The 137,647-nt window shown below is 54.3% G+C and overlaps 1 protein-coding gene and 1 long non-coding RNA gene across 7 annotated transcripts; both read left to right on the forward strand.

The window, feature by feature from the left end:
- Window positions 1-5,828: 5,828 nt before the first annotated feature.
- On the forward strand, window positions 5,829-10,785 carry LOC122463487. The gene is made up of 4 exons (XR_006286909.1): window positions 5,829-5,881; window positions 7,069-7,185; window positions 8,002-8,235; window positions 10,604-10,785. It is a non-coding gene; the product is annotated as an uncharacterized LOC122463487 (long non-coding RNA).
- Window positions 10,786-27,533: 16,748 nt separating this feature from the next.
- AMPD2 (adenosine monophosphate deaminase 2) lies at window positions 27,534-72,149 on the forward strand. Of its 6 annotated transcripts, none has more exons than XM_043533724.1 (18): window positions 27,534-27,661; window positions 46,915-47,045; window positions 49,009-49,139; window positions 49,999-50,067; window positions 51,313-51,424; window positions 55,413-55,599; window positions 56,216-56,357; window positions 57,308-57,397; window positions 57,794-57,923; window positions 58,289-58,483; window positions 59,021-59,152; window positions 59,970-60,133; window positions 60,750-60,876; window positions 61,234-61,397; window positions 61,827-61,947; window positions 63,574-63,747; window positions 65,160-65,270; window positions 69,293-72,149. In XM_043533724.1, exons 1-18 carry the CDS (start codon window positions 27,652-27,654, stop codon window positions 69,506-69,508), a joined length of 2,406 nt encoding a protein of 801 aa, XP_043389659.1. In that variant the 5' UTR covers window positions 27,534-27,651; the 3' UTR covers window positions 69,509-72,149. The 6 variants fall into 6 exon arrangements, with proteins under 6 accessions (XP_043389659.1, XP_043389661.1, XP_037740949.1 ...); XM_037885021.2 differs by lacking the exon at window positions 27,534-27,661 and adding an exon at window positions 30,795-31,348; XM_043533728.1 differs by lacking the exon at window positions 27,534-27,661 and adding an exon at window positions 35,876-35,895.
- Window positions 72,150-137,647: the final 65,498 nt, after the last annotated feature.

A 137,647-nucleotide genomic window follows, 5' to 3' on the forward strand; every position in this document is an offset into this window, starting at 1 on the left:
AGCCTCAGTCACGGATTTCTGCCTATGGAGCCAACTTCTATCTCTAGTAGTTATCTGGCTCCCGTGCTATTCTGGGACCATCCAGTCTGACCTCCTTTTTAACACAGGCCAGAGACCTGCCCCCAAATAGAGCCCACATTTAAGAAAAACATTCCATCCTGAGTTAAAAATTGTCATTGGTGGAGAAAGCATCACAACCCCTAGGAGGCAGGGCAGGGCTGTTATCCTATTGAACAGAGGGAGCAGAGGCCCAGAAGGAGCAAGGGACTTGCCCAAGGTCACACAGGGCATCTGTGGCAGAGCAGAGAATTGTCCTTTGGTCTCCTATGCTAATGCCCTAACCACTGGCCCATCTTACCTTGTCTGCCCCTCGTGCTCTGCCAAAGCACAAGCAGGGGATTCTAAGGAATAGTTTGAGGCTTGTTTTATTTTCAGTCAGACCTTTCTTGAGTTACACTGACTAGAATCACCACTGGGAGTGCATTTCCTGTGTGTAATGTACATGCTTTGCTTGGCCAAAAAAGTAATTAAGGCCAAGATATTCACAAGTGACTAGTGATGCTGAGTTTCAGAGTAGCAGCCGTGTTAGTCTGTATTCGCAAAAAGAAAAGGAGTACTTGTGGCACCTTAGAGACTAACCAATTTATTTGAGCATAAGCTTTTGTGAGCTACAGCTCACTTCATCGGATCCGATGAAGTGAGCTGTAGCTCACGAAAGCTTATGCTCAAATAAATTGGTTAGTCTCTAAGGTGCCACAAGTACTCCTTTTCTTTTTAGTGATGCTGAGTGTCTCAAATTTTTAGTGCCCAGTTTAAGATGCCTTAAAAGGGCTCAGCCAAATACCTAGCCTCTGCAAATCACGTCACTTCAAGGGGGTCTCATGGTGGGTGCCAGATATTGCTTCTGGAAACCTGGGCCTAAATAAAGTCAGTCTGTATTGGCACAGCAGGATTTCCCTTTTGCATTCCAGCCCATTCATATTGAAACTGTCAACTCGGGTACTTTCGACCCAAAGTTTAGGTTTTTCTTTAGAGCTGGTTGGGACTTTTCTGCGAAAATTATTTTCCAATGGAAAATGCAGTTTCCACAAAGTCAACATTTTCCATGAGAAAAATTCTCAATTTTGCCAAAAATTTCCATATTTTTTGGTAGGGGAAATTTAAATGGAAATATTTCATTTTGGGTTGGTTGAACCCAAATCAGAATATTTTGTTTTATTGCACTGACCCAACAATTTTGTTTCATATCCGTTGAATACAACATTAAACTTCACTTTCCTATCACTGCAATGCCTTATGGGATTTGTAGTTCAGCCCTCAAGTCTCTCCTATAGGCTGAGCTCCCTAGAGGACTACATTTCCCATAAAGCATTATTACCTTCCCGCTGACGAAACTCTGTGTGGTGCATCATGGGGGTTGTATTCCAGCCAGGGCGCCTGACCTATAGGGGAAAATGAGGGCATCTGGCTCCCAAACTGTAACTCCCATGAGACAATGTGCCACAATGGGAAAATGCAATTTAATGTTGAAAAGACATTAAATGAAGTGTTTCGGGTCATTTCAACAAGCCCAAAGGAAACATTTTGATTTTTGGAATGTCAGAATATTTCATTACAATTGAAAATGTCAAAACAAATTTTTTTATTGTATTTTTTTTCTGTCCGGTGAAAAATTTCAACTTTTTTGTCCCAATTTGGAATGAAATCAAATGTTGAGCTGTTGGAATTTCCCAAGGCATGGCAATGCTCAATTTTGCTTACCTCTAGTTGTGTTTAAAACAGCAGAAGAGGGGTAATGATTGGAAACCGAACAGAAATGTTCTGTTTTTCCATGGGTTTTAGTAGAATGAGCTTCCCCAGAAGCGTTGGCAGAATTGTCAGCACCTGTGACGTTTTCCTGGGGCTCACCATACATTTTCCTTTTCCTTTGCGTACTTTTCCCCTTATCCAGAATACTAATAATGCGTTGTTCTTACCTAATGCTTTTCAGGAGTAGATCTCAAAGCACTTTACTAAGGAGGTTGGTATCATTATCCCTATTTCACAGATGGGGAAACTGAGGCACAGAGCAAGGAAGCAACTCATCCAAGATCACCCAGCAGGCCAGTGGCAAAGCTGGGAATAGAACCTAGGTCTTCTGCATGCCATCCTGCCTCCCCACCAGCTGCTAGTACTTTCACGGTGATTGAAAGCAGGCAGGCCCTTAACTAACGCTAGCCACACACTGTTCACCAAGGCCCATTGAAATCAATGGAAAGATTCTACACAGGCTTCAGTGGGTTTGGAATCAGTCCGACCCCCATATGCAGGGAGATGGAAGAGAAAGAGACTGAGGGGAGCACAGCGGGGAAATGTGGGAGCCAAGAAAGACTGGGAGGCAGTGGGGTCATGGGAAGGGAGGGAGGAGCTTACTAGGGGAGGGGTGCAAAGAGGGCTAGAATGGCAGCTCCCCCCCCCCCACAGAGGGGCTAGCGGGGGTTCAGCAAGGGGATAAGCCCTGCATTTTTGTGTGACCATTTTCACCCTGAAATGATCAGACTGGAGTTGGGAGGGTTAAAAATCAGAAAGCTGCTGGAAAAAACAATATAGCTTTTGCTTTTTCCCCCTCGTGGTCACGGTTCAGGTTAACATTTTTGGCACTGTTATTTTTAGTAAAAGTAAAAGACACGTCAAGGCAATAACCTGTCTCTGACTTACTGAAAATAACCAGGACAAAATGGGGCTGACGGTGGGATGAGAGCCCAAGCCCTGTTGCGGGAGGGGGGCAGGGTCCAGCACCCACCACCACTGTGGCTGGGAGCTCCGGGGTCCCCCCGCCACCCACGGTGGCTTGGAGCTGCAGAGGTCTCCAGTGGTGACTCGAAGCTTGGGGGCCGGAAGCTGGGAGCTCTGGGTCCCCCTGCCACCCGCAGTGACTGAGAGCTGCAGGGGCCTCCCACCTGCCTGTCACGGTCAGAGCTTCAGGGCATGGGCAGCACATAATGCAGGCTAGGGGAGGTTAAGCCTCCCAAACCTCTCGCCGCCAGGAGGGGGGCAATGGCAGATTACCCTCTGGGGCCCATGCCCAGGGCCCAGGCCAATTTGCAGCCCCCGGAAAAATCTCCCTCAACCAGAGCCTTGGGTTTTGAAGAACCTGAGGTTTTGCTATGCCCCAGGCAGGTTCCGGGCAGCTGAGGAGGTGGTATTTGCTACTCAGCTTCCTGGGTTCCTCTAATCTCTGGAGTCCAAGAGGGAGATTACTAATGAACCCAGGAAGCTGAATAGCACATACCATCTCCTCAGCAGCCCCAGAACCTGACTGGTGCATGATAAAAAGCAAAAATTTCCCCTGCCAAACCTGTAACTGGGGTCCTGCGGAAGCAGCTTCGCTGGGGGAGGCAGAGCCTCCCTGGCCTATTATACCCGCTGCCTATGACTGTACCTTTTAATTTCTTTTTGACTAACTTCCTCACTTCGTGTAGTTCCCCTTTCTGAAATTAAATGCTACAGCGTTGAGCTGCTGTGGTGTTTTCCCCACCACAGGGATGTTAAATTTAATTATATGATGGTCACTGTTACCAAGCGGTCCAGCTATATTCACCTCTTGGACCAGATCCTGTGCTCCACTGAGGACTAAATCAAGAATTGCCTCTCCTCTGGTGGGTTCGAGGACTCACTGCTCCAAGAAGCAGTCATTTAAGGTTATCTCTGCATCCCGTCCTGAGGTGACGTACCTAGTCAATATAGGGATAGTTGAAATCCCCCCATTATTATTGATTTTTTAAAAAATTTTAATAGCCTCTCTAATCTCCCTGAGCATTTCAGAGTCACTATCACCATCCTGGTCAGGTGGTTGGTAATATATCCCTACCGCTATATTCTTATTATTCGAGCATGGAATTACTACCCATAGAGATTCTATGGTACAGTTTGGTTCATTTAAGATTTTTACTTCATTTGCTTCTACGCTTTCTTTCACATATAGTGCCCCTCCCCCACCGGCACGACCGGTTCTGTCCTTCTGATATATTTTATACCCTGGTATTACTGTGTCCCATTATTATCCACCAAGTTTCTGTGATGCCTATTATATCAATCTCCTCATTTAATATGAAGCAGTCAAGTTCACACATCTTAGTATTTAGACTTCTAGTATTGGTATACAAGCTGTCTGCCATCATGTGATGTAATTGAATGGGACTGTCTTTCATTTGACTGTTTCTCATCAGATCCTACTTGTATTTTATCTTCCGTTCTCTCCTCCTTACTAGGACATAGAGAATCTCCATTAATAGATCCTCCCCGAAGGAATGTCTCTGTCGGAATCGCATGCGACCTTGACTAGATCTGAAAGAGGCTGGACACAGCAATAATTTTTCTGTTTTTCAATGTATTCACTCTGTGCATTTTTATCTCCATCTAATTCCTCTGAGTTTTACCCCCTGGTGCCTCTTGAAATCATTCCCGTTTCTCCCTCTGATGACCTCGTTCGGCTATCTGCAGACGAGCACAGCTGCTTCACCTTTCTTAGCCAAGATCTGCTAATTTAGCTCTTTAATCTTTTCCTCATAAATTAATTCCTCCAGCTCCTGATGAGTTTTTGTTGCTTCTCCTCCCCCCGCCCACCCGCATCCCCAGCTCTGTTTGGTATTACCATGTCCAGACATTCACCCAGTGTTCCGGGTGTTGTCACATCAAGCTGTATATAGTGGGGCCGCTCTCAGTCTGTTTATTGGTACTTATAGGGCCCTGTCACCTGAGGGCCTCTCAGTCCCCTGTGGGGGAGAGCAGCGATATTACCCCCATTTTAATGGGGCGAGGGACTGAGAGCCAGAGAGACTAAGGCCCAACTCCTCAAAGGGATTAAGGCACTGACACAGACACCGACTTTCTCATTTCCCCAGGGATGATCTACCCCTGCTCTGCCCCAGGCCCCACCCCACCCCACCCTCCCTCTTCCCACCTCATTCTGCCCCCTCCCCTGAGCGTATCCCATCCTTGCTGCACCCCCTCGCCCCAGCGCCTCCTGCCTGCCACTGAGCAGCTGATCCACAGCGGGCGGGAGGCAAGGGGAAGGAGCTTATCGGCAGGGTCCACTGAGCACCCACTATTTTTCCCCATGGGTTTTCCAGGGCTGCAGCACCCACGGAGTCAGTGCCTCTGGGCACTGACATCATTGGGTGTTAGAAGCCTAAATACCTTAGTGACTTGGCCACAGAAGGAGTCTGGAGCAGAGCAGGGAATTAAGCTCCAGATCCCTCAAGTCGCCGCCCTACACATTGGACCATCCTTCCTCATTGCTAGGGCCCTACCAAATTCATGACCATGAAAAATGCATCATGGACTGAAATCCACACTCTCCTGTGAAATCTGGTCTTTTGTGTGCTTTTACCCTACGCTATAGGCAGTGTTTCTCAAAATGGGGGTCCCGACCCAAAAGGGGGCTGGCAAGGCCACTGTAGGGGGGCTGTGGTGTTGCACCCAGGCCTGAAGGCAGTGCTGCCTCTAGCAGCATCGCTGAAGTCAGGGTGGCAAAACCGTCCTGGGCCACCTTTACTTCTGCGCTGCTGCGGGCGGGGTGCTGCCTTCGCAGCTGGGTGCCCAGCCAGCAGCCACCGCTCTCCAGGCACCCGGCTCTGCAGGCAGCGCAGAAATAAGGGTGGCTGCCCAAATATAAAGGGAAGGGTAAACCCCTTCAAAATCCCTCCTGGCCAGAGGAGAAATCCTCTCACCTGTAAAGGGTAAAGAAGCTAAAGGTAACCTCGCTGGCACCTGACCAAAATGACCAATGAGGAGACAAGATACTTTCAAAAGCTGGGAGGAGGGAGAGAAACAAAGGGTCTGTGTCTGTCTGTGTGATGCTTTTGCCAGGGACAGAACAGGAATGGAGTCTTAGAACTTAGTAAGTAATCTAGCTAGAGATGCGTTAGATTATGATTTCTTTAAATGGCTGAGAAATTAAGCTGTGCTGAATAGAATGGATATTCCTGTCTGTGTCTTTTTGTAACTTAAGGTTTTGCCTAGAGGGATTCTCTGTTTTGAATCTAATTACCCTGTAAGGTATTTACCATCCTGAGTTTACAGAGGTGATTCTTTTTTACTTTATTAAAATCCTTCTTTTCAGAAACTGAATGCTTTTCATTGTTCTTAAGATCCAAGGGTTTGGGTTTTTGGTCACCTATGCAAATTGGTGAGGATTTTTACCAAACCTTCCCCAGGAAGTGGGGTGCAAGGGTTGGGAGGATTTTGGGGGGGAAAGACGTTTCCAAACAATGCTTTCCTAATAAAAATAAATCCAGATAAACGTTTGGTGGTGGCAGTGGAAGTCCAGGGGCAAAAGGGTAAAATAGTTTGTACCTTGAGGAAGCTTTACCCTAAGCTGGTGAAAGTAAGCTTAGGAGGTTTTCATGCAGGTCCCCACATCTGTGCCCTAGCGTTCAGAGTGGGGGAGGAACCTTGACAGTGGCAATACGGCAATGTCCCTAGACCCCCTTCTGGGTCGGGGCTCCCAGTTTGCGAAACGCTGACTTGCGCGTGTCCATGTCCTTTGTGTAATCTGTGTGCGTTTCATTTTGTTAGTGGCATCACGGTGCCTTAAGAAATCAATTAGGGCCAAGATTTTCACCAGCAACGAGCAATTCTGAATGTATCCATTTTTCATGGTCTCCCAAGTCCCAGGCAGGTGCCCTAAGCCCTGGGCCATCCTTCCTCTCTGAGGTCATGCACCCTGCCTTCACGTCGATCCAAGCACAATGCATCCCCTGCTGAAGTCAGTGGAAGTGGGTAGCGCTTGCAGGATTGGGCCCTAAATTAAAATTAGAGTTAAGGGCAGATTGTAAATAGCATTCAGTATCTCAGCCATTTTGGATCATTATTAATTTTTAGTCTCCCTCATTTACCTACAGTATTCCTTCCCCTCCTGCCCCAAGTATAAAAGCCCTTCTTATTCCCCTTCACTTCCCTGGCAGCATTAGCATTTTCCTAATGCTGATGTTGCTTCATCATTTGCTAATGTCCTTAACTGCCCCTCAAAAGCCTCAGCTGACTCTATTTTCTTGGCTGATTGTCTCCCATCTATTCCATTTCTAGCATGTTTTATTGAATGGCCCATCGCTGATCAGTCCCTGGCAATGCCATGCTGGCTGCTTCTGGTTCCTTGACTCCTTTTGCAGAGGGCTCATAGTCTGTTGCATCTTCATCCAGCAGGTAAAATCCTAAAAAGTGTAGCACACCCTCAGCTCCCAGTGGGGTGATGGGGCATGACAAGGGGTTGGCACTGTGGCCTCTGGCTGTTTGGGGATTATATCAGCTTCCTTCTGTAAGCAGGGTCTGAATGAACTCTCCCCTGACAGCTAGATGGGAGGGGGAGAGACTTCAGGAGCAAACTATATATTTACACGAACACTCCTACTCTGCTGAGCTATCCAGCAGATAGAGCAGTGTTGCTTAAAGTGATCAACTTTGGCTGGTGTTGGGGTACAAATCACTGTAGTACTGAATGCAGGGGGAGTGAGATGCTGTTATCAGTGTTGTCTTTATTGTATGAATAAAGTGGAGCAGAACCGTGCTTAACTAGTCCCCAAAGGAGGGGGTCGCCCTCACCTGAAAGGATCTCATTAAGCCAGGGGCTCGAATGCCAGAGACATCTTAAAGTAAGAGGGGTGGGGGACGAGTGTCCCAGCCAGGAGGTGTGGACTCTCCATAAGGATCCCTGGTCTGGTTTAACCTGTTCCTCCCCACTGTTCAGATAGAACTAAATAGGCTTCATTAGGAGCCTTTGTTGTTTTAAGTGCTGGAGTGAGAGCTGAAATCACTTGTGGTGGGGCAGTGTTTCTGCCGAGCCTGCTAAAAGCTGCCAAGCACTAAGAGATTGGCCTGCAGATGTCACAGCAGAGAGGCAGTTGACAGCTAAGGTAACTGACAGTCGACCTGCGGGAGCGGCAAGCAGTCAGCTGCTGGGGGATGGTAAGCGGGCGGCCAGTGGAGAGAACTGCCGCTGGGCAGTATCAATCTGATTTTCAGTTGCAGTTGATCGAGGAATCTACAAGTCTCAACCCTGAAGGGAGCCTGGGCTAGGATGGACTCCTGCCCTCCAGGCTGCTGTGCCGTCATACCCTAATGTGGCCCAGCTGGTGGCGAAGGCATGGGAAACCCTCATGCACCTGACCTGGTCTCAAAGGCCCTTGAAAGAAAGTACATCTTCCCCTACAATGCCACAGCTCCATCTCCCACTGAGCAGCTTCTTTAAGACACAGGGTAAGTCATTTTCCTCCTTCTCCCTGTGCAGTCTGACTGCTGGAGTTCTCAGTTCCCGAAAGTTTTCTTTCCTGAAATCATACCCCCCTCCTGCGGCTGCCTTAGGTGAGCCTGTTCTGTACGGTGACAAATTCAGGTACCTCTCAGTCACAGGTACCAACCTGCCTTATTCTTCCCACTCAGGCATCCTAACAGGGTGAAGTAGAGCTGAGGTGGTTGGCTTAGGGTCTCCACTCTGTGTCATAAAGTTGTCTTCCATGTAACTTAGAAGCCACTCCGATTATGCATGTTTTGCAAGTTTCCTACCCAGCAGACAGCTAGGTAATTAACCCCTTGTGACTGAAGTACAGTAGCTAGTGCTGGCCTAGGAATACTTTGCTGCTATTTCCCCCCCATTCCTGGGGCTCTGGGGCGGAAGCCCATTATACTTGCTTCTTTATTCCTTGTATTAGTCCAGGGTATTTCATTGTCATGCTCTCCATTTCTGAATAGCATCTTTTGATACTTTCAATATACAGCATCACTCCTCCGCCTTTCCATCGTACACTGCTGGATGAGAACATAGAACCACAGAACTGTAGGGTTAGCAGGGACATCAAGGGATCATCTAGTCCATCCCCCAGCACTTGAACAGATGTCAGGAATGCCTGAAATGTCTGTATTGTGACGCTCGTCTTGCAGGTTTCCCATGCTGCTTGCGTTGTCCTTTGACAGCCTCCTTTCCGGCCTAGGAGCTGCAACTTCTATCCTGATCTTAAGCTTTTATTTTGTCCTCTGTTGGAATACGTGGTCGAGGAAAGAAGGAACCCGTTTGGATGTTGGTGGAATGATAGAGCAGAGAAAGTCCCAGTCCCAGTCAGCATGACCTTTCCCTCAAGAGATAGGGACTGGCCTCCTTTGCCTTCTTGTTACAATGTTATCAGAAAGGAATCTGAAAATCTGGAGCCCATCTTCCTCTCCCCTGTGTCCCAGCCTCCCCAACAACCTCTTCTATGGGCCATGATTAAGGCTGCAAGTTTGTCACGGAAATCACGGATTCCGCGACTTCTGCAGCAGCTGCTGCGGCTGGCTCCGGGCCTGCCCGAGCAGCTCAGGCAGCCCCTGGGCCAGTCACACCAGCCCCAGCACAGCGGCAGCCGCAGCAGGAGGAGTTTGGGTGGGGGGCTCAGGGCTGGGGGTTGGGGTGCAGGAGAGGGTGAGGACTCTGGGCAGCGCTTACCTTGGGGGGCCTCCCTAGAAGCAGCGACATGTCCCTCCCTCAGCTCCTGCCTCCGTCCGCAGGCACCACCCACACAGCTCCCATTGGCTGTGGTTCCTGGCCAATGGGAGCTGCGGAGCTGGCAGCGTGTGGAGCTAGAAGCTTAGGGAGGGACATGTCGCCGCTTCAGAGAAGCTGGGTAGGGAGCCTGCCAGACCCACCAACTCCCCCCGGCCTTCCCCTAGCACCAGCGGGGGTCCTGGCCTGCACCCCCCAGAGCACTCATGGCACTCCCCAGGTTGCTCCCCCTGGAGCGCTCATGGTGCTCCCCGGGCCAGTCCTCCCCAGCACCTGCGACCTCCCCCATGCACCCGCAGCGCTTCCCGGGCTGCCCCCAGCACTCACAGCCCCTCCACGAGCACCTGCAGCTCTCTGAAGATTTGGTCGGTGTAGATAGTAAAAGTCACGAACAGATCACTGGCTGTGAATTTTTGTTTACTGCCTGTGACCTGTCCATGACTTTTACTAAAAATATCTGTGACTAAAACGGAGCCTTAGCCATGATCCAAAACACACTGATGCCAAGGGGCTTTGGGTTATGGCCCACAGCTCTTTCCCTCAGCTCCCCTGCAAGGGAATATGAGCTGAAGTGAGCCCCTCGTTTCACCGGTGACTGGGCATTGCCCCTGTCCCTGAGGGGTGGTGTCACAAGAATACTGGCATGGTGGTGCCAAGAGCTATGTCTACATCAAATTGTAACCTCCATTTTGCATTGCAACCGCCATCTTGGACTGTGACTTTCATTTCCTAATGTAACCTCCATGTTGGATTAGAACCTCCAAGTGGCATTAAGCGCTTGACACCTGGTTGAATGACTATGGCTGAAAAGCCATCAAGGAGCACTGTAAGGCCATCAGCTTTGATTGTCTCTCAAGTACCAGCCCATTGCCAGGGACAATGAACTCTCTTCACAGAAGCCTGACTGGGGGAAGGAGCTAGAATTTCCCAGCAGGGAAAAGGAAGAGAGTGTGCTAAGACAACAAAGAGTCCTTGTGACACCTTAGAGACTAACAAATTTATTTGGGCATAAGCTTTCATGGGCTAGAACCCACTTCATCAGATGCATCTCTAAGGTGCCACAAAGACTCCTTGCTGTTTCTGCTGATACAGACTAACACGGCTACCACTCTGAAAAGTGTGCTAAGAGGGGCCTTGCTGAGTCAGGGAGCAGTCTGCTGCCACATGCCAGAAGACCAGGCTGGAGGAGGCAGGAGGGACTCTGCCTAGACCGAGATGCTGACCAGACCTCACAAGTGAAAAGAGTGTGTGTGTGTGTGTGTACATACTGTTTGTTGTTTGGCAAAGATCTGTAACTCTCAAGTGCTTTCCTAAGAGTAAAAGTGACTGGTTAAAAAATTTCTTTACTAATCCCTTTGTTTCTTGATGGTCTGCCAGGTTGTCTCTGAAGGGGTTCATCGAGAAGCTCAGAGAGCCCACAGCCAGGTGGATTCTGATGGAGCATGGAGGCTTGGGAAGGCTGAGTCATGGGTTGTGGGGGTTTAAGGCAGCTGGGCTGCAGAGCCCCATGTCTGAAGATAAGGAGGAAGACACAGGAGCCACACTTGAGGGTGTGTCTTAGAGACCTAGGCTAGGAACCATGACCCAGCTCTACCCCGACCTGGGGGCCTTAGAAGCACTAAGATCCAGCAGGTTTCAGAGTAGCAGCCACGTTAGTCTGTATTCGCAAAAAGAAAAGGAGGACTTGTGGCACCTTAGAGACTAACAAACGCATCCGATGAAGTGAGCTGTAGCTCACGAAAGCTTATGCTCAAATAAATTTGTTAGTCTCTAAGGTGCCACAAGTCCTCCTATTCTTTTTAAGATCCAGCAGGTGAATCTGCTCACAAGAAGCTGGTATCCACCCACAAACAGGGCCTGGTCAGGTTGTGGCAGTTTGTTCTCTCTCTTGCTGTGTGTTAAATAGGAAACAAAGGCCCTGTTGTGAAGGACTCTAGAAGGGACAATGCAATGAGCAGCCAAAGATTCCCAAGCACCATGGGAAGCATGCAAGTCTCTAAACACTTCTAATAAACCTGCTGCTAATGGAATCCATAATGGAGCAGTGCCAGTAGATGCAACCAATTAAAATACCAAACCCTTCACACCCATTCAAGCTGAGCTAAGGTCGCTGGGGACATGTGCCCTTCTGGGACTGGCCTGGGGCAACCCACACCACCTCCAGCATGGGATGGCAAGAGGAGGGACTTGCTCAGTGGGGCTTAGTTGGGAGTCCCTGGGGAGATGCATTGAGGTTGGCTGGCCGATGAGGAGGGACTGCCACACCGTTAGGGGGTAGCGGTGAGGGTCTGCACTGAGACCCTAGGAGAGGAAGCCTCCCCGCAGATACAGCATCAGCATCTCCCACTCTCATCTGAGGAGCTGCCGCCTCACACATCCCAAGGTTTTGCCACCCTAGGCAAACACTCCTCCTGGCCTCGCTCTCCCTCTGGGTATTTGCTGCCATGGGTAATGGCCAGTTCAGCCCGTGCGGTAGAGATGACCCCATCGCTCTGGCAGCAGGGGCTGCAGCCAGTCATAGTCTCCCCCCTTGCTTTCCCTGGCTGTTAACCCTTTAATATCTGCCAATCACACTTCCTCCATGAGAACCTTCCCACCTCCCTGGCCCTATCGCCACAGAAGGTCCCATTGCCAGTGGGCACAGATTCATGCTGCCTGCCCACCTCACACAGCTGCTGGGTCCCCCTGCATGGCAGACTGTGCCAGTTCATCCCCACCCTTAGCCTGACCTCTTGGTGCCAGCTGCCCACCCATGGGCTCCCTTCGCAAAAGAATCATAGAATCATAGAATATCAGGGTTGGAAGGGACCCCAGAAGGTCATCTAGTCCAACCCCCTGCTCGAAGCAGGACCAATTCCCAGTTAAATCATCCCAGCCAGGGCTTTGTCAAGCCTGACCTTAAAAACCTCTAAGGAAGGAGATTCTACCACCTCCCTAGGTAACGCATTCCAGTGTTTCACCACCCTCTTAGTGAAAAAGTTTTTCCTAATATCCAATCTAAACCTCCCCCATTGCAACTTGAGACCATTACTCCTCGTTCTGTCATCTGCTACCATTGAGAACAGTCTAGAGCCATCCTCTTTGGAACCCCCTTTCAGGTAGTTGAAAGCAGCTATCAAATCCCCCCTCATTCTTCTCTTCTGCAGACTAAACAATCCCAGCTCCCTCAGCCTCTCCTCATAAGTCATTTGCTCTAGACCCCTAATCATTTTTGTTGCCCTTCGCTGGACTCTCTCCAATTTATCCACATCCTTCTTGTAGCGTGGGGCCCAAAACTGGACACAGTACTCCAGATGAGGCCTCACCAGTGTCGAATAGAGGGGAACGATCACGTCCCTCGATCTGCTCGCTATGCCCCTACTTATACATCCCAAAATGCCATTGGCCTTCTTGGCAACAAGGGCACACTGCTGACTCATATCCAGCTTCTCGTCCACTGTCACCCCTAGGTCCTTTTCCGCAGAACTGCTGCCTAGCCATTCGGTCCCTAGTCTGTAGCGGTGCATTGGATTCTTCCATCCTAAGTGCAGGACCCTGCACTTATCCTTATTGAACCTCATCAGATTTCTTTTGGCCCAATCCTCCAATTTGTCTAGGTCCTTCTGTATCCTATCCCTCCCCTCCAGCGTATCTACCACTCCTCCCAGTTTAGTATCATCCGCAAATTTGCTGAGAGTGCAATCCACACCATCCTCCAGATCATTTATGAAGATATTGAACAAAACCGGCCCCAGGACCGACCCCTGGGGCACTCCACTTGACACCGGCTGCCAACTAGACATGGAGCCATTGATCACTACCCGTTGAGCCCGACAATCTAGCCAGCTTTCTACCCACCTTACAGTGCATTCATCCAGCCCATACTTCCTTAACTTGCTGACAAGAATACTGTGGGAGACCGTGTCAAAAGCTTTGCTAAAGTCAAGAAACAATACATCCACTGCTTTCCCTTCATCCACAGAACCAGTAATCTCATCATAAAAGGCGATTAGATTAGTCAGGCATGACCTTCCCTTGGTGAATCCATGCTGACTGTTCCTGATCACTTTCCTCTCATGTAAGTGCTTCAGGATTGATTCTTTGAGGACCTGCTCCATGATTTTTCCAGGGACTGAGGTGAGGCTGACTAGCCTGTAGTTCCCAGGATCCTCCTCCTTCCCTTTTTTAAAGATTGGCACTACATTAGCCTTTTTCCAGTCATCCAGGACTTCCCCCGTTCGCCACGAGTTTTCAAAGATAATGGCCAAGGGCTCTGCAATCACAGCCGCCAATTCCTTCAGCACTCTCGGATGCAACTCGTCCGGCCCCATGGACTTGTGCACGTCCAGCTTTTCTAAATAGTCCCTAACCACCTCTATCTCCACGGAGGGCTGGCCATCTCTTCCCCATTTTGTGATGCCCAGCGCAGCAGTCTGGGAGCTGACCTTGTTAGTGAAAACAGAGGCAAAAAAAGCATTGAGTACATTAGCTTTTTCCACATCCTCTGTCACTAGGTTGCCTCCCTCATTCAGTAAGGGGCCCACACTTTCCTTGGCTTTCTTCTTGTTGCCAACATACCTGAAGAAACCCGGGGGTGGATTTCAGCCCAGGCTTAGGGACCTTTCCCAGGCGATTGCTCTGCAAAGTCACCCTAATCCGTGGCTAGCAAAGGGGCTAATTTTAGAAAGCCTCCAAGCAAAGGAAAGAGGGGTTGGGAACCGGCCCCAGGTGCCCAGCAGGGGCATGGCAGGCTGAGTGGCTGCTCAAAAGGCCATGGGAATGTGCCTTTTTCTCAGTGAAAATCTGGCTGGAAACTGACTAGTTTTCGAACGGTTCAAGTCAGGATGAGGCGGGGGAGGATGGGTGGCGGTTCTGCACGGAGTCCATGGGGAGATGCCTCGAGGTTGGCTGGCAGGTGCTTGGAACTCTGGGTGCCTGGAGCCCTGAACCCCAGCCTGGGTGGGGATCTGACTGGGAGAAAATAGGCAGGGAAAGGCACCTTGCCCCACTTCCAGATCCTGCCTGAGGAGAGGCGCATTAACTCTTCTGCTTTCCCCAATAGCTGCAGACCAACCATGCCAAGGTAAGTCCTGACCGATCTTGTCATCCTCCTTCACCAGCTGGGTCCCACAATGGCCACAGCAGGCTGTGACCGGCCTGCTATGTGTGTGCAGGGCCCATCTGGAGAGGAGCAGAATGGCTGAGCCCAGGGGTTGATGCAGCATTGCTGCCCCCTCCCCGCCAGCAGTCACAGGTGCTCTGTGGGGACTGCATGCACTAGTGACCTTTCTTTCCCAGAGAGGGAGGCGATGGTGCAGCATGTTCCACCTCCGCCCTGCCCTGAGCTCCGTGCCGCTCTTTGATGTGTGTGCCATGTTCGCTCAGCTGGCCACTTTGCATGGCTTATTTATAGCCCCAAGGTTTGCAGCTACCTGAAAATGATCATCTTTAATGATCCCCTTGTAGGTTTCCCCTAGAAACACTCCAAGGGTGGGTGCATGGCAGGAAGTAGCCAGCAGGCTGAGTGTGTAGAATTCCCTTTGCTTGGAGGCTTTCTAAAAATAGCCCCTTTGCTAGCCACGGATTAGGGTGACTTTGCAGAGCAATCGCCTGGGAAAGGTCCCTAAGCCTGGGCTGAAATCCACCCCCGGGCATGACAGCTGCTCTGCATCCCAGGGGCTTTTTGGGAGGCTCCAGCTAAAGCACTGGAGAGGAGACACAGCGGTGTGAGGGGGAGGCAAAAGGTGCAAGAGGGGGTGGGGCAAGAGCAGAAGTGGCCCAAGTGAATGAGGTTTAAAGAAGAGCCATGCGGGGAGGTTTAAAGAAGCGTCTCAAGGGGAACTGGTGGGGCTGGCTCAGGGGGACGTGGCTGCTTTGGTTGCTAGGTTGGTAATTCAAATGCAGCCTGGGGCAGTCATGCCTGAAAGACATTGCCTTCTGGTGGCCTCAGTGAAATGCATTAGTGTGTCTGAGCCCGTCTCCTGGCAGGCAGGTGCCCACCTCTCCAGTGCTGCATCCAGACCCCTGGCTGGCAGGCTCAGACTTCAGAGACTGAAACCCCCCACCCCCTTTCCCAGTGTGAGCCCTGCTGGGCAGGGTGAGGTGCGCTGCTGAGGAGGGGGGCCTTGTCTGTGGAAACTGGCCTCCCCCCAGCTCAGGAGTTATAAAGCTGCTGGCCAATCCCCCTCACTCAGCCCTTGTGGGATTAACAGGAAGCCCTGGGGAGCTGCTGAGAAGCCTAGGGAGGAGGAGAGAAAGTGAGGGGTTGAGCTGTGGGGGAGAGAGAGAGAGAGAAATGAAGGGGGATGGTGCAGGCTGATCCCCCCCCACCCACAACCCATGGTTGGTACAGACACCAAGGGGCAGCCTCATTCTGCCGGAAGGATCCTTTCCTTGGGGCGCTTGGCTGAAGCGGCTCAGTTGTAGGCTGGAGCACAGCCCCCGGCCTGGTGTGGGAGCTAAGGGCTGCCTTCACCTCGGGGGCCGGCCTGCCCTGGACTCATGGCCCCAGCAGCCTGCTCCTTTCAGGCTGGGAGCCTGCTTGCCCAGGGGCCTTTCCGTTGGATGGCTTTGCCCTCAGCCGGCACTGGTAGCTAAGAAAGGACCTCCTGCTGTGCGCAAGCACTCTCACGTGCTCCCAGCCTTGCACGAATGTGTACGCATGCACGCACGCACGCCCCTTGTGCACCACAGGCCATGTGCTATGCTTGCAGTGGGGCTGGGCTGGTATGAGCAAGGGGCAGAATTTAACCCCGGCACTTTCCCACTATCCCTCCACTTCCAATGCTGAGAAGTGGATCCCAGGCCCCAAAGGGAAAGAGAGTGTGAGGAGCTGAGGGGTGAATGGGGCAGAGTGAACTAGAGACCTAAAACGAGGGACAGTGAAATCTAGGGGGACAAGCAGAGACATGAATTACTGACCCTTGCCTTAACTCTTCACTGTAACGCTCTTCCCCTTTGCTTACAGACCCCTTCGCTCTGGCTTCGGCCTAGGGATTTGTTTTTCTGTTTCCACAACAGACCCTTATTATTAGCACATGTTTAACTGACCTAGAATCTTTCCTATGCATGTCTGTCCCTCCCTCTCCTGAGTGCTGCTTGCTGCTGGGCGTCTGAAGCATTTCCTTTGCCTGACAGCATCCCTATGAGGTTGAGGCACACAGATAGAATCAGGATTTGAAGGGCCTGAGAGAGCATCTAGTCCAGGCCCCTGTGCTGAGGTAGGGCCAAGTAAACCTAGACGGTCCCTGGCAGGTGTGTGTCCTTCCTGTTCTTAAAAACTTCCAGGGATGGGGATTCCACAGCTTCCCTTGGGAGCCTGCTCCAGCACTTAACTCCCCTGAGAGTGAGACAGTTTTCCCTAATATCTAACCTCAATCTCCCTGGCTGCAGATAAAGTCCATTACTATTTGTCCTGTCTTCAGTGGACAAAGAGAACAATTGATTACCAGCCTCTTTATAACAGCCCTTAGTATCTGAAGACTGTTAACAGGTTCCCCCCTCCCATCTTCTTTTCTCAAGACTACATGGACCCAGATTTTTACCTTTCCTCATATGCCAGGTTTTCTAAACCTTTTACTATTTTGATTGCTTGCCTCCGGACTTTCCAGTTTATCCATGTTTCAAACCTGTGGCTCCCAGAACTGGACACAGAACTCCAGCTGAGGTCTCCCTGGAGCAGGACAATTACCTCTTGTGTCTTACGTATGACACTCCTGTTCATACACCCCAGAATATTTGCCTTTTTCACAACTGCATCACATTCAGGTTGTGATCCACTATAACCCCCAGACCCTCGGTGATATAGATAGCCCTACCAATACATCTAGAAGATTTAATCCACCTTTGTAATCCACCTCCTGGTGGCACGTCAGGTTTTTAATAACAGCAAGGAGTCTGGTAGCACCTTGTTGTTTTGTGAATTCAGACTAACATGGCTGCCCCCTGATACTTGACAGTTTTTTAATGGTGCATTAAAACACCATACAGTTCTCTAGGATGAGAGGAAAGCAAGTTCTATATGGAAATATTTTAGAGTAGTGGGCTGAGAATCAGGTGACCTGAGCTCTGTGGTTTTTTTTCTGGCTCGCTCAAAGTCACCCAGCAGGTCAATGGCAAAGTTGGTCCATCTTTCTGTGCCTCAGTTTCCCCATCTCTAATAAGGAACATGATTACCCAGTTTTGTTGCTTTGTGACATTTACCTGTTGTATGCTAGATCAGTGCTGGATTCATTTTTTACATAATGCCACAGGCATGTGCAGCTCCTTGAAAACAGGGTTAGCATTGCAGTGGATTGATGGCCCTGTGCTTAGGATGGTGCCTGGGGACTCTGCAGACCCAGGGTCAATTCCTTGGTCTGCACAGAATCCCTCCAGGACCTTGACCAAATCACTTCTCAGGGTATGTCTATGCTCCTGCAGCACAGCTGCGCCGCAGCAGTGTTGATGCTTCCCACCAGGGCCATCCCTAGCAATTTTGGTGCCCTACACAGCCCCTCCCCGGCGGGCTAGCCCCAGGCCTCCCTGCGGGGGAAACCACCCCCCAGCACTCACCGGCAGTGTGGCTGGGAGCCAGCGGAGTGGAGCGGACTAGGCCTGGGTCACTCCACTTCCCGCTGCCCAGTGAGTGCGGGGTTGGGCCCGACCCCTGCTGCAGTCCTCAGAGGAAGGGGTGGAGTGGGGGTGGGGCTGGGGCAGAGCAGGAGTGGGAAGAGGCGGGGTTGGGGTGGAGCAGGGGCAGGGGCCTGGGGAAAAGCCGGAGCAGGGGCTGGAGCAGCACGCAGCTGCACAGGGCACCAGGAAATTTGGTGCCCCACATTTCCTGATGCCCTAAGCAGCTGCGTACTTTGCGTATGGGTAACTCTGTGCCTCAGTTCCCCCTCTGTGAACTGCCCGGCTGCACAGGAGAAATCCATGAAAGGTGTGAGGGGCTCAGAGGCTGTAGTGATGGGGGCCAGACAAATACCTATGATCCCTAGGAAATAGTTATCCAGGATAGAATTTATTAGGACAAGAGCCCAGGAATCTTTCATCACACGTGTGGTGGACAGAGCCCTGGCTCTGCGTCTCAGCTGAAAGACGGCCCCGCCAGCGGCACGGCGCCTGTGAGCGCTTTCCTGGAGCACTGATTCAGCGGGGAATTCGCAGCTATACAGGCGTCCCCATTACCTTGCTATGAATCATGTGACTTGGACTCTTATAACAGGCCCAACAGCAAGGTGGCATCCAGCCCCCCAGGAGAGAATTGCGCGGTGGTAGGTTAGAGCGAAGGAGAACGAACCCCTGCCGGTTCAGAGATCAGGTGACACGGGGCTGCCCCCTGGAGCCCATTTCATGCATGGCTCTAATCTCCTGAGCAAGTCATCAGTGCATGAGCTGCAATTCTGGGCAGAGCTGGCAGCTGCTGGGAGATGCTGCCAGGCCATCAGCTCAACACCTGGAGCTGCTGGCAGCTGGGACCAGCCCTCTGCACCCCAGAGAACAGCACACGGGGCTGGAACCCCCTGTTAAACCAATGCAAGGTTATTCCCTCCAATTGCTTTAAATGCCCCATGGCAGGCTGGGGACCAACCTGGTAGATCAGAGCAGGTGCTTGGCTCAGCGGGTGATTTGGGCTCTTTTAGTTTCTTCCCACCTGCCAGCTCCCCCTTGCTCTTCTCTGACCGCCCTGCTGTCTGTCAGAATCGTCTAGGTGTTGTGGAGCCTGCAGCTGAACCTGTGATCCCGAGCAGAGTCTCCCCCTGGGACCTCCTCCTCCTTGCTCTGGGCAGGAGGTTTCTCTGGGTGCAGCCCCAGGGAGCAGCACTAAAAACCCGTCAAGACGGGGAGGGGGCAGGTCACAGTATCCTCCGTGCAAGGGAGGGATGGATCATGGCAGCCCCACTGAGGGGCGTTGGATCGCTCAGGAGGCCAGGCTGTCTGACCAGCTGTGGAGGTGGATGGTGCTGCTCTGGTGCCTTTCCCTTTGGGGGCGGCTACTGGTGATCAGCTAGCTAGTCCTGTCCGTGCTCTAGCACAGGTTCCCACCTTGATCCCACCCCCAGGGACCCTAGCCAGCCTCCAGAAGAAGATCCTGGAGTTTTTCTGGCCAGGAGCGTACTGGGTTTCTCTCTGTGGGTGTCCTGAGCCTCCCCCTGGGCCTATATTCACAGTCAGGAGCATCCGTTCAGCTGTCCAGGCCTGCAGAGACTCCTTTATGGTGATCATAGTCCGGCATGGAGGGTACTCCGATACGACTGGCAGCTCTTTTATCTCCACCCGACAGGTCTTCCCTGGCACCTATCTGAGCTGCTGTTTCTCTGCCAGGACCTGGAAGCTACTCTCAGTGACCACCGAGGGGGAAGGTCTCCTACCAGAAACCCTACACAGCCCACACCTTTGTGAGCAATGGGTGGTGTCCCCCTGGGTGCGCTGGAGGCTGGTCCTGGCTGGTGCCACCACAATCAAAGACCTCCTGGACTACGGTGGGACTGGGTAGAGCCCGTGGTGCTCGGCCAGCACATGGGCATGCCCGCTTTGTGCATCCGCGTTGTGTGCGCTGGGAGGTGAGGGCGGCCTTGTCATAGATATTAAGGTCAGAAGGGACCATCATGATCATCTAGTCTGACCTCCTGCACAATGCAGGCCACAGAATTTCACCCACCCACTCCTGCGATAAACCTCTCACCTATGTCTAAGCTATTGAAGTCTTCAAATCATGGTTCAAAGACTTCAAGGTGCAGAGAATCCTCCAGCAAGTGACCCGTGCCCCATGCTACAGAGGAAGGCGAAAAACCCCCAGGGCCTCTTCCAATCTGCCCTGGAGGAAAATTCCTTCCCGACCCCAAATATGGCAATCGGCTGAACCCTGAGCATATGGGCAAGATTCACCAGCCAGATACCCAGGAAAGAATTCTCTGTAGTAACTCAGATCCCACCCCATCTAACATCCCATCACAGGCCATTAGGCCTATTTACCATGAATATTTAAAGATCAATTAATTGCCAAAATCATGGTATCCCATCATACCATCTCCTCCATAAACTTATCGAGTTTAATCTTGAAGCCAGATAGGTCTTTTGCCCCCACTGCTTCCCTTGGAAGGCTATTCCAGAACTTCACTCCTCTGATGGCTAGAAACCTTCGTCTAATTTCAAGTCTAAACTTCCCAATGGCCAGTTTATATCCATTTGTTCTTGTGTCCACATTGGTACTGAGCTTAAATAATTCCTCTCTCTCTCCGGTATTTATCCCTCTGATATATTTATAGAGAGCAATCATATCTCCGCTCAACCTTCTTTTGGTTAGGCTAAACAAGCCAAGCTCCTTGAGTCTCCCTTCATGAGACAGGTTTTCCATTCTCGGATCATCCTAGTAGCCGTTCTCTGTACCTGTTCCAGTTTGAATTCATCCTTCTTAAACATGGGAGACCAGAACTGCACACAGTATTCCAGGTGAGGTCTCACCAGTGCCCCGTATAATGGTACTAACACCTCCCTATCTCTACTGGAAATACCTCTCCTGATGCATCCCAAGACCGCATTGGCTTTTTTCACAGCCATATCACATTGGAGGCTCATAGTCATCCTGTGGTCAACCAATACTCAAGGGACCTTCTCCTCCTCCATTGCTTCTAATTGATGCGTCCCCAGCTTATAACTAAAATTCTTGTTATTAATCCCTAAATGCATAACCTTACACTTCTCACTATTAAATTTCATCCTATTACTATTACTCCAGTTTACAAGGTCATCCAGATCCTCCTGTAGGATATCCCTGTCCTTCTCTAAATTGGCAATACCTCCCAGCTTTGTGTCATCCGCAAACTTTATTAGCACACTCCCACTTTTTGTGCTGAGGTCAGTAATAAAAAGATTAAATAAGATTGGTCCCAAAACCGATCCCTGAGGAACGCCACTGGTAACCTCCCTCCGGCCTGACATTCACCTTTCAGAATGACCTGCTGTAGTCTCCCTTTTAACCAATTCCTTATCCACCTTTCAATTTTCATATTGATCCCCATCTTATCCAATTTAACTAATAATTCCCCATGTGGCACAGTATCAGACGCCTTACTGAAATCTAGGTAAATTAGATCCACTGCGTTTCCTTTGCTAAAAAATCTGTTACTTTCTCAAAGAAGGAGATCAGGTTGGTTTGGCACGATCTACCTTTTGTAAAACCATGTTGTATTTTGTCCCATTTACCATTGACCTCAATGTCCTTAACTACTTTCTCCTTCAAAATTTTTTCCAAGACCTTGCATACTACAGATGTCAAACTAACAGGCCTGTAGTTACCCGGATCACTTTTTTTCCCTTTCTTAAAAATAGGAACTATGTTAGCAATTCTCCAGTCATACGGTACAACAGATTCCTTAAAAATTCTTGCTAATGGGCTTGCAATTTCATGAGCCAATTCCTTTAATATTCTTGGATGAAGATTATCTGGGCCTCCCGATTTAGTCCCATTAAGCTGTTCGAGTTTTGCTTCTACCTCAGATATGGTAATATCTATCTCCATATCCTCATTCCCATTTGTCATGCTACCATTATTCCTAAGATCCTCATTAGCCTTATTAAAGATTGAGGCAAAGTATTTGTTTAGATATTGGGCCATGCCTAGATTATCCTTGACCTCCACTCCATCCTCAGTGTTTAGCGGTCCCACTTCTTTTTTCTTTGTTTTCTTCCTATTTATATGGCTATAGAACCTTTTACTATTGGTTTTAATTCCCTTTGCAAGGTCCAACTCTACATGGCTTTTGGCCTTTCTCACTTTATCCCTATGTGTTCTGACCTCAATAAGGTAGCTTTCCTTGCTGATCCCTCCCATCTTCCACTCCCTGTATGCTTTCTGCTTTTTCTTAATCACCTCTCTGAGATGCTTGCTCATCCAGCTTGGTCTACAACTCCTGCCGATGAATTTTTTCCCTTTCTTGGGATGCAGGCTTCCGACAGCTTCTGCAGCTGTGACTTGAAGTAATCCCAGGCCTCCTCTGCCTTTAGATCCATAAGTTCTTCAGTCCAATCCACTTTCCTAACTAATTTCCTTAATTTTTGAAAGTCAGCCCTTTTGAAATCAAAAACCCTAGTTGCAGATTTATTTTTGTTAATCCTTCCGTTCAGTTTGAACTGAATTAGCTCATGATCACTTAAACCAAGATTGTCCCCTACAACCATTTCTTCTGTGAGGTCCTCACTACTCACCAAAACCAAATCTAAAATGGCATCCCCTCTAGTCGGTTCAGCAACTACTTGCTGAAGGAATCCATCAGCTATCGCATCTAGGAAAATCTGAGCCCTATTATTATTACTAGCACTCGTCCTCCAGTCTGTATCTGGGAAGTTAAAGTCTCCCATGATCATGCAGTTTCCATTAGTGTTTACTTCATTAAAAACATTAAAAAGGGCTCTATCCGTATCCAAATTAGATCCCGGCGGCCTATAGCACACCCCAAGCACTATCCCAGGGGAGGCTCTAGTAGTTTTCTTCCCCAATGTGATTTTTGCCCAGACGGACTCTCTTATCCATTCCATCGCTTCTTATTTCTTTACAGTCTACCTCCTCATTGATATACAATGCTACTCCACCACCTTTGCCTTTATTTCTGTCTTTCCTAAACAGCACATACCCTTCAATACCCGCAGTCCAGTCGTGACTACTATTCCACCATGTTTCTGTTGTCCCTATAATATCTGGTTTCACTTCCTGCACCAGTAGCTGTAGTTCCTCCATTTTGTTACCTAGGCTCCTCTCATTGGTGTACAAACATCTTAATTTTTGCTGTTTGGCCTCGCTCACATTCTTTACCTGATGAGGCATGGTCATTCTACAGCCAGTATGACCAATTAGACTGGTATCCACACTGCCCTTCCTCCTTATGTCCATTCTCCTACCCACGGCTGTATCCTTTCTTACTTTGTTTTCTTCCCTCTCAATGCTAAAATCCGGCGTGGAGATTACCTGGACATCTCCCAACCAACCATCTCCCCCAGATTCCTAGTTTACAGCTCTCTTATCAGTTGTGCCAGCCTCCATCCTAGAAGTCTATTTCCTTCCCTACTCAGATGAAGTCTATCCCAAGAGAACTGCCCTCTGTCCATGAATGCCTCCCAGTGGCCATACATCCCAAAGGCCTCCTTATAGCACCACTGCCTTAGCCATCTGTTGATAGTCATAATCTTGTCACACCTTTGTTGCCCTTCTCTAGGAACAGGCAGAATCCCCTACTTCGCTCACTGTTCTCGAGCGTGTCCTGCAGGAGGGTGCTCCCCACCCACCCCTAGCCCACTTGAGCTTCTCATCAGACCCCTGCCCTGTGTGAGACACAGGCCCATTGACTGTTCACTACTCTGTGTCAGCAACTCTGTCAGGCCTGACATACTCACTACACCTAACACACTGTTGCCATGATAATATATCCAAAAGGTGGCATGTCGTATGTCATTGAAAAACTCATATCTCACTGATCACTAATATTCTTGCCTGATGTCTGTAAGGGGGGTGTACAAAGGGTTATGGATATGTGCTAGGATTATGTTCTTAAAACGTGTTTGGCAAGCAATGCATGGACTTAGGCTGCCTTAGACAAAAGAATGTGTACTTGCTTGTATAACCAGCCTGGTCTCAGGCAGAGACAATGAAGGTACATTTACATATAAGGTAAACAAAGCTATCAAGCAGGGGTGGAGCCAACACAGCATCTACACCCCAGAAGAAGCAAGAAACTGTATCTGGGGATACATTTCAGAATAATCCATTTCAAAGGTTTACTGGGCTCTAAAGACAGGGGGTCTGACCCTCAAATGATACATATTGAATCAACAGATTGTATACAACGTTACTGTGTGATAGAAGTGTATGGCATGAGATCTTTTAGGAAAGCCTGTAATACCCTAGTCTGCATTAACACTATAGCAGGCATTATGGATACTCATCGATATTACACTTTAAAGTTGGTGACCAGACATAGGGTTTTCTCCCAGGTAGGAGGGAAGGCAGCTACCTGTCTCCAGTGTAAATTAAGCCTTATGGAATCAAAACAATGGAAGCCCCATTTACATATGAATCAGCAGGGGGATGGGAAACCCACAGGAACAGAAGAAGAGCAGGAGGTCCTCCTGCTTCTTGGAACAGGGTCAATGAGCTTTGGGAGGTGTAAGCAGAAACAGAGAGCCATTCAGGTATCCATCTCTTGGGGGATTCCAGGGGCCGGAGCTCTTGAGCTCACAGAACGTCTGAGCCTTCAACCAAGGGGAAGGATTGTAACGTGCTGAAATTAAGTTTTAGTCTTAGAAGCCTATTTTTACTTTTGTTTGCTTGTGCTTTCCTTCTGTCTTTATTCCCTACACTTGGTATCACATAATCCTATATCCTGTTGTTAAATAAACTTGTTTTACTTTTACTATAAACCAGTTCAGGCTGTGATTGAAATCAGAGTGTTTGTCAAGCCCCAGTTAAATTATATTGTCTCTTTACAGGAGCAGCGAACTGAATAACTCCTAGGAGTGCTACAGGCGAGGGCTGGACACTGCAGGGAGACGTCTCTGGGGAACTCAAGAGCTGGGGGTCATTGTCTGTTACCTGGCAGGCAAGGCTTGGACTGGCAGAGCCCTGAAGAGTTTGCTGGCCAGGCAGCCTGCTGGGGCGTCAGGAGTTAGAGACACAATATCCTGTATTGGCCCAACTTCTGCTGGTGGGAGAGACAAGCCTTTGAGCTACACAGAGCTCTTGTTCCGATCAGGAAGTTGGCACACAGCAGAACTCCCACTTGCTGAGGCTGAGAGGGGTAACACTGTAACTCCAAGCCTGGAAACCCTAGCAGACTGTTACATTGGCAGATGGCATTGGGAAATTCGGGAGTAGGAGGATGTTGTGGTCACTAAAATGATTAGGGGTTTGGAACGGGTCCCATATGAGGAGAGATTAAAGAGGCTAGGACTTTTCAGCTTGGAAAAGAGGAGACTAAGGGGGGTATGACAGAGGTCTATAAAATCATGAGTGGTGTGGAGAAAGTGAATAAGGAAAAGTTATTTACTTGTTCCCATAATATAAGAACTAGAGGCCACCAAATACAATTAATGGGCAGCAGGTTTAAAACAAATAAAAGGAAGTTCTTCTTCACTCAGCGCATAGTCAACCTGTGGAACTCCTTGCCTGAGGAGGTTGTGAAGACTACACGGTTTAAAAGAGAACTGGATAAATTCATGGAGGTTAAATCCATAAATGGCTATTAGCCAAGATGGGTAAGGAATGGTGTCCCTAGCCTCTGTTTGTCAGAGGGTGGAGATGGATGGCAGGAGAGAGATCACTTGATCATTACCTGTTACGTTCACTCCCTCTCGGGCACCTGGCATTGGCCACTGTCGGCAGACAGGATACTGGGCTGGATGGACCTTTGGTCTGACCCACTATGGCCATTCTTATGTTCACCCTGCCAGGAGTCACCAAGGCAGGTGGGAGTCAGGGTGTGATCTACATGCCTGTAGGCTGGCTGTTGGTGTCAGAGCTCTGAGCCATGGCAGAGTAGCATTTGAGGCACCTAGAGTTGCAGGGCAGGTCGTGACACAACCCCTTACTGGTCTGGGTTGAATTCCAAAGCATCACACCCCGCAAGCTTCTGCAGTTGCCCCTGACACACTCCCTGAGTTGACTGAATGCCATCCAGCTGGTCTGTCTCCGAAGTGCACCCAGAGAACATCCTTACATGCTCATGCTTCATACCATCCACTTCCTTTCCCGTGTCTCACCCCGACACCGAGTGGCAAGAGGAGCTGCCATCTGCAGAGGGTGGAAGCTCAAGTGTGACAGTCTAAGCTCCACCCTAATTCCACAGCCCATCGGGGGGTATTAGCTGGTGGATCCTCCATGGAGCTGTGAGCATGGGCATATGTCTGGCATGGTTCACAGAATCCCCTGACACCCGTCCCTTCTGCAGCAGGAGAGAGACCCTGGTGCACATCTATGCAGAGTGTGCCATGCTGCAGCCCCTCTTCTGGCTGCTCCAGGACCTCGCGGAGAATCTGGCTGCACTTTTTCCCGCCCTGCCTCATCTATGCACATCCCATCCATGGCCCCACAAAGTTGCAAGACCACCTCGTCTACCTCCTCCTGGTGCTGGCCAAGATGGCCACCCATCACTTCAGGAGGAGGAAGCTGGATGGGGGGTGATCTGGGCCTGTTTCCAGGCCCTTGTCCAGTCATGCCTCTTCTGGGTGGCGTCCGCTGACACCTTTGAGTAGTGGTTGGCGCTCTCGGGTAGATAAGGGGTGGGGCGTCACCAGCCAGTGAGATGTAAGAACGAAGAGATGTGAAGTGAGAGCTCCGCTGCGATATCGTGTGAACCTTGTTTGATTGCACAATTGTGAAAGTGTACTTGTGTTTTAAGACTTGGTGTAAGCAGCGACTAATAAAGGACATAGTTATACTAAGACTGCGGAGGATGGTGTGTGTGCGTGTGCGTAAGATGTTCCTCGCCTGGGGTGCCATTTAGTCTAGGGCCGGTCCTGGCCGCTCTAGTCATATTGAAACTGATGAAGTCATATCCATTTACCCTAGCTGAAGATCTGGCTCCAGGTCTGGGAGCTGGGCTGGAGTAAGTCCATGAAGGGTTTTAAACAACAGAGGCCCAAAATTGCTGCCTGGTGAAACTCTAATAAAGTCAGTGGTGTCAACCCTGAGAGAAGAATGGCAACTCTGAATAGGGCCCTGCAATGATGTGGGGAAGGGGCATTTGGGGAGGCCAAGAATTACTCATGGGGCGGGGGGTGCTGAAAATTGCAAGAGCTGCTATTAATATCTGTAGTGTAATGAGCTCACTGGTGTGTCCCGGCTGTTTTCTGCTGGATGGCTTCAGAACTGCTCAGCTGGGGGTCATAAGCACTATACTGCTAACAGCTAATGGAGATTCTCCTTTAGCTCCCCTGCTCAGCATTACAGCTAAAGTTCCAGGCACAGACAGAGCTACAGCTGAAGGGGGGGGGGGGGGGTCCTGCCTGCAGTAAACTGGCCTCGGGCTGTAGACCAGAGCCTCCCCTGGCAGGACTCCAGGGCAGGCAGAGCGCCCTGGCTGGGACCGCCTGGCTCCACGCCTGGGTTTACCACAGAGCCCGCTTTCTTCTCCCAGGCCCTGGGGCTCATCCGCTGCTTCCCCGCTAGCCTCCGGCCCCCCGGGATCAGCATGGCCTCAGGTAGGGCGAGGGGCTGGGGGCTTCTGTACCAGTGTCCACCGCGCTCCCCCCGCTTGACTCCTCCCGCGCCGGGCCCCCTTCCCCCTCGAGCCTCCCTCCCCCCGCCCGGCCGCTGCTGTTCGCCCCCCCACGCGGGGCGCAGGCTGCAGAGCCCAGCGGCGGCTTTGCAGCCGGGGGGGGGGGCTGCGGTCGGCCCCCCCGGCGGAAGATCCGGGGCTCGGCTCCTGTCGCGCAAAGGCGGATTGTTCGGTTCCTCTTTGTCTTTCCGCCTCGCTTGTGCGCGGACACCCGGCGGGGGGGGCTGGTCTCCAGCTCCCCCCGGCAAGAACTGAGGCGCTAACATCCTGGGCCGGGGGCGTGTTGGTCCCATTGACTCAGCCGGGCCTTGGTCTGGCTCCAGCTCAGCCCCCGCGCTGCCCTCCGCGCACCCCCCCCGGCAGGGCCGTTCCGCGCCGCCGAGGGGGGCCGAGCGCTCCCCCGGGGCAGGGGGGCTGCCCAGTCCCCGCGGGTTCCTGGGTCACGTTTCCGGCTCCTCGATCACACCTCGCTGGGAATCATCCGCAGTTCTCCGGCAGCGGCTTGGAAATGGCCCTTCAAATCGCAGGGGCTCCTTGCTCCAGCCAAAGGCCCTGGCCCGACCCCGCCCCTGCTCGGGGTTCGGCCCGAGGGGCGGTGAAGATTTCCTCCCCTGAAATGTGCAAACAGAAACATTTCCCCCGGGGCACCAGGTTCCCAGGGCAGCTCAGCAGAGCCCAGCTGCCGGCAATTCCCCGAGCCAAAGGTGACGCAACCAGCTGTTGTGAAATCTCCAAGCCCCAGGCTGGAGCCAGAATCAGCATCTAGACAGAGCGCCAGATTCTTCCTTTTATTGTTGTTTCTGTTAGGGCAGCGTGATGCTTTTTGGGGTGACCTGAGGTGCCTGGGGCAAATCACTCCCCTCTGCTTACAGGGGGCGAGGGCCTTGCCTGTGCCCACCAGGGGAAAATCTCCCAGTTCTGCTGGCTACTGGCACCGCAAGCAGTGGGCTCTGGGCGCCCTGAGCCCCCCTCTGTCCGCGGGCTAGCAATAAACATATCCCACTGTTACTTGAGAGCCTGGTTCCTCTGCCTTCTGGACACCCGCAAGGCACACCCATCCGCTGCTCCCTGGATGCCCTGCACCTGGTTCCCCAGCCTCCCCTCAGCTCCCTGCTCTCCTTAGCTCACAGCACTGAGATGTGGCTATTCTAGAACCAAACAGGTTTATTTAACAGAGCTTGAGTTAAAGATTCAAATAAAAGGACACAGGAGGTCAAAGGAAAGGTAACATGCAGTCTACAGCCCACATGTATTAACAAGTAACAAGTCTCTTTCCTGGAATAAGGTATTCCTCACCCAAAGCTGAGTGCTTGTTCGGCTCACAAAGCTGAGATCCACCTTTCGTAAGGCGCTCCGGCTGGCAGAGTGTCTCCTCCATAATGGATAACTCCTGGGGCTCTTCATCTCCAGCACAGTTACAGACTGGCTCTTCCCCCAGAGGCCCCCTGTTCAGAGACATTTCTTGGGGTTCTTTTGTCTCTGTAAATCTTCAAGCTTGCACCTGGTCCAGACAGTAAACACAGGGCTGGCTCCCCTGATGTCCATTGTTCTCGGTGTTGATTGAGTGAGACCTGCCTCGCCTCAGGTGACAAGTTTCATTTCGACAGGCCTGAAACCCAGCACCCCGCAGGTTACATGCTCTAAAACTCTCCCACACAAATATCCTGCAATACCCCAGAAATCAGCGAGTGCTCGGCACCCAACCCCCTTCTGTGAAATAGCGAGAGGACGGTCAGACCCAGGGGTAATCTATCTGCCTGGGCATGTCTCTGTCACAGGTGGTGCGAGGTGCCGCACACACAGCAACAGACAGTCCTTGCCCCAGAGAGCCGAGAGTCTAAATCAGTCCCCAAACTTTTAAGGATCACACCCTCCTGTCCACACCCACCCACCCCCTGGAGCCAGTGGGGCCGCAGCTCCAGGAAGGGAGGAGGGACTCGGTAAGGGGGCTGCAGCTGGGGGTGGGTCTAGGGCTGGAGTGGGGCTGTGGCTGGGGGCGGCAGTTGGGCCTGTGGCCAGATGCGGCTCCACTCCTGGCCTTGCGCCCAGCCTCAGCCCCAGAATGGAGCTGCGGCCAGTGGTGAGGCTGGGGGCTGGTGCAGGACCGTCAACAGAGCCTCACTTAGGCTAGGGCCAGGGCCAGGAGCTGGGGACGCAGCTGGGAGCAGGACTGGAGCACAGCTGGGGGTGGAGAGGGGATGGGTGTCACTCCCCCCCTACCCTTGTGAGGGCTGGCCTGGGTCCCACTGCGCTCCCCCAGACATTCCTCTGCACCCCCTTAGGGGAGCATGCCACACACTTGGGGGACCTCTGGTCTAAATAGATATGACAGGCAAGGGGGGGGGGGAACCGAGGCAGAAATGGGTGAAGTGTTGCCCATGGTCACCCAGTGGCAGAGTCAGCAAGAGAACTCCTAGTCCAGTGCTCTCTCCACTAGGCCATGCTGCCTTTTCCAGAGTATTTTTACTGGTGATGACGCAGGTGGGGAGGACCTGTCCCAGCTGTTCTGTTCCTATCCACAGTGGATCCCCTTTTCATGACTCTTGTTCTAGCACTGCTCGGAGCAGAATGTGTGGGACGGGGCTGACGCCCTCTGAAAATACCCTTTGGGGAAAGCAGAACATAAGGCGGTGTAAATCTTTGCCTGTCCTGCAGATCAGGATGGGAGTGTGACTCAGTGGTTAGCACAAGGGGTGGAGGTGGCAGGACGACTGGGTTCCGATTCCGGCTCTGATGCCGATGCACTGCTGTGTGTGACCCCTCTGCGTCCAGGGAATGGAGTCTATCAGGGTGGGTTGGAAAGCGCAATGGCTGTGGGGCACGCCAGGATCCTCAGAGGAAACATACTGTTCTGTGGGGAGACCCCTGGCAGGGGGGCCTGGCTTGCTCCTCTCCTGCTCCAAGCCCTGTCTCAGTGTGGATGTGAGAGGGTAGATCTGCCTGTAAATGCCACCGTGGGCAAAGACACACCTCTGAGGCATGTGTTTGTGGAGGTGGGCAGGCACCAGGGTGGGGTGGGGTGCCAGGAGCCCCCATATTCCACAACTGCCCATTGCAGTTCTTTCTCCTCTCCTCTGAAGCTGCTGGCCCTGGCCTCTGGCAAAGGCCAGAGACGGGGCTACAGGGACCCCCGGGGCTCAGCGGGCCTGGAAACAGCTGTGATCAGACAGGCCTGGGTGGGGAAGCTGCGGGGGAGCCCCCCAGGGGCGCTGGAACTTTTTTGCAGTGGGGGGTGCTGCCGATGGAAACCCTGGAAACCAGGTCTTTGGTGTCTGTTAGTTCTACTTCGGCACCCCTAGTTCCAGCAGCACTGCCCCCCTTTTCCATCCAGGCATTGCTCCAGACCACGCTCCTCCCCTGCGAGCAGGGGGGCGCCACTTCTCGGTGGCCGGGGCCTGGAGGCGGCGGGTTTCGCTCCAGCCCCGCGCTCGCCGCACCAGTCATCAGCCGGGGAGGGGCGAGCGGGCCGCGCAAGCTCTGGGCAGCCGCCGGCTCCGCAGCTCCGGCTCGCCGGCCGCGCACGGAAGCGAAATGTCGGCGGGCGCCGCGGCCCCCCGGGGCAGGCCCCCCTTCCAGAAGCGGGGCAGCCTGCAGGCCCCCGCCGCCGCAGGTGAGCGCCGGCCGGGCCCCACGCCTTTGTTCCGCGCGCGGGGCCGGGGCTCTCCGCTCGCCCAGGGGCCGCGGGGACGGGCGGACGCGGGTCGCTGGTTCCCCTCGTGGCCGTGTGGGCCCGGGCGCCGCCGCCGCGGGGGATCTGGTGACCGTGGGCGTCTGGCTGGGGGCGCCGCTGCGGGGAGGGGAGCAGCGGTGGCAGAGGCCAGGGATGGATCGGGCCGCGGGGAGGAAAAGGGGACCCCCGCGCCCCCCGTTGCGCGTGAGTGTGGGGCCGGGAGCTGTGCAGGCGCGTGTGGGGCCGTGTGGCGCCGCCTGCGGGGGGAGCGGGCAGGAGGCAGCGACTGTCGTGATGCGGGCTGGGGGCTGGGGGCCGGGTTCCCCGCCTGGCTCTGGGCAGGAGTGCGGTGCCATGGTTAGAGCAGGGGCTGGGGGCCGGGTTCCCTGCCTGGCTCTGGGCAGGAGTGCGGTGTCATGGTTAGAGCAGGGGCTGGGGGCCGGGTTCCCTGCCTGGCTCTGGGCAGGAGTGCGGTGCCATGGTTAGAGCGGGGGCCGGGGGCCGGGGTTCCCTGCCTGGCTCTGGGCAGGAGTGCGGTGCCATGGTTAGAGCGGGGGCCGGGGGCCGGGGTTCCCTGCCTGGCTCTGGGCAGGAGTGCGGTGTCATGGTTAGAGCAGGGGCCGGGGGCCGGGTTCCCTGCCTGGCTCTGGGCAGGAGTGCGGTGTCATGGTTAGAGCAGGGGCTGGGGGCCGGGTTCCCTGCCTGGCTCTGGGCAGGAGTGCGGTGTCATGGTTAGAGCAGGGGCTGGGGGCCGGGTTCCCCGCCTGGCTCTGGGCAGGAGTGCGGTGTCATGGTTAGAGCAGGGGCCGGGGGCCGGGTTCCCTGCCTGGCTCTGGGCAGGAGTGCGGTGTCATGGTTAGAGCAGGGGCTGGGGGCCGGGTTCCCTGCCTGGCTCTGGGCAGGAGTGCGGTGCCATGGTTAGAGCAGGGGCCGGGGGCCGGGTTCCCTGCCTGGCTCTGGGCAGGAGTGCGGTGTCATGGTTAGAGCAGGGGCCGGGGGCCGGGTTCCCTGCCTGGCTCTGGGCAGGAGTGCGGTGTCATGGTTAGAGCAGGGGCTGGGGGCCGGGTTCCCTGCCTGGCTCTGGGCAGGAGTGCGGTGCCATGGTTAGAGCAGGGGCTGGGGGCCGGGTTCCCTGCCTGGCTCTGGGCAGGAGTGCGGTGCCATGGTTAGAGCAGGGGCTGGGGGCCGGGTTCCCTGCCTGGCTCTGGGCAGGAGTGCGGTGCCATGGTTAGAGCAGGGGCTGGGGGCCGGGTTCCCTGCCTGGCTCTGGGCAGGAGTGCGGTGCCATGGTTAGAGCAGGGGCCGGGGGCCGGGGTTCCCTGCCTGGCTCTGGGCAGGAGTGCGGTGTCATGGTTAGAGCAGGGGCCGGGGGCCGGGTTCCCTGCCTGGCTCTGGGCAGGAGTGCGGTGCCATGGTTAGAGCAGGGGCCGGGGGCCGGGGTTCCCTGCCTGGCTCTGGGCAGGAGTGCGGTGTCATGGTTAGAGCAGGGGCCGGGGGCCGGGTTCCCTGCCTGGCTCTGGGCAGGAGTGCGGTGTCATGGTTAGAGCAGGGGCTGGGGGCCGGGTTCCCTGCCTGGCTCTGGGCAGGAGTGCGGTGCCATGGTTAGAGCAGGGGCCGGGGGCCGGGTTCCCTGCCTGGCTCTGGGCAGGAGTGCGGTGTCATGGTTAGAGCAGGGGCCGGGGGCCGGGTTCCCTGCCTGGCTCTGGGCAGGAGTGCGGTGTCATGGTTAGAGCAGGGGCGGGGGGCCGGGTTCCCTGCCTGGCTCTGGGCAGGAGTGCGGTGCCATGGTTAGAGCAGGGGCTGGGGGCCGGGTTCCCTGCCTGGCTCTGGGCAGGAGTGCGGTGCCATGGTTAGAGCAGGGGCTGGGGGCCGGGTTCCCTGCCTGGCTCTGGGCAGGAGTGCGGTGCCATGGTTAGAGCAGGGGCTGGGGGCCGGGTTCCCTGCCTGGCTCTGGGCAGGAGTGCGGTGCCATGGTTAGAGCAGGGGCCGGGGGCCGGGGTTCCCTGCCTGGCTCTGGGCAGGAGTGCGGTGTCATGGTTAGAGCAGGGGCCGGGGGCCGGGTTCCCTGCCTGGCTCTGGGCAGGAGTGCGGTGCCATGGTTAGAGCAGGGGCTGGGGGCCGGGTTCCCTGCCTGGCTCTGGGCAGGAGTGCGGTGTCATGGTTAGAGCAGGGGCCGGGGGCCGGGTTCCCTGCCTGGCTCTGGGCAGGAGTGCGGTGCCATGGTTAGAGCAGGGGCTGGGGGCCGGGTTCCCTGCCTGGCTCTGGGCAGGAGTGCGGTGTCATGGTTAGAGCAGGGGCTGGGGGCCGGGTTCCCTGCCTGGCTCTGGGCAGGAGTGCGGTGTCATGGTTAGAGCAGGGGCCGGGGGCCGGGATTCCCTGCCTGGCTCTGGGCAGGAGTGCGGTGTCATGGTTAGAGCAGGGGCCGGGGGCCGGGTTCCCTGCCTGGCTCTGGGCAGGAGTGCGGTGCCATGGTTAGAGCAGGGGCCGGGGGCCGGGTTCCCCGCCTGGCTCTGGGCAGGAGTGCGGTGTCATGGTTAGAGCAGGGGCCGGGGGCCGGGTTCCCTGCCTGGCTCTGGGCAGGAGTGCGGTGTCATGGTTAGAGCAGGGGCCGGGGGCCGGGTTCCCTGCCTGGCTCTGGGCAGGAGTGCGGTGTCATGGTTAGAGCAGGGGCCGGGGGCCGGGGTTCCCTGCCTGGCTCTGGGCAGGAGTGCGGTGTCATGGTTAGAGCAGGGGCCGGGGGCCGGGATTCCCTGCCTGGCTCTGGGCAGGAGTGCGGTGTCATGGTTAGAGCAGGGGCCGGGGGCCGGGTTCCCTGCCTGGCTCTGGGCAGGAGTGTGGTGCCATGGTTAGAGCAGGGGCTGGGGGCCGGGGTTCCCTGCCTGGCTCTGGGCAGGAGTGCGGTGTCATGGTTAGAGCAGGGGGGTGAGGGCCGGGGTGCCTGGGTTCCTTCTGTTCCTAGCTTTGAGCCATCCCCAGTGAGTTAGTGGCTGTTGCCCCATTTGTGAAATGGGGGTGATGCTCCTCGCCTGCCTTCAGCGAGTGCTTTGAGATCCTGGGCTGAAAGCTGCCGTGGAAGAGCCAAGTGTTATGTCCTTGTGAGCCCTGGCTGGTCTGTGGGTGTGTGTGTGTGTGGCATGGGTCTGTGGGCACAGAATACATGGACCAAACCAAAATTTGGGGTCATTTCTGAGGCCTGGAACACTGCCACCACTACTTTTGGGGGCCACACAACATTCTCCCTCCACTGTATTCCAGGTCCCCCAGTCTGCAAAGGCAGCTTGCTACAGAGATGCCAAGCCTTGGGCACACCTGGCTTGCGGGGACCTGGGCAGCATCCTCTAATGTTGGGGGACCTGGTCCCTGACTTTGATGTCAGCTCTGCAGGCCAGGTAACCTTGGGTCCTGTTCTCTGGCCACAGGATACTAGTGATGCCTGTTATAGTCAGTGGGGGCTGCTTGTATCTTGTGGTGTGAGAATCATGCCACTTCAGCACAGACTTCCAAACTTGACCCCTAGGGGGGCTGTGAATGTTGGGTGGGTCCCTGACACCTTTGGGGGTGCTGTGCACCCAGCTTGTCAGGTGTGGGTGCACGTGCCCCAGAGCGAATGCCATGCTAGGTTAGATGGAATCCAGCTTAATACTGAATCTGGCCATTGTGCCATCTAGTTCACTGTCCTATGTCAGTCTCGGGCACCGTAGTATCTGAGCGCCTAAGCAGCTGGCATCCTGATGTGTCAGAGGCAGGCGGGGAGGGAAAAGCCCATAATGCACCTAGCTAATCTGCATGTTGGTGTTGTGTTGTGCCCTCATGGTGCTGTGTTGCATGGACACATTATTCTTATTCATTTATTTATCATCTGTTACCATCGCGCCTAGAAGCCCAGCTGACGCTGATCAGCATGCTGTGTCTTTGGGGGAGCGTGTATTCATATGGCTGTGTCAGATGCACACCCTGATGCTAACCTGTGTCTGTGTGTATGTGCGTGCGTGTATGTGCTGATTGCCCTGGACACATGGGGATAGAGATGTGTGTAATTCTGCATGTGGATCAATACCTTGTTTTTCTTGCCTGTAATTATAATTCCTGAAATGGGTAGCAGCCTCCTTAGTAACATGCCTGGCAGGCCGCAGCCCGACAGCGCTTGGTGAGGCATGTCACTGCATTCCCCGCTGTGCGCTCCTTCGCATGGGGAGGTCAGGTTACAGAACCTGCACGGCTCCCACAAGGCAGAGCCACCTGGGCCAGGGGAGTGGAGAGGCTGACTAGAGGAGGAGGAGGTCAAGGCAGACAGGATTCCAGCAGAGGAAGAGTCACTGGGTTGCACCATCCCTCTAGGGTGTGAGGAAGGTGGTGAAATCAGCATATCTGTGATGCAGCTGGTTCTGGGACTCAGAGCTGGTATGGACAGGGCACTGCTGTGAGGAAGCTCATGCTGGTGAGAGCCTACTGCCAAGGACACACTTTGCCTCATGCAGACAGCTGAGGTGGGTTCTGCGAGTCCCCTGGGCTGTGGGAGGCATCCTGCAGACAGGGAGCTGACTCGGGCTTGTGGGGCTGTAGATGTTCAGGTTTGGGCTGGAGTCTGGGCTCTAGGACCCTGTGAAGTGGTCCTGTGTCTACACTACAGTTAAACAGCCCCTTAGCCTGAGCCCTGCAGGTTAAGAGTCAGCTGGCACAGGCCAGCTGCGGGTGTCTAATTGCAGTGTAGACACACCCTTAGAGGAGATTCCAGCTTGGCTGCACCTCGGTATGAAGCTGAGACCTGCAGCCCAGGGATGCTGGGCTTGGGCAGAAGTCACATGAGCTCCAGGGTAACTGAGGAGATGGGGTAAGGGCTGATGGCTGACCCAGGTCTTTGGGGCACCTATTTGATATTTGCTGGCAGGTTCCTGGAGAGTCAGTGCCTAGGTGCTATCTGTTTCCGTGCATTGCGTGGATCCGTGGCCCTTGCTCCCCGAGGACGCAGCAGCAGAGCTGTGTCACCTGCTGCCTAGACTCTGCCCCTACGCCCACTCCAGCCTGGGGAAGTGTGGGTTTGAGCCGGGCCCAGGGAGTCTGCTGGTTTCTGCTGAGCAGATGGTGGGCTCGAGCCCCACATTTGTGGTTGTTCTTAATCACAGGTTTCTCGGTGCCAATTCCCCCTTCAGGACCCTAAATCTGACCCTCCCCCAGCTCCAAGCTGAGCCTCTCCTTGTCCTGCTTCCTCCCTGTGCTCCCCTGAGATCCCTTCCCTGCCACCCTCCTGCCATAGTGCAGTCTCTGGCAAGCATTGCTCCTTGCCAGATTCCATCCACCTCCCCTCCCTTCACTGCCACTGCTGCTTCCCAGCATGAGATCTGAGGCGGGGCGGGTGAGAGGGGGTGATGTGCAGCAGGGAGTGCATGAGGGGGGCCAGGAGCTGCACTGCTGCCTACTGGTCAGAGATGCCAGCTTTCGCCCTAGGACAATGACTGCCCTTCGAGGTGTACAATGCCTTAGGCCTTAGTGGGGGATTGGCCCTGCTTTGAGCAGGGGGTTGGACTAGATGACCTCCTGAGGTCCCTTCCAACCCTGAGATTCTAGGATTCTAAGGCATTTTATGAAGGGTTAAGGCCATTGGTTACTGACACAGCCTGGATTAGTAGAGAATTCTTTGCCGCATTCTCAGTGAGCAAACCCCGCTGGATGGTAATTATTCCAGGAACTGTTAGTCAGATGCTGCCAGCGCTCTAGAAAGCGTGGGCTCCCGAGAGCAGGAGCACGCTAATATCACAGCTACCTGGTCGCCAGCTTGGGTTAAAGGTGCCGATGGGAAGCCTTCATGAGAAGACGTCCTGGGGTTTCTGGGACTTGGATCCTGTAGTCATAAGAACACTTAGCACTTATTCACTTCTCAGTCACAGCTCTCAAAGCACTATGCAAATCGTAGGCAAGTAGCACTGTCCCCTTGTTTACCTGGTAGGGAAACTGAGGCACAGGGAAGCGATTCATCCTAGGACACACAGGTAGCTTGGAGCAGTGCCAGGAGTTGAACCCAGGGACCTGATTCTCTGTCGCTCTACAGCTCATGCAGACACTGGGTATAGAACATTACTGTTCTGATTCACACTTATGTTGAACTGGTGTAAATAATGGCACAAGGGAAGTGGGAATAATTGGGTGGATGGTCTTGTGACTGCTAGTGGATAGGGAGTGGTCTAGTTGAATTCTGTGATACCCGAATGCTGCAGAGATGCTTTAAAGTGTCCCATAAACCCCTCACAGGCACTTCAAGCTATCCCAGATCAGCCTGTGGGGGAATCCAACACCCTACACACACGGTGCTTGGGGACCCTACTGAAAGGCCTGTGGTGAACTTGCTCTGGTACAATAAGCCTGTTGACTTGATTGGCCTATTGCTACGCTTCTGTGTTAGAGAGTTTTTCTCCCTGGCAGGAGGGCAGGTTAGTAGCTACTTAGGCAGTGCAACCCCACAGTTAGTAACAAGGAACTGGAATCCAGGACTCCTGGCTCTGTCACTGGCTTGCGGTGTGACTGGGCGAGGCACTCATCTTTGCCTCAGTTTCTCCATGCGTTCAGTGACTTGCCTACCTCCCAGTGATGACATCATCGAGGAAGAAAACAATTGGAAAATGAAGAAAAAGAGTCTGTCTGCCAATGCTACTTGCAAGGCTGCCAAAGGGAGACAGAACGTTAAGACCCGCTGTCAGGTCCTGGTTTGTTTGTAAAGTGGGCAGTGAAAGTTTAATAATCACACTTGAGTTCCACTTGCAGCCATTTACTTGGCCAGTGATTTTCCACTGACTCAAGGGCTGGAAAAGACCCCTCAGGCTTCCCTACTCCAGGATAGTCTCCTATGTTGTTGCTAGCACAGTGTCAACTGTAGCATGGATAGGAGGCAGGAAGGGGACCATTCTGACTGTCTGCACAGCCCTCCCTGAGCCGGAGCGCTGCAGAGCGGCATTTGAGGAACCTGACCTTGTGCAAGGGGCTGCAGCAGGAGGTTGCAGCCGGGTTGCATAACGGGGCTCCTTCCCCACGTTCTTTGCAGGGGTGGATTTGCGTGTGTGCTGCAAGCAGTCGCTCCTGAGCTGGGGACCCCTGCCAGCTGGGCCCGGAGGCCAGTGAAAGAATCTGCTGAGAGAGGAAGAGGGGAATAGCCCAGGGGGACTGGGTTGGGGAGGGAGAGTGGGCATCTCCCATTGGGGGAACCCTCCTGGAAAAGAGGGTTTGGAGGGTGCCCCAAGGTGACTCTCATAAGGAGACAGGCTTGGCTCAGGGACGCTAACAGGGGCGGAATGGGAGCAGAGTTTGAGCCTATATAGGCTGGAGCGAGAGGGAGGAGCTGGCAACCGAGGGCTCCAGGTGCAGCAGAGAGGCGTAGGATTTGTGGTGCGCCCCTTTGGTGGTGGTGCGCTGCGGCCCCATGGCTAGGCTCCAGGCAGGCTGCTTCTCAGCACCAGCCTGTTCCATCTCCGGGGACAGAAGCTGTTGTCGTTAATCCCTGCGTGGAGATAAACCAGCCATCTGGGAGCGGAGCCGAGGCCGCAATTGCAGCGATGTGGTCCCAGCCAGGGCTCCAAACGCCGGCGCTGGGTCCGGAGGGCCTCAGGAGCTGGGAGCCCAACTGGAATCACTGGAAAGGGGCCCGATTGTCACAAAAGATGAACACCTGCAACTCAGGTGCTCACTCCCTGGAACACCTGGGCCCTTTATGGTATCCCCAGATGGACACCCCAAATGTATCAGGGGAGCTGTGTTAGCAGTGGCTGCCACCTGCTTCCAGCTACCAGGGTCCCCCCAGACCTGTGTTTGTTCTGTGAAGCCATGGCTGGAGCTGGGGCGTGGCTGCCAGGGTCCAGGGTGGGGAGTGGGAACTCCCGTCTGTGACTCATTGCTTGCACCCCAGTGCCGATGGCCAGACTTGTTTGCCAGGATGTGAGGCAATAATCTCACCTCACAGGTGCTGAGCCTGGGGCTGTCCCAGCTGGTGCTTCCTCAGGGCTGCCCATTCTCTCTGACATGTGTACCTCAGTTTCCCCATGTGTTCAGTGACTTGCCTACCTCCCAGTGAGGGCTGCAATGAATGAATGTTTATGAAGCCGTGTGAGAGCCTTGCAGTAGGTAAGAGAAGGGCAGTGTATTATTTTAATAGCATCTTTTTGCACAAAATGATGATGTCATTGCCAGGGGTGCTTGCTGCAGCCGCGCCTGATCGGCCCCCCGGGGGCTGTCCCCCGTGAGCCGTGCTCAGGTAGGAGGCGATGGGGTGCTCTGTTGGGAAGCAGTGGCACCTGACGTCCCAGCTCTGGGTCCTCCTGACCTGAGGGCAGTATCTTGGCATGGCTGCCCCGCCTCCCTCACCACTGCTGCTGGCTGTTGCTCTCCCAGCCCTGGCTGCCTCCCCTCCCTCTGTCTTGTTAATAAGCAAGCAGCGGCATGCTTGAAGGACAAATCTAAAGGCAGGGCCTGAGGCCAAGCGCAGCCTGATCTAGGGTGTTCTGAGCCCACTTGGGGTGCAGAGAGCAAAGGATGAATCTGTCCTGATATTTCCTTACCCTAGATATTGGGTGGATCATCCGATCCCAGCCCAGCCACTTCTCACCAATCCCCTGCCCCCTGCTTGGACCAAAAGATGCTAAATTAGAGCCAAACGCTGAGCACCTGAGACTCCCGTCAGCTGAAGTCCAGGTGCTCAGCATCCCCTGCCCCCGGAGCTGAGCCTCCGTTCTTCCCCGGCTGTGGCAGGTGGGGGGTCCAGCCGGGTTTCGGAGCTGTTGCCAGGTGTTGGGAGCAGGCAGTGGTGGAGTGCTGTGTCATCGGGGCGCCCCGAGGCCTCCCTCTCGCCGTCCGGAAGGCAAGATGCCGCCCTAGGCTGGAGTCCAGCCCGGCGTGGGGAGCAGGGAGCTATGGAGTAAAAGGCCTGTCGCTAGCTGCTCTGTAGCTTTCCATCTCGGGGACGGAGCGAAGTGCGGGCCGGGCACGTCCATTCCCTCCGCAGGGAGGGAGGCAGCAGCTGCTCCTTCTAGGTCCCTGTGCGTGTTTCATTGGTAGGTGGCTGCAGCACCAAGAGCCAGCCCTGGTAGCCAGCCGCACCCAGCAGTAGCCCCCACCCCCTTCAGCGACTGGGCCTCAGCCCTACAGGGGGGCATTAAACCGAACAACCAGAGTGAGACTTAATCTCCTCTCCTAACGCTAGCCCTGCCCTTGGCTTGTCCACTGCCTCCCTCAGTAACTCCAAGCCCCCAGGGGCTAGGGGAGGCCAGTGAGGTCAGACTTTGCCTTGTTGTGACTTGGGAGGAAATGGTGAGAGCGGGGTCGGGGCTGGGAGCCAGGACTCCTGGGTTCTGTTCCCAGCTCTGGGCAGGTAGGAGGGTCTAATGGTCAGAGCAGGGAGGATGGGAGTCAGGACTCCTGGGTTCGACCCCAGCCCAAGGAGGGAAGTGGAGTCTAGTGGTTAGAGTGGGGCGGGCTGGGAGCCAGGACTCCTGGGTTCTGTTCCCAGCTCTGGGAGAGGAGTGGGGTCTAGTGCATCAGAGCAAGGGGTGTGGGAGTCAGGACTCCTGGCTCTTTGCTCTGGCTACAGGATAGGGTTTGGGGGTCAGATCGTTCTGTGAGTTGCACGCCCACCACTGGCCGGCAAGTGAGCCTGCGCTGGGTTGGCATGTTCTTGTACCCCAGGCCCGGCCCGGCCCTCCCGCCTGGGTAGCCTTGGCCAGCTGGGACACAGAGCCGCACAGGCTGAGCCAGATGCTCCAGCGCTGGGTGCTGCCAGGCTGGAGATGGATGGGCTGAGCTGGCGCTGCGGGCTCAGGGCAGCAACCTGGGCGCTGGCAGGAGGGCTCCTTGGGTACCGATGCTGCCTCGTGGGTGAGCCAGGCCACGCGTGCTGGCTCTCTGCCCAGTTCGCAACCCAGTGCTTCCGCCGCCTTGGGAGACAATGTCTCAGGGCTTTGTCTGCCTCTTGTACGGGGCTGAAATATTTCTGGTCTCCGCCCCCCGGCGCGTGGCTACGTTTGGTACAGCCCAAGCCGGCTTCAGAGCTGGAATCCTGTGGGATTGCAGCTGCACGGAGGAGGCTGTGAAACGCCGGCTGCAGCCGTGGCCGGAGCCGTGTCCAGCCCATCGCCCCTTGTCTGCGCAAGGCTCCCCCCGGGGCCTGCGCTTGCTGCAGCCGCGCCTGATCGGCCCCCCCGGGGGCTGTCCCCCATGAGCCGTGCTCAGGTAGGAGGCAAGGGATGCTCTGCTGGGAAGCAGTGGCTCAGAGAGGCCCTGATGTCGCAGCTCTGGATTGTGTCTGAGCAGAGGAGCCTGCAGGTTTTGGGGGGTACCAGGTGTGAGGAGGGATGGGAGATGAAGCCCTGCTGGGGCACTGTGCTGTGGATGCTGGGGAGGAAGCCCTTCTAGCAGAGCCAGCCATATAGGCAAAGGGGTGCGGGTAGGGGGCCGGGGTCTAGGAGTGGGGTATTTGCAGGGGCAGTAAGTCCCATGGGGGGGAGAGGCTCTGTTCAGTGTCATTGCATGGGTGGTACCAGGCTTCTGGAGCTGGACAGTTATTTTTGGAGGGTGGTGGGGCAGCCCATCCTTCCCAAGGGGAAGGGGTCGAGCAGGCAACAGCCGACAGACCCAGCTGCATTGGCTGCTGGAAGCCAGGAGCTTCTTGTGTGGAGTAGGTCTGTGCTGGGGTGGCCTGCGCCCTGCAGCCGTGAGGGCTGAAGGACCATGGGGGTGCTCAGCAAAGGCAACTTCTCTCGCCACCCCACCCCCCGCCAAGATGGAGGCTGGGAGAGGGGAGCGCGGATGGGGAGATGCAGCTGCATAGGGCAGGACTGGGTGCGGGGAGCAGTGCAGGAGCATTCAGGTGTGTTTGGAGCGGTGGCGGGGGGCTGGGGGGGGAAGGAGTTTGGGTTGCTGACACAGCTGAGGCTCTGCTGCAACACTGCAGGGCCTCCCAGGCGAGGCGGCTGCACTAGGATTTGGGATCCCCAGAGACTGATGGTGGAGATTTGAAGGAGTCCAGTGGATCTGGAGATCCTTGCCTGGAGGCTCTCTGAGCTGCAGCCCCTACCTGGCCCAGTGGCACACTCATTAGCTAACGACATGTTTGCTCTCGCTGGGCTTCCCAAGTGCGCGCTCTCAACCCAACGCAGGCACTGTCCACGTGCCATTGCCCTGGGGGGCAGAGCCAGGGGTTGCCAGGAGTCAGGAGAGCCTGGCCCTCGTTGGCTTGGATTAGCCAAGCCCTGTCCTTGGGGCTGGCCCCACTGTGGCTGCCCAGCACCAACTGGTTCACCGAATGAATTGATGGCACGTGCTGTGCATGGAGACCATTAGGAGACACGTGAAGCCATTGACAGCTGGAAGAGGAGCTTTTCCTTTCAGCCAGTGCCAGGGTTGGCCATGGAGCCTGAAAGGAGAACTCCAGTGGGGTCCTTTGCAAACACCCCTCACCCACCCCGGCCAGCATTCAGCTAAAGCCCAGGGAGCACTCTGGGTTGGAGGTCTGATTTAACCCTTTCAGCAGCCCAAAAGGGGCATCTGCAGGGCCGCCCCATGCACAAATACACCCCCATTGAGCGATAATCTGGCTATGAAGCAGAGTCCAGACATAAAGGGGTTAATGGGTCTAAGGGCTCAGCCTTTTGGCATGAGAGAGCCTAGTTTCCCAATGAGCCCTGACTTATATCCAGAGCGGTGATCTCAGAAGCTGAGTAACTTCAAAGGGATTAAACTGATCCTCCTCTCGCCACCCAGACCTGCTAAATCAGTGCAGTGGTTTCAAAACCCACTGGATAGTTAAGAGGGGTAGGAAGTGTCCCTGGCTTAGAAGCGAGACACACTGAGCTGGTAGCCCAGGGGGACGCTGGCTGCTGCATGCTAATAGCACCTTCTGTCCCCAAGGACCCCACAGCACTTGACATGAGGTATAAACAAGAATTGCCCCCCCGCCCCGCCCATGCCGCTGCAATGCAGCCACCTGTTGGGTGGCTCAAAGCAGCCGTTTCCGGTGCAGGGCAATGTCACAGCCACTGAGGAAAGGAAATGAAGAAGAGTTGAAACTGAGAAGGGGGGAAGGACAATGGAGCTCCAGGCAGCCAGGGTTTCAGCTTCATTTCTTATCTGAAAGATGTTGCCCTCGGGACACAGCACACACACACACACCCCCAGGTGTGGATTCCTCTGTTTGCAGGGGGAGGGATAGCTCAGTGCTTTGAACATTGGCCTGCTAAACCCAGGGTTGTGAGTTCAATCCTTGGGGGGCCATTTAGGGATCTGGGGCAAAAATTGGGGATTGGTCCTGCTTTGAGCAGGGGGTTGGACTTGATGACCTCCTGAGGTCCCTTCCAACCCTGAGATTCTATGGTTCTATGACAGGGGCGGGGCAGGGAGGGAATCTCTTCCCAGTGGCAGCATCTCTCCTTGCACCCTTCTGCATATTGTGCCACCTTTTTTTTCTTAACTCCCTCCCATCCATCTTCTCTGTTTAGCAGTTAAACATCCTTTCAGCCGCTCTCCAGCAGCGCTGGAGATCAAATTAATCTGCGCCTCAGCAGCGAGTAGGAGTTTCCCCAGAGAGCTTGGAGGAGAAACCAACTTCTGTAGAATTTAAGCTTTCATTTATAGTGTGTGTATTATTTCTAGCTATGGAACGAACCCCCCTTGAGTGGAACGTGGATGCACGGACAGAGGCCGACAGCTCCAGCTTCTCTGCCCCTGCTCAGAACTTTGCCTACCAGCCACAGAGTGAAATTAACAAGATGTTGGTCAGTTCCATGGCTGCCCTTCAGAGTCCTATGCCCGGGGAGAATCAGGACCATTTTGTGCTGCTGTTTGGGGAAGCTCTGAGCAGAGGCAGGTACTGGAGTGGATCAGGTGAGGGCTGGGTAGAGTAGAACAGTAGCTGTCTCCCGTCTCCCCTGCTCCCCCCACCTACACCTCACTGGCCACAGGGAGAATAGCAGAACTGCCTCAGCAATCAGTAGGGTCTCAGGGGAGGGTGGAAAAGAAGTAATACACTTCTCTCCCTGCCAGAGGCCAGGCTGTGTCTGCCCCTCTAGTGAGAGACTGGAAAGAAAGAGGAGGCTCCATGAGGGGAACCTGGGACAGCCTCTCTGGCAGGGCTCTGGCCAGCCTCAGGCGATGGGGTTCCCATTCCTTTCCTTGGGGAGACTGTGCTGTTTTCCTTACTCTGTTGTGTGATGGTCCTTCTGCCTTTTGAGGTGGGCATGTGACTCCAAGTGGCAGAAGTGGCGTGAGGAAGCCAGCTCCTGGCGGCTGCTGCACTAGTATTATCCCTTCCTTCTCCCTGTGCTGCACGGCGCCTTCATGTTCAAGGAATTTAGAGTTTGATCCATGAGATCAGCCCATTAGCCGAGGGAGCTCAGCATCCACTGCCTAGCAGCAGTGCACCTGGCTAATTAACACAGGGCGGTAGATTAGGTGTAGGGGGATGGGTGGGAAAACCTTCCTGACTGGAACTGTTTATAGCTTTCCTCTGCACTGCCCTCTCTGCGTGTGGAGTGGGAGCACTATCTCAGCCCAGGACACAGGGAGGTGACTCCTGTTCCCACGAAATCCCAAGGCCGGCAAGTTTTAGCCAGTTCACCCATTAAAACAGACCCTCAGGTTTCTCTGTGGTTCGGTGCCTGCTTTTCCCTGGTGTGGGAGCTGACTGCTGGGTTTATATTCATTCGGACAGGCTGAGACAGGAGAGAGTTCTCTGCCCGGGCCTGTCCTGGGTAGCAGAACAGAGACCAGGTTGTTCTTGTTACACTCTCATTCTCTCCAGAGACCCTCGCAGTGAGCTCAGTGCTGGCTCAGCAGCCCTGGAGCCTGAAGGTCCAAAACAGAAGCACAGGGCAAGCTTCGTCCTCCACGACATCTAAACTGTGACCTGGTGGGTCACAGCTGTAGGGAAGAGAGGAGACTTCGCTCTCAGCGCGCTGCTCGGTTCCTGGCCTCTCTGGGAGATGTTAGATGATCTGGTGGGTTTGGCAGTGGTCTGGCCCTAGGCCCTATTCCTGCCTCTGCCACGGAGTCCCTGTGTGACCTTGGGCCAGTGACCTCTCTGCTCGAGCCAGCAGTTTCCAAAGGGTCCATCCCTCACAGGAACTCAGGACACCGGGTGCCTGCTGGGCTCTGGAATCACTGGCCTGTATTGAGCACTGGAGAATGCAGCCTCTGCCTCGGGCTCACCATCTGCGAGACAGGAGCAACGCTGAACTAGCTCAAGGGGGCTGTGAGGTTAAATAGATGCTGGGATCCTGGTGCTGAGTGCTATTGCGGCCTGTCAGTGACTGTTGTCAGGTGGGGGCCGGTTAGTGCTGGTTAATGTGCTGTGGGCGTCTGTTCTCCCCAGGGGTTGGGCTAAGACCCACCACCCATTTCATGCTGGCCACTGACCCAGCCATTAGAAGGTAACATTGTCCCAGTCCTGCCAGGCTGGACTGGATTTGGAGCAGCAGCCCCGCAGCGAGAGCCTCCTTCTCCTATTACCCCTCTGCCTTAGGTTTTTATATAGCCTCTATTACCATGGTGGCTGAACTGCCAGTTCTCTGAGCTATCCAGTGCCCTGGAGCCGTCCTGCAATTTACTGCTGAGGGAAAGGAACAGCTTTAGGAAAAGCACCGGCTCCTCTGACAACGGGGCCGGGGACAGCATGTGCTGAGATATTTCTGGGTGCTTTGTTGCTCACTCACACACCTCGGCCTGGATGCTTTAGATGTCTGAATTGCTGCCTCATGCGGGAGGAATGAGGAATCAGGCCTCCTGGGTTCTCCTTAGCTGCCATGATCTGGAGCAAGTCACTCCGTGCCTCAGTTTCCCGAGCTGTAAAATGAGGATGACACTTCCCTCTCTCTCTTTCTCGCCCGCTGAGTGGCTGTGAAGTGCATTGAGGTCTGAAAAAGCTAAGGAAGTGAAGGGTAGTACCATTGTTATTGACCCCCCCTTGACCCAGATGCCTCCTCCCCTCCCCCATCCACCCCAGCAAAGAAACAAAACCAAACCGTGAAACAAAGAAATAAAATCCCATCCTTACCCCAGCCGAGCTGTTACCCCAAAATAGGGAGGCGTGCCAGAGACTCCATGGCATCTGCTAGGGGCTTTGCTGGTGCTGTTGATTTGATGTGGAAGGTGCCCAGATGCCACGGTGATGGGTAGGGAACCCTACTTTACACCGATAGATTGCAGTGACAGCAGGCAAAGGACCTAAGGGAGCCGGGCAGTGTTGTTTATCTATTATTACAGTAGTGCTTAGGAGCCGCGGCTGGGACCCCTCTGTGCCAGGCGCGTTACAGACACAGAGACCCTCCTCGCTGATCTGCACTGTGCTAACTCCGGGGTCGGTGCTTTTCCCCCCCCATTGCTAAGTGTATTTTTCCTCCACCCCACCCCACCCTTTTTTTTTTTTTTAACTCTGACCAAAGTCTGCCCCTTTGTGTGGCTGGCGTCTGCTGCTCGCTGGGCCGTGCAGCCCACGCTCTCCCTTCCCTGGCTGACTGGTCTGAACTGTGTTTCCACAGAGATCCATGGTGGGCTGGGGCCTCGAGCGCTGCAGTCTGCCCACTCCCTGCCAGGGACTCTGCATTGCCTGAAGCACTTCCCTGTCGACCTGCGCACCTCCATGGATGGCAAGTACAAGGAAATCGCTGAGGTAGCTGTCTGTCCTTCCTGTTCCATCTCATGCAACCCCCCATCTATTTACCATCCCATCCCATGCATCTCTCTCTCTCCCATCCCATGCACACTTATCCATTCATCTACCCTCTGTCACCCACCCCACCCCAGTCTCCAGGCCCAGCCATCCATTCCACCCTATTCTACAGGCCTATCTATCTATCCATCCCTATACACCTCCATCCATCATCTTTTTGTGTTCCTTCTCTTCCCTTCCATCCCACTGCCTCCCATTTGTAGTCCCCTTAAAGAAAAGCCAGGGAGGGCTCCCCAAATCAGTGGAATGAGCAGGAGTCCACTTTCCATCAGCCTCTGTCTCCCAGGGTCTCAGTGCATTGAGTTTGCCAGGGCTCAGCCTGATGGATCAGGTTTTCAGAAGTGTGGGTGACTCCTCAGCAGCCACGAGCTATTGGGACGTTTCTGCCCGTCTCCTGTCAGGACTGTTTGGTACGAGCCCTTCGGGCACGTCAGGGAGCCCTCTTGCCCCATGCTGGCTCAGCCAAAACAGTCGCCTTGACCCCAGTGGCTTCTGGGAAGCGGTGGCGGAGCGTGGGATGGCGCTCCTCCCGAGTGGAGCCAGTGCAGGCAGACGTCAGCTGGCTGGTTAGAAGGAGAGTCGGACCTGGGGCTCTTTGGGGGATATTTGCAAACTGCGGGGCTGCTGGCCTCTGTGGCTGTTGCTGTGACTGAGGGGCTCTGGTGCTAGCGCCTGCAGGGAAGAGAGCAGTAAGGAAGCAGGGGAAGGCAGCAGCTCCGGCCCTGCGGGCTCCTGGCTGGCGAGCCTGAGGATTGCTCCAGCTTGGACGCGGCGCTGGTCTTTGATGAGTCCTCAGAGACCTTACGCGTCAACGGAAATGATCGGCCTTTGTGCCTGGGCTCAGGGAAGAGCCTCTCGAGCGCTCCAGCCAGTATCTCCCCATCTCCTTTCTGGATGAGGCCCAGTATGTCTCGGGGAGCCCAGCACCTCCCCGCCCCAAAGCATTTCTGAGGCACCAGGGAAATCCCTGCAGAGCAGGCCCCACTCAGCCTGGAGCTGCTTTTCTCTCCGCTCAGGGCACCTCTCTCAGTGGGGAGAAGTGTCCCTAAACGAGCGCTCTCATGGCATCCATCGCTGACCATGTTCCCTCGCACGGCCAGGTCCCGATGCTGGGCCGAGAATCTGCTGAGGCACGTCCATGGGGATCAGTAACACGCTGACCCCCGGGGGCAGATTTATCTTCATCCAGTTGAGAGGGATCAATGATCCTGTCAGGAGCCTGGATCCTGAAGGCAACTGGGCTGGGCAGGCAGCACGTGGGGGAAGAGGAGGGGAATGCTGAGAGGCCCAGACCCAGCCCTGTCCCCTCCGTATTGAGCCTCCCAGGCAAACCACACCGACTCCACTCTGCTTTGAACAAGCGTCCTGAGCAGGTTTAGTGCCAGCCTGTGACCCCCAGTGGATTGGCAGCCCTGGGCTCTGAAGGGGCAGCAGCAGTTGGTGGCTTCCTCCGTGCTTCCCCACTCCAGAGAGGCCACTTTCTGGGGTCGAGGGCCCTGCGTGGGCCATGCTACCTGTGGCCCTTCCGCCAACAGATGGACATTCATTCGCCGGCACCTGCACTGAGGCTACCAGTCAGTGCTGGCCTTCCCTGGCTTTGAGCTACTCTCCTGTGCCTGGTTCCCGTTGCCCTGAGCCAGGCAATCTCTGCTTGCTCGTCTATTTCCTTTTCCACCCCTTTTGCGGACTCACCTCTCGCGCCTCGGGGCATGACTTCCCTGCTGCTGGGAAATCTGGTGTCCCCTGGGAAGCCTCCGGCAGCTTCCTTGCGCCAGCTGAGGATGGGAGGAATTCGTCACACTGCTGCACGCCAGCGATCGGCCACAGTGCACCAGACGGGGATGATTTGAAGGCTGCACTGGCAGCTCCCTTCATGGCTTGTCCTGTGCTGCTTTGCCCCCAGGAGCTGTTCTCCCGCTCGCTGGTGGAGAGCGACATGCGCAGCGCCCCCTACGAGTTCCCCGAGGACAGCCCCATTGAGCAGTTGGAGGAGAGGCGCCAGCGGCTGGAGCGGCAGATCAGCCAGGACGTGAAGTAAGGCGATTCCCCCTCTCTGTCCCCATCTCCCCACGTCTCTCTAGGTCCTGACCCCATTGGACTCCGCTTGGGGCAGAGCAGAGGGACTATCGTGGAGTTAACGGGCTAACCAGCTCCACCAGGGAGCTGGGACTAGACAAGGTGGGAGGGTCCCTTCCAGGGCCAGCTCTGAGCTGTGCTGGTCAGAGGCCTGAGAAACTCACTGCACCCCAGCCAGGAGCACTCACACACACCCAGGTCCCTCAGGATTGTTCTTAGACCCACCTGCTTGGTCTTCAGGCCAGGTCTGCTGTCATGGAGGCCAGCAGGGCAGCTGATAGGCAACCCAGGAGCAGGGTGAGCCTCTGGCTGGAGCGGGTGCTTGTGCAGGGCTGGCAGTGCCAGGCTGCCCTATCCTGCCTGGAGTTTGTGCAGTCGGAAGCATCCTGGCGTTCCTTGGGGGTCCCCGCTAGGGGATTAGCTGAACATGCTGCCCCCACCCCGTCTGTCAGGCAGAGCAGGCTCTGTCTCTCCCACCTCGCTCAGGCCTCAGGATTGCCAGTGCCCCAAAGAGCAGAGCTGGGTCGAGTTTGGGGGAGGAGGGGCTGGGCTCTAGGGTTGCTATGGGTCTCCTGGGTCCCCCAGCCCTGGTCCTTCTCCGGTCCCCCAGGCACCCCGGGCTCTTTTGGGTCTCTTCACTCTGGGGTCCCCTTCCCCATTCCGGTGAATTTCACTTGGTTGCGTCTGTGGTGCCTGGTGTTGGTTTCTGCATTAACACCCGTGTTTTCTTTCTTCCTCTCTCCTCCCTGTCTGTCTCTGTCCGTCCATCCGTCTGCCCCTGCCCCTGGCTCTGCCTCTGCTTCCCGTTTGTCCTCAGACTAGAACCCGACATTTTACTCAGAGCCAAACAGGACTTCCTGAAAATTGACAGTGCTGCTGACTTACAGTGAGTGTCTGGCTTTCCCCCTCGGCCAGGGACGTGGGGTGAGCTGGGAGCGCCCTGGGGCTGCGGCTCCACCCGATCCCAGCCCCGGCCTGGGAGCAGCATCCTCTAGGGGACCCACCAGGATGGTGCGGGATATCACAAATGAGCTCTGGGCGCTCCGGTCCCTCCTGCAGTAACTGCTCAGCTGGTGCCAAAGGGGCCAACCTGGGGGCTTTCCTGCACCCCCTCCCCTTCCTGAGTGATGGTGTGTACTGGGGGCTCTGCAGGTAGCTCGGCGTGGGTGGGGGAACGGAAGAGGAAGGGATGGGGCCATGCATATCCTTCTGGGGAGCTGCTAAGCAGGGCGCTCTCTCTAGGGTGGGGAAGAAGGGGCCCAGCTAGGGGAGAAGAGGTGTGAGCTGGCTTCCCCTTCTGGAGGAGAAGGGGGAAGGGTGGGGTGTCCCCTCTGGGCAGTGGCTAAGGAGGGCGCTTCCTCTAGGGTGGGGAAGGCAGGCAGATCTGGCATCCCTGTGATGGAAGCTTGTGATCCCATAGCTCTAGCAGCAGCCAGGCCCGCTGGTGCAGTGGGGTGGGTTTTGCTCCTGTGCCCTTTGGGGGAGGTGCCCGCCTCGGGGAGGCCGGGCTGGAGAGCTGGTGCTGCCTGGATCGCTCGTCCCGCCGGGCACTCGCCCTCACTCTGAGCTCCCTTCCCACCTGCCTTTGCTTCCAGATGCTGCGGATGGGGCCAGTGCTGCCTCTTGTCTCTGTTGCGGTTTGTTTCTGTCCCCCTCGTTGCTCGTGCATTCCTGGGCTGAGCTGCACGGGGCAGGGGGCTCAGTCCAGAACCAGGTTCCCAGGAACCCAACCTCCAGCAGCCAAGCTGAGTCCCGATGCCCGGTGAATGGGACCCTCTCGAGTGCCATCTTCACTGCAGGCTGCTGCCCGGGAGACGGCACCCATCTGGGGATTGGCTTCTCTCTTCCGCTGAGTGCCCTCCCCGGTGCCCATAGTGGCTGAGCTGTGAATCGGGTTACTGGGTAACAGTGGTCGCACCTGTGCTGCTGGGTGGCTGCTGAGATCCCAGGGGAGCTCCCCCTGCCCTGCGCTCACCCCCAGCTGTCCCCACGCGGTGGGGCCGAGTCCATGTTGCACATCCCCATGTGCCGTGTGTCTGTCTCTGGATAGCTCCATGGGCCTGTGTGGAAGTGATGGGGAGCAGGGGCGTGGCCGTTGCCCCCTGACCCATCTTTCCCCTCCCTCCCCCAGGCTGTACAAGGAGCAGAACGAGGACCTGGTGGATCATCTCCCCAAGGAGCGGGATGTGCTCCTGGAGCGGGAGTTCCAGAGGGTCACCATCTCCGGGGAAGAGACGTGTGGGGTGAGTTTGCCTGGCACAAGGGGCTGCCTGGGGGGAGTGGGAACTAAGGGTTACTTGGGTTACCCTTCCTCTCTCTCAAAGACCCCAGGAGCCAGCCACTCCCCTCTGACTTGGGGCTGGATCAGAGCCAGTGCCCCTAGAGGGGAAAGGCTCCTTGTCACAGGCGTTGGCTGGCTAATGGGACTTGGGGTGGGATTGGAACTGGCACCCCCTGTGTTGCATTCTCTGGTCTCCCTGAGCCCGCCAGTCCCTTCCCCTCTCCGAGGTATATCTGTGCTGCAGGCAAAGGTCTGACCACACCTGTGATCTAGCGCGGGTAACAATAACAGTGAAGATCCGAAAACACAGACCCTGACACGGGCCAGCAACCCAAATACATCCCCCGAGTCTCTGGTGGGCTTGTAGGGGCGGCTAGCCCACACCACCATGTCCTCGCTGCGCCGTTTGCTCTAATCCAGCTGGCGCAGGCCATGCTGGTATGCCAGCCCATGCCACAGTGACGCCTTCACCTTCATGTTACCGGGCACCTCGCTGCACCTGGTCTTGAGGACTGGGCCACAGCATCTGTCCCCATATCCCCTCGTCTTGGGTGACGGGCAGCACACCTGGCCCTGAGTACCCGAGCCAGGGGCTGGCCTTCCCCTCTCCAGAACCATCAGAATCCAGTGAGATCTTCGTGGGATCCCCTTGAACCCCATTCAGGGTCGCCAATCCCCAACTGGAGTCAATTGGCACAGTCCCATTGGAATCCACAGAATGATGCTAGTTTACATCAGTTGAGGATGTGGCCCATTCTTCTCTCTCCCTGTCTCACTGGATCAAGGTGACATCTAAATGTAGTTCCCAGCACAGTTCTCCTTGCTGAAATAGCAATGGGGACTCATCGGCCGAGTGTCTTCCCTTCCGCAGCATATCGCTGTGCAGCAGTGTGATTTGGCTAAGGAGTTCTGACCTGTACGGTGCCAGCTGCTTTCGTCACATGGCTGGGAGAATCCACTGCTCCTTTATTAGCCCGTTAGTATTGCGGAAAGGGACCTGGCCCCCACTGTAATGGCTTTTACCAAACCTGCTCTAGATTGGATGTGTTCCTGTATTTAAAAGGTCGGGGGTTATTTGTGCAGGCAGGACAGAGAACCTGCCTACGACCCCTGAGGATCCGAGAGCAAACCTGACTGATCTAGGAAAGGAAATGCAAAGAGAAATCTGATAGCAAATGTAAGTAAGCAGGTGACGCTTGAATCCTCTATAAAGTATTGTTAGGAGCAAGAGGAAGTTTTAAAATACAAGGGGCCAGCTTCTCCGCTGGCGGAAATTGGTGTCGCTCCACTGACTGACCACCAGCTCAGGATCTGGCCCATGATTTCCATCTGGACAATGTCTCTAGAAACCCAGCCCACTGTGAGCCTCTTCTAACACCACTGGAGTCAGGAGGGTCCCAGATCTGCAGAGGCATTTAGGTAACTCCCCAGTGGGAATCAGATGCCTAAATATCTTTGAGGATCTGGACCCGGGAGCCTTTAATTTCCGTGAGTTTTGGATTCGATCCTGTGCGTGTGCATGCACATGCATGTGTGCACACTAGTAATTCCGCTCCCGTGGTGCGAGCAGTGATGGGGACTCTCGTGTCATCAGGAGCTCACCGGGCCATGCAGCCCTGTCTTCTTAGGGTGCATTTACATGGCGAGCAGCAGCCCATGCCAGCCAGTCAGAGCCCTGGTTCGCAGAGTTCGCTGGGCCCACGCTATGGCCCTAAAGCAGCTGTTTAGAGATTTGGGCTCTGAAGCCTAGGGAGCGGGGTGGGTTTCAGAGCCTGAGTGCCAGCCTGAATGTCTACACAGCTAATTTTAGCACTGTAGCGTGAGCCCCGTGGACCCGAGCCTGTAAACCTGAGCTCTGAGACTCGGGGCTTACTGTGTAGATGGACCCTAAGAGACTTTGCAGTGGTACACTCCAGGAAGTGAAACGGCTAGTGGGCCTATTGCCTTGGCCTTTCTCTAGCCCTTTTTCCTCTCCTCCCCTGCGAGGCTAAACGTACCGATGCTGGTAAAGCACGTTATGATGCGTGGGTAGAAAAGAGCAATGTACTATGATTTGTCCAGCCAGTTCAATCCCTCCACTACTCAGCGTCCTCCAGCTCTGCATGGTTCCTGTTTCTCTTCCTCTAATTCCTTATCTCCCATCACCTTTGGCTTGTTGGCTGTGGGCTCAATCTGCCTCTGAACGTGCCAGGCAGAAAACGTGGTCAGAGAGCTGAAAAGGACAGCAGATAGGAAGTTAGAGCATCCGGGGAGAGTCTGCAAAGCCCCAGGGGACAGCACATCTCCTAGCACATCTATAACATGTACAGCCTCTGCGTGGGCGCTCGCCCGGCAGCGTGTCTGTAACGTGTACGCTCTCTGTGTGGGAGATCGCCCGGCGCCCGGCAGCGTGTCTGTAACGTGTACGCTCTCTGCGTGGGAGATCGCCCGGCGCCCGGCAGCGTGTCTGTAACGTGTACGCTCTCTGCGTGGGAGACCGCCCGGCGCCCGGCAGCGTGTCTGTAACGTGTACGCTCTCTGCATGGGCGATCGCCCGGCGCCCGGCAGCGTGTCTGTAACGTGTACGCTCTCTGCGTGGGCGATCGCCCGGCAGCGTGTCTGTAACGTGTACGCTCTCTGCGTGGGCGATCGCCCGGCAGCGTGTCTGTAACGTGTACGCTCTCTGCGTGGGCGATCGCCCGGCAGCGTGTCTGTAACGTGTACGCTCTCTGCGTGGGCGATCGCCCGGCAGCGTGTCTGTAACGTGTACGCTCTCTGCGTGGGCGATCACTCACTTGCACACGCATCCACGATGGGGACGTTAAACTGCCAAGGCAGCGTCGCCGTTGCAGCCTCAGCCACGTGCCTTCTGCTCATTCACAAGATTCCTGGTGCTCATCCAGATGGTCCTCAGCCATCGGTAGATGCGGTGGCAGCGTTTCCCTTTGCGTGGGTGTGTTACACGCTCGAGAGGATGTGGCTGTACACAGATCCTCACGTGCAGCAGAGACGGAGTGGGCGTGTGTGCCCAGGAGGCTGCACTGACACGAGGAGTGGAGAGGCATCTTGGGGGAGGGGAGGAGAGCCCCCCCGCATGTGTCTCTCCCACTTGCTGCTGGCCTAGAGCTGGGACGGATGTCTCCTGGGCCAGGCAGGCTTTGGTCTTATGCCTCCAGCAGCCTTCCCTGCTACAGGAGAGGGGTAGATGGTGATTGGAGCTGGGATGTGGGGATGCACCCTCTCTTCTCTCTGTCCCCAAATCCCCCCTCTGGGAGATCCTTAGCCCCCTCCCCTCTCCTTGGCTGAGGCCCGTAGCAGAGAGTTCATCTTCAGGCCACAGCCCCCTGTACATCCTCCCAGACTGGCTGAGCACCAGCATCCAAGGAAGGGACCCGGGCAGGGCGAGGCACTGTATCCCAGCACAGCTCCTGCAATAGGGAGGGTGATGGCTTCTATCTAGGGTGGCCGAGGAAAACCCTAAGATAGGAAATGAAGAGGTGACCAGCTGGGTCTGGTAGCTCTTCAATCCTTGACAAGGACGTTTGTGTGTGTGGGGGGGGGGTGAGAGAGAGAGATCAGTGAAATTAAAAGGTAACATTTAAAAAGGATGAAACTCTTACTAAGTTAAAACTATTATTATTTTAAATCCACCATGTATTGTTATCCTGCGGAACTTACTGCTGCAGGATATTACTGAAGAAAACCTGCTTCCAGATCCCAAACCTGCTGATCATTTTTTAACCCTTTACATGTGAGCAAGATTTTCCCTCCTCCCCATGGGGAAAACCCAGGCCCTGTTCTAACCCCTTAAAGCACTGGCATTTACATCTTCCAGCATGCCCCATAGGATGGATCCTCCCAGAGCTCAGTGTGGGGAATGGAGCATGTTCATCCATGGAAACCTGCCCAGGTTGGTTCCAAGCCGTGGGCCTGACCCTGGTTACAGCCCGTGTCTCCTGTTCGCTCTCCAGGTGCCCTTCACAGACCTGCTGGATGCAGCCAAGAGCGTGGTGAAGGCACTGTTCATCCGGGAGAAGTACATGGGGCTCTCCCTGCAGAGCTTCTGCAAGACCACCGCCCGCTTCCTGGAGGAGCTCTCTGGGAAACCACTGGAGACCCGGGTCTATGAGGAGATCCCGGAGACCCCCGTGGCTGCAGGTGAGACCAGGGCTGCGGGGGGGGCAGGGGAGCAACGAGCGGCGGGGTAAACCCTGAGGTGCCCCAGGGTGGGAGTGTGATGGATGGCTGGGAGAGGGTGGGCTGCAGAATGGACTCCTGGGGGGATGGGGGGGAAGGGAAGAAGCCTCATCCCTTGGAACAATCCTGCCCAGGAATGGGGGGGGTTGAGCTAGTTGGGCTTTCTCAGCCCCCCTGCACCCCTTCCCAGCCAACATCTCTCAGCTCACTGGGCAACCCGCCCCTTCCCCACCTGCTGGCACTTGCATCCTGATCATGCTCCCCCTGCCCCTGTTAATTAAAAGGGGGGGGTCAGATGGGGGGGCCCTGAGGGAGGAGCGTCCCTGGTGGGGGGGAAGGGGCAAAAGTCTGGATTGCAAGACGGAGGGAGTCCCGGGGGGAGGGCACGGCACTGAGCAGGCGAGAGACGTATCTGGACTGGGGAGGCCTGCTCGCAGGCTCCCCCCACCTTTGCTGAAGATTCCGGTGCCTTGCCCTGGGGTGCCACGAGGGACCTGGTCCCAGGCTAGCACTAGGGGCTGTCCAGACCCCAACCCAGTATGAACGCTCCCGGCGCTGCTGCTCCTCCTGTTTGCAGATGCTCCTGTGCACCCCCCATTCACAGACCAGCACCCCTACGAGACCTGCCTCCCCGAGGCCATGCCGCCTGACCTGGGCTTCGGCCTCAGGATGGTCGGCAGCGTGATCCATGTCTACACCAAGCGGGATGTCGTGGACAGGTGAGGGAGGGGGAAGCGCAGGTGGGAGGGCGTCCGGGGCATGAACCCAGGTGTAACCCGGGTGCCCGGCACGGCGAGAAGCAAGACCTGGCGGGTCTGAAAGGAGCCAGGTCTGTGCTGGAGAGGCAGCCTCTCTGGGGCACGTGGAATGGAGCCCTGCCCGTGGGCCCAATCCTGCCCCTTCCCCGCAGGCTCTCCCAGGCATTGCATTGCATGGCACGTGCAACGCCCCTTTCGCATCTGGGTGCCTTCCTGGGGCTAGCCTGGGGCCAGCAGGGTGGCCTCCCCTTGCCATCCCTTTGGGGTTTCTTCCTCTCATTCGCCCTGCTTCTGCAAGCCTGGCTGGCTGGCTTTCTTCAGGTCACACAGAGCACCAGGGACGGAGCCCAGTCCCTGGTCCCAGCCTGGGCTGTGAGCACTGAGTGGCACTGCCTCTCCCGGGAGGAATAATATTATTCATGGGAGGTTTTTTATTACATTGCATCGAAAGATCCCAGGGAGCCCTATGAACTGTCACTTCACTGAGCATCCAAGGGTAGCCGCCTCTGGGGTGGGTGTAGCCACTGCTTAACAGCCTCTGGCAACAGTACCCAATGCGGGCGGGGAGGGAAGGTGACAACACTGCCGCTTGAAATGGCTTGAGGGTTTGGGGAGGCAGTTGGAAACAACCCGTGTGAATGAGGCCTGGGTACTGGATTAACTCCCCTGCCCTTGGGAAAGATCTGAATGGCAGGGCAGTGCCCTAGCCACAGGGCTATGGGGTACTCTGAGTGGGGCTTTGCCTCTCCTCTGGAGCTTGGCCACCTTGTAAATAGTTCCTGGAGCAGGGACTTGACCTTGGGTCTCCCACATGCCAGCTGGGTTCCCTGCCCTGGCTGCTCCCTTTCCCTGTCCCCATGACTGTGCTTGACATGTCGGTGTGACCGGCCCTGTGCTGTCTCCTCCCGCAGGAGCACGGAGCTGGACCTGCCGTACCCCAACCTGCAGGAGTTCATAGCCGACATGAACGTCTTGATGGCTCTGATCATCAATGGCCCCATGTAAGCAGAGCAGTTTCCCTTCCTGCCCGCTCCCCTAGGGCTGCACGGCTTAGGCAGCTGCTCCCACCCATGAAGCTGCCTGGCCCCTCTGTCAGGCTGGCTGCCGCACCGTTACAGATACAGAGCGGAACTGAGGGCCGCCTCGTGTGTGAACGGGACCGGTCCAGCCTCAGGCTGCCGGCAGTACAGGGTGCCCCCTCTTCAGACTCCAGCCCAAGAGTTGCAGTTAATAACACCAAGGCCACAGATTGGCAGAGCCAGGGATCAAACCCAGGGCTCCTGGGTTCTAGTCCAGTGCTCTACCCACTAGGAAACCGCTGCCCTGCAGTGAAGGGGGTTTAGGCCCAGGGGGTTGTGAACAGAGACCCCAGATCCGTCACCTGTTCCCTTGTCTAGAAAATCCTTCTGCTACCGGCGGCTGCAGTACCTGAGCTCCAAGTTCCAGATGCACGTCCTGCTCAACGAGATGAAGGAGCTGGCGGCTCAGAAGAAGGTTCCCCACCGGGACTTCTACAACATCCGCAAGGTACCATCAGGGCCGGAGCCCACCCTGGCCCCGTCTGCCCCGAGGCATCATCCCATGTAGCCAAGCAAATTCCTCGCTGGACTGACCGCCCTTGGGAGGGAGGTCCTCTGTCCCCGGGCTGGGGCAGCAGCACTGCCAGGTTGCAGGGACTGCCTGCATCAGCGTCCATGACCAAGTGGGTGCCAGTCCTCTCTGCTGTGCAGGGGCCATGAGCACCTCCCCACTGGGACTGAGACCCACCAGGCGGAGACGGCTTTCCGGTCCTGCTGACCTTGGCTTGGCTTCCAACCTAGTGGTCAAGGGCTCCTGCTCCCTGCCCATCCTGGTGGGAGGCCTCAGTCACGTGAGTCCCTCCCCCCACGCAGGTGGACACGCACATCCACGCCTCGTCCTGCATGAACCAGAAGCACCTGCTGCGCTTCATAAAGCGCACCATGAAGAAGCACCTGGATGAGATCGTGCACGTGGAGAAGGGCAAGGAGCAGACCCTGAAGGAGGTCTTCGAGACCATGAACCTCACAGCCTACGATCTCAGCGTGGACACGCTGGATGTCCATGCGGTATGTTGCCCTTGGGAGGTGCTCTGGCTCTGCTGCCCTCTGAGGACGGCCTCCTTGCTCTGGGCAGGATTGTGGCTCCCACCTGGGATGCCGGGAGAAGGTGCAGCACAGGAAAGCAAACCCATTCTGGGTAGAACCTGCCCCACTGTGCTCCCCAAGGGATCCGACTCTTGAGCTGAGGCTCCCCCACCCCGTGCCTGCTCAGGCCAGCTGTCCCAGCACTGGCCTGCAGGGATGTCCTGCAGCTGAGGCAAGGGGACGCTCCAGCCCTGTGGCCTTTGCTGAGCTGAATGATGGATCCTCCGTGAGACCTGGGCAGCCGGGGCCCCTTGGGAGGAGAAGATGTTAGGTCTGGGGGAGAAGGCGCTGGAGGCAGGGGATGCTCGCCCCTGCCATGGGACGGGCACTAAGAGGATGGGTCTCTGCAGACTTGCTCTGGTGGGAGCCAGGGAGGGGCAGTGGGGTCACTGGGCTGGGTCTGTGTGTGCTCCTCACATGGCTGCTTGTGCGCTGATGTGTCCCTCTGCCCGGCGGCAGGACCGTAACACCTTCCACCGCTTTGACAAGTTCAACACCAAGTACAACCCCATCGGGGAGTCCATCCTGCGCGAGATCTTCATCAAGACGGACAACCAGGTCTCGGGGAAGTACTTCGCTCACATCATCAAGGTGAGAGCTGCCTCTGGGCCTGTGCTCCCAGGAGGGGCATCGCCCCGGGCCCTGGCACCTCTGCCACCCTACTGCGGAGACCAGCCCCACTCGCCTGCCAGCCCCCCTGAGCGGGCAGCCTGGGAAGGAAGCCAAAGGCCGATTCTGTCATGGGGGCAGGGTCACCATGGGCGAGTGCAGCCTGGCAATGGTGCCTCCTTCCCTGGTACCGGCTCACTGTTCGAATCTGTCTCTTGCTTGATCCCGCTGGTGAATGGCGAGTGGATTTAGTGTCCGGGATGCTCAGTCTTGTTGACGAGTTTGCAAGGCCGGGTGTCGGGAAACAGCAGCATAGAGACAGGGGGCACATGGTGGAAATGGAGCTAAAAGACTGTTTGAGGGAGCGGGGGTGGGGGATCCAGAGAAGAGAACCTCCTGGGGGTGAAAACGTGTGTGCGCACGGAGGGTGGGGGGCATATAGGATGCACCCGATGTGGGGCTGGCTGTCTCCCCTAGTGAGGCCTGTTTGTGTGGGGGGGGGGGCGGGGGGAGAAGCTCATGTTTCATGAGCTGCATGTGGGGGTCTTACATCACTGTAGCATGCACACGCGTGCCTTTGATTCAGGAGGCAGAATGCGCAGACATCCACGTTGCAAGTCCAGGCTCACACTTGCATCGCTGTTTTGCAAACTGAGGCATGCACGAGCGTGTGTGTCTCCCCGTGTCGCACGTGTGTGTCTCTCCTCGTGTCTCACGAGCCGAGGCTTGCGTTTCCCAGCCAGCCCGCTGGCTGGTAGGGCACTTTCCACGGCGAATGTGCTCGTTACCCTCTCCGCAGGAGGTGATGTCCGACCTGGAGGAGAGCAAGTATCAGAACGCGGAGCTGCGGCTCTCTGTCTACGGCAGGTCGCGGGACGAGTGGGACAAGCTGGCCAAGTGGGCTGTGAGCCACAAGGTGCACTCCAACAACGTGCGCTGGCTGGTGCAGGTGCCGCGCCTCTTGTGAGTAGTCAGTCTGCGGGGCCAGGGCAGCAGGGCTGGTCACGTGGGCTTCGTGCCAGGGACTGACCCTTCCAGCCAAGGATGACAACAGTGATTCTTTGTATTCCAGTAGCCCTGCTCTGGGGCCTGGGCTTGGCTAAACCTGGACAGTCCAGGAGCTTCCTGGTGGGGCAGTGTCCTGACCCAAGTGGCAAGGGATCCAGCTGGAGGGGGAGCCATCCTGCATCTCCGCGCCCAAGCAGGCATCAGGCTCACTGGGAAGCCTGGTTCCAGGGCCCAGGAGCTAGGTGAACCCAACCAAGGGAGGGATGGGACTGGGGGAGGCAGCAGGATGAGGGAGCCTGGAAGGGAGGGAACTGACAGCTGAGTCTCTGCAGGGAGCAGAGGAATCAGGCTCCAGCATCTAGAAGAATCCTACGCCCACCAGCTCAGGGATAGCAGGGCTAGTGGCCTGATGCCCTGCCCTGTGTAAATCAGGACTAGCCCCATTGAAGTTGGGGGCGTTAGCCTGGTGTAAGCGAGAGCAGGATCCGGCCCCAGGGAGCAAGCTGGCCATGGTGGGGAGGCATCCTGGTCTGAGCCTGCCCTCGGCGGGGCCCCTCTCTGTCTCTCTCAGCGACGTGTACCGCACCAAGAAGCAGCTGGCCAACTTCCAGGAGATGCTGGAGAATATTTTCCTGCCCCTCTTCGAAGCCACCATCCATCCTGCCAGCCACCCGGAGCTACACCTCTTCCTGGAGCATGTGCGTGCCGCCCGCAGGGCTTGGGGACCGGGTTGGACTGGGCTGGGGCAGCGGGGCGGGCAGGGACTGTCCAGCGCAGGCCCCTGTGTGTGGCACAGCTGAGTGCTTCTGTGGGGTGACAGGAGCCTTCTGGGGGAGGGTAACGTGCCAGATCTGGGATCCATCAGACTCCTGCTTCTGTGGTGCCCTGCCCCGGACCTGGGCACATCAGTCCCTCTCCTGCCAGCTGGGGCGTGGGGTCTGTAGTCACCCGGGAGGGGGCAGCACTGCCCCCAGCAGGGGCTGCCCTGGGAAGGTCCTCCTGCCCCGAGCCGTGCGCTCCTCCTCCAGCTTCTCGCGCTCCCCTCCCCGCGGCAGGTGGACGGCTTTGACAGCGTGGACGACGAATCCAAGCCGGAGCATCGCATCTTCAACCAGGACAGCCCCCTGCCCGGGGCCTGGGTCGAGGAAGACAATCCGCCCTACTCGTACTACCTCTACTACATGTACGCCAACATGACAGTGCTGAACCACCTGCGCAGGTAGGAGCCCCCCCATCCCGCGCGAGCCCCCCGAGTGGGGGAGGGGCCCTCTCGCCCCACCTGGCCCATCCCCACGGCACTGGGGGTGGGGGCTCCTGGCAGTTCTGGGCAGGTTGCATGGACCCGTAGAGGACGTTGCTAATCCATCTGTTCGTGTCCTGCCAGGAGGCTGTCTGTTACACCCCCTGTGGCTATGGAGCGCCCCTTTGTGGCTGGGGCATTTCACAGCAGGGTATGGGACGCTGTCGAGAGTGCAGGGTCTGTCTGGGGATTCCCTATCCAGGAGAGCCCGCTCCTGGGGGTTGCATTTGGGTGGTGGCGGTTCCCAGCATCCCCTACCCCCGTGGCTCCCTGGCTCACGTGCTGTGGGTCCGTGCCCACGACAGGCAGTGGCCGGTCGCTGACCTGCCTTTGGCAACCTCTCTGCAGGAAGAGGGGCTTCCACACCTTTGTACTGCGCCCTCACTGCGGGGAGGCGGGCCCGATCCACCACCTGGTGTCGGCCTTCATGCTGTCGGAGAACATCTCGCACGGGCTGCTGCTCCGCAAGGTAAGAACGCAGAGACCCATGCAGTCGGCTCTTGTCGGGTACCGGCGATCCTGACACACCAGTGGAGCACGGGACGGGCGGGCAGAGGGCTGTGATGTTACCGGTACAGATGGCTGCATCTCCATCATGGCAGGTCTTGGGGAAGGCCCTTGGCTGGTGGGGAGCCCGGATACCATGGTGATGGGCACGTTAAGCGAACTTAGCTAGGTTAGGGTGCTACAGATGCCAAGACAGAGGGACAGCTGCTGCCTGATCCTGCTGACTATGCCACCGTGACAGGTTCGGTCACAGAGACCCCCTTAGGACAGCCAACTGATGTGCCGAGACTGCCTCTGAGCCCGTTTTTCCCTGGCAGCTTGGGACTTCAGTGCCCTGCCTGGTTGTGCCAGACACGCCAGCCTGCTGCAAAGACAGACCCAGGTCTGAACCATGTCCCCCAAAAGCTGCAGGCTTAACTGAAAACAGCTTACGAAGTGCTCCTGTCTCTAGCACCCAGATACCCAGTTCCCAATGGGATCCAAACTCCAAATAAATCCATTTTACTCTGTTTAAAGCTTATACAGGGTAAACTCATAAATTGTCCACCCTCTATAACGCTGATAGAAAGATATGTACAAGTGTTTGCTCCCCCAGGAATTAATTGCTTGCTCTGAGTTAATTAATAAGTAAAAAGTGATTTTATTAAATACAGAAAGTAGGATTTAAGGGTTTCCAAGTACTAACAGACAGAACAAAATGAATTACCAAGCAAAATAAAACAAAAATGTGCAAGTCTAAGCCTAAAACAATAGGAAACTAAATGCAGGTAAATCTTACCCTCAGAGATGTTCCAATAAGCTTCTTTGACAAACTAGACTCCTTCCTAATCTGGGTCCAGCAATCACTTACACCCCTATAGTTACTGTCCTTTGTTCCAGTTTCTTTCAGGCATCTCTTTGAGGTGGAGAGGCTCTCTCTTGAGCCAGCTGAAGACAAAATGGGGGGGATTTCAGGGGCTTATATAGTCTTTCTCTTGTGGGTGGTAACCCCTTTGTTCTCTTGTGTAAAATCCCCTCCACAGGATGGAGTTTTGCAGTCACCTGGGCAAGTCCCATGTCTATGAATGATTCAGCTTTTTGCAGGCCAACGCCATTGTTTACACGTCAGTTTGAACGTTCCCAGGAAAGCTTAGATGTGGATTGGCGTCTTCCAAGGTCCATTGTTAGCTTAGCGCTCCCAATTACTTGAATAACCCCTTCTCACCATGTTGACCAAATCTGCTTTATGTGCTTCCTACAGCAAACGCTTTAAATACAAGCATAGAGCCAACGCTCGTAACTTCAGATATAAGCATGATCCATGCATGCAGATAGGATGAAGACGTTCAGTGGAGCATAACCTTTGCAGAGAGATGTCACGTGACATGTCTAGCCGAAAGCATATTCCAGTTATGTCACACATACACTCATAAGCATCTGTCTGTCAAGTCTTATGGGGTGCAACGTCACGTCAGCGGGAGAGCTAACGGGCGCGGCGAGACGCCGTGGGGGTCTGATCCTGGGCTCCGCGGTGGGGTGGGGGAAGTCGGGCTCTGCGGGGAGCTGCTCTGCCCTGTTAACCACGCTGCCCCCGGCTCGTCCTGGCCAGGCGCCGGTGCTGCAGTACCTCTACTACCTAGCCCAGATCGGCATCGCCATGTCCCCGCTCAGCAACAACAGTCTCTTCCTGAGCTACCACCGCAACCCGCTGCCCGAGTACCTGTCCCGCGGCCTGATGGTCTCGCTCTCCACGGATGACCCCCTGCAGTTCCACTTCACCAAGGTGAGCGGGTCGCGGTGCCCGGGGCCGAGAACGCCGCTGCCCCAGGCAGCTCTGCAAAGCGCCCTCTGGGGCCTGTGGCACTCTCGGGGAGACGCCAGCAGCCGGGGGGGCTGGGAGGAGAGCAGCAGCGGCAGGCGCTGACCTTTGGGGAAAGATGGACGGAGCTGGATGTGTCTAGCCTGGCCCAGGGTGGTAGCTGGGGCCATGAGACCAGCCTTGGTGCGCATGCAGGCTGTGACCCCAAGGCTCGGGAGGGGTTGCAGGTGGCACAAGGATGCATCGCGAGGGTGAAAAAGGTGAGAAGACCCTTCTTGCCAGGGAATGGGCTGGGGCCCCTGTTCTGTGTCCGGAGCCAGAGGGTTCTGTGTGGGGTGCCTGGAGCAGAGGTGGCGCCGGTGGCTGGACCCCGCAGCTCTCTGCCAGCTCCGGCCTGGGCGTACGCTAACCCCGCAGACAGGGCCGTGCACTGCGGGAGGTCGGGGTGTTTAAAGCAGGGCGTAGGTTTTGTTGCAGCTGCTGGAGGGGAAGCCGGAGGTCCCCAGCGAAGTTGCTTTAATGTAAGCCGGCAGAGATGGTGAAATTGCAGCTTTCTGCGGCAGGGCTGAGGGACTCCTGCGGGCGCTGCGGTGAGAGCAGAGACTGGGCCGTGCCCCTGAGGCTGGGGGAAAGGTGGGGGGCTGACCCAGGTTTTGGTTCAGGCCCTGGTCAGGCTGGAGGGGGCCTGGCTGCAAGCAGCCCCCTGTATTGTGATGCAGGAGACGCTGCTCCCAGGGCTCGCTTTGATCCTGCTGCTCCCGGGCCCCCGAGTCGTTCCCAGATTTCTGTCTGCCCTGCCTTTGGCAGCAAGCCCAGCTCCAGCCAGCTGGGGACTGTGCCCTGCCCCCAGGCCGGGATTCCTCTGGCTCCAGTGCCAGTCCCCAGCAGGTGAAATGCCAGGGAAGCTGGGACTATCGGTGCCCTTTCCCCTCCATTGTGGGCCCATTCAGGGCCAGGACTCCTCCCCAGTCTCCTGGCCGCCGGGCTCGGTTGTGCAGGCCGCCCGGTGCATGCAAGCAGGAGATGCATGCGCCATGGCCCCGGGGAGAGGCATGAGGGGCGGAGGCGGTTGCAGAATTCTCCCCACCTGGAACCAGCTGTGCTCACCACCGGCACCTTAGGACATGAGGAGCCCTCCTGCTGCCCCCTGATGGGAAGCGTCTGCACTGTGGCTTCCCCTTCCCCGGGCAGGGCAGGGCGGAGGCTCACGGGGCAGGGCAGTGTGGAGGAAGCATGCTCTGGTGCTGCCCACCCTGGTTGTTCGCAGCAGCGATCAGCAGCCCACCCCACTCTCCTGCCCCGCTGCAGGCAGGGACGGGCTGAGAGGATGCTCCGGGGGCAGCCGGGGCCAGTCTGATGCGGCCGTGCCGTTGCAGGAGCCCCTGATGGAAGAGTACAGCATCGCCACGCAGGTGTGGAAGCTCAGCTCCTGTGACATGTGTGAACTCGCTCGCAACAGTGTGCTGATGAGCGGCTTCTCCCACAAGGTAACGCCGGGGTCCCCCACCCCCGGGCACGGCCCCTTGTGCTCCGAGAGCCCAGCACGCGCTCCAAGCCTGGCCCGCTCAATAGCGTACAGGCCACGCTGCGGAACCTCGGCAGGTTCCTGCCCCCAGCCTGGCGTTGGGGGCGCTGTGCTCTGTACCCCACACCCCCCATCTCCAGCCTCCCCCCCACCCCACCCCCGCCTGGCGTTAGGGGGCGCTGTGCTCTCTACCCCACACCCCCCCATCTCCAGCCTCCCCTCCCCCCCCAGCCTGGCGTTAGGGGGCGCTGTGCTCTGTACCCCACACCCCCCATCTCCAGCCTCCCCTCCCCCCCCAGCCTGGCGTTGGGGGCGCTGTGCTCTGTACCCCACACCCCCCATCTCCAGCCTCCCCTCCCCCCCCCAGCCTGGCGTTAGGGGGCGCTGTGCTCTGTACCCCACACCCCCCATCTCCAGCCTCCCCTCCCCCCCCAGCCTGGCGTTGGGGGCGCTGTGCTCTGTACCCTACACCCCCCCATCTCCAGCTTCCCCTCCCCCCCCAGCCTGGCGTTAGGGGGCGCTGTGCTCTGTACCCCACACCCCCCATCTCCAGCCTCCCCTCCCCCCCCCCAGCCTGGCGTTGGGGGCGCTGTGCTCTGTACCCTACACCCCCCATCTCCAGCCTCCCCTCCCCCCCCAGCCTGGCGTTGGGGGCGCTGTGCTCTGTACCCTACACCCCCCATCTCCAGCCTCCCCCCCCACCCCACCCCCGCCTGGCGTTAGGGGGCGCTGTGCTCTGTACCCTACACCCCCCCATCTCCAGCCTCCCCTCCCCCCCCCAGCCTGGCGTTAGGGGGCGCTGTGCTCTGTACCCCACCCCCCCCCATCTCCAGCCTCCCCCCACCCCACTCCCGCCTGGCGTTAGGGGGCGCTGTGCTCTGTACCCCACACCCCCCATCTCCAGCCTCCCCTCCCCCCCCAGCCTGGCGTTAGGGGGCGCTGTGCTCTGTACCCTACACCCCCCATCTCCAGCCTCCCCTCGCCCCCCAGCCTGGCGTTAGGGGGCGCTGTGCTCTGTACCCTACACCCCCCCATCTCCAGCCTCCCCTCCCCCCCCAGCCTGGCGTTAGGGGGCGCTGTGCTCTGTACCCTACACCCCCCATCTCCAGCCTCCCCTCCCCCCCCAGCCTGGCGTTAGGGGGCGCTGTGCTCTGTACCCTACACCCCCCCATCTCCAGCTTCCCCTCTCCCCCCAGCCTGGCGTTGGGGGCGCTGTGCTCTGTACCCCACACCCCCCATCTCCAGCCTCCCCTCCCCCCCCAGCCTGGCGTTGGGGGCGCTGTGCTCTGTACCCCACACCCCCCATCTCCAGCCTCCCCTCCCCCCCCAGCCTGGCGTTGGGGGCGCTGTGCTCTGTACCCCACACCCCCCATCTCCAGCCTCCCCTCCCCCCCCAGCCTGGCGTTAGGGGGCGCTGTGCTCTGTACCCCACACCCCCCATCTCCAGCCTCCCCTCCCCCCCCAGCCTGGCGTTAGGGGGCGCTGTGCTCTGTACCCCACACCCCCCATCTCCAGCCTCCCCTCCCCCCCCAGCCTGGCGTTAGGGGGCGCTGTGCTCTGCACCCTACACCCCCCATCTCCAGCCTCCCCTCCCCCCCCAGCCTGGCGTTAGGGGGCGCTGTGCTCTGTACCCTACACCCCCCCATCTCCAGCTTCCCCCCCCCCCCCCAGCCTGGCGTTAGGGGGCGCTGTGCTCTGTACCCCACACCCCCCATCTCCAGCCTCCCCTCCCCCCCCCAGCCTGGCGTTGGGGGCGCTGTGCTCTGTACCCTACACCCCCCATCTCCAGCCTCCCCCCCACCCCACCCCCGCCTGGCGTTAGGGGGCGCTGTGCTCTGTACCCCACACCCCCCATCTCCAGCCTCCCCTCCCCCCCCAGCCTGGCGTTGGGGGCGCTGTGCTCTGTACCCTACACCCCCCCATCTCCAGCCTCCCCTCCCCCCCCAGCCTGGCGTTAGGGGGCGCTGTGCTCTGTACCCTACACCCCCCCCATCTCCAGCCTCCCCCCCCCCCCAGCCTGGCGTTGGGGGGTGCTGTGCTCTGTACCCTACACCCCCCCATCTCCAGCCTCCCCTCCCCCCCCAGCCTGGCGTTGGGGGCGCTGTGCTCTGTACCCTACACCCCCCATCTCCAGCCTCCCCACCCCCCCCAGCCTGGCGTTAGGGGGCGCTGTGCTCCTGTACCCTAAACCCCCCCATCTCCAGCCTCCCCTCGCCCCCCAGCCTGGCGTTAGGGGGTGCTGTGCTCTGTACCCTAAACCCCCCATCTCCAGCCTCCCCCCCCCCGCCTGGCGTTAGGGGGTGCTGTGCTCTGTACCCTACACCCCCCATCTCCAGCCTCCCCCCCCCCCCCCAGCCTGGCGTTGGGGGCGCTGTGCTCTGTACCCTAAACCCCCCATCTCCAGCCTCCCCCCCACCCCCCCCCCGCCTGGCGTTAGGGGGTGCTGTGCTCTGTACCCTAAACCCCCCATCTCCAGCCTCCCCCCCACCCCACCCCCGCCTGGCGTTAGGGGGCGCTGTGCTCTGTACCCTAAACCCCCCATCTCCAGCCTCTCCCCCCCGCCTGGCGTTAGGGGGTGCTGTGCTCTGTACCCTAAAACCCCCCATCTCCAGCCTCCCCCCCCCCCGCCTGGCGTTAGGGGGCGCTGTGCTCTGTACCCTACACCCCCCCATCTCCAGCCTCCCCCCCCCCCGCCTGGCGTTAGGGGGCGCTGTGCTCTGTACCCCACACCCCCCATCTCCAGCCTCCCCTCCCCCCCCAGCCTGGCGTTAGGGGGCACTGTGCTCTGTACCCTACACCCCCCATCTCCAGCCTCCCCTCCCCCCCCAGCCTGGCGTTAGGGGGCGCTGTGCTCTGTACCCTACACCCCCCATCTCCAGCCTCCCCTCCCCCCCCAGCCTGGCGTTAGGGGGCGCTGTGCTCTGTACCATACACCCCCCATCTCCAGCCTCCCCTCCCCCCCCAGCCTGGCGTTAGGCGGCGCTGTGCTCTGTACCTTATACCCCCCATCTCCAGCCTCTCCCCCCCGCCTGGCGTTAGGGGGCGCTGTGCTCTGTACCCTAAACCCCCCATCTCCAGCCCCCAGCCTGGCGTTAGGGGATGCTGTGCTCTGTACCCTAAACCCCCCATCTCCAGCCTCTCCCCCCCAGCCTGGCGTTAGGCGGCGCTGTGCTCTGTACCCTAAACCCCCCATCTCCAGCCTCCCCCCCCCCCGAGCCTGGCGTTAGGGGGCGCTGTGCTCTGTACCTTATACCCCCCATCTCCAGCCTCTCCCCCCCGCCTGGCGTTAGGGGGCGCTGTGCTCTGTACCCTAAACCCCCCATCTCCAGCCCCCCAGCCTGATGTTAGGGGGCGCTGTGCTCTGTACCCTACACCCCCCATCTCCAGCCTACCCTCCCCCCCCACCTGGCGTTAGGGGGCGCTGTGCTCTGTACCCTAAACCCCCCCATCTCCAGCCCCCCAGCCTGGCGTTAGGGGGCGCTGTGCTCTGTACCCCGCCCATGCCCTATCTCCCAGCACTGCTGCAGAGGGGCCTGTGGTGCTGGAGGGGAGGTCCTGTCGAGTGGCACACGCTGCTTCTGCCAGAGTCCGTGCCGCAGCGCGGTGCCAGGGGCTCTGTGCTTCCGGAGCTGCATTGCCTTTCAGGCGAGACACAAACCAGAGGCTGGGACCTTTCGTGCCTGTTACTGAGCCCCTGGCACATCGTCCGGAGGGTGAGGGGTTGGCCAGATTCCAGCTCTAGCTATTCCATGCCTGCTCCATGAATCCCCCAGCGCATCTTGGATACGGGGTTCTTGTTCACTCTCCAGCCGTGACTGTTACATAGTATTGCTGCACTCTGTTATACGACTGCTGCTCCCCACCCCAGAGGTGGCTGCATTTCAGCAGCGGGTAAAGGCACCTCTCCCAGCCAGCATGTGATCCATCAGGCTGAAAGTCTCATCCTGAGACCTCCTGAGCATCCGTCTCTGCCCTCTTTCCCAGGTGAAGAGCTACTGGCTGGGACCCAATTACCTGAAGGAAGGGTCCGAGGGGAATGACATCAGACGCACCAATGTGCCAGACATCCGGGTGAGCTACCGCTTTGAGACGCTGTGCCAGGAGCTGACACTCATCACGCAGGCCGTGCAGACGGCGGAGCTGGAGACCATCCAGGAAGAGGACTCCCTAACCATGAGCTCCAGCCTGGGCACGCAGTGAAGGACGCTTGTCTGCGCGCTCCCCGCAGGGGGCTGGCCTGGCGCATGAGAACCCCCTGCTGCCTTTCATAGCATCTGCACTCTTGGCCCCGGGGATCCTGTCCGTTCCCTGTCGTTGGGTTCGCTGCATTCCCCTTTGCTTGGTGTTTCCTCGAGGAAGGGGCTCATTCTCTTTCCTGAGCGGCTGCCTTTGGGAATGGGCTGGGGCCTTTTTAGTTGGTTGCTTTGGGTTGTTAGTTTTCTTCTGCGTTTGTTCTACCTTTTTTTTTTTTTTTTTACTCCTGCTGGACTCTAGCGTGAGGGTCTGCTGGGCCGTTTGGGGGCACTAGTGCAGAGGGAGCTGGGTGGAAGGCCGGGAGCATGGATCCTGGCACCATGGGGAGAGGAGACACGAGGGGCTTGGCGTGTAACCGCACAGGCCCCGGTGAGAGGCTTGGAGGTGCTAGTGAGCCTGCGGCAGGCAACTGTGGCATGAGCGTGCTGGCGTGCAAACTCTGGTACGTGTCAAGGGGCTGGCACCCCTCTCGCTTGGTGGGGGTGCACGTGGGTGGGGGCTGCTGGAGCATGGTGCTCTGGGCAGGTGCCATGCTCTGGGCAGGTGCCATGCCCAGCGTGGCTTGTGTTATGCCTGGGAAAGGTGTTGCCTTGAGATTGTCAGTCCGGTGAGTTCTGTGGCTGGATGTCTCTGTGTCTGGAGCTGTAGCCATGAGGGCAGGTGGCTGAGAGCTGGGCATGCCCTTGCCCAGGCCTCCAGCCTGCTGCAGCCATGCCCCCTGCCCCACGAGGCTGAGCTCTATGGGCCACGGTGCTGGGGGCTGGCTGGGCCGTGGACTTCGCCAAGAAAGGAGGATCCACCCTCCAGATTCCTCAAACGGTGACACCTGAGTCCTCCGACCCAGCCTGTGGTCCTGCCTGGAATGGGGGGAAGGCCAGGGGCCGGGGCAGAGGTATTTTTAACTCCGTACGCATCTAGTGTCAGTCTGAGCATTTCTCTGTCAGTGGCAAGGGAGGGCCCTGGGCGTCTTTATTAACCCTCTAGCTCCTGGGAACCGCCCAGTCAGGGCAGTCACAGCCAGCCTAGTCTCTCGGGGGCAGTTCCTGTGGGAGACCCCGGGAGCTCCCTGGCAGCAGTAGGGAGCGAGGCCCCAGTTGTCTGTGCCTGGTGCCCAACTTCGTCTGGGTGTGTTGGGCTGCAGAACCATTCTCCCACATGCGCTGCTTCGCAGCTGTCCCCGGCCCCTGCTGAGCCACCGCGGCCCCACCTGCTCTGCTCCCATGCATCAGGGGCCGGCCATGGGCTTGCAGAGCGCTCTGTGGCCAAGTCCCTGTGGCATTACCCAGAGGGGCCCTAGATCTGACGGGCCCCTCCCCCCCCCCCCACCTCTGTTCTAGGGTCCTGGACTACCGAGACGGGACAGTGCCAGTGTCCAGGGGGTGGGGAAGGAACCGTCTCTGGCTCCCCATGGAACGGATCCAGACCACATGCTCCCCGCCCCTGCGACTGCTGTGAGGAAGAGAGGCCCTGCCCGCTCTGCTGGGGTGCAGTGCGGAGCTCAGCCCCCCAGGTCCCCTTGAAGGGAAGTTTTTATAGGTTGGGGGGTGACCCCTTCGCTGGGGAGGGGCTGGCTGTATGTGGCTGGGGCCAGAGCTGCCCACCCTGCCCTAGAAACAGGCCCCTGGACTCTGTGCCCTTGTGTCTCCCTCCTGCATTTGGGCCCCGTGTAGCCAGTACAGCTAGGCAGCCCTGGCACCACACCCATCTCGCTGCCATGGTGAGAGATCAGGGGGTTGCGCATGGGCGGGAGGTTCCCTGCCCCCACTGGCTCCTGGGAGCAGCCCCCCATGCTGGGGCAAAGCTCAGCTCCCTCCCCCCTTAACTCTGGTCACAGTCACTGCCTGGGCCCATATGTGCGGGGCGCTCTCCTCCATCCATCCCCGTCCCCTTGCTCCTCCCCACGCGCCCGCCCAGCCCAGGGGACGGTCCTCACCCGGCTCCCTCCAGGGCTGTTCGGTCAGCTGGACCTGTTCCCCCAGAGCCCCGGCCACAGCAGGCTGCTCCCGCTCTGACCCTCCAGGTCCTGTCAGACAATTCCAGCAGCCGCACCCTGGCCACTGGCCTAGCTGATGTCTGGGGGCGCCCAGGCCCTGTCCCAGAGCATTCACGGTGGGGCTGGTCCATGGGGGGTAGGAGCTCTCCGTCCATGTGTTAGTCCTGCCCCATGCCCCTTACCTGGGGTCCTGGTGCTGGAAGCTCTGAGGAGCCGTCACTGCCCTGCAGGCTCTGGCCGATGCTGGCGCACAGAGCAGTGCAGATCAGAGCCACAAGCAGGGTCCAAAGCAGAGGGTCTCTGCAGATCCTGGCTAAGGAGTGGGGGCGGGGACTATCCACCCAGTGGCCAGGTTTATCAGTAGGGGATTATCCCCCATACTCGACCCCCTGCTTCACTGGAGCCTGTCCCACTTCTCCGTGCTGCCTAAGCCCAGAAAGTTTTGATTTCTGTGTACCTTAGAGCTGTATTTTACCCTCCCACTCACACTCTGGTGTTGCTGTGTCATTCGATTAACAGCCGGCACGCAGTCGTTGTTCTCCATTGTCATGTCAAAAAAGAGCATGATCAATAAATACAAACTATTTAAGTAAACTCCCGGGTTGTGTGTGACTCCCTGAGTGGGGTGGGGACATGGGACCCGCCTTCAGACCGCGATTCCACTGCTCATCGCTGTGCCGATTTCTACGTGCAAATGGCTGCAGGAGCCGTGAATCACTAATAATGCTCAGGCCTCGCTGTGGCTCTGGCTCCCAGTTGCCTTCCAAGCCTGCGATTAAACCCTGGTGCCTGTGGGATGGGTTATTACCCCTCATCTTCCAGATCAGGAAACAGGCGCAGCCCAAGTCAGTGGCACAGCCAGGATTGAACCCGGGCGCCCGGCACACGCTGCTCTGTCAGTTAGCTTGTGCTCAAGCCTGGTCCTTGGAGAGCTCAGAGCAGCAGAGGGGACGGGTAGGTACTAAAGATGAAAGCACCAGGCTCCTGCCTCTTTCTAATGTGCAGGACACACTGAGTTAGTGGATTTTGACCCTCGGGAACAGTTCACACCGTGGTAGGGAAGCAAAAGGGTCCGTCCGAAGAACGCCTGCAGCTGACCGTCACCATCAGCAGCCGTGTCCCGACAGTGGTGTTCAAGGGAACCAGTACAAGACAGTAGGTTTATGGCCCTTGTGTGGCATTTGTGCCATGGTGAAATGTCCGAGGGCTCCAGCAAAGCCGGACGCGTCCAGCCTTCAGCTTTCGGAAGACACGCAGGAGAATATGAAACCTCACGTCCTTCAAGCCTTAATGGAAAACCACAAAAAGGGGCATAATCCCAGTTTGTTTGTTAACTCCAGTGCAGGCCCCCTCTAACCTGGTTCGGCCTTTGGGGTAGATGGGTCCGAATCATTGCAGCACTGCTCGGGGGGGAGGGGGTGACTGAGCTGGGAGAACAAGGGCTCTGGTGGGAGCAGCCATTGCTGGCTGCCCTTTTCGGGGGGCATCATGTCCTAGTGTAGCTGGGGCCTGCGAGGGTCTGTCTGCGCTGCCGTGCCAGGCTGGGATTACAGCATGGGCGGACCTACCCGGGCGAGCTCTAATCACACACTGCAGCATAGACACCCTGAAAGAGTGGTTTTCAAACGGCGGGTCGCGGCCCGGGACTGGCTGGCAGTGGCTCTGGTCAGCACCACGGACTGGGCCGTGAAAAGTCCCGTTGGCAGCACTGCCGGCTAAGGCAGGCTGGTCCCTTCCTCTTCCGACACCGCGCCGGCCCCCGGAGCAGCCAGCAGCAGGTCCGGCTCCTAGAGGGGGGCCATGGGGCTCCATGCACAGCCCCTGCCCTGAGCACCATCTGCACACTCCTATTGGCTGGGAACTGGCCAATCGGAGCTTTGCGGGGACGGTGCCTACAGGTGAGAGCCGCGCGCCTCTGCCTAGGAGCCGAACCTGCTGCCGGCCACTTCCAGAGTCGCGGCCGGCGGTGCCAGGACAGGCAGGAAACCTGCCATAGCCCCCTGCTGACTGAGGTAGGCCTGGGTCCCAACCCCCTGAGCCCCCCAACCCAGAGCCCCCTCCTGCACCCCGAGCCCCCATCCCTGGCCCCACCCAGAGCCTGCACCCCAAACCCCCATCCCTGGCCCCGCCCCAGAGCCTGCACCCCTGGCCCAGAGCCCTTACCCCCTCTCGCACCCCAACCCTGAGCCCCCCAACCCAGAGCCCCCTCCTGCACCCCAAACCCCCATCCCTGGCCCCACCCAGAGCCTGCACCCCTGGCCCAGAGCCCTTACCCCCTCTCGCACCCCAACCCTGAGCCCCCCAATCCAGAGCCCCCTCCTGCACCCCAAACCCCCATCTCTGGCCCCAGTCCAGAGCCTGTACCCCCGGCCCAGAGCCCTTACCGCCTCTCACACCCCAACCCCCTGCCCCAACCCTGAGCCCCCCAACCCAGAGCCCCCTCCTGCACCCCAGAGCCCCCTCCTGCACCCCAAACCCCCATCTCTGGCCCCAGCCCAGAGCCTGCACCCCCAGCCCAGAGCCCTTACCCCCTCTTGCACCCCAACCCCCTGCCCCAACCCTGAGCCCCCCAACCCAGAGCCCCCTCCTGCACCCCAAACCCCCATCCCTGGCCCCAGCCCAGAGCTTGCACCCCCGGCCCAGAGCCCTTACCCCCTCTCGCACTCCAACCCTGAGCCCCCCCCAAACCCAGAGCCCCCCTCCTGCACCCAAAACCCCTCATCCCTGGTCCCACCCCAGAGCCTGCACCCCTGGCCCAGAGCCCTTACCCCCTCTCACACCCCAACCCCCTGCCCCAACCCTGAGCCCCCCCAAACCCAGAGCCCCCTCCTGCACCCCAAATCCCTCATCACCAGCCCCAGCCCAGAGCCCTGACCCCCTTCCCCAGCCAAGAGGTCCCTTCCACACCCTGAAGCCCTCATTCCTGGCCCCACCCCACAGCCCTCACCCCGGCACCCCAACCCTTTGCTGCAGCCCTGAGCCCCTCCCAAACCCCTCATCCCCAGTTCCACTGGGTCACGGGCATCAACAATTTTCTTCAACTGGGTTGCCAGAAAAAAAACTTTGAAAATCACTGCCCAAAAATACCCAGTTTGCACGGGGTGAGTGGCTGATTCCGAGAGAGTGATGCTGGCAGCAAGGAGCAGAGAGTCGAGTCTCAGAGGAGATATTCCAAAAGGCTCTGCTAGTTTGAGTGAGCGTTGTGTGTTTAGGTGCCCACGTTGCCTTAGTCACAGCTAACAAGAGATGTAGTCAGTTATTAAAAGTTTCCCAGGGTGAGCTGCATATGCTCAGCACCTGTGCAAATCAGGCGTGGGGGTGGGGAGGGTCTTGATTTGGGCATAAGAAAGGGGCCAGCCAATCCAAAATGGCCTCCCCCCCCCACTTTTCCCAGTTCTAATGAGCCATAGATTCTAGCTTGCAGTGTTATTGTAGCCATGTTGGCCACAGGATTGATTCCAGGGCTAGAAGAGACCATTCCTGTCACCCCCCCGCCCCCGATCTCCTGCAGACCACAGGCCTGAAAACCCCACCCAGTGACTCCTGCCTCCAGCCTGTGTCTCGGGGGTTACAGCTACCCCATGTTCCAAACAGCCAGTTTTGCAATCCCACAGGCAGTCCCTGGCAAGCTGGGCTGTGAATCAGCCACGTGCTAAGTGTCTACGTAGGCCCTCCTGAGGTGCACCAACAGTTCGCGTTGATCTAGTCCTGTTTCAAAGTGGGGTAGCTCAAAGCGTGCTAAGGAACTGTTCGCGTGGGGCAGGCTCATGTGGGGGAGATTCACGCCCCAGCTTGCCATGCACTAAGCGAGCTCTCTGAGCCGACCCTTTCCGTGCTAATCTAGTGCACTAGTAGAAGCGGCCCCACGGCTGGTGATGATGCCAGGTGCAGCGTGCGCCTCCTCCTTGGCTCTGTTCTGCTAACACCTGCCACCAGCAAAGGCTTTGCAGGGCTCGGCTGGAGTCTGCTCCCCAGGGTCCGGACCCGCTTGGGGCCGTATACTGGACGGGGAACCGTATGCTGCAGCCAGAGCCGGTTACGCTCTCTGCTAGGGTTCTGTTCCCCTCTGAAGATTCCCACGTGGGACAGAGGCTCTAGTACTGGCTGGGGAACCAGACCGGTAGGGGGAAGGTCACAAGCAGTACGACAGCCGGCGTGAGTCCAAGAGAGATGACGCGTGAGCGAGAACACGGGGGATCATGGGGGACTTGGGCTGAGCACTGGCCGCCCAGTGGAGTCACAGCCCCTGCCCAGGTGCCCAGGCTCCCCATACAATGTGTGGGGAGAGCCAGGCACTGAAGGGGGAGGGGGGCAAAGCCGTTTCTAGATCCAGCCCCTAAGTGCCACAGCAGGGGCCTACGCCCAAGATTTAGATCCTCAAAACCCCAGGGAGAGGGGACCTGCTGGCTCTGCAGTGAACCTGCTGGCTCCAATCAGTGGGGTGCTGAGGCCATGGCAAATCCCCAATTCGAAGGGTGTGATCATTTCTGCCCTGACATGGACGAGACCTCGTGTCCTGGTGTTAGGGGGCGCTGTGCTTCATATCCGACGCATCTCCCAGCCTCCTGCTCGGCGTTAGGGGATGCTGTGCTCTGTACCCTACACATCCCCAGCCCCCCTGCCCGGTGCTAGGGGCGCTGCATTCTGTACCCTGTACCCCCCATCTCCCAGCCTCCTGCCTGGCGTTAGGGGCGCTGTGCTCTGTACCCTAAATATTCCCCTAGTCCTCCTGCCTGTCATTAGGGGGCACTGCAGTCTGTGCCCTACATATTCACTCATCTCTCAGCCCCCCTGCCCGGTGTTAGGGGACGCTGTGCTCTGTACCCTACACATCCCAATGGGCTGTGATGGGATATTAGATGGGGTGGGATCTGAGTTACCCAGGAAAGAATTTTCTGTAGTATCTGGCTGATGAATCTTGCCCATATGCTCAGGGTTTAGCTGATCGCCATATTTGGGGTCGGGAAGGAATTTTCCTCCAGAGCAGATTTGAAGAGGCCCTGGAGGTTTTTCGCCTTCCTCTGTAGCATGGGGCATGGGTCACTTGCTGGAGGATTCTCTGCTCCTTGAAGTCTTTAAACCATGATTTGAGGACTTCAATAGCTCAGACGTAGGTGAGAGGTTTTTTCGCAGGAGTGGGTGGGTGAAATTCTGTGGCCTGCGTTGTGCAGGAGATCGGACCAGATGATCACAATGGTCCCTTCTGACCTAAATATCTATGAATCTATGAATCCCCAGCCCCAGCCTCCTGCCCGGCATTAGGGGCGCTGTGCTCTGTACCCCCCATCTCTCAGCCCTGCCTGTCCGGCGTTAGGGGACGCTGCATTCTGTACCCGGTACCTCCCCATCTCCCAGCCTCCTGCCCGGCATTAGGGGCGCTGTGCTCTGTACCCGGAACCTCCCCATCTCCCAGCCTCCTGCCCGGCATTAGGGGCGCTGTGCTCTGTACCCTACACATCCCCAGCCCCCAGCCTGGTGTTAGGCAGTTTCTAGTGTCTGTGAACTTACTGGACGTTCCGGAGTCTATCAGCACATGCTGTGGGTGTAGACAGGACCCGACGCTGGAACCTGACCTGGAGGTGGGATTGGCCACTGTCCTGGCGGTTAGGACACAGGCAGGTTGTAGAGGGGCTCTGCGCAGGGACCCGATTCTGCCTTTCTGTCCCGCCACATCCCCTCTAATGAGGCTGAACCCGCCCATCTCCCCAGACTCAGCAGAGCACAGGACTTGGGGGGCACCTGCTGGCACAGTGGCGTCAATCCCCACCATACAGGCAGGGTTCCTTCAGCCAACGATAGCCCTTCTCTCGAGCCCCAAGCGCCTGTGTGTCATGGCTGCCTGCAGGAGTTCAGCAACTTCCTGGGGGGAGGGAACAGGGCCTGGCTAGTGTGAAGTTACTGACGTAAACTGTGACCGTATAGATCATTGTTGCAACCACTGTTCTATATTTGCAGCAAATATTGTACAAAGGAGGTCCAGTGAGGTGTCTATGGAAAGGTTATGCTTTGCTGGTTATGATGACGCTGTCTGTCTGTGTGTATCACTTTTGTAGTTGAAGTTGGTCAGCTTCTTGAGAAGGGACTATTCTCAGTAAGTGCCCAATCAAGAAACACTTAACTGACAATGGACTTTGGGAGACGCCAGTCCACATCTGATCTTTCCTGGGAATGTTCAAACTAACATGTAAACAATGGCGTCAGCCTGTAAAGAACTGAGTCATGCAGGGACATGTGACTTGCCCATGTGACTCCAAACTCCATCTTGCTGTGACTTTGCACAGGAGGACCAAGGGGTTCCCACCCACAAGAGAAAGAATATAAAAGGCCATGGAAACCCCTCCATTTTGTCTTCAGTCCTGCTTCTGACTTCTGGAGGAACCTTGCTGCAAACTGAAGCTTGAACAAAGGACTCAATGACCCATCCCAGCTGGGGACGTTCTCCAGAGACTTGATTTGAACCTGCAGTTTATTCCATCACTGCTGCAAGCCTGAACCAAGAACTTTGCCATCACTGTATGTCATTGATTCCTGTTAACCAGTTCTAGCTCTCATCTATATTTCTTTCTTTTTTTGAATAAACCTTTAGATTTTAGATTCTAAAGGATTGGCAACAGCGTGATTTGTGGGTAAGATCTGACTTGTATATTGACCTGGGTCTGGGGTTTGGTCCTTTGGGATCGGGAGAACCGTTTTTCTTTTACTGGGATATTGGTTTTCATAACCAGTCATCCCCATAACGAGTGGCACTGGTGGTGATACTGGGAAACTGGAGTGTCTAGGGAATTGCTTGTATTACTTATGGTTAGCCAGTGGGGTGAAACCAAAGTCCTCTCTGTCTGGCTGGTTTGGTGTGCCTTAGAAGTGGAGAAACCCCAGCCTTGGGCTGTAACTGCCCTGTTCTAAGCAATTTGTCGTGAATTGATACTCTCAGAAGTGTCCCACCAAAGGCCGCATTGTTACAGCTAGGCAGGGGCTCAAACCGGTGAGTGTCAGTTTGGATCCCAGCTAGCCGTAGGGGTGCAACAGGGGGGCGGGGGGATCAACTCCAGCCTGTTCGTCATAAACCTTGTCTCTGAGGCCTCAGTGGAAATGGGGATGTTCCCCTGGCAGCATGCAGGTGCAAAGGACTTGAGAGGGAGGTGGCAGACGTGCCCTTTTGATGCCCATGCCTGAGCACATGGGGAGAGCAGGGGCGCAGGCACTGCTCCGTGGTGCAGTTGGCAAATGTCTGCGACTCGCGTGTCCTGGGTGCACACGCCCTGAAAGTGGAACGTGTACAGGCCCAGCCCAGTCTGAAGAGTGCCAGCTCCTGGGTCTGGGAAGTCACCGTTTTTTTTACAAGAGCTGGAAACTGACATTGGATAAGCCAGGAACTCCTGATCAGCGCTTTTGACCCACCTAGCGCAGAGAACGGGGGGACACAAAGGCTGAGCTGAAGCTAGATTCATGCTCTCCAGGATGCCAGAGCGCCCTCATGCTCTAGCTGAAGATGGCCTGGGGGTTCCCAGCATTGCCCTCCTGCTGTTTCTCTCTGGGAGCCCTTGCCCTTCAGCCTGGCTTGTCTGTTCTCAGGAGGCTGCGTGCTGCCAGGTGCACATCCCCAGCACGGAGTCCCTGGTTTAATGCCAGGGGACGGCTACTGGAAGGAAATGTACCGCCATGCCAAGACTGGGAACAGGCTGGTGATAAGGCCCTGGGGCGCCTGGCATGTCAGTACCCAGCAGGAGCCAAGTGCCCCCTGGAGCCATCTGTCAAGCGCTGAGTCCCTCCTGTGCTGGGCTCCAGACAAGCCAGGAACTGGCCCCGTGACTCGCAGAGCAGGTGTATCAGTCTCACAGCAGCAGCTCATTCTGCTCAACATGAACTCGCTCCTGCCTGACACTGGCAACAGTCTTAGCCTGCTCCAGCCCTGGTCTCACTCCAGCCTCACTCCACCCACGCCCTGGCCTCCTGCCTCCAGCTCCGACCACTAGGCCGGACCACCTCCATCACCTTTGCTGACATCATCACTTCCAGAGGGAATGGCACTGAGGTTGCCGGGGGAACAGGCATTCTCAGGTTGCAGGAGCCATTGTTCTAGTTACCAGGCCAGTCCGATGCCAGGCCAGTCCCCCGGAGCTCTGGAGAGGGCTGGGGCTGCATTAGGACACCTGCCGTGCAGCTGCTGGAGAGTCAGCAGGAGACATTGGGTGAGGAATGGACCCCCCAGGGCAGGGGCCATTCAGGAGACCCAGCGTGGGGGGAATCAGGCCTGGGATTCTCTGCAGCAGTTGCTGCCACCCAGGCCTTGGAGAGATGAGCCACAAAACCCACACACACCGTTGCCCCTGGCACACAGCTCTGTAGCACGGGGGCCCCATATGCGTGAGGTGCAATCCAGCAGGGCCTTGGGCCAGCCCCACCCAATCGCCCTCTCCCACTGCCCCGCATGAACATGCTGGGCTTCCCCCTTCGTGCGGCCCAGCAGGGGCTTTGGCCAACCCAGCGTCCCCACGGGGGAAATGGAGCATGGTGCAGGGGGGTCAGTCCCCAGAGCGAGGGGGTGGCCAGGGGCCTGGAATGGGTTGCCCTGCTCCGCCCATCCCAGTGCGAGGGCACTATTTAGAAACTAGCAGTTGCCAGACGCATAGTGGCCCGCCCAGCCCTGTGCTGCCAGCATGCCCCTTCCCCTGGGGGGTGGGCCCATGCCGCACCACACAGCCCCCTCTACCCAACACTGGAGCAGCCCTCCAATTCCCTATGGCCAGAGCCCCCCTGGACTCACTATGCCCAGCGCTCTAACCAGACCCTGCCACAAATGCCCAGCACCCTGCACACCACCACCCCTGCCCAGCGCCCCCCTGCCCACTGCCCCACCACAACTGTCCAGCACCCCAAACAGAACCCCTACTCCCTAGTGCCCCAACACACAGATCTTCCCTGCCCCCTTCACAGCCCAGCACCACGCCCCCCCCCCCCCCGGTCCACCCCCACGCCCTGCCTCCCGGCCGGGAGGTAACTGTCTGCCAGGTTGAATCACTCTGGTCCCTCGGGGGTGGTGCAATCAGCCAGGCCAGGGCCTGCCCCAGCTGGGCTCGCTCAGGACCCACTTACCTGGAGGGGCCCAGCCAAGCCTCCCACAGTTTCCCGCCCCACACACCTGGCTGAGACTGGCCAGGCTTCTGCACCAGTCCCAGGTGGCTCAGCGCCGGGGAGTCAGGTGGGGCCCCATAGGTGGTGGGAAGCAGAGACTGCCCGGAGCCGGAGGTGCCTGGGGTCTGGCCGGGGGGCAGAGAGAAGCTGGCGGGTGGGGTCAGGGGGTGAAGAGAAGCCCTCAGCGGGCAGGCCTAGAGGAGCAAGTGGTGGGTGGGAGGAGCCAGCGGGTCTCGGGGTGCAGGGCAAGTGGAGCAGACCGGGGCCCCTTCTGAGCATGGGCCCGGCTCCATGGCGCCATTGTGAACCCGGCACTGCCGCTGGGACCCCACAGGCGATGGCTCTGGGGGGAGAGGGGCAGTTGGGTGCTGCTGGAGCGGAGCCACCGGAGTCGCCGCCAGCTGCATCACACCGGCAGCTCAGCGACTCCCCGTGGCTGAGCCCTGGCACGTGGCACTGCCTGGGCCATGGGGGGCTCTCTCAGTGCCGCTGGCGCCCTGCTCTGAGCGTCCCAGAAGCCTGCCCATCAGGACCCTGGAGGGTGGCGGATGCTGCGGGCTGGAGCTGGGCTCTCGCTGTTGGCTCGATAGGTTCCCCAGGAATGGGAGGGGGAGGAGGGGCAGGCGCTGGGGCGGCTCTCCCCACTGGACACGGGCTTCCTGAGAGCGGGGCAGGCGACAGCATTGGCCACGATCCCGTCTCTGCAGGGGCGGAAGGGGGTGATTTGTGTCAGCAGTGGGTGTAGCTGTTCCTCACTGGCTGCCACCCACCACGAGGGGCACAGCTCTGTCCTGCAGGGGGCAGCTCGAGTGGTCACCTGGCACCTCATTGCATGTGCTGGGGCCATGCTCTGGCAGTGGGGGTGAAGGGGTTAATGCCGTCTGGGCAGTCCCCACCTTCCTGAGAGCAACGGGCAGGGGCAGGGCAGCATCTCTCTGCTGGCCCGGACTGTGCAGCCGCAGTGCAGATGGCTGTGATGGGAGGTGTTCTTAATGTTTCCTCTGAATAGTGTGGGGGTGCCTCAGTTTCCCCTAGGCAGTTCTTAAGTATCTAGGGGGTGGGGTGAGGGAGTATGATCATTGCAGATTCCTAGAGGGCAGGTGTGTGCAGGGGTCTGGACACAGAGAATGGCCGACACCCTGTTTCCTGGCAACTGATGGCCTGGCCCTTCCCCCCTGCAAGGTGAGAGCTACAGGGTTGGCGATCAAAGGAATCAGGTGACCTCCTGGCCTGGGAAAGGGACAAAGCCCAGAGGAGGAGGGGCTGGGGGGAGTTTCAGTTTGGGGCTGGCTGTGACATGGAGTGAAGGGCAGACGTGGTTGTCTGACTCACTGCCCCCCAAAATGGACCCAGCTGAGGGGTCCTGTTCTCTGCACCTGTAAACTCTGTTTTAGACCATGTTCCTGTCGTCTAATAAACCTTCTGTTTTACTGGCTGGCTGAGAGTCACGTCTGACTGCGGAGTTGGGGGGCAGGACCCTCTGGCTTCCCCAGGAGCCCCGCCTGAGTGGACTCGCTGTGGGAAGCGCACGGAGGGGCAGAGGATGCTGAATGCTCCAAGGTCAGACCCAGGAAGGTGGAAGCTGTGGGAGCTGTGTGCCCTGGGGACAGGCTGCTCACAGAGAGGAGACTTCCCCAGAGTCCTGACTGGCTCCATAGGGAGCAGTTCCAGAGCATCGCCCAGGGACTCCATGACAGGAGGGTCTCTTGCCCCCAGCGGGGCAGGACTGGCAGACTCCTTTGCACTGTGGCCGCTGGGTTCAGAGGCCCTTTGCTGGCAGCAGGTTCTAGTCTCCCGTCCATGCCGTTTGCGGGATGTTGTTTCTCGGCGAAGCGCAGCGCTCTCTGCCCCAGCTGGTGAGTCCTGGTGGGGTCACTGCAGACAGCTGCAGGCTACACTAAGTCCCTGCCTGCTGGTATGAGAGAAGGCAGCACCAGCTCCCTCCACCACCCCCTGTTCTCATCCACCACCCCCCAGCTGGAGCCCCCGCAGGTGTTTCCATGTCCTGGGAGCCTGAGGCCAACGTTAGCGCATCAGTCCCGCCTCAGCCCTCCAATCCGCCCGTGTCTCTTCTCTTAGCAAAGTGAAGCCACCGCTGCGGGGCCTGGAACAATCCAGCCTGCTCGCCACCTGCTTCTGCAGCGTCTTCTCCCTGCCTCCAGCAGAGCCCACCCAGGACGTGGAGGCTGCTCTGTACATCAAGGTAAGCCCCAAACTGGCCTTGCGCAGCTGCCCCAAACCAAGTGGGAATCCTGCCAGTCGCTCATGTCCCTGCCCACTGGGTTACCTGGCACTGGCATAAGAGTGTAATAATCACAGCTTCTCGGCAGGACTTCAGCTCAGGACCTGCAGCACCAAAGCACAGGCCCCACCGCCAGAGAGAAAGGAGTAACTCCCTCATAGGGTAGCAGTAGTAGGCATTTATCCTTCACATGCACTGGCAATTAGTGGGGAACAGACACTCCCTTCACAAGCACATTCATCCCCAGTGCGTGGCTGGGGGCACAGGCCTGAGATCGGCTGCCTCAGACGCACACAGGCCAGGGGAACTGAAGCTTGGCTGGAAATCTCCCCTCCCCCTCCAATGTGGAGTCCTTCCTGACTCTTCCAGTGGGTTAGACTGTGTGCAGTGGCCTTCCTGGGGACAGCAAAGGCAGGTGAGGTCCTGTTGCCAGGAGGAGTTTTCAGTAGGTCCCCTGTGGGTACAAGTGAGTGGGTGAGCTGGAATACCGGGGGCTGCCATGGCCTGGGGGGTGTCACATGCCAGGGCATTGGTTCAGCTCCTGGCTGGGTAATGCCACTTGCTCTGGTTTCTCCTCTGCTCTGCACACAGACTCTGAAAGTCATGGATGAGATGCTGAAGGCCTTGGTGTGCGAAGATCAGAAGCCCAACCTTCTGGTGCTGCAGAACATCCTGGAGGTCTGGAGGCGTGGGGGCAGGAAGGGGACTAGTCCTGTAGCTGGGGTGGGGCTCGGGGACCAAGGCTCCATTTAATCTCAAGCATGGGACATCCCCGTGCCTTCTGCTCCTCAGAGTACGTTCTATACAAAGGTTCTTGGGGTGGAGGACCAAGTGCCCCAGCTATATCTGAGAGACGTCTGCATGGGGGTGGGGGGGGAGGTAGAGGGTCACGGGATCTGCCTTGTTCTCCACTGAGCCCCCATCTGACCCTGGTGTTCATGCCCTGCCCTTGGCTGTGTGCAGGGCCTTGCCTCCAGAGCCCATCAACACCACAGCTGAGCTGCCTTGGGGCGGGGCGGGGCGGGGCTGCAGAGTGATGGCAAAGCTCTCACGGCCCTTCCTGGGCCGAGAGACCCCCACCCAGCAATCACACTGGGATCCCTGGGCTGTGGGCCTGGAGCACTACCCATGGGCCCCACCAACCTGGCCAGAGCCTACAGCTAGATTCCCCCAAAGTTCTAGTTCTGGGGCCACAGGAAGTAGATTCTGTGGGTGGTTTGTGGTCCAAAAAGAGAGAAATGTCCTTGGCAGAGACTCGGTCTCCTCGATCCCAGAGCCTGGGAAGAGGGAACCTAGAAGTACAGGGCTGGAAGGGATCTCAAGAGGTCATCTACTCCATCCCCTGCACTGAGGCAGGGCCAAGCATTCCTCGACCGTCCCTGATGTTTGTCAAAAACCAAATACAGAAACGACTGAATCTGGCTTTTCGTATGCAAAATCAGCTCCCTCCCTGAGGCCAGGCTATAAGGCCCGGGACTCAGGAGAACCCAGGTTCAGTTCCTGGCTCTGCCAGGCTCCCTGGGTGACCGTGGGCGAGTCATGTAGCCGCTCTGTGTCTCAGTTCCATGTCTGTACAATGGGGATAGAAATCCTTCCTTTGTGTGTCTAGCCTGTAAGCTCTGGGGCAAGGACTGTCTCTTACTGTGCCTGGAAAGCCCCCAGCACAAGCCCTGATTGCAGATAGGCCCTCGAGGTGCTATTCTAACCCCTATAACAATAATACGCTTGATTTGTTTGGGCTCAGCGTGTTGTGCAGAGAAGTTTCCACAGATGATACCTGCTAATAAATACCATCCCCTGAGATCTGGGGTACAAGGAAGCAGCTGCTTATGTTGCAGGTAGCTGGCCCCGCTGCCCGTGATCCTAGCTAGCTGTGCAAAGGCTCTGAGGTTCTAACATGTCATCTGGAGGCAGGGGCACTGGAAGACTTTTTATAGTGGAGGTGCTGCACCCCCCCTTGCCCCTGTTCACACCCCCCGTCACCCCTAGAGCTGGGATCAGGAGCAGAGCCATGGCTCCAGGGGGGCGGGAAGTGGACAAGGCAAGGGGGACGAGGCTGGGGCCACAGCTGGGGGTTGGCCCAGGGCTGGCAGCTGGGACCCTGTGTGTGGGGCCAGGAGCAGAGCCCTGTGTACAACCTGGGAGTGCTGCGGCACCCCCCACACCCCTAGTTCCCAAGCCTATGTCTGGAGGGGAGGCAGACGTTCTTTTGGAAATGGCTTGTTGGGGCACTGGAGGGTGTTTCGTAAAGCAGCTCCTCGTTTCACACAGCTGGGGAAACTCCAGCGTCTGCTGCCAGACATCCGGGAGTGGCTACATGAGGCAGACAGGGACCATCATTGCCAAGGCCATCACCATCCTGAACCTCATCCTCACTGGCCTGGACAGGCAGAGCACCAGCCCCGCGGCTATGCAAGTGGCTGAGGAACTCCTGCCGTTCTTTGATGATGTAAGGCCTGATGGGCTGCGGGAGACCGATCAAGCCACGGACGTGTGAATGGGGGTGCTAGCGGGGCCTGTGCTATGATTCTAGCCAGAAAAAGGATTGTCGTAAATGACGTGAGCCCATTCCCGCCTTCCTCTGCTACCCCACTCTCCATCAGGGCGTATGGCAGTAAGGATGGGAACCCTGGTGTCCTGCAGGCCTGCTGACAAGGATCAGGGCAGCTTGGGGACGAGGCTCCCCTTGGGGAAACACAAACCTGCTCAGGATTTAGCTGATCACCATATTTGGGGTCAGGAAGGAATTTTCCTCCAGGGTAGATTGGCAGAGGCCCTGAGGGGTTTTCGCCTTCCTCTGCAGCGTGGGGCACGGGTCACTTGCTGGAGGATTCTCTGCACTTTGAAGTCTTTAAACCATGAGTTGAGGACTTCAATAGCAAAGACATAGGTAAGGGGTTTATTATAGGAGTGGGTGGGTGAGATTCTGTGGCCTGTGTTGTGCAGGGGGGTCTGACAGGACGATCATAATGGTCCCTTCTGACCTTGGAGTCTGTGACTCTGTGACTGTGAGCCTGCATGCAGCGAGGGGGCCTCTGCATCACAGGGTGCTGCAATGCTCTTGCTGGCTTCCAGGGCGACAAGTGATGGTACCCTGGTGAAAATCCTGCCCCTCCCCTTCCTGGCCTGGAATCCCACAGCTGGCCTGTCAGCTCCGTTTGTAGGTTCTGCAGCGACCACCCTTTCCTCTCCCCTTCGTTCTCAGGGCAGGGCAGCGCCAAAGGAGGGGCTAGTTCTCCCCAGGCCTTTCATACCCACACACTAGCCCCCGCCAACGTGTTCACCAGACTGATGTTCAGTCCGCCACTGGATGGCGAGATCCAGCAAAGTCTGTGGGAGAAAGGGACCCATCCATTACTGCCTTCCAGGGTAACACCCCAGTGGGGGCTCCTGGAGGGACCATCCACCTCCCCAGCTCTCACAACGCTAAATCCTACCCTCAGCCCTCCCCAACTCTGCTGGGACCCGGCCGCTCTTTATTGAGTAGTGGCACGGTCCCGGCTAAAGCTGTTCCCAGGGTCTCCTGGATCCCCAGCTGACCAAAGGGACAGGGCAGCCCAGACCGAGGATGCAGGATCTCGCCCTGGGGTGAGTCCTTTAAACCAAACCCCTGTTGGGCCCCGGGGGAACAGAACAGGTTCGTTAGGGCGGGGGCAGTTAAATCCAAATAGTGTTAATGAGCACAACGCTCCCCACCAGGGAAAGGCAAACAGGGCTCAACAACTGGAGAGAAAAGCAGAGAGGTGCCAGTTCAGCACCTGCCTGTGCCCGCTGCAGTGCAGCCCTGATGCCCCCAGAGCCCTCCCATGCGTCTGTGCGCAGCCTGCCCCACTGCTCTGAGCTGACATCAGGGGCAGGCGTGGCTGGCTAGTAAGATTAACATGGGATGGAGTCTAGCAAACAAGCCAGGCTGCCTCTGTTATGACACGTTATCCTGTAGTATACTGTTCAGCTACTAGGAGCATTGCCAGCAGATGGAGGGAAGTGATTATTCTCCTCTATTCAGCACTGGTGAGGCCACATCTGGAGCATTGCGTCCAGTTTTGGGCCCCGCACTACAGAAGGGATGTGGACAAAATGATTAGGGGCTGGGGCACATGACTTACAAGGAGAGGCTGAGGGAAATGGGCTTATTTAGCCTGCAGAAGAGAAGAGTGAGGGGGGACTTGATAGCAGCCTTCAACTGTCTGAAGGGTGGGGGGGTTCCAAAGAGGATGGATCTAGACTGTTCTCAGTGGTAGCAGATGACAGAACAAGGAGCAATGGTCTTAAGTTGCAATGGGGGAGGTTTAGGTTGGATATTAGGAAAAATGTTTTCACTTGTGGTGGAGGGTGGTGAAGCACTGGAATGGGTTATCTAGGGAGGTGGTGGAATCTTCTTCCTTAGAGGTTTTTAAGGCCCGGCTTGACAAAGCCCTGGCTGGGATGATTTAGTTGGGGATTGGTCCTGCTTTGAGCAGGGGATTGGACTAGATGACCTTCTGAGGTCTCTTCCAACCATAATATTCCAACTCTAATATTTGTTTGAAGGACCATGTGCTGTGGCCGGCAGTTGGAAGCTGTGAGCTTCTAAACAAGGTTTGAAATCTAGAAGCCTCTGTTTATTGGCTGAGCCTTAGTCAGAGGGCAGGGCTATCAAGAAGGCGAGGGATTTATTAAGCAGTGAGCAAGCGACCAGGGAGCTTTGCAAACAGGGGCCACTAACAGGGAGTTTCGAGAGGGAGTTTGGAAGGGGGCGAGGTACACTTGCCATTCTTTAAAACCTGTAAACTAAACTATCATCAAAACTTCTTAATTTAAACCAAAACCCTACCATTAACCCAGGTAGCTGTAGGAGAGAATGCAGGCAGAAGCCCAGCAGCGGAGGGGGGCTATCCTGTTTATTGCGCTCAGTGTAACATGTATGATTACCTGCCCTGTGGGCAGGTGGCGCATGTGTGCATTCGGTGCAAGGAGCTGCTGGCCCTCAGAGACCGTGTACGGGCTTTGGAGGCCAGGGTGGCGGAACTGGAGGAGCTAAGGGAGGCAGAGAGGTATGTTGATGAGACTTTCTGGGACACTGTAGATTTGTCCCACCTCCGGTCAGACAGCCCCTGCGCTGTTAAGGAGAATGAAAGGCCCAGGGAAGGAGAGCAGTCAACGGGAGCAGAGGGAAACCTTATCATAGTTGGGACCCTCCTTCCAGATGATGTAGGGGTATCCTCTCGCACTGAGGTTACCTCTCCGGGGGAGGGAACTCCAGTCATTAGGAAAAGGCAGGTGTTAGTAATGGGAGATTCGATCATTAGAAACATAGAGAGCTGGATCGGGAGAACCGTATGGTGACTTGCCTGCCTGGTGTGAAGGTTGCGGATCTCTCGAGGCATCTAGATAGAGTTATGTGCAGTGCTGCGGAGGAGCTGGTGGTCGTGGTAGATGTAGGTACCAATGATGTAGGGAAGGGTAGAAGAGACGTCCTGGAGGCCAAATTTAGGCTGCTAGGAAAGAGACTGAAATCCAGGACCTCTATGGTGGCATTCTCAGAAATGCTTCCAGTTCCAGGCGCAGGGCCAGGTGGGCAGGCAGAGCTTCAGAGTCGCAATGTGTGGATGAGACGATGGTGTAGAGAGGAGGGTTTAGATTTACTAGGAACTGGGGAAACTTTTGGGATGGGGGAGCCTATACAGGAAGGATCCAGCCTGCTGGCATTTCACATTAAAAAGGTTGCAGAGCAGGTTTTAAACTAAGAGATGGGGGGGAAAGCCGATGGCTGCTGAGCGCATGTGGATTGGACAGAGACGTCTCTTAGAGGAGAGTCTAGTGATAGATTCTCCAGGTTTTAGTCAGGAGGAGGGGATGGAAGAGGATCGAGTATGGGCCAGATCAGACGAGAAACATTCACATAAAGAATCTGACGCATCAGAAAAGGGCAGACAAATAAACAGTGACAAGTTTTTAAAGTGCTTGTACACAAATGCTAGAAGTCTAAATAATAAGAGGGGTGAACTAGCGTGCCTCGTGTTAAAGGAGGATGTTGATATAATAGGCATCACAGAAACCTGGTGGAGTAAGAACGATCAATGAGACACACTCATTCCGGGGTACAAAATATATCGGAAGGACAGAACAGGTCATGCGGGGCGGCGGGGTGGGGGGGGAGTGGCACTATCTGAGAAAGAAAATGTAGAATCAAATGAAATAAAAATCTTTAATGAATCCACATGTTGCATAGAATCTCTATGGATAATAATTCCATGCTCTACTAAGAATATAACAGTAGGGATCTATTATCGACCACCTGACCAGGACAGTGATAGTGATGATGAAATGCTAAGGGAGATTAGAGAGGGTATCAAAATAAAGAACTCAATAATAGTGGGGGATTTCAATTATCCCCATATTGACTGGGTACGTGTCACCTCAGGACGAAATGCAGAGACAAACTTTCTCGGTACTTTAAATGACTGCTTCTTGGAGCAGCTGGTACAGGAACCCACAAGGGGAGAGGCAACTCTCGATCTCGTCCTGAGTGGAGCACAGGATCTGGTCCAAGAGGTAACTATAACAGGACCACTTGGAAATAGTGACCATAATATAATAACATTTAACATTCCTGTGGTGGGAAGAACACCTCAGCCGCCCAACGCTGTGGCATTTAATTTCAGAAAGGGGAACTACGCAAAAATGAGGAGGTTAATTAAACAGAAATTAAAAGGTACAGTGACTAGAGTGAAATCCCTGCAAGCTGCATGGACACTTTTCAAAGACACCATCATAAGGGCTCAACTTAAATGTATACTCCAAATTTAAAAACACAGTGAAAGAACTAAAAAAGAGCCACCGTGGCTTAACAACCATGTAAAAGAAGTAGTCAGAGATAAAAAGGCATCTTTTAAAAAGTGGAAGTCAAATCCTAGTGAGATAAATAGAAAGACGCATAAACACTGCCAAATTAAATGTAAAAATGTAATAAGCAAAGCCAAAAAGGAGTTTGAAGAACAGCTAGCCAAAAACTCAAAAAGTAATAACAAAATGGTTTTTTAAGTAAATCAGAAGCAGGAAGCCTGCTAAACAACCAGTGGGGCCCCTGGACTATCAAGATACTAAAGGAGCACTTAAAGACAATAAAGTCACGTTCTTGTCCACTGCTAGAAATGGCCCACCTTAGAATCACAGAATCATAAAACAACAGAGTTGGAAGGGACCTCTGGAGGCCATCTAGTCCAACCCCCTGCCCAGAGAAGGACCAATCCCAACTAAATCATCCCAGCCAGGGCTTTGTCAAGCCTGACCTTAAAAACTTGTAAGGAAGGGGATTCCACCACCTCCCTAGGTAACGCATTCCACTGTTTCACCACCCTCCTAGTGAAAAAGTTTTTCCTAATATCCAACCTAAACCTCCCCCACTGCAACTTGAGACCATTACTCCTCGTTCTGTCATCTGCTACCACTGAGAACAGTCTAGATCCATTCTCTTTGGAACCCCCTTTCAGGTAGTTGAAAGCAGCTATCAAATCCCCCCTCATTCTTCTCTTCTGCAGACTAAACAATCCCAGTTCCCTCAGCCTCTCCTCATAACTCATGTGTTCCAGTCCCCTAATCATTTTTGTTGCCCTTCGCTGGACTCTCTCCTATTTCTCCACATCCTTCTTGTAGTGTGGGGCCCAAAATTGGACACAGTACTCCAGATGAAGCCTCACAAATGTCAAATAGAGGGGAACGATCACGTCCCTCAATCTGCTGGCAATGCCCCTACTTATACACCCCAAAATGCCATTGGCCTTCTTGGCAACAAGGGCACACTGTTGACTCATATCCAGCTTGTCGTCCACTGTCACCCCTAGGTCCTTCTCTGCAGAACTGCTGCCTAGCCATTCGGTCCCTAGTCTGTAGCAGTGCATGGGATTCTTCCGTCCTAAGTGCAGGACTCTGCACTTGTCCTTGTTGAACCTCATCAGATTTCTTTTGGCCCAATCCTCCAATTTCTCTAGGTCCCTCTGTATCTTATCCCTACCCTCCAGCATATCTACCACTCCTCCCAGTTTAGTGTCATCCGCAAACTTGCTGAGGGTGTAATCCACACCATCCTCCAGATCATTAATGAAGATATTGAACAAAACCGGCCCCAGGACCGACCCTTGGGGCACTCCGCTAGATACCTTGATTATCACTACAAAAGGTTCTTTCCCCCCTGCTCTCCTGCTAATCCCTAATGTAATGCCAATATTTAAAAAGGGCTCTAGAGGTGATTCCGGCAATTACAGACTGATAAATCTAACGTCAATACCGGACAAATTAGTTGAAACAATAGTTAAGAATAAAAGAAGAGCATAAATTGTTGCGCAAAAGTCAACATGGTTTCTGTAAAGGGAGATCGTGTCTTACTGGTCTATTAGAGTTCTTTGAGGGGGTTGACAAACATGTGGACAAGGGGGATCCAGTGGACATAGTGTACTTAGATTTCCAGAAAGCCTTTGACAAGGTCCCTCACCAAAGACTCTTACATAAATTAAGTTGTCATGGGATAAGGGAGAAGATCCTTTCATGGACTGAGAACTGGTTAAAAGATGGAATAAAGGGTAGGAATAAATGGTAAATTTCCAGAATGGAGAGGGGTAACTAGTGGTGTTCTCCAAGGGTCAGTCCTAGGACCAATCCTATTCAACTTATTCATAAATGATCTGGAGAAAGGGGTAAACAGTGAGGTGGCAAAGTTTGCAGACGATACTAAACTGCTCAAGATAGTTAAGACCAAAGCAGACTGTGAAGAACTTCAAAAAGATCTCACAAAACTAAGTGATTGGGCAACAAAATGGCAAATGAAATTTAATGTGGAAAAATGTAAAGTAATGCACACTGGAAAAAATAACCCCAACTATAAATACAATACGATGGGGGCTAATTTAGCTACAACTAATCAGGAAAGAGATCTTGGAGTCATCGTGGATAGTTCTCTGAAGACGTCCACGCAGTGTGCAGCGGCAGTCAAAAAAGCAAACGGGATGTTAGGAATCATTAAAAAAGGGATAGAGAATAAGACGGAGAATATCTTATTGCCCTTATATAAATCCATGGTACGCCCACATCTTGAATACTGCATACAGATGTGGTCCCCTCATCTCAGAAAAGATATACTGGTATTAGAAAAGGTTCAGACAAGGGCAACTAAAATGATTAGGGGTTTGGAACGGGTCCCATATGAGAAGATATTAAAGAGGCTAGGACTCTTCAGCTTGGAAAAAAGGAGACTAAGGGGGGATATGATAGAGGTCTATAAAACCATGAGTGGTGTGGAGAAAGTGAATAAGGAAAAGTTATTTACTTGTTCCCATAATATAAGAACTAGGGGCCACCAAATGAAATTAATGGGCAGCAGGTTTAAAACAAATAAAAGGAAGTTCTTCTTCACTCAGCACACAGTCAACCTGTGGAACTTCTTGCCTGAGGAGGTTGTGAAGGCGAGGACTATAACAGGGGTTAAAAGAGAACTGGATAAATTCATGGAGGTTAAGTCCATTAATGGCTATTAGCCAGGATGGGTAAGGAATGGTGTCGCTAGACTCTGTTGTCAGCGAGTGGAGATGGATGGCAGGAGAGAGATCACTTGATCCATTACCTGTTAGGTTCACTCCCTCTGGGGCACATGGCATTGGCCACTGTTGGTAGACAGGATACTGGGCTGGATGAACCTTTGGTCTGAACCATTATGGCCATTCTTATGTTTTTATTCTATGATTCTATGACACTCTGTAAAATACCTTATTTCATAGAATAATAGAATATTAGGGTTAGTTACCTAGGTAACGCATTCCAGTGTTTTACCACCCTCCACCACGAGTGAAAACATTTTTCCTAATATCCAACCTAAACCTCCCCCACTGCAACTTAAGACCATTGCTCCTTGTTCTGTCATCTGCTACCACTGAGAACAGTCTAGATCCATCCTCTTTGGAACCCCCTTTCAGGTAGTTGAAAGCAGCTATCAAATCCCCCCTCATGCTTCTCTTCTGCAGACTAAACAATCCCATTTCCCTCAGCCTCTCCTCATAAGTCATCCCAACTAAATCATCCCAGCCAGGGCTTTGTCAAGCCAGGCCTTAAAAACTTCTAAGGAATGAGATTCCACCACCTCCCTAGGTAACCCATTCCAGTGCGTCACCACCCTCCACCACAAGTGAAAACATTTTTCCTAATATCCAACCTAAACCTCCCCCACTGCAACTTAAGACCATTGCTCCTTGTTCTGTCATCTGCTACCACTGAGAACAGTCTAGAGCCATCCTCTTTGGAACCCCCTTTCAGGTAGTTGAAAGCAGTTGTCAAATCTCCCCTCACTATTCTCCTCTGTAGACTAAACAATTCCAGTTCCCTCAGCCTCTCCTCATAAGTCACGTGTTCCAGTCCCCTAATCATTTTTGTTGCCCTCCGCTGGACGCTTCCAATTTTTTCACATCCTTCTTGTAGTGTGGGGCCCAAAACTGGACACAGTACTCCAGATGAGGCCTCACCAGTGTCGAATAGAGGGGAACGATCACGGCCCTCGATCTGCTGGCAATGCCCCTACGTATACATCCCAAAATGCCATTGGCCTTCTTGGCAACAAGGGCACACTGTTGACTCATATCCAGCTTCTCGTCCACTGTAACCCCTAGGTCCTTTTCTGCAGAACTGCTGCCGAGCCATTCGGTCCCTAGTCTGTAGCGGTGCATGGGATTCTTCCGTCCTAAGTGCAGGACTCTGCACTTGTCCTTGTTGAACCTCATCAGATTTCTTTTGGCCCAATCCTCCAATTTCTCTAGGGCCCTCTGTATCCTATCCCTACCCTCCAGCGTATCTACCTCTCCTCCCAGTTTAGTGTCATCTGCAAACTTACTGAGGGTGCAATCCACACCATCCTCCAGATCATTTATGAAGATATTGAAAAAAACCAGCCCCAGGACCGACCCTTGGGGCACTCCACTTGATACCGGCTGCCAACTAGACATGGAGCCATTAATCACTACCCGTTGAGCCCGACAATCTAGCCAACTTTCTACCCATCTTATCGTGCATTCATCCAGCCCATACTTGTTTAACTTGCTGGCAAGAATACTGTGGGAGACCGTGTCAAAAGCTTTGCTAAGGTCAAGGAATAATGCGTCCACTGCTTTCCCCTCATCCACAGAGCCAGTTATCTCGCCATAGAAGGCAATTAGATGAGTCAGGCATGACTTGCCCTTGGTGAATCCATGCTGACTCCTCCTGATCACTTTCCTCTCCTCTAAGTGCTTCAGAATTGATTCCTTGAGGACCTGCTCCATGATTTTTCCAGGGACTGAGGTGAGGCTGACTGGCCTGTAGTTCCCAGGATCCTCCTTCTTCCCTTTTTTTAAAGATGAGCACTACATTAGCCTTTTTCCAGTCATCTGGGACCTCCCCCGATCGCCACGAGTTTTCAAAGATAATGGCCAATGGCTCTGCAATCACATCCGCCAACTCCTTTAACACTCTCGGATGCAACGCATCCGGCCCCATGGACTTGTGCTCATCCAGCTTTTCTAAATAGTCCCAAACCACTTCTTTCTCCACAGAGGGCTGGTCACCTCCTCCCCATGCTGTGCTGCCCAGTGCAGTAGTCTGGGAGCTGACCTTGTTCGTGAAGACAGAGGCAAAAAAAGCATTGAGTACATTAGCTTTTTCCACATCCTCTGTCACAAGGTTGCCTCCCTCATTCAGTAAGGGGCCCACACTTTCCTTGGCTTTCTTCTTGTTGCTAACATACCTGAAGAAACCCTTCTTGTTACTCTTAACATCTCTTGCTAGCTGCAACTCCAGGTGTGCTTTGGCCCTCCTGATATCTTTCCTACATGCCCGAGCAATATTTTTATACTCCTCCCTGGTCATCTATCCAAGCTTCCACTTCTTGTAAGCTTCTTTTTTGGGTTTAAGATCAGCAAGGATTTCACTGTTAAGCCAAGCTGGTCGTCTGCCATATTTACTATTCTTTCTACACATCGGGATGGTTTGTCGCTGTAACCTCAATAAGGATTCTTCAAAATACAGCCAGCTCTCCTGGACTCCTTTCCCCCTCGTGTTATTCTCCCAAGGGATCCTGCCCATCAGTTCCCTGAGGGAGTCAAAGTCTGCTTTTCTGAAGTCCAGGGTCCGTATTCTGCTGCTCTCCTTTCTTCCCTGTGTCAGGATCCTGAACTTGACCATCTCATGGTCACTGCCTCCCAGGTTCCCATCCACTTTCGCTTCTCCTACTAATTCTTCCTGGTTTGTGAGCAGCAGGTCAAGAAGAGCTCCGCCCCTAGTTGGTTCCTCCAGCACTTGCACCAGGAAATTGTCCCCTACCCTTTCCAAAAACTTCCTGGATTGCATGTGCGCCGCTGTATTGCTCTTCCAGCAGATATCAGGGTGATTGAAGTCTCCCATGAGAACCAGGGCCTGGGATCTAGTAACTTCTGTTAGTTGCCGGAAGAAAGCCTCGTCCACCTCATCCCCCTGGTCCGGTGGTCTACAGCAGACTCCCACCACAACATCACCCTTGTTACTCACACTTCTAAACTTAATCCAGAGACTCTCAGGTTTTTCTGCAGTTTCATACCAGAGGTCTGAGCAGTCATACTGCTCGCTTACATACAATGCAACTCCCCCACCTTTTCTGCCCTGCCTGTCCTTCCTGAACAGTTTATATCTATCCATGACAGTACTCCAGTCATGTGAGTTATCCCACCAAGTCTCTGTTATTCCAATCACATCGTAATTCCTTGACTGTGCCAGGACTTCCAGTTCTCCCTGCTTGTTTCCCAGGCTTCTTGCATTTGTGTATAGGCACTTGAGATAACTTGCTGTTTGTCCTGCTTTCTCAGTATGAGGCAGGAGCCCTCCCCTCTCGCGCTTTCCTGTTTGTGCTTCCTCCCGGTATCCCACTTCCCCACTTACCTTAGGGCTTTGGCCTCCTTCCCCGGTGAACCTAGTTCATAGATTCATAGATACTAAGGTCAGAAGGAACCATTATGATCATCTAGTCCGACCTTCTGCACAACGCAGGCCACAGAATCTCCATCCACCCACTCCTGCAAAAAACCTCTCACCTATGTCTGAGCTATTGAAGTCCTCAAATCGTGGTTTAAAGACTTCAAGGAGCAGAGAATCCTCCAGCAAGTGACCCGTGCCCCATGCTACAGAGGAAGGCGAAAAACCTCCATGAAAGAATTTTCTGTAGTAACTCAGATCCCACCCCATCTAACATCGAATCACAGGCCATTAGGCCTATTTACCATGAATATTTAAAGATCAATTAATTACCAAAATCATGTTATCCCATCATACCATCTCCTCCATAAACTTAATGAGTTTAATCTTAAAGCCAGATAGGTCTTTGCACCCACTGCTTCCCTTGGAAGGCTATTCCAAAACTTCACTCCTCTGATGGTTAGAAACCTTCATCTAATTTCAAGTCTAAACTTCCCAATGACCAGTTTATATCCATTTGTTCTTGGGTCCACATTGGTACTGAGCTTAAATTATTCCTCTCCCTCTCCGGTATTTATCCCTCTGATATATTTATAGAGAGCAATCCTATCTCCCCTCAACCTTCTTTTAGTTAGGCTAAACAAGCCAAGCTGCTTGAGTCTCCTTTCATGAGACAAGTTTTCCATTCTTCAGATCATCCTATAAGCCCTTCTCTGTACCTGTTCCAGTTTGAATTCATCCTTCTTAAACATGGGAGACCAGAACTGCACACAGTATTCCAAGTGAGGTCTCACCAGTGCCTTGTATAATGGTACTAAAACCTCCTTATCCCTTCTGGAAATACCTCTCCTGATGCATCCCAAGACCGCATTAGCTTTTTTCACAGCCATATCACATTGGCGGCTCATAGTCATCCTATGATCAACCAATACTCCAAGGACCTTCTCCTCCTCTGTTACTTCTAATTGATGCGTCCCCAGCTTATAACTAAAATTCTTGTTATTAATCCCTAAATGCATGACCTTACACTTCTCACTATTAAATTTCATCCTATTACTATTACTCCAGTTTACAAGGTCATACAGATCCTCCTGTAGGATATCCCGATCCTTCTCTAAATTGGCAATACCTCCCAGCTTTGTGTCATCTGCAAACTTTATTAGCACACTCCCACTTTTTGTGCCGAGGTCAGTAATAAAAGGATTAAATAAGATTGGTCCGAAAACTGATCCCTGAAGAACGCCACTGGTAACCTCCCTCCGGCCTGACAGTTCACCTTTCAGTAGGACCCGCTGTAGTCTCCCTGTTAACCAATTCCTTATCCACCTTTCAATTTTCCTATTGATCCCCATCTTATCCAATTTAACTAATAATTCCCCATGTGGCATGGTATCAAACGCCTTCCTGAAATCTAGGTAAATTAGATCCACTGCGTTTCCTTTGTCTAAAAAATCTGTTACTTTCTCAAAGAAGATCAGGTTGGTTTGGCATGATCTACCTTTTGTAATGCCATGTTGTATTTTGTCCCAATTACCATTGACGTCAATGTCCTTAGCTACTTTCTCCTTCAAAATTTTTTCCAAGACATTGCATACTACAGATGTCAAACTAACAGGCCTGTAGTTACCCAGATCACTTTTTTTTCCTTTCTTAAAAATAGGAACTATGTTAGCAATTCTCCAATCATACGGTACAACCCCTGAGTTTACAGATTCGTTAAAAATTCTTGCTAATGGGCTTGCAATTTCGTGTGCCAATTTCTTTAATATTCTTGGATGAAGACTATCTGGGCCCCCCGATTTAGTCCCATTAAACTGTTCGAGCTTTGCTTCTACCTCAGATATGGTAATATCTACCTCCATATCCTCATTCCCATTTGTCATGCTACCATTATCCCTAAGATCCTCATTAGCCTTATTAAAGACTGAGACAAAGTATTTGTTTAGATATTGGGTCATGCCTAGATTATCCATGACCTCCACTCCATCCTCAGTGTTTAGCGGTCTGACTTCTTCTTTCTTTGTTTTCTTCTTATTTATACGGCTATAGAACCTTTTACTATTGGTCTTAATTCCCTTTGCAAGGTCCAACTCTACATGGCTTTTGGCCTTTCTCACTTTATCCCTACATGTTCTGACCTCAATAAGGTAGCTTTCCTTGCTGATCCCTCCCATCTTCCACTCCCTGTAGGCTTTCTGCTTTTTCTTAATCACCTTTCTGAGATGCTTGCTCATCCAGCTTGGTCTACAACTCCTGCCGATGAATTTTTCCCCTTTCTTGGGATGCAGGCTTCCGATAGCTTCTGCAGTTTTGATTTAAAGTAATCCCAGGCCTCCTCTGCCTTTAGATCCACAAGTCCTTCAGTCCAATCCACTTTCCTAACTAATTTCCTTAATTTTTGAAAGTCAGCCCTTTTGAAATAAAAAACCCTAGTTGCAGATTTATTTTTGTTTATTCCCTTCCGTTCAGTTTGAACTGAATTAGCTCATGATCACTTGAACCAAGATTATCCCCTACAACCATTTCTTCTGTGAGGTCCTCACTACTCACCAAAACCAAATCTAAAACGGCATCCCCTCTTGTCGGTTCAGCAACTACTTGATGAAGGAATCCATCAGCTATCGCATCTAGGAAAATCTGAGCCCTATTATTATTACTAGCACTTGTCCTCCAGTCTATATCTGGGAAGTTAAAGTCTCCCATGATCACGCAGTTTCCATTAGTGTTTACTTCATTAAAAACATTAAAAAGGGCTCTATCCATATCCAAATTAGATCCCGGCGGTCTATAGCACACCCCAAGCACTATCCCAGGGGAGGCTCTAGTAGTTTTCTTCCCCAATGTGATTTTTGCCCAGACGGACTCTGTCTTATCCATTCCATCGCTTCTTATTTCTTTACATTCTACCTCCTCATTGATATACAATGCTACTCCACCACCTTTGCCTTTATTTCTGTCTTTCCTAAACAGCACATACCCTTCAATACCCATACTCCAGTCGTGACTACTATTCCACCATGTTTCTGTTGTCCCTGTAATATTTGGTTTCACTTCCTGCACCAGTAGCTCTAGTTCTTCCATTTTGTTACCTAGACTGCTCACTTTAAAGCCCTCCTCACTAGGTTAGCCAGCCTGCTTGCGAAGATGCTCTTCCCTCTCTTCGTTAGGTGGAGCCCCTCTCTGCCTAGCACTCCTCCTTCTTGGAACACCATCCCATGGTCAAAGAATACAAAGCCTTCTCTCCGACACCACCTGCGTAGCCATTCGTTGACTTCCACAATTCGACGGTCTCTACCCAGGCCTTTTCCTTCCAGGGGGAGGATGGACAAGAACACCACTTGCACCTCAAACTCCTTTATCCTTCTTCCCAGAGCCACGTAGTCTGCAGTGATCTGCTCAAGGTCATTCTTGGCAGTGTAATTGGTGCCCACATGGAGAAGCAGGAAGGGGCAGCGATCCGAGGGCTTGATGAGTCTCGGCAGTCTCTCCGTCACATCGTGAATCCTAGCTCCTGGCAAGCAGCAGACTTCTCAGTTTTCCCGGTCGGGGAGGCAGATAGATGACTCAGTCCCCCTGAGGAGAGAGTCCCCGACCATCACCACCCGCCTCCTCCTCTTGGGAGCGGTAGTCGTGGAACCCCCATCCCTAGGACAGTGCATCTAATGCCTTCCAATTGATGGAGTCTCCTTCTGTTCCATTCCCTCAGATGTATCATCTAGTCCATTCTCTGCATTAGTGGAGAGAACATGAAAACGGTTGCTTATCTGTATCTGCATTGCTGGTAAATGGACGCTCCCCTTTCTTCTTCTGGAGGTCACATGCTGCCAAATTTCTTCACCGTCCTTCTGTCCCTGCTGCGCAGTCTGCTCTGAACCTTCAGAACATTCTGTCCGTAGAAGCATATCCTGACGTCTGTCCAGGAAATCTTCAGTTTCTCTTATGCAACGCAGGGTCGATACTTGTTTCTCCAGACCTTGAACCTTCTCTTCCAATATGGAGACCAGCTTGCACTTTGTACAGACAAAGTCGCTTCTGTCCTGTGGAAGAAAGACAAACATGGCACATCCAGTGCAGGTCACAACAGCTGATTGTTCACCATCCATATTACCTTCCTTCTACGAGCTTCCTCAGGAGTTGTAGTAACTACTCAGAGAAGCCTGCAAGATGTAAGCCTTAGTGGGCTCTCCCCAGGCAAACTCCCTCTGTTAGCCTCTCTGCTGTTCGCCACTCAGCTGGTTCACAGCTGACTGGCTTTTTATAACAGTCAGGCCCACTCAAGGCTCACCTGGAACAAAGCACTCCCAATTCTGAAGGAACTCAAATATGAAATTGCAGAGCTACTAACAGTTGTATGTAATGTATAGTCAGTCAGCAGTGCAAGTACAGTACAGTATGCCGTACCAGCAACACATTTATAGGCGGTATGGTGTACAGGAAAGACACAGGAGGAGCCAGTGGCCCCACGCCAGCAGCTCCTCTGGCATGGCTGTACTGCCCCCAGCCCTGCTCCCTGCCCTTCCACACAGCTGTGTCTCCTCAGTTTAAATCAGCCCCTGTACCAGATGACTGGAAGATAACTCATGTAGTGCTGATTTTTAAAACAGTCTCCAGAGGAGATGCCGGCAATTACAGGCTGGTAAGCCTAACTTCAATACCAGGCAAATTGGTTGAAACTGTAGTAAAGAACAGAATTACCAGACACATAGATGAACATAACATGTGGGAAAGAGTTAACATGGCTTTTGTAAAGGGAAATCATGCCTCACCAATCTTTTAGAATTCTTTGAAGGGGTCAGCAAACACGTGGACTAGAGTAATCCAGTGCATATAGTGTACTTGAAGTTTCAGAAAGCCTTTGACAAGTTCCCTCATCAAAGACTCTTAAGTAAGCAGTCATGGGATCATGGAATCATAGAACTGGAAGGGACCTCGAGAGGTCATCTAGTCCAGTCCCCTGCATTCAAGGCGGGGCTAAGTATTATCTAGACCATCCCTGACAGGTGTTGTCTAACCTGCTCTTAAAAATCTCCAATGATGGAGATTCCACAGCCTCCCTAGGCAATTTATTCCAGTGCTTAAGCACCCTGACAGTTAGGAAGTTTTTCCTAATGTTCAACCTAAACTGCCCTTGCTGCAGTTTAAGCCCATTGCTTTTTGTCCTATCCTCAGAGGTTAAGAAGAACAATATTTCTCTCTCCTTCTTGTAACAACCTTTTATGTACTTAAAAACTGTTATGTCCCCTCTCACTCTTCTCTTCTCCAGACTAAACTAAGCCAATGTTTTCAATCTTCCTTCATAGGTCATGTTTTCTAGACCATTAATCGTTTTTGTTGCTCTTCTCTGGACTTTCTCCAATTTGTCCACATCTTTCCTGAAATGTGATGCCCAGAACTGAACACAATACTCCAGTTGAGGCCTAATCAGTGCAGAGTAGAACGGAAGAATTACGTCTCTTGTCTTGCTTACAACACTCCTGCTAATACATCCCAGAATGACGTTTTTGCAACAGTTACACTGTTGACTCATATTTAGCTTGTGATCCACTATGACCCCCAGATTCCTTTCTGCAGTACTCCTTCCTAGGCAGTCATTTTCCATTTTGTATGTGTACAACTGATTGTTCCTTCCTAAGTGGAGTACTTTGCATTTGTCCTTATTGAATTTCATCCTATTTATCTCAGACCATTTCTCCAGTTTGTCCAGATCATTTTGAATTTTAATCCTATCTTCCAAAGCACTCACAACCCCTCCCAGGTATCATCCACAAACTTTATAAGTGTACGCTCTATGCCATTATCTACATCATTGATGAAGATATTGAACAGAACCAGACCCAGAACCGATCCCTGTGGGATCCCACTAGTTATGCCTTTCCAGCATGACTGTGAACCACTGATAACTACTCTCTAAGAATGGTTTTCCAACCAGTTATGCACCCATCTTATAGTAGCTCCATCTAGGTTGTATTTCTCTAGTTTTTTTATGAAAAGGTTATGGGAGACATTATCAAAAGCCTTACTAAAGTCAAGATACACCACTTCTACTACTTTCCCTATCCACAAGGCTTGTTACCATGTAAAGGAAAACTATCAGGTTAATTTGACACAATTTGCTCTTGACAAATCCATGCTGACTATTACTTATCACCTTATTATCTTCTAGGAGTTTGTAAATTGATTGCTTAATTATTTGCTCCGTTATCTTTCCAGGTGATGAAGTTAAGCTGACTGGTCTGTAATTCCCCAGGTTAACCTTATTTCCCTTTTTATAGATTGGCACTAGATTTACCCTTTTCCAGTCCTCTGGAATCTCTCTTGTCTTCCATGACTTTTCAAAGATAATCACTAATGGCTCAGATATCTCCTCAATCAGCTCCTTGAGTATTCCAGGATGTATTACTTCAGGTCCTGGTGACTTGAAGACATCTAACTTGTGTAAGTAATTTTTAACTTGTTCTTTCTCTGTTTTAGTCTGTGATCCTACCTCATTTTCACTGGCATTCACTATGTTAGATGTCCAACACTGCTAACCTTTCTGTTGAAAACTGAAACAAAAAAGTCATTTAGCAATTCTGCCATTTCCACATTTTCTGTTATTGTTTTCTGAAGGCTCATGTTTAGTCCATCCACCTGGAAACAGTCAGGGCACACCCTGACCGTTGTGTAGGAGCAACACATTGCTCCGTCCAAGGACGAGGACCAGATATGAACCCTGGGAAGTTAATTAAAGGACAGTAATCGTGGGAAGCTTCCTTGGCCTGGCCTCAAGGCCTGAGAATTAGGATTGTAGTAGATAGAGGCTGAAAAATAAGAATATTAATCAAAGTCATGCATTCCTTTGTTGTGTCTCTTTGCGGTGGAAGTAGGTAATTGTGGATAAATTGGAAAGAGTCCAGCGAAGGGCAACAAAAATGATGAGGGGTCTAGAGCACATGACTTATGAGGAGAGGCTGAGGGAGCTGGGATTGTTTAGTCTGCAGAAGAGAAGAACGAGGGGGGATTTGATAGCTGCTTTCAACTACCTGAAAGGGGGTTCCAAAGAGGATGGCTCTAGACTGTTCTCAATGGTAGCAGATGACAGAACGAGGAGTAATGGTCTCAAGTTGCAATGGGGGAGGTTTAGATTGGATATTAGGAAAAACTTTTTCACTAAGAGGGTGGTGAAACACTGGAATGCGTTACCTAGGGAGGTGGTAGAATCTCCTTCCTTACAGGTTTTTAAGGTCAGGCTTGACAAAGCCCTGGCTGGGATGATTTAACTGGGACTTGGTCCTGCTTTGAGCAGGGGGTTGGACTAGATGACCTTCTGGGGTCCCTTCCAACCCTGATATTCTATGATTCTATGATTCTATGATTCTAATGCGCAGGGGGGAGAAATATAATAAAAGGGAAGGTGGAAAGCTGACAGGCAGCAGCCCATTTCAGCTGACCAGCTTGCTTGCTTGAATAAATCTGTGTTCTGTCTCATCATTGAACCGCCACAGTTTTCCCATGTCACTGAGTAACAGGCCTACCCTATCCTTGGTCTTCCTCTTGCTTCTAATGTATTTGTAGAATGTTTTGTTACCCTTTATGTCTCTAGCTAGTTGAATATCATTTTGTGCCTTGGCCTTTCTAATTTTGTCCCTACATACTTGTGTTATTTGTTCATATTAATCCTTTGTAATTTGACCTAAAATAAGTTTCCACTCTTTCTAGGACTCTTTTTTTGAGTTCCAGATAATTGAAGATCTGCTGGTTAAGCCAGGGTGGTCTTCTGCTATATTGCTTATCTTTCCTCCTGATCCATGAGGGAATATCCTTTCACAGATCAGTAACCCGTTAAAAGACTGTAAACAAAGGGTAGGAATAAATGGTCAGTTTTCAGAATGGAGAGAGGTAAATAGTGGTGTCCCCCAAGGATCTGTACTGGCATCAGTGCTATTCAACATATTCATAAATGATCTGGAAAAAGAGGTAAACAGTGAGGTGACAAAGTCTGCAGACAATTCACTCCAGATAGCTGAGTACAAACCTGACTGTGCCCTGGTCTACACTAGGAGTTGAGGTCGAATTTAGCAGCGTCAAATCGATTTAACCCTGCACCTATCAACACAACGAAGCCATTTTTTTCGACTTTAAGGGCTCTTAAAACCGATTTCTTTACTCCACCCCCGACAAGGGGATTAGCGCTGAAATCGGCCTTGCCGGGTCGAATTTGGGGTACTGTGGACACAATTAGACGGTATTGGCTTCCGGGAGCTATCCCAGAGCATTCCATTGTGGCTGCTCTGGACAGCACTGTCAACTCAGATGCACTGGCCAGGTAGACAGGAAAAGATCCGTGAACTTTTGACTTTCAATTTCCTGTTTGGCCAGTGTGGCAAGCTGCAGGTGAATGCAGAGCTCATCAGCAGAGGTGACCATGATGGAGTCCCAGAATCGCAAAAGAGCTCCAGCATGGACCGAATGGGAGGTACGGGATCTGATCGCTGTATGGGGAGAGGAATCCGTGCTATCAGAACTGCGTTCCAGTTTTCGAAATGCCAAAACATTTGTCAAAAAATCCCACGGCATGAAGGACAGAGGCCATAACAGGGACCTGAAGCAGTGCCGCATGAAACTTAAGGAGCTGAGGCAAGCCTACCAGAAAACCAGAGAGGCAAACAGCCCCTCCGAGTCAGAGCCCCAAACATGCCGCTTCTATGATGAGCTACATGCCATTTTAGGGGGTTCAGCCACCACTACCCGAGCCGTGTTGTTTGACTCCTTCAATGGAGATGGAGGCAACACAGAAGCAGGTTTTGGGGACGAGGAAGATGATGATGACGAAGTTGTAGATAGCTCACAGCAAGCAAGCGGAGAAACCGGTTTTCCCGACAGCCAGGAACTGTTTCTCACCCTGGACCTGGAGCCAGTGCCCCCCGAACCCACCCAAGGCTGCCTCCCGGACCCGCCAGGCGGAGAAGAGACCTCTGGCGAGTGTACCTTTTAAAATATTATACATGCTTTAAAAGCAAGCATGTGTAATGATTAATTTGCCCTGGCATTTGCGGCTCTCCTGGATGTACTCCCAAAGCCTTTGCAAAAGGTTTCTGGGGAGGGCAGCCTTATTCCGTCCACCATGGTAGGACACTTTACCACACCAGGCCAGTAGCACGTACTCGGGAATCATTGTAGAACAAAGCATTGCAGTGTATGTTTGCTGGCATTCAAACAACATCCGTTCTTTATCTCTCTGTGTTATCCTCAGGAGAGTGATATCATTCATGCTCACCTGGTTGAAATAGGGTGCTTTTCTTAAGGGGACATTCAGAGGTGCCCGTTCCTGCTGGGCTGTTCGCCTGTGGCTGAACAGAAATGTTCCCTGCTGTTAGCCACAGGGAGGGGGGAGGGTCTAGCCACGTGGTGGGGGGAGGCAAAATGCGACCTTGGAACGAAAGCACATGTGCTGTGTATGTAATGTTAACAGCAAGGTTTACCGTGAAAGAGTGCAGCCATTGTTCTATAAAATGTGTCTATTTAAATATCACTGTCCCTTTTTTTTTCTCCACCAGCTGCATGTGTTTCAAGGATCACATGATCTTCTCCTTCCCAGAGGCTAGCGAATATTAGAAGGCGAAAAAAACACACTCGTGATGAAATGTTCTCTGAGCTCATGCAGTCCTCCCCCACTGACAGAGCACAGACGAATACGTGGAGGCAGGCAATGTCAGAGTGCAGGAAAGCACAAAATGACTGGGAGGAGAGGTGGCGGGCTGAGGAGAGTAAGTGGCAGGCTAAAGAGAGGGCTGAAGCTGAAAGGTGGTGGCAGCGTGATGAGAGGAGGCAGGATTCAATGCTGAGGCTTCTGGAGGATCAAACCAATATGCTCCAGCGTATGGCTGAGCTGCAGGAAAGGCAGCAGGAGCACAGACCGCCGCTACAGACCCTGTGTAACCAACCACCCTCCTCCCCAAGTTCCATAGCCTCCTCACCCAGACACCCAAGAACGCAGTGGGGTGGCCTCCGGCCACCCAGCCACTCCACCCCAGAGGACTGCCCAAGCAACAGAAGGCTGGCATTCAATAAGTTTTAAACTTTTAAAGTGCTGTGTGGCCTTGTCCTTCGCTCCTCCACCACCCCTCCTGGTGCTCCTCTCCTCCACCACTCCTCCTGGGCTACCTTGGCAGTTATCCCCCTATTTGTGTGATGAATTAATAAAGAATGCATGAATGTGAAGCAACAATGACTTTATTGCTTCTGCAAGCGGTGATTGAAGGGAGGAGGGGAGGGTGGTTAGCTTTCAGGGAAGTAGAGTGAACTAAGGGATGGGGGGTTTCATCAAGGAGAAACAAACAGAACTTTCACTCTTTCACAACAAAGAGAGGGAAGAGCATCTTCGCAAGCAGGCTGGCTAAGCTAGTGAGGAGGGCTTTAAACTAGGTTCACCGGGGGAAGGAGACCAAAGCCCTGAGGTAGGTGGGGTAGCGAGATACCGTGAGGAAGCATGAGCAGGAGCGTGTGAGAGGGGAGGGCTCCTGCCTCATAGTGAGAAAGCAGGACAAACAGCAAGTTATCTCAAGTGCCTATACACAAATGCACGAAGCCTGGGAAACAAGCAGGGAGAACTGGAGGTCCTGGCAAAGTCAAGGAATTATGATGTGATTGGAATAACAGAGACTTGGTGGGATAACTCACATGACTGGAGTACTGTCATGGATGGGTATAAACTGTTCAGGAAGGACAGGCAGGGCAGAAAAGGTGGGGGAGTTGCACTGTATGTAAGGGAGCAGTATGACTGCTCAGAGCTCAAGTATGAAACTGCAGAAAAACTGAGAGTCTCTGGATTAAGTTTAGAAGTGTGAGCAACAAGGGTGATGTCGTGGTGGGAGTCTGCTATGGACCACCGGACCAGGGGGATGAGGTGGACGAGGCTTTCTTCCAGCAACTCGCAGAAGCTACTAGATCGCACGCCCTGGTTCTCATGGGCGACTTCAATCATCCTGATACCTGCTGGGAGAGCAATACAGCAGTGCACAGGCAATCCAGGAAGTTTTTGGAAAGGGTAGGGGACAATTTCCTGGTGCAAGTGCTGGAGGAACCAACTAGGGGCAGAGCTCTTCTTGACCTGCTGCTCACAAACCGGGAAGAATTAGTAGGGGAAGCAAAAGTGGATGGGAACCTGGGAGGCAGTGACCATGAGATGGTCGAGCTCAGGATCCTGACACAAGGAAGAAAGGAAAAAGCAGCAGAATACGGACCCTGGACTTCAGAAAAGCAGACTTTGACTCCATCCGGGAACTAATGGGCAGGATCCCCTGGGAGAATAACATGAGGGGGAAAGGAGTCCAGGAAAGCTGGCTGTATTTTAAAGAATCCTTATTGTGGTTACAGGGACAAACCATCCCGATGTGTAGAAAGAATAGTAAATATGGCAGGTGACCAGCTTGGCTTAACAGTGAAATCCTTGCTGATCTTAAACACAAAAAAGAGGCTTACAAGAAGTGGAAGATTGGACAAATGACCAGGGATGAGTATAAAAATATTGCTCGGGCATGTACGAGTGAAATCAGGAAGGCTAATCACACCTGGAGTTGCAGCTAGCGAGAGATGTTAAGAGTAACAAGAAGGGTTTCTTCAGGTATGTTGGCAACAAGAAGAAAGCCAAGGAAAGTGTGGGCCCCTTACTGAATGAGGGAGGCAACCTAGTGACAGAGGATGTGGAAAAAGCTAATGTACTCAATGCTTTTTTTGCCTCTGTCTTCACGAACAAGGTCAGCTCCCAGACTACTGCACTGGGCAGCACAGCATGGGGAGGAGGTGACCAGCCCTCTGTGAAGAAAGAAGTGGTTCAGGACTATTTAGAAAAGCTGGATGTGCACAAGTCCATGGGGCCTGTCATAAATATAAAGGGAAGGGTAAACCCCTTTAAAATCCCTCCTGGCCAGAGGAAAAATCCTCTCACCTGTAAAGGGTTAAGAAGCTAAAGGTAACCTCGCTGGCACCTGACCAAAATGACCAATGAGGAGACAAGATACTTTCAAAAGCTGGGAGGAGGGAGAGAAACAAAGGGTTTGTGTCTGTCTGTATGCTGCTTTTGCCAGGGATAGAACAGGAATGGAGTCTTAGAACTTTTAGTAAGTAATCTAGCTAGGTATGTGTTAGATTATGATTTCTTTAAATGGCTGAGAAAGGAACTGTGCTGAATAGAATGACTATTCCTGTCTGTGTGTCTTTTTTGTAACTTAAGGTTTTTGCCTAGAGGGATTCTCTATGTTTTGAATCTAATTACCCTGCAAGGTATCTACCATCCTGATTTTACATAGGGGATTTCTTTACTTCTATTAGAAGTCTTCTTGTAAGAAAACTGAATGCTTTTTCATTGTTCTCAGATCCAAGGGTTTGGGTCTGTGGTCACCTATGCAAATTGGTGAGGATTTTTACCAAACCTTTCCCAGGAAGTGGGGTGCAAGGGTTGGGAGGATTTTGGGGGGAAAGACGTGTCCAAACTACGTTTCCCAGTAAACCCAGTTAGAGTTTGGTGGTGGCAGTGGAGATCCAGGGACAAAGGATAAAATTAATTTGTACCTTGGGGAAGTTTTAACCTAAGCTGGTGAAAGTAAGCTTAGGAGGTTTTCATGCAGGTCCCCACATCTGTACCTTAGAGTTCAGAGTAGGGGAGGAACATTGACAGGGTCGGATGCGTTGCATCCGAGAGTGCTAAAGGAATTGGCGGATGTGATTACAGAGCCATTGGCCATTATCTTTGAAAACTCATGGCGATCAGGGGAAGTCCGGAAGACGGGAAAAAGGCTGATGTATTGCCCATCTTTAAAAAAGGGAAGAAGGAGGATCCTGGGAACTACAGGCCAGTCAGCCTCACCTCAGTCCCTGGAAAAATCATGGAGCAGGTCCTCAAGGAATCAATTCTGAAGCACTTAGAGGAGAGGAAAGTGATCAGGAACAGTCAGCATGGATTCACCAAGGGCAAGTCATGCCTGACTAATCTAATTGCCTTCTATGATGAGATAACTGGTTCTGTGGATGAAGGGAAAGCAGTGGACGTGTTGTTCCTTGACTTTAGCAAAGCTTTTGACATGGTCTCCCACAGTATTCTTGCCAGCAAGTTAAACAAGTATGGGCTGGATGAATGGACCAGCACGTGGATAGAAAGCTGGCTAGATTGTCAGGCTCAACAGGTAGTGATCAATGGGTCCATGTCTAGTTGGCAGCCGGTATCAAGTGGAGTGCCCCAAGGGTCGGTCCTGGGGCTGGTTTTTTTCAATATCTTCATAAATGATCTGGAGGATGGTGTGGATTGCACCCTCAGCAAGTTTGCAGATGACACTAAACTGGGAGGAGAGGTAGATACGCTGGAGGGTAGGGATAGGATACAGAGGGACCTAGACAAATTGGAGGATTGGGCCAAAAGAAATCTGATGAGGTTCAACAAGGACAAGTGCAGAGTCCTGCACTTAGGACAGAAGAATCCAATGCACCACTACAGACTAGGGACCGAATGGCTCGGCAGCAGTTCTGCAGAGAAGGACCTAGGGGTTACAGTGGACGAGAAGCTGGATGTGAGTCAACAGTGTGCCCTTGTTGCCAAGAAGGTCAATGGCATTTGGGGCTGTATAAGTAGGGGCATTGCCAGCAGATCGAGGGACGTGATCGTTCCCCTCTATTCGACATTGGTGTTGGAGACCCCAGGGCATGGCCACTAGTTAAGTCGAGGGGATGGAAGGCCAGAAGGGTCAAAGAAGTCTCCCTGCTGTAGGCCTAAGGGCTTCTTCTCAACCCCCCTTAATAGAATTCAGGCCTGGCTGCTTTAAGTAAGCTCTTTTGCTCTTAAAACAATGTTGCAGCCGCAGATAATGCCTTATAGTGTAAGGTTTGCTGACGCCAAGTTAAAGATAATAGGAGAGAGAGCTACAAGGCCAGACAGAATGTGCTGGTTGTTTAAGTTGCTAGGAATGCTTGTTAGAGGTTGCAGGAAATAAATATTGTTGTAACCCATATCAGGAAGGCAGAGTATTTGTGCAAAGTTTTAATTGGCTGATGTGTAGCATTAAGGAATATAAAAGTGTGTGTAATGACCTGCTCTGGTGTGCAGGATTTGAGATTCTATTCTCCCTGTACCTTGTTTGCAGCTGCAAATAAACTTTTCTGCTTCTCCACCCCATTGTGATTATTGAGTGAAGCACACCGGGTAACGAACCCCTGCTGTTGTTTTGCCTCTCGGCACTGGGTGCCGGCAACAGCTTTTGGCGTCCCAACGTGGGGCGACGAGGCTGCAATTTAGCCTTGCCCGGATTCCTTCCAGAGGTCGAGGATTGCAGCAACAACCGACGCCCAGCGCGCACTTGTGAGTTCATCGGGGGCCTCGGAGGAGACGCAGTTTGATCGACCCCAGAGGGCACAACGGTGCAACGCACTCATATGGTGGAGAAGCAGCTGTGGGTGACGGTGAGGAACCGGTCCCTTGGATATAGGGGAGGAGCAGCTGCGGGCGACGGTTGGGAACTAGTCACTTGGATAAGGTAGGAACCTTTTGAAATCCGGATTATATGCTCTGTTGGAACCTGGGGACGCCCAGAGTTACCCTGTAGGTATGGGACAGGAACAGAGCACGGGAGGGAGGGTACAGTACACGCCCCTAGAGTGTATTTTAGTAAATTGGAAGGTATTTGGATCAGATCCAATGACTAAGGGTAAATTGAAGCGACTTTTTACGGTTGACTGGCCTCAGTACCAATTAGAGGACCAGGAACAGTGGCCTCCCGGAGGATCACTAAATCATAATACAATCCTCCAGTTACTCCTGTTCTGTCAGCGAACGGGGAAGTGGAATGAGCATTCGTACGCTTACTTGTTTATGACCTTGTGGTCTCGTACTGATATTTTACAACGCTGTAATTTAACCCCGATTGGCCTGGTAGCAATTAATGTCAGTCCCCGGACCCCCACCCCAAATGTAATGGCAGATCCAGTGTCTCCTTTGGCCCTTACACCCACACAGAGCGAGGCTCAGAGTAAGATTCCTAGTGAAGCTCACAGTGAGGTTCGAGCTCCATCTGCTGGATTATACCCGTTACTTACCGAGACTAAAATTGCTCGGAATGCAGCGGAAGGTAGACCAGCTGTTACCGTGCAGGTCTATACTCATGCACCTTTTAATCCTATGGACCTGGCCGCTTTCAAAGCACAGGCTGGAGAATTTTCTATCAACCCAAGCAAGTTTGTATCGGTTTTTGAGGGATGTCTTAGCAGCTACAAGCCAGATTGGGATGATTGTAATGTCCTTCTGCAAACATTATTGACTGAGATTGAACGAGAACAGGTCATAGCTAAAGCAAGGGAGGAAGCAAAGAGGCGATATGACCAGGACCGTAACAATATCCCGACCCCAGATGATCAGGTTCCCGTAAAGGATCCTAGGTGGGACCCAAATGACAATCAGGCTATGACCCACCTCACCTCCTATAAGGAGCTGCTTCTGTATGGATTCCATCATGCAGCTGTCGGACAGAATAATTGGACTAAACCATATGAGGTAGTGCAGGACCCAAAGAAAAGCCCTGGAGCCTTTTTACAGCGCATTCGAGACACGATCCGACAGTATACCAATGCAGATCCTAATGATCCGCAAACTGAGGCAATTATTAAAGGAGTATTTACAAGCAGGGCAGCCCCTGACATTAAGAGAAAGCTACAGAAAAAGGAGGATTTGATGGGTATGACCATGGCACAGATTTTAGAAGCAGCAAATCAAGTGTATAGTTTAAGAGAAGTGGAGAAGGAGAAGAAGCAAGTGAGATTGATAGTAGCGGCGGTGCAGGCAGGCACGAAGGGAAGTGAACGAGAAGGAAGGGGCCGTGGACGCAGACGTCCAGGCCCGCGGGAGAGACGACTGGGGCGCAATCAGTGTGCCCTGTGTCGGCAAGAGGGACATTGGAAGAATGAGTGCCCAAACAAGAAGGAAAGGGGGGTACCTCTATGATGGCGATAGAAGAACAGGAATAGGGGTGTCGGGGAGATGGATCATCCTACCCCCAGAACCCTGAGTAAAAATGCAGGTGGGAAATGAAGAAATAGATTTTTTTAGTGGACTCTGGAGCGGCGCGAACTGCTGTAAATCAACCCTTTCAGTTGCCAGTAGCAGACTCCCTCACTGTGACAGGAGCCACAGGCAAAGATACCAAGTGCCTAGTGTATGCCCCAGCGGAATATGCTTTGGGAAACAGAACCATATCCCATAAGCTGGTATACCTCCCTGAATGCCCAACACCGTTGCTGGGACGGGACCTGCTGTGTTGCCTAGGTGCCACCCTGCATTTTACTCAAGATGAAATAACCCTTACCTTACCCCCTGAAAATGCGTGGATTATGGCCCTTGCAGTTGAACCCTCGGCTATGCAAGCCCCAGAATGGGACCAGTGGGAAGTCCAAGTGTATCCCCTTGTGTGGGCATCAGGGATCCCAGGAAAAGCTACTCACCAAACCCCCATTCATGTCCAGCTCATACCCGGGAAAGGCCCGGTGCGGGTAAAGCAATATCCAATCAAGAAGGAAGCCAGAGAGGGGTTACAGGGAACCATAGATCGATTTCTAACTTACGGTATTCTCCGGGAATGTCAGTCAGCCTGGAACACTCCCATTTCCACCCGTACAGAAACCTGATGGCACGTACCGGCTGGTACAAGACCTAAGGGCAGTTAATGAACGGGTTAAGACTCTGCACCCTCTTGTCCCTAACCCGTATACCCTATTGGCTTCTATAGGGGGACATCCGATGAAATGAGCTGTAGCTCACGAAAGCTCATGCTCAAATAAATTGGTTAGTCTCTAAGGTGCCACAAGTCCTCCTTTTCTTTTTGCGAATACAGACTAACACGGCTGTTACTCTGAAACCTATAGGGGGACAGTATACCCATTTTTCAGTTCTTGATTTAAAAGATGCTTTTTTTGCCATCCCAGTTGACACCTCATCACAGGAGATTTTCTCCTTCGAATGGGAGGACCGGAACAGAGTTAAAAAGCAACTTTGCTGGACAGTGTTAGCCCAGGGGTTTAAAAATTCCCCCACCCTCTTTGGCCAGGCTCTGGCCAGGGACCTAGAGGAGTGGGATAATGAGGAAGCCCTCCTTTTGCAATATGTAGATGATCTGTTAATTGCCTCTGTGGGCTTAACTCCCTGCCTTAAAGCCACCGTGAGTCTCCTGAATTTTGTAGGACTCCGAGGATATTGGGTAGCACGAAGTAAGGCTCAGATTGCTCTCCCCCAGGTACAGTACCTCGGGTTCTACATACGGCAGGGGGAACGCCAGCTTTCAAATGAGAGGAAGGAAGCCATATGCCAAGTTCCTATCCCGAGTAATCACAAGCGGCTCAGAGCATTTCTGGGGATGGCAGGCTTCTGTAGGATATGGATCCCAGAGTTTGGACTATGGGCTAGACCCCTGTACGACTATGTAAAAGGAGCAGACCATGACCCCTTTCACTGAACCCCAGAGGCTGACAGGGCATTTAAAATCCTAAAAAGAAAGCTAATGGAAGTCCCAGCTCTAGGTCTGCCAGATCTCTCCAAGCCATTTCAGTTGTATGTACATGAACGAAAGGGGGTGGCCCTGGGAGTACTCACACAGCTGCTAGGAGCATGGAAACGTCTGGTGGCATATTTTTCTAAACAACTGGACCAAGTATCCAAGGGCTGGCCAGCGTGCCTGTGGGCAGTGGCAGCCACCGCCCTGACCCTGGCAGAAGCAGAGAAACTGACACTAGGGGGAACAATACAGGTTTTTACACCACACATGGTACGCGCTTTACTGGATGTTAAGGGCGGCCTCTGGCTCACACAAGCGTGTATAGCAAGATACCAAGCAAAGCTCTTAGAGAACCCTGAGGTCACGCTGCAGCCTTGTCCATCCCTTAACCCTGCCACCCTCTTACCAGAAACTGAGAAACAGGAACATGACTGTTTGGAGATCATAGATGCCCAATAGTCTAGCCACCCGGACTTGAAGGATGTGCCCCTCCCAAATGCAGATTATGAGTGGTAACACTGATGGTAGCAGCATGGTGATAGATAGGCAAAGGAGGGCGGGTTATGCTATTGTGACCCTCCATGACACCGTGGAAGCTGAAAGTTTGCCCGCTGGGACCTCTGCCCAGTTGGCTGAGCTAGTGGCCCTCACCCGTGCACTCGACCTGTCCAAAGAAAAATGGGTCAATATTTTCACTGATTCCAAATATGCTTTTGGTGCGCTGCATGCCCATGCTGGCCTGTGGAAGCAGAGGGGAATGCTGACAGCCCAAGGCTCCCCAGTCAAGTACGGGCCTCAGATTCTCCGGATTCTCGAGGCAGTGCAACTCCCCTTGGAAGTGGCGGTGGTACACTGTAAGGCCCCTCAGAGGGAGGATCAAGATGTGACCAGGGGTAATGCCAGGGCAGATAGAGAGGCGAAGCATGCTGCCACCCTGATGTCCCCTCAGACTGAGAACACCTCTATGCATGCCCTTATCCCATCAGTGGGGGAGCTCCCGACCCCTCAGTATTCTGGGGAGGAGAAACAGCTAGCTGACAAACTTGGTCTCCAGGAAAAGGAGGGATGGCTTCATTCCCCGGAAGGGAAAGTCCTCTTACCAAAGGGCCTAATTCTGCCAGTATTACAGAAATTACATCAAACCACTCATGCTGGCAGGGAGGCACTCATCCAACTAATGGGAAAGTACTTCATAACCTCCAGACTCAAACCCCTGGCTGCCCAGGTACAGGCGGAATGCCTAGTCCGTCAAAAGAATAACCCCCGACCAGGACACCCAGGACCACCAGCAGCCCTGGAACCCACTCCAGGCCCCGGACGGGTGTGGCAAATAGACTTTACTGAGTTTCCCCGGAACCAAGGGTTTAAGTATCTCCTTGTTATAGTGGATAGATTCAGTGGATGGCCGGAAGCCTTTCCAGGTAGCAATTGCACTGCCAGGACAGTGGCTTTCAAGTTTCTTGAGATTATTCCTCGCTTTGGACTTCCCCAGTGGATGGAATCTGACAATGGAACACACTTCACGTCAAAAATCTTCCAAAGCATCTCAGGCGCCTTACAGATTCCCTGGAAACTCCATACACCCTGGAGACCGCAAGCCAGTGGGGTAGTGGAGCGGACCAATCAGACCCTTAAGCGACATCTCTCAAAAGTATGCCAGGAGGCCTCCCTACGGTGGCCTGATGCCCTGCCCCTAGTTCTGCTCTGCATCCATGCTCTCCCAAAGGGTAGATTAGGGCTCAGTCCCTTTGAAATTATGTTTGGAAGGGCATGGCCTATGAATGGTACACCGGTTGTGTCAGGGGGAGAGTGGGAATTGGAGAATGGGTTTCTGTCTCAGTATATGTGTTCCCTGTCTGCTGTTCTTTTGTCTCTTCACAGGTATACTAAGGATTCCCAGCCTCTACCCTTGGACTCGCCCATCCACTCCCTGCAGCCTGGTGATTCAGTGCTCGTACGTACCTGGAAAAACGAGCCCCTCCAGGAAAAGTGGAAGGGACCCTATACCATCCTGCTGGTCTCCCACACGGCAGCAAAGGTCGAGGGACACAAGAATTGGATTCATTGTACGCGGCTGAAAGTGGTGTCAACCCCCTCCCCCCCGGCTGAAATTTGGACCATGCATTCAGCCTCCTCCACTGAGGTTCTTGGACTAAAATTACTATTTAAACGGCAGCCCGCTGGGAAGGCAGGAAAATAGATGGGAGGGTATATTTTATTCCCCCTCTTGGCCATGTGCCTAACCGGTACTGCTGTTTCAGGCATTGTACCCTTAAATACCTGGCTGGCACTGGCCCAGAGTGCAGTGAACGCAACGTCATTCTCAGAGAACCTTATTCTCAGAGGGTGAGGCAGCAGCTCTGGCCTTTTCTTTAGTTGGTATCCCTGGGCTTGTGGTGCATAATTATCATGCAGTAGAGCACCTTGCCTGCACGGTGGCAAAGGCCATTAACTTAACCTCAACCATCCTGGCCCAACTCTCACATGAGTTAGGGGAAGTACATCAGGGTATGCTACAGAACAGGCTGGCTGTGGACTATTTGCTTCTACACCAGGGTCACCTATGCCAGGAGTTTGCAGGCATGTGTTGCTTTAATATAACAGATGCAGGGCCATCCGTAGAAGCTGATTTACAACGCCTAAAGCAGCTGGTAAAGGGCATTCATCAGCAAACTGGGGAGGATGGGCTAGGCTCTCTATTTTCTGGTTGGGGCCTTTCCCCATGGCTAAGTGGGTTGTTTAGCCTATTATTTAATTTTTTTCCCTGTATTAATCATGTTATGTTTACTGTGTTGTATGTGGTCCTGTGTAAAAATGCTTATTTTGCACAGTTTTGAAAATTTTAATTTTATGCATAGCCCTCTAGTAAGTAAATAAAGATGAGAAGACTCAAGCAATAGAAATGAGTATTCTCAAAGGAGGGAATTGTTGGAGACCCCAGGGCATGGCCACTAGTTAAGTCGAGGGGATGGAAGGCCTGAAAGGGTCAAAGAAGTCTCCCTGCTGAAGGCCTAAGGGCTTCTTCTCAACCCCCCTTAATAGAATTCAGGCCTGGCTGCTTTAAGTAAGCTCTTTTGCTCTTAAAACAATGTTGCAGCCGCAGATAATGCCTTATAGTGTAAGGTTTGCTGACGCCAAGTTAAAGATAATAGGAGAGAGAGCTACAAGGCCAGACAGAATGTGCTGGTTGTTTAAGTTGCTAGGAATGCTTGTTAGAGGTTGCAGGAAATAAATATTGTTGTAATCCATATAAGGAAGGCAGAGTATTTGTGCAAAGTTTTAATTGGCTGATGTGTAGTGCAGTAGCATTAAGGAATATAAAAGAGTGTGTAATGACCTGCTCTGGTGTGCAGGATTTGAGATTCTATTCTCCCTGTACCTTGTTTGCAGCTGCAAATAAACTTTTCTGCTTCTCCATCCCATTGTGATTATTGAGTGAAGCACACCGGGTAACGAACCCCTGCTGTTGTTTTGCCTCTCGGCACTGGGTGCCGGCAACATTGGTGAGGCCTCATCTGGAGTATTGTGTCCAGTTTTGGGCCCCACGCTACAAGAAGGATGTGGAAAAATTGGAAAGAGACCAGCAGAGGGCAACAAAAATGATTAGGGATATGGAACACATGACTTAAGAGGAGAGGCTGAGGGAACTGGGATTGTTTAGTCTACAGAAGAGAAGAATGAGGGGGGATTTGATAGTTGCTTTTAACTACCTGAAAGGTGGATCCAAAGAGGATGGATCCAGACTATTCTTAGTGATAGCAGATGACTGGACAAGGAGTAATGGTCTCAAGTTGCAGTGGGGGAGATTTAGGTTGGATATTAGGAAAAACTTTTTCACTAGGAGGGTGGTGAAACACTGGAATGCGTTACCTAGGGAGGTGGTGGAATCCCCTTCCTTAGGGGTTTTTAAGGTCAGGCTTGACAAAGCCCTGTCTGGGATGATTTAATCGGGGAGTGGTCCTGTTCTGGGCAGGGGGTCGGACTAGATGACCTCCAGAGGTCCCTTCCAACTCTGATATTCTATGACCGTAGCCTGGCCAGTCATGAAACTGGTTTTCAAAGCTTCTCTGATGCACACCGCGCCCTCCTGTGCTCTTCTAACTGCCCTGGTGTCTGGCTGCGTGTAACCAGCGGCCAGGCGATTTGCCTTAACCTCCCACCCTGCCATAAACGTCTCCCCCTTACACTCACAGATATTGTGGAGCGCACAGCAAGCAGTAATAACAGTGGGAATACTGGTTTCTCTGAGGTCTAACCGAGTCAGGAAACTGCGCCAGCGCGCTTTTAAATGTCCAAATGCACATTCTACCACCATTCTGCACTTGCTCAGCCTGTAGTTGAACAGCTCCTGACTACTATCCAGGCTGCCTGTGTACGGCTTCATGAGCCATAGCATTAAGGGGTAGGCTGGGTCCCCAAGGAGAACTATAGGCATTTCAACATCCCCAATAGTTATTTTCTGGTCTGGGAAGAAAGTCCCTTCCTGCAGCTTTTGAAACAGACCAGAGTTCCTGAAGATGCAAGCATCATGTACCTTTCCCAGCCATCCCATGCTGATGTTGGTGAAATGTCCCTTGTGATCCAACAGCGCTTGCAGCCCTACTGAAAAGTACCCCTTGCGGTTTATGTACTTGCTGGCTTGGTGCTCTGGTGCCAAGATAGGGATATGGGTTCTGTCTATGGCCCCACCACACTTAGGGAATCCCATTGCAGCAAAGCCATCCACTCTGACCTGCGCATTTCCCAGGGTCACTACCCTTGATATCAGCAGATCTTTGATTGCGTTGGCTACTTGCATCACAGCAGCCCCCACAATAGATTTGCCCACTCCAAATTGATTCCCAACTGACCGGTAGCAGTCAGGGGTTGCAAGCTTCCACAGGGCTATTGCCACTCACTTCTCAACTGTGAGGGCTGCTTTCATCTTGGTATTCATGTGCTTCAAGGCAGGAGAAAGCAAGTCACAAAGTTCCATGAAAGTGCCCTTATGCATGCGAAAGTTTTGCAGCCACTGGGAATCGTCCCAAACCTACATCACTATGCGGTCCCACCAGTCTGTGCTTGTTTCCCGGGCACAGAATCGGCATTCCACGGCATGAACCTGCCCCATTAGCACCATGATGCCCACATTGCCAGGGCCCGTGCTTTGAGAGAAGTCTGTGTCCATGTCCTCATCACTCTCATCACCGCGCTGCCATCGCCTACTCGCCCAGTTTCGATTTGCCAGGTTCTGGTGCTGTATATACTGCTGGATAATGCGCGTGGTGTTTAATGTGCTCCTAATTGCCAAAGTGATCTGAGCGGGCTCCCTGCTTGCCGTGGTATGGCGTCTACACAGAAAAAAGGCATGGAACAATTGTCTGCCGTTGCTCTGACGGAAGGAGGGGCGACTGACGACATGGCTTACAGGGTTGGCTTACAGGGAATTAAAATCAACAAAGGGGATGGCTTTACATCAAGGAGAATCAAAAACAACTGTCACACAGAATGGCTCCCTCAAGGATTGAACTCAAAACCCTGAGTTTAGCAGGCCAATGCTCAACCCACTAAGCTATCTCTTCCTCTGGTATTTCAGGCAGGACTTCACAGAGGGAGGGAGGGGAAAGCAAATGAATACAAAACAAATCTGGTCTATTTCTTGTTTTGATCCACTCCATCTATCTTTTACATCTTTGGCTGGCAGCAGACGGTGCAGAAGGACTGCAAGCCATCCACATCTCCTGGCTGCTCGGCAGAAGATGGTACAATAGGACTGCTAGCCATCCACATCTCCTGCCTGCTCACCATAAGATGGTGCAATAGGACTGCCTGCAGGACTAAAGAGAGTGACCTGGTCGAGTCACTCCTAATGTAGTCCCTGCACCCATGTCTGCCCAGGTGCTCCTGACCGATGCGGCCAGGAGCACCTCGGCCATGACGATGACGGCTACCAGTCCTATTGCACCATCTGCTGCCACAAGGCAATGGGTTGCTGCTGCTGTGTAGCAATGCAGTACCGCGTCTGCCAGCACCCAGGAGACGTACGGTGACGGTGAGCTGAGCAGGCTCCATGCTTGCCATGGTATGGCGTCTGCACAGGTAACTCAGGAAAAAAGGCACGAAATGATTGTCTGCTGTTGCTTTCACGGACGGAGGGAGGGAGGTCCTGATGACATGTACCCAGAACCACCCGCGACAATGTTTTTTGCCCCATCAGGCATTGATTGGGATCTCAACCCAGAATTCCAATGGGCAGTGGAGACTGCGGGAACTGTGGGATAGCTACCCACAGTGCAACACTCCGGAAGTCGACGCTAGCCTCGGTACTGTAGAAGCACTCGGCCGAGTTAATGCATTTAGAGTATTTTGTGTGGGGACAAACACAATTGACTATATAAAAACGATTTCTAAAAAACCAAATTCTATAAATTCGACCTAATTTCGTAGTGTAGACATACCCTGTGAAGAGTTACAAAGGGATTTCACAAAACTGGGTAACTGGGCAACAAAATAGGAGATGAAATTAAATGTTGCTAAATACAAAATAATACATATTGGGTATCATAATCCCAATTTTACATACAAAATGATGGGAACTAAATTAGCTGTTACCACTCAAGAAAGATTTTGGAGTCATCATGGATACTTCTCTGAAAACATCCACGCAATGTGCAGCGGCAGTCAAAAAAGCGAACAGAATGTTAAGAACTATTAAGAAAGGGATAGATAATAAGACAGAAAATATCATAATGCTACTATATAAATCTATGGTATGCTTGTGACGTTGCACCCATAATGCTTTATAGAAATATGCTTATAGGTGTAAATATGACATAACTGAAATATGTTTTATGCTAGACATGCTATGTAACATATCTCTGCAAAGGTTATGTTCTACTGAATGCCTTCATCCTATTCGTATGCATGGATCATTTTTATATCTGAAGTTATGAGCGTTGGCTCTATGCTTGTATTTAAAGTGTTTGCTGTAGGAAGCACATAAGACAGATTGGTCAACATAGTGTGAAGGGGTTATTCAAGCAATTGGGAGTGCTTAGCTAGGAATGGACTTTGGGAGATGCCAATCCACATCTGAGCTGTCCTGGGAACATTCAAACTAACATGTGAACAATGGCGTCGGCCTGCAAAAAGCTGAATCATTCACAGACATGGACTTGCCTAGGTAGCTAGAGACTCCATCTTGTGGTTGTGATTTTGCACAGGGCATCTGAGCTGTCCTGGGAACATTCAAACTAACCTTGGCATATGGGCACCCATTCAGCAGTGAATGAAGGCCCCAAGTTCCAGCCTCTCTTCTACTCTGTGCTTTTGCATGCGCAGGCTGGGATGTTCTGGCAGGTGTCCCGAGCATAGGTGCCAACTTCTCCTCGTGCCGATGGGTGCTCGACCTCCCCAACACCACCCCAACTCCAACCCTGCCCCGCTCCTACCCCACCCCCATTCCAACCCCTTCCCCAAAGTCCCTGCCCCAGCTCTGCCCCCTCCCTGCCCCTATTGGAGTCTTTCCCCAAATCCCTGCCCCGGCCCCGCCTCTTCTCTCCCTCCTCCTCCCCTGAGTGCGCCACATTCATGCTCCTCCCCCCTCCCTCCCACAGCTTGTTATGCCACAAAACAGCTGTTTCGTGGCGGCAAGCACTGGGAGGAGAAGCAGGGAAGGTGCACTCAGGGGAGGAGGTGGAGGCAGAGCAGAGGCGGAGGTGAGCTGGGGAGTGGTGGGAGCTTGGCTGCCGGTGGGTGCAGAACATCCACCAATTTTTCTCCATGGGTGCTCCAGACCCAGAGCACCCCCGGAGTCGGCGCCTATGGCTCCTGAGCAGGGCCGTGAGCCTGTAACTGGGCCCCAGTTGCATGCAGGAGCAAAGGGACGAGAGGATATGCAGCAGCAGCAGCAGGGGTGGGGAGGAATGCAGAAGCCCCAGAAGCAGAAGGGTGCAGGGAGCACTAAGGGCTGCCCTCAGGAGAGACGGAGTCTCACCTCCTGCCATGAGAACTCCCTGGAGGGGTGTGCCGCAGCCAGGCAAAGCTTTTGTGCCTCACAGAGCTGAGGTGAGGAGCCCTGGATGGCAGCTGGTCCCTCCTACTCTTTCCAGGAGCATCGGCCCCTGCTGCAGCTGCCTGCTTGCCCCCGTCGAGGCAGGTCTGCGCCCACTCAACCCTGGCCATTCTGACCCTGGGGCTTCAGGTGGCTGACAGTGACAGCAATTGGGGCTGAACCATGAGCTCCCTGTGTCGTCAGTTCTCTCCTTTTCTTTGTGGCACGCCTCAGATTTGATGTTAAAGCTGCAGTGCCTGGGGCCAAGCAAGCCCGGAAAAAGGCAGCCCGGAGAAACGTTCCTTGTCCTGCTGGTTGCGGAGGAAGCTTGAGAACGAGAATATGGCCCGGAGCCACCCAGCAGCACCAGCCCCTGGCAGCAGAGAAGGCACCACGATGGGCGGGGTGATCACACCTCAGGGGTCAAGCCAATCCCACAATCTGACGGGAACAGGGACGTGAACCTGAACCAACCGGCTAAATGCTACAAGGAGGGCGGCTGTGCGACTCTGGCCCTTTCGCGGGTTTGGTCTGACTGGAAACGGGTCTGGCGACTCACTTACATATTCTGCAGGCTTCGGTACCAGTCCCAAACTGCTTGGGTCTCTGTGACTTCTCCAAAGTGCCAGCGAACCGGGAAATCCGTCACTGGCCCAGGTCTAGCGGCAACCAGCTCCCACTGGTGCCTCCCTGCACATCTGCAGCCAGGCCGGGGCCCAAGCCAGCTATGGCAGTGGCCATGACACACCCTGTGCTCCCTGCCAGAACCTGCACCCAGCTCACCAGCAGCAGCAGGGCCATGCCCTCCCGGAGGGCCCCAAAGCAGCCCACGAAGCCCAGCAGCAAGAGGGCCACACCCATAGCGAGGATGAGGGAGGCCCCAGCGCTCAGCAGGGACTTGGAGGTGACGATGCTCTGGAATCTACTGGGGTCTGCAGCCACCCACATCCCCAAGCCCAGGAGGCAGATGGCCCCCACCTGCAAAACACATGGGGGTAAATGGCTGCCACGCCCTCCAGCTGCAGCGCCCAGGGCAGGGCTGTGTGTGCCCAGGTGATGTAATTTCCCCTTCACTCCCCGGCCGGGACTGAGAACTGTGCTCGTCCCTGGCATGGGGGTGGGAGGAGTCACGGGTCCAACGTGGGGTGGGGGCATCCATAGGCACCAACTTCTTATGGCACCAGTGGGTGCTCGCGCCCCTTCTGCCCCTGGCCCTGCCCCCATTCCCCAAAGTCCCCGCCCCAACTCTGCCCCCTCCCTGTCCCATTGGACCCCTCCCCAAATCCCCGCCACGGCCCAGCCTCCTCCCCCCTCCCTCCCAGCGCTTGCCACGCGAATCAGCTGTTTCATGGCGGCAAGCCCTGGGAGCTAGGGGGAAAAAGCGGGCACGTGGCGCGCTCAGAGGAGGCGGCGGAGCGGAGGCGGAGGTGAGCTGAGATAGGGGGACGGGGCGGGGAGCTGCACCAATTTTTCTCCGTGGGTGCCCCGGAGCACCCATGGAGTCAGCGCCCATGGGGGCATCCCAGAAACAGCAGTCTTCATGCCAGGGGCACTTCACACCCCCCCCCGCAAGGCTCTGCATGCGGGAGGGACCTGGAGGGAGGAGCTGGAACTGACCCCAGCCATGGCAGGGCCACTGCCCCATAGCTGGGCCTGGGCTACAGCAGGGCCACCACCCTTGCAGGAGTTTGGGGTCATTAGATCCCTGTAACCAGGGGCCCCCAGCCCAGCCACTCCTACTCTCAGTCCCCAAGGCCCAGATCCCCCCCCGCCAGCTGCCTGGCCCTGCCAGAAGTGTCCTGAGGAGGGCTGGGCTGGAGCTGAACATCCCCCCAGTCCCTGCTGGGCCGGGGCCCCTGGCCTACCCGTTACCCCAGACAGGGTGGAGCTGAGGCAATGCTCTCACGCCGGAGCTGGAGCAAGTTTCCCCCTGGTCTGCGCTCAGAGGGCCAAGGCAGAGGTGCTGGGACCTGCTCTGCCACAGGCTCTCCCAGCCCTGCCCGGCGCCTGGGGGTCGTGCTGTGCAGGGACAGCAGTGCCACAAGCTGGCAGCTGCCCTCAGCCTGAGCCTGCCCGGGGGCAGGGCCTAGCACAGCTGCAGGCAGAGCACACTTCCCCCGAGGACATAAGGGCATCCTGGGCCCAGACGTGGCACCGTGGAGCGCCCCCTGCTGTCACAGGCCAGAGAAGAGGGATTGCCGGGCAAGCTGAGCCCTGTGGGGAGGGAACACCACTCCCGGGTGGGCTGATGGGCTCTGGAGAGGCGTCCAGGCCCACCTCAGCCAGAAGAGCAACAACCTCCATGTGGCACATTGGGAGCAGGTCAGTGCTGGGCAGCGGGGTGGTGTGCCTAGGTTCCCAGGAGAGCTCTGAGCCCCCTGCACCCAAGGGGGAAAGTTGCCCCCTCTGGCTTCGTGTCAAGGTTTGGACTCCCACACACGCCCATGGTGCAATGTCTGCCAGTGCTGGGAGGGTCCGATCCCTGCTTATTCCCAGAGCCTGGTACCTCCCAGCAGGGAGACAGAGCCCACAAGTCTTCCACCCACTGCTCCGCCAGTCACTGCCACCTTGGCTTGGAGGCTCCTCCGGCAGGCCCGAGAGCTGCCAACTTCATGAGCAGAGAGGGCAGAAGTGCAGGCATAGGCAAGGCAGCTCTGGGCTCAGCTGTCCTGGAGGATGGAAGTGCAGGTGCCAGTGCTGACCCCAGGGAACAACTGGTCTGGGGGCTTCTCCAGTGGCAGCATGAGAGCTGGCACTGCATGGTTCAGGCAGGTCATGCCCATAGTGCGGGCACTGGGACCCTTCTCACCCTGGCTCTGGAGTGCAATGTAAAGGCAGTGAGCAAATGAGCAAGGGCCCCAGCCTGTGCCAGGACCTGTCCGGCCACACACACTTATGAACACCAGCGCACTGAACACGAACATCAGGTACTTCATGCAGCCCGGCATGCCTATCGGGAGGCCAGCCCGAACACAGGGTGCCTGGGCACAGCTGGTGATCGGAGCCGTGCACTGACTGGAGAGCCCTGCACAGAGAGGTACAGGAAGGGATCAGCTATGGCCACCACTCCTGTCAAGGCTGATTCCCCACTCTGGCACTTTGAGTGCAAAAGGTCGGGGCCCGCAAGGACTCTAAAAATTAATACTGGCCACTCCAGGCTTGTATTATTTCATAGATATTTAGGTCAGAAGGGACCATTATGATCATCTAGTCTGACCTTCTGCACAACGCAGGCCACAGAATTTCACCCACCACTCCTGCAAAAAACCTCTCACCTGTGTCTGAGCTATTGAAGTCCTCAAACCATGGTTTAAAGACTTCAAGGAGCAGAGAATCCTCCAGCAAGTGACCCGTGCCCCATTCGACAGACGAAGGCGAAAAACCTCCAGGGCCTCTTCCAATCTGCCCTGGAGAAAAATTCCTTCCCAACCCCAAATATGGCGATCAGCTAAACCCTGAGCATATGGGCAAGATTCACTAGCCAGATACTACAGAAAATTCTTTCCTGGGTAACTCAGATCGCACCCCATCTAATATCCCATCACAGGCCATTGGGCCTATTTACCATGAATATTTAAAGATCAATTAATTACCAAAATCATGTTATCCCATCATACCATCTCCTCCATAAACTTATCGAGTTTAATCTTAAAGCCAGATAGATCTTTTGCCCCCACTGCTTCCCTTGGAAGGCTATTTCAGAACTTCACTCCTCTGATGGTTAGAAACCTTCGTCTAATTTCAAGTCTAAACTTCCCAATGACCAGTTTATATCCATTTGTTCTTGTGTCCACATTGGTACTGAGCTTAAATAATTCCTCTCCCTGCCTGGTATTTATTCCTCTGATATATTTATAGAGAGCAATCCTATCTCCCCTCAACCTTCTTTTAGTTAGGCTAAACAAGCCAAGCTCCTTGAGTCTCCTTTCATAAGACAGGTTTTCCATTCCTCGGATCATCCTAGTAGCCCTTCTCTGTACCTGTTCCAGTTTGAATTCATCCTTCTTAAACATGAGAGACCAGAACTGCACGCAGTATTCCAAGTGAGGTCTCCCCAGTGCCTTGTATAACGGTACTAAAACCTCCTTATACCTACTGGAAATACCTCTCCTGATGCATCCCAAGACCGCATTAGCTTTTTTCATGGCCATATCACATTGGTGGCTCATAGTCATCCTATGATCAACCAATACTCCAAGGACCTTCTCCTCCTCCGTTACTTCTAATTGATGCATCCCCAGCTTATAACTAAAATTCTAGTTATTAATCCCTAAATGCATGACCTTACACTTCTCACTATTAAATTTCATCCTATTACTATTACTCCAGTTTACAGGGTCATCCAGATCCTCCTGTAGGATATCCCTGTCCTTCTCTAAATTGGCAATACCTCCCAGCTTTGTATCATCCACAAACTTTATTAGCACACTCCCACTTTTTGTGCCGAGGTCAGTAATAAAAAGATTAAATAAGATTGGTCCCAAAACCGATCCTTGAGGAACTCCAGTGGTAACCTCCCTCCAGCCTGACAGTTCACCTTTCAGTAGGACCCGTTGTAGTCTCCACTTTAACCAATTCCTTATCCACCTTTCAATTTTCCTATTGATCCCCATCTTATCCAATGTAACTAATAATTCCCCATGTGGCACGGTATCAAACGCCTTACTGAAATCTAGGTAAATTATTCCCAAGGTTACAGCTTTTCTCTGACCTTGGATTGGTAGATGCTGCCACCACCCAAGTGCAGAACCCTTTTGAGAGCCCAGGAAGGCGCACTTGGGAATTCCTTCCTGTGAGGTACCCCCAAGCCCTTTCAACCCCCGATCTGGAGAAGAGCTGAGAAAGAAAAAAAAGGGAAATCAGCTGTTGCCACCCAGATAATTAAACAACATGCACAAACCTCTTAAGACACAAAAATCCAATTCTGTTCTTAAAAAAGTAAATTTTATTAAAAAAAAGAAAGAAAATGAAAATACATCCGGGGACTCAGGCTATTGCTAGATTTTAAAAGAGCAACTACAAGGATTAAGCACCAAGAATAGCTTTCTTAAGGTCCAGCTTAAAGGTTACAAGCAAAACAAAAGCACCTGGGATTAGCACAGAGGAATCCACAAGCCATAAAGGCATAAACCTAATTGCGTCTTTCTAGACATTTCCTGATCTACTGACATAGCTGGGGTTTCAAATGAGGAGTTTCTAGGTATGATACTGATGATTTTTTCATACCTGGCCCAAGCTTAGAATATCAGGGTTGGAAGGGACCCCAGAAGGTCATCTAGCTTCTTACAGCACAGCTCTGCCCTGCCACCTCGCTCCAGGAGAACAGCCACAGACAGACAAAAGGGAAGTCTTCTCTCAATTTTAAAAAGTTCTGGCCTTCCCATTGGCTCTTTTGGCCAGGTGCCCACTCACTTCCTTTTACCTATACATAGCAGTGAGACTTTTTAACCCTTTATAGGTAGAGCAATTAGAGAACAGCTAGTAAGAGGGATTTTATAGCTACTAGCTGGCTGGGTGTCCATAAAAGGGAGCTACCCCTCCCCTTTCATTATCACGCCCCCCAAATCACAGAGGGTGTTGGCCAGCCTGGTTCAGATCGGGTCCACACCGGCTGGGATTTCTTCCTGGAGGTTTAGGAAAACAGAGTTAATAAGATACATGCAGCTCTAATTTTACTACTAATTACCTGAAGAACTAAACAGTATTTTCCACATTTTAAGGACTACAATGACCTAGAATACAGGGACATTTTAACCCAGCTGATTCTGGGAAACCTTCCTGGGAGAGTGCATCAGCCACTTTGTTAGAGGCTCCTGAAATGCTGTATCTCAAAATCAAAGTCTTGAAGAGCTAAGTCTTCTCCACCGAAGAAGTTTTGTGTTAGTCTTTTTGACTGTGTGAAGCCACTTCAGTGCAGCATGGTCAATCTGCAGGTGGAAATGCCGTCCCCAAATATATGGGCAGAGCTTCTCCAGAGCATACACCAGGGATGGCCAACCCGAGCCTGAGAAGGAGCCAGAATTTACCAACGTACATTGCCAAAGAGCCACAGTAATAAGTCAGCAGCCCCCCATCCGCTTCCACCCCCTGCTCCCAGCACCTCCCACCCACCAGCAGCCCCACCAATCAGCGCCTCCCCTTCCCTCCCCATCAGCTGTTTCATGGCACGCAGGAGGCTGGGGGAGGGGGGGGGAAGGAAGGAGTGAGGGCACGGCAGGCTCAGGGGAGGTGGCAGGGCCTGTGGTAGAGCCAGGGGTTGAGCAGTGAGCGCCCCCCGGCACATTGGAAAGTTGGTGCCTGTAGCTCCAGCCCTCCTGGAGCCCATGCCTATGCAAGGAGCCGCATATTAACTTCTGAAGAGCCGCATGTGGCTCCGGAGCCCCAGGTTGGCCACCCCTGCTCTAATTTCTATCAGACTCTTTCCAAATAGCTCTCAGATTTCTGTTCTTGCAAGTTCTCTGCCACTTCCATAGATATCCACAAGATGGCACCAGCGTATAACAAGTTTCTTTGCTCCTCTCATGGGAGGCTTTTTATGTTTGGTTTCAGAGTAGCAGCCGTGTTAGTCTGTATTCGCAAAAAGAAAAGGAGTACTTGTGGCACCTTAGAGACTAACCAATTTATCTGGGCATAAGCTTTCGTGATGCATCCGATGAAGTGAGCTGTAGCTCACGAAAGCTTATGCTTAAATAAATTGGTTAGTCTCTAAGGTGCCACTAGTCCTCCTTTTTTATGTTTGCTTCCTTTCCAGGGGGGTATTTCTGCCTTACCCAGACTATTCACAGGAATCCCTTCCCATTTTACATAGTTTTGTTGACTATTTCAAAGCTCTACCCTGCTGAGGGAAATGCAGGAGATCCCATTCTCCCCGGGGCCCAGGGAGGAAGGGGAGAGCAGAGCAATTCATACGCTATAAGGGACCACGCTGACAATCCTGCCTGACCCGCCCCCCCCAGGTAACAGAACCTCTCCCAAAAGCTGGATGGAAGCACATCTTTTAGAAACATACCTAAGCTCCTCGCAAAGATTCCAAGGGATGGTGAGTGCACCCCCTCCCAGGAAAAATGTCCAATGTTTATTCACCCTCATGTCAAGGGTGAATTTGTCTAACTTCAGCCTTGTTCTGCATTTGCCAGCAAGGCTGAAAAGCCCCCCACGCTCAGATCTCTTTCCCACAGGCAAGGACCTAGCACAGACAACCACGTCACATCTCAGTCATCTCTTCGACACACTGAACAAGCTGAGCTCACATCGTAAGACCTGTTTTCCAGATCTTGCATCATTTTTGTAGCCCTCCTCTGACGTGTCTCCAGCATTTCCACATCCTTCTTGGAGGGTGGCCCCAGCAGTGGACACAGTGTTCTAGTAACAGGCTTCCCAAAGCCGTGTATCTTCCCATCTTCCACTTAATAGTCCCCATTTTATACAGCCAAGGATTAGCCCTTTTGCCACAACATTGCACTGAGAGCTCAGGTTGAGGCAAATATCTCTGATGAGCCCTAAGTCCTTCTCCGAGTCACTGCTTCCCAAGACAGAGGCCCCCCTCCTGTAGGTACAGCATCAATTCTCTGTTCCCCAAGTATTATCTTGCATTTGGCTGTGTGTGATGGGGCGGATCAGCCCCGCACTGGTACGGAGGGGGTTAATCCTTCCCTCCTCGCAGAAGCAGCCCTCGGCATGGTCCACCTGGAAGTCAGGTATAAAAGCCTGCAGAGCTGCTCAGTCAGGGTGGGACTGCTGGAGGGGAAGGAGGCTTGACACTCTCTCCAGCAGAAGAATGGCCTGCACCCCAGGATGCAGAGACCAGTCACACTGCAGAGGGGAAGCAGAGGATGCTGCAGATATGGTTGAATCTGAGGAAGGGGTAGGAAGTGACCCAGGGAGTCCTTAAAGGGGAATGGTGCTAAGACTGTTCAGGCTGGCATGTTTTGGGAGGATCCCCGCCAGACCACTGCTGAGAACATGTCACCAACAGGGTCCTGGAGAGGCCTGTAACTCCCCTTTCCTCTATGATTGCAGAATCATGTCTTACAGCTGCTTACAGTTTGGCCCTTTAAATCAGGGGTAAATAAAGGAACCAGTTTCCTCTAGAAGTGCCCTGAATGCTTATCTGTAGATGAGAAGATCTCCTAATACAGCGGTTCTTAAATTTTGGCAACCTGAGGACCATTTTGATTTTAAAAATTTTCATGGACCCCCAAGCTGGCTTCTAATTTTCCCTGGGGGTGCTCAACCCCCGCTCAGTCCCAAGCCCAACCCCACTCCACCCCTTCCCCCAAGGCCCTGGCCCACCTCTTCCCACCACCTCTCCACTCCTGCCCCTCCTCTTCCTTGCCTCTTTCCACCCCCTCCTCTGAGCGTTCCCTGTCCCCACTCCTCCCCCTCCCTCCCTCCCTCCCAGCTGTTCCACGGCATGCAGGAGGCACTGGGAAGGATGGGGAGGAATTGATCAGCAGGGCCAGCAGCCCCGGACATGACATACAGACCCCGTGGAGTACCCTCATGGACCCCAGTTTGAGAACCGCTGTCCTAATAGATAAGAGCTAGGTACAATTATTGGTGCTTATTCTACCTGGAAGCTAGTCTCCCACAATGACACAATTTCTCTTAGTATTTTTTCTCTCTATTATTATTGTTATTACAGAGATTGCCCAGCTGCTGGAAACCACATATTTGTGAGATCTCAGCTTTCATTCAAAGAAAAGTTTCTAGATCTCATGATGGCAGAGAAAATCTTGAAAACATTTTTCTTAAATCTCATGATTTTGGGAGCCTAACGCTTTTTGAATGCTGGGGGTTGACAACACTGGCTTAGGGGCCTGATTTTAGGTTTGAAAATGCTGTCTGAAGAGTTTACTGAGGGTTGGATTGTGCCCTGTGTTTGTGGAGTGGGGTTTGGAAAAGCCCCTTGAGTTTCTCCTGGGGCTGGAGGGAGGAATGTAGGGAATTCAGAATGCCGGTGCTGCTGACTCTGGCACATAATGTGATGTTGGTCCATGCTGCAGCCACTCTCACAATGACACTAAAAGCTCCAGCCTTCATATTATTTTGTGGAAACAAAACCAGCCTGAGACACTCCCCCAGAAAGTTTCCTATAGCCGAATAGAATATGCACTAAACTGCCAGCCCAAAGACCGAATCCCAGCTTTTGCGTTGGTTTCTGCTAAGGGCATTGCTAATGAGCTACAGAGCCCGTCACCTGCAGGTCACCAGTTTGGAACCTGCCCACCTCAGCAGGTATTAAAAATTGTTCCCATCTATCAAATATGTGGTGGTACCTGCATAAAATGAGTTGGGTATCTAGCTCCCACATCAGAAACTCCCCACTGTACGTTACACTAAAGCGTGAGTTCAGGTCAGGGGCTCTCTCTTGTTACCTGCCACAACACCCACTTCACAAGTGTTTGTACAGAGTCAAGCACTTTTAAGCCCTGTTCTCAGCTGGGTCCCCATGCAGACGCTGTTGCAGCTGGGGCGAAAATCACCTTGTTAAAAATGTGCAAGAGCTAGTAAAAGACTAATCGTCACACACACTTTGGGGGGAGTTCCAAAATCAGACCACCAGCCAAAAACCATGATTCTGCGCTCCTGGCCTTGGCAATACTGGAATTCAGTAGAAGACCCTACACTCTGGAAGATTCTTCCCCCATTTCTCCGAGGCTACTGACCTTCAAGATAACATACGGTCCATCATGTCTGAGGCTTTTACCTATGGTTGGGTTGAGGCCAGAGTTCACTGAAGCTAAGACTATTGGTTCCTGTTATGGGCTGGCTTTATGTTTCTGCCTGCGAGGGTTGCTCCAGGGTTGCCAGCTCATGTGATACTATCATGAGTGTTGTGAGATTTGGTGTTTTTCTCAAGCCCCAGCTCTTTCACTCAGGTGAGAATTCCAGCTTCCTCTAAAAAAAGAAAGTAAGTTTCGAGTCTTCCTGGTTGTGAAGTAAAGCCGGAAAACATGAACCCTAAAGGCTCAAAAAGCAGACAGCAAACAGACCACAGTGTTGACTTTTTTAAAAATCAGATGATTTTTGGGGTGTGACTGCTGGAGTGCTGAATGGCAAGACTGTGCACAGTTCATAAATGACAAGAGAAAGGACCAGAACCTGGTAGGTGACTCCTAGGGCAGGAGACTTTTAGAGTCATTGTCATAGAGTTTAAGGCCAGAAGTTACCCCTAGATCACCTAGTCTGACCTCCTGTATATCACAGGTCACCAACACCACCCAGCACTCACACACCAAACAAAATGAGACCAAAGTATTACAGCCCACCGGAGCAGGGGCAGCAAGTTGTATGGGCCCGTGCTGCCCGGGCTCCAGCAATATTCAGGGCCCGGGGGCCCGGCTCCATCAATGTTTGGGGCCGGGTCTCACCCCCGGCCCCACCTGCCGCCCCCATGCATCTCCTCCAAGTGTCCCCGGGCCCCCACTTGCTGCCCTCGGCCCCCCCCCAGAGCATTCCTGCCTCTCCCCTGCAGCTCCACGCTGACTCGCGCATCAACTGCCACCACCAGGTCCTAGTGCCCCCCCCCCGCCCCCCACTAATGGGTGGGCAGACTGCCCTTACCCTGCCCTTCCACCTCGGACCCTTCCCTTTCCCGGCAGGATCCTCCACCAGCACAGGGGGCCCCCCACCCGCAGTCACCGCTCCTGCCCCACGGTGGGCAAGGGGCAGCCCTATCCCTCACCCCCATTGAGGCTATAGTGAGGGGCAGCAGCAGGGGAGTAGGGGCATATGTGATGGCAGCCTCCCTGGCACCCACCACAAGGGAGGCAAGGGGGCTTCCTGGACTTGAGAGGGGCCCTAGGAGCAAGTGTAGTGACAATGGTGTGAGGTGAGTGTGCTGCCGGGGGGAGAGAGGGAGGCCCCTCCCCCAGAGCTCACTGCTGCCGGCGGGGAGAGGGCTGGGGGGAGTCCTCCTCTCTGTCCCCACCCCAGGGGCAGCGTGCCTACACCCCAAACTCCCCAGCCCCACCCCACAGCTTGCACCCCCAGCCAGAGCCCTCACACCAACCCTCTGCCCTAGTCCTGAGCCTCTCCCACACCCCAAACCCCTCATCCCTGGCCCCAGCCATAGCCCTCATCCCCCCACACCCTAATCCTCTGCCCCAGCCCTGAGCCCCCTCACACACCCCAAACCCCTCATCCCCTGCCACATCCCAAACCCCTCATCCCTGCACCCCCTCCCTCCGCACTCACTCCCACCCCCAACTCCCTCCCAGAGCTTGCATCCCCTCCCTCCACACCCCCCCCATCTCCAAACTCCCTCCCAGAGCATGCACCCCTCACCCCTTCATACTTCCCCGGCCCAGAGCCTGCACCGCAGACCCCCTCCCCTACCCAAACTCCCTCCCAGAGTCCAACCTCTATCTCCTTTTGAACCCAAACTCCCTCCCAGAGCCTGTACCCCTCCTGCACCCCAATTCCCTGCCCCAGCCCAGGGGCTGCACCCCAGACCTCCTCCCTGCACCCAAACTCCCTCCCAGAGCCTTAGGCAGGTGGGGGGGGGCAAGTTCTGAGCACCACCAAAATTTCTACAAACCTGCCACTCCTGCACAGGAGACTAGATCATTACATGCCACAGGCAGAGAATAGGAGGCACTGGGGTGCACCAGTGCTCGAGGCCCCTGCAATGGCAGAGAAATGATTAAATGGGATATACCCAGATAACCCTGGCAAGTGACCTACATCCACACACTGCAGGGGAAGATGAAACCCCACCCACGGTCACTGCCAATCTGACCTGGGGGAAATTCCTTCCTAACCCCACGTATGGAGAGAAGTTAGACTCTGAGCATGTGTGCAGAAAGAATAGTAAATATGGCAGGCGACCAGCTTGGCTTAACAGTGAAATCCTTGCTGATCTTAAATACAAAAAAGAAGCTTACAAGAAGTGGAAGATTGGACAAATGACCAGGGATGAGTATAAAAATATTGCTCGGGCATGTACGAGTGAAATCAGGAAGGCTAATCACACCTGGAGTTGCAGCTAGCGAGAGATGCTAAGGGTAACAAGAAGGGTTTCTTCAGGTATGTTAGCAACAAGAAGAAAGTCAAAGAAAGTGTGGGCCACTTACTGAATGAGGGAGGCAACCTCGTGACAGAGGATGTGGAAAAAGCTAATGTACTCAATGCTTTTTTTGCCTCTGTCTTCACGAACAAGGTCAGCTCCCAGACTACTGCACTGGGCAGCACAGCATGGGGAGGAGGTGACCAGCCCCCTGTGGAGAAAGAAGTGGTTCGAGACTATTTAGAAAAGCTGGACATGCACAAGCCCATGGAGCCGGATGCGTTGCATCCGAGAGTGCTAAAGGAGTTGGCGGATGTGATTGCAGAGCAATTGGCCATTATCTTTGAAAACTTATGGCGATCGGGGGAAGTCCCAGATGACTGGAAAAAGGCTAATGTAGTGCCCATCTTTGAAAAAGGGAAGGAGGAGGATCCTGGGAACTACAGGCCAGTCAGCCTCACCTCAGTCCCTGGAAAAATCATGGAGCAGGTCCTCAAGGAATCAATTCTGAAGCACTTAGACGAGAGGAAAGTGATCAGGAACAGTCAGCATGGATTCACCAAGGGCAAGTCATGCCTGACTAACCTAATTGCCTTCTATGATGAGATTACTGGTTCTGTGGATGAAGGGAAAGCAGTGGACGTGTTGTTCCTTGACTTTAGCAAAGCTTTTGACACGGTCTCCCACAGTATTCTTGCCAGCAAGTTAAACAAGTATGGGCTGGATGAATGGACTATAAGGTGGACAGAAATCTGGCTAGATTGTCAGGCTCAACGGGTAGTGATCAATGGCTCCATGTCTAGTTGGCAGCCGGTATCAAGTGGAGTGCCCCAAGGGTCGGTCCTGGGGCTGGTTTTGTTCAATACCTTCATTAATGATCTGGAGGATGGTGTGGACTGTACCCTCAGCAAGTTTGCAGATGACACTAAACTGGGAGGAGAGGTGGATACGCTGGAGGGTAGTGATAGGATACAGAGGGACCTAGACAAATTGGAGGATTGGGCCAAAAGAAATCTGATGAGGTTCAACAAGTGCAGAGTCCTGCACTTAGGACGGAAGAACCCCATGCACCGCTACAGACTAGGGACCGAATGGCTCGGCAGTAGTTCTGGAGAAAAGGACCTAGTGGTTACAGTGGACGAGAAGCTGGATATGAGTCAACAGAGTGCCCGTGTTACCAAGAAGGCCAAGGGCATTTTGGGATGTATAAGTAGGGGCATTGCCAGCAGATCGAGAGACGTGATTGTTCCCCTCTATTCGACACTGGTGAGGCCTCATCTAGAGTACTGTGTCCAGTTTTAGGCCCCACACTACAAGAAGGATGTGGAAAAATTGGAAAGCGTCCAGCGGAGGGCAACAAAAATGATTAGGGAACTGGAACATATGAGTTACGAGGAGAGGCTGAGGGAACTGGGGATGTTTAGTCTACAGAAGAGAAGAATGAGGGGGGATTTGATAGCTGCTTTCAACTACCTGAAAGGGGGTTCCAAAGAGGATGGCTCTAGGCTGTTCTCAGTGGTAGCAGATGACAGAACAAGGAGTAATGGTCTCAAGTTGCAGTGGGGGAGATTTAGGTTGGATATTAGGAAAAACTTTTTCACTAGGAGGGTGGTGAAGCACTGGAATGCGTTACCTAGGGAGGTGGTGGAATCTCCTTCCTCAGAAGTTTTAAAGGTCAGGCTTGAGAAAGCCCTGGCTGGGATGTTTTAGTGGGGGATTGGTCCTGCTTTGAGCAGGGGGCTGGACTAGATGACCTCCTGAGGTCCCTTCCAACCCTGATATTCTATGATTCTATGACATGAGCAAGAACCAGCCAGCCAAGCACCTGAGAGAGAGACTGCTTGGTGCTATCTCAGAGCCCTGGCACACCCCACCCAGTGTCCCATGTCCAGCCACAGTCATCCCTGAAGCTTCAGGGAAAGGAGATTAAAAAAAAAACCTTCGAGAAAACACTGGGGGCAGGGAATCCTTTCCTGACCGCTGCTGAAACCCTGACATGTGAGCATTAGGAACACCAAACATAAACTGGAAAAGAGCCCCAGAGCGCTGCCCCCCATCACCACAAGCAACCCTGTCATACAATTGCACTCACAAATTTGTCCAGCATTGTCTTAAAACTAATTAAATTGTTTGCCACCTGCAGTGAGGGGGTGTGGTCTCCTTCCAATATTGACAGGGAGGAATCCCTCCCCACCCCCTGGTGAGCAGAGCCAGCAAGGCCACAAAAGCATGGGGGTGGGACAAGAAGTACAAAAGGTGAGCCCTGTGCAGCTCAGTTAGGTTGGAGATGCTAAGGGAGACAGATGCTCTCCACCTGCTGCTGGAATGGCCTGAAGAGGACCTCTGCTGTGCCAAAGACTTGCAGGCCTACCAGACACCCCATGTGCAGAGAAGCTGCTGGGACTGCCACTGGCAGTACATCCCAAGGAGATGGAGGACAACCCCAGGATCCAGGAACACCCTGAGGGGAGGAAGGAGTCCAGGGACAGCTGACTACTCTGGCTGCATTGCTGCCTACATTCAGGTCAGCGTGTTGCAGCTGGATCTCCACTGACGCAATGGTGGAACACTTCGCCACTGTTAGGGCCCTGGAGTGGGACCCAGTGGAGTAGGGTGGGCCTGGGCCCCCCTCCTCCCTGATACCAACCCCACCCCTGGGTGGCAGCCTCCCGACCACAAGCCAAAAGGCCTGAATTTGTCTGCTATCTGCCAACGCTAGGATGACGGGCTGCTTAGCTACTCTGCTCTGCCTGAAGGCCAGAGCCACATAGACTGTTTGGTGCCCCACCCTGCTTGAGGGCCTGGGCTCCTTGACTGCCTGTTTGCTTTGCCCCGCCTGTGGGCCAGAACCCCTTAGTTTGTTTGGTACTCTGCTGTGCTTGAGGACTTGGCTCCTAGACTGATTGCTACCAGAGCCCTAATGTACGGATACAAAATGGAGGATAACCACCCAGCTTGGCGGCAGCACTGCTGAGAAGGATTTGTGTGCTGCGGTGGATCACAACCTCCACATGAGTCAGCAATACGATGCTGTTGCAAAAAAAAAAAAAAAAAAAAGCAAATGCAATTTTAGGTTGCATTAACAGAAGCATAGCATGCAAGTCATGGGAGGAGACAGTGCCGCTCTACTCAGCGCTGGTTTGGCCTCAGCTGGCGTATCGTGTCCAGCTTTGGTCACTGATGTCTAGAAAGGATGTAGAGAAACTGAAAAGGATCCAGAGGCGAGTGTGACGAAGTGGGACTGTTCTTAATGTTTCCTCTGACTACTGTAGGGGTGCCTCAGTTTCCCCTATGCATGATAATGGTCTTCAGATACTTGATACAGATACAGTGCAAATATGTGATGGTCACATAAACACCACCCTATACAGCAAACCTACTGACCGCTATGCCTACCTACATGTCCCCATATTTACTCTAGTGACACCATCAGAGGACCCAACCACATCAGCCACACCATCAGAGGCTCATCCACCTGCACATCCACCAATGTGACAGACGCCATCATGTGCCAGCAATGCCCCTCTGCCATGTACACTGGCCAAACCGGACAGTCCCTACGTAAAAGAATAAATGGACAGAAATGGGACATCGGGAACGGTAACATACAAAAGCCAGTCGGAGCACACGTCCATCTCCCTGGAGGCTCTATAACCGGTTTGAAAGTAGCTGTACTCCAACAAAAAAACTTCGGAAACAGACTTCGAAGAAAACCCCAGAACTAAACTTCATTTGCAAAGCTCACTCCATGAAGCTGGGCTGGAAGAGGGACGGCGAGTGGCTGGCTCACCAGACGCAGCTTTGCCTCGCCCGGACGGGCCCCTCCCGCCCTGCTGTCGGGCGTGGGCCACGCGCCCCGAGCCAGGGGCCGGGCCAGCTCTGCCCCCCGGGGGGGCTCCCCCGGCACGTGGCCGCCCCGCGGCCCACACGAGCCAGCGCCCATCCCCCGCCTCGCCTGTCAGGGGCCACCGACGCCCGGCGCCTCCCGGGGCCCCCCGAGACCAGGCGCAGGGCAGCGGCTGGCACCGGGCCCAGAGGCCGCACCGCAGCGTAGAGACCGCTCAGGGACCGGGGGAGGCCGGGGCGCCCCTTCGCGGGAGGGCTCCGCGAGGGCCGGGGCAGCCGCCCGGGGGCCGGACGCCACAAGTCGCGCGCGGCCCGGCCCCGGGGCGGGGCGGAGAAGCGCCCCGTCCCCGCCCCCAGCAGAGGCCAAGGCAGCAGCCCGCGCCGGGA

This window comes from Chelonia mydas, chromosome 21, assembly GCF_015237465.2.
Source record: "Chelonia mydas isolate rCheMyd1 chromosome 21, rCheMyd1.pri.v2, whole genome shotgun sequence".
Taxonomy (NCBI): domain Eukaryota; kingdom Metazoa; phylum Chordata; order Testudines; family Cheloniidae; genus Chelonia; species Chelonia mydas.

Excerpts from the sequence above, each read along its gene's own strand:
- AMPD2 (XM_037885021.2), top strand. The coding sequence starts at position 31,270 with ATGTCGGCGGGCGCCGCGGCCCCCCGGGGCAGGCCCCCCTTCCAGAAG. Across the intron at positions 57,924-58,288 it reads ACTTCTACAACATCCGCAAG|GTGGACACGCACATCCACGC; the intron begins GTACCATCAGGG and ends CCCCCCACGCAG. Across the intron at positions 65,271-69,292 it reads TGAGCGGCTTCTCCCACAAG|GTGAAGAGCTACTGGCTGGG; the intron begins GTAACGCCGGGG and ends CCTCTTTCCCAG.